The 109,860-nt window shown below is 33.3% G+C and overlaps 2 protein-coding genes and 1 long non-coding RNA gene across 6 annotated transcripts in view; 1 reads left to right on the forward strand and 2 right to left on the reverse strand.

Annotated features, from left to right (window-relative positions):
- The window catches only part of LOC100378395 (uncharacterized), a 3,282-nt gene extending 1,691 nt beyond the window's left edge, over positions 1–1,591 (reverse strand). Inside the window, exon 1 of the long non-coding RNA XR_013422801.2 lies at positions 1,544–1,591. This is a non-coding gene — a long non-coding RNA (uncharacterized LOC100378395). The remainder of the gene's footprint in view (positions 1–1,543) is intronic.
- Positions 1,592–4,434: 2,843 nt separating this feature from the next.
- On the forward strand, positions 4,435–72,442 carry LOC102808120 (putative RNA-binding protein 18). The gene is made up of 5 exons (XM_006823884.3): positions 4,435–4,616; positions 58,857–58,983; positions 61,600–61,686; positions 62,598–62,686; positions 67,368–72,442. Exons 1-5 carry the CDS (start codon positions 4,543–4,545, stop codon positions 67,561–67,563), a joined length of 573 nt encoding a protein of 190 aa, XP_006823947.1. The 5' UTR covers positions 4,435–4,542; the 3' UTR covers positions 67,564–72,442.
- A 168-nt stretch (positions 72,443–72,610) lies between these two features.
- On the reverse strand, positions 72,611–103,294 carry LOC100378543 (uncharacterized). Of its 4 annotated transcripts, XM_085499651.1 has the most exons (10): positions 103,002–103,088; positions 89,371–89,441; positions 86,838–87,046; positions 84,269–84,441; positions 83,485–83,573; positions 83,225–83,270; positions 82,949–83,011; positions 81,753–81,814; positions 77,815–78,381; positions 72,611–76,566 (listed from the first exon to the last, which is right to left on the reverse strand). In XM_085499651.1, the coding sequence occupies exons 2-10, from the start codon at positions 89,402–89,404 to the stop codon at positions 75,908–75,910; spliced, it is 1,902 nt and encodes a 633-aa protein (XP_085355777.1). In that variant the 5' UTR covers positions 89,405–89,441; positions 103,002–103,088; the 3' UTR covers positions 72,611–75,907. The 4 variants fall into 4 exon arrangements, with proteins under 4 accessions (XP_085355777.1, XP_085355772.1, XP_085355767.1 ...); XM_085499646.1 differs by lacking the exon at positions 89,371–89,441 and having other exon boundaries at positions 86,838–86,995; positions 103,002–103,294; XM_085499641.1 differs by lacking the exon at positions 89,371–89,441 and having other exon boundaries at positions 103,002–103,294.
- Positions 103,295–109,860: the final 6,566 nt, after the last annotated feature.

Below are 109,860 nucleotides of genomic sequence, written 5' to 3' on the forward strand. Positions count from 1 at the left end.
CTATAAATATTTAAATAACTGAGCTCAACCACCCAATGAAATAGCGGAATAGCTGTTAACCATTGCATTACGTCGCAGGATTAACTTCCAAAGAGTATTTCCCGGGCTAGCTGACTATTTATTTGATTAAGGCTGCAGTAGATTTTCGAGAAGTTAAGTCTAAATTATTTATACCAATGTTTGATTAAACTTCACAGCCAAGTTTTTCAATATTTGAGAGTATTCTAAATGAGGATCGACTACACAACCAAACATCATCCATCGGTTTGAACTTCATTACGTTCATTTATTTACGCCTTTTTGACGTCACTGTAGCACTTCGTCGCTAGCGGGCGTCGCCTACAGAAAACTGTTTCCATACGATTCAGCGGTCTAGTTTTGTTTTATTCCTCAGCACACGTTTGTTCGTTTAAGATTATGTGATTCGGACATGCAGTTAATCAAAATAAAATTCGTTTTGATGTTTTTTTATTACAATAGACCGTACGCAATACCCTGTCACTTTCTGGGAGTACACATTCACAATCAATGTGATTTTCCCAATCACCACTTCCCCAATGCAACAATGCAATTTGTCATTGGAATTAAACAAACAATGTTTAACATGGCAATGACTGGTGTACAATATGGGGAATTATTACTGCTATAAAATAACAACACCACCAGAAAGTACCAGGATGTGTGACCTATAGGGGTCAATCATCGCATCAATTAGAATTATGTTTACCAGACACATGTACAGTTAAACAGTCATAGCAGTAACTTAAATTTGGTCAACTAAACCTTAAAAGAAAAAAGAAAAACGTTATTTTTTTCGATTAGAAACAATATACGTGCGCATGTTTATAAACAAAAAAAAAGCATTGATAAAGAAACGCATTTCGTGCCATGGAGGAGGGGGTGTAATACAGTACTGGAAATCAACCAGACATACACTCGAGGGATGTGACTGAATAACATTTACTCAAATTACAAGATATGAACTTGAATGTGCACAAATTGGTATAACAAGACACTAGAACACTATGGGAGTTACCTTACTTAATGTTGGTGGTAGAACAAATTGTATTTGGCACAGTGGGCGGTGATGATTGTCTCGTGTTGAAAGATGTATTTTTTTCTAATAATTAACACGGACATGCAATAGTGTCCATCATGTACAAGCCCACGTATTCGTGTGTAGTATATATTCAGTCGTTGTCTGAATCGTTCGTTATAAAGATGCGATATACCGGCATATGGACTATACTGTGGGAACGTGACTGGTTCACAAACACATAATTACTATATGAAGCCGTGACCATTTGATTTGAATGTTTTTCAGTTCTACAACAAATATCAAAACAACATGGCGTCCATGAAGAAGATAAAGTCAATGTCACGACATGTCTCACCCGAACAATCTAATAACATTAGGGCATCTCATCGCCTCGTTACGTTACACCCTTCTTTGCAGAATAAACACAGTTATAATGTAATATACTTATCTGGTATAACTGTGTCTCAATATGTTAATTATGGGGCAAAAACCAATGAATTTTACCTGAATTCTACTTGTTCCTAGTTTGTAAAATATGATGACATACGAGATAACCTGTAACAACTGTGAAATATTAACTCCGAGTCGAATCTTTAACAAAAAGACACCCTAGCTCAACACGTATTTCTTCTAACTCTCAATAACAAATTAAACATTTATATAGACAGTAGATTTTATCTAGATTTGCCCGTCCAGTTAGGGGGATGGGTGTGTCAATTTAAACAAACACACATAAGTGACCTTTGTATCCCCCAACATTGCGTTTATGGTGTAATGTGACCGGCGCCTGCCACAGGGTGCAGCGCCCTCTGCCGTTTTCATGAAATATGCTGAAAACAAAATCTATCACTACAAAATATTTTACTGAACAAAAGGTTTCGTCAAGTAAGTAAAAAAGAGCAAACAACTGAACATTTAAATGTCCCCGGCCCCCTTCTATAGCGCAAACACCCTCAGAGCATTATAAATGAAATGCACCCACTTTATAATGTTATGCAAATTAGTAGATAGACAGGCCACCGACCCCAGTTCTGGGATCATTTTGAATGTCCGCGAAAATTGATTACATAACATAACACAGTTACTCGATAACTTAGACTCGTCGTAAATAACGTTCTTACTGGTTTATATATATAATCCACTGCCTGGCCCTGGTCTTCATCGTGACGATTGTTTTGGGCTACCACGTGGCCAGTCACCATGAATTTTGCTGTTTTGAAGTTAATTGATCAAATTTTTCAAAATAAACTTCGGTATCAAATGCGAACACTTTCTAACTTTATTGCGTCAAATTTAAAAATTGTTGGAGAATGAATTAGGCATGATAAAAAGTTGAAGAATTTACAACATTATATTTGTTTCCCCTGATAGTTTGGTGAGTTGGAATGAACGTAAACATTATTATAATGTCCTATGTTTGCAAAAGATCAAAATAGCCTTTGTGATTGATTGTTGTATCATAACCATGGTTACCACAAATTTATCGAGTTCTTGTCTTGATGATCAGGTGTTTTAAATGAGATTTATCAGAGACTCACTGTTTCACGTTAATTAATTTTGTTTTTCATAATCTTTACAAAAGATGCAAAAAAAAAAAAAAAAACATTTTATGAATGATAACAAATTACAATTTTTGATAAGCTGAACAGATGATTACGGTCTGTCTCAAATCCTATCGTCATCACATATCAATTTACTTGCCCGCCATCCTTGCAACAGCGCCACTAACGTCGAAAATCATAAAAGTTACCTATCTGAACAAACAGTTGTTAGAATCGATGTACTGTTAAATTCAAAACGCAATATGGATGATTAAACTATGAATAATTAACATAAATTTGAACACATTGAATTACGATATACCGTGAAATAAAAATGCTACCTTACCTATATATATATATATATATATATATATATGCAGAAATTACTCTGTATTGTTACATTTTTAATATTTTGTAATGCTACTTTAAAATGAGACGACTAGGAGAAGGTCAACTTTTAACCAATTTGTCGCCTTAGATTGTACAAACATAAACAACCCATGTCTGATGGACCATGGAGGTAAAAATAGATTAGCTCCATGGATGGACAAGAGGCAAACATTAGACACTTCTCAAACGTACGATAACAAAACTATAAATATCAAAGTAATATATTGAAAAAAAGGTGAAGAAAATATCTCTGTGTATTTTTTTACTACTGGGCGCTCATGAATATATTCCTCTGATATAGATATTGATGTGTGTGTACATGTACGTTGTAAATGTAAGATAATACAGGGATTGTTTCCTGGTCGCTGGCTTGGAGGAAACTGAAAGATAATTTTTATTTTGTTTTTTTGTTACATATGTTTCGTTTTTAAAATAAACACATATATATGTTCCGAGAAAGGTAATTCAATTGATTGGGCAATGATTGTCGTAAAAATAAATAAAATAAAATAAATCGTTCGATTATTTTTGAAAAAATGTCAACTTAGATGTGCCACCATTAAGAGAATGCCTGGCCGGCGACATCGTTAAATCACGCCTTCTTTTGGCGATCAACGCGTAGGCTTGCTTTGCTGCCTTCTGTTGTCATATACGTAGTACGTTACTTCAATATTTCACAGTTACCTACATTTTGGTTCCAACATAAACGCCGGGTGTTTTGAGCACATAAATGCACAATCACTAAAATAATTCCACAATATAACATGTATACGTGCACACAATTGATGATGTCGTTTTTGTTTTGTTTTATCAATAATGATAAATTCAATTGCATTATCATAAATGCTGTTCATTGCATTTCAGATAGCAAACTTGAGCGTGGTAAACTCTACACAGGTTCTACAGTGTGTCGACCGGATTTTTTCATGTGAATGAAATCATGATGAATAGTGGATATTCCGCTCATTGCGATATCCCGTGAGATACCCCGACAACGGTTGTCAGCCACGTGACACGGGTCAAGCTTTGGGGCATAACATCATCGATTACCAAAATAAAATATCATTATCTATCGAAGAGTAAAACTTGCATGCAAGCTTTGTGAATACACTCTTTCATGGGGTTTCTTCCTCAATATCCAGTTTAACAGGTGCTTGAAAATCTGCAGAATGCCGTCGATATATGTTTTCTTTGCTAATCCGTACCGTAACCACGTATATGAAATTCACAATTGTTGTAAGCAGCAAGGAATGATAGGATATTAAAGTGGAGGACTTCTTTTGATGTAAGTTGAAGCCACGTAAACGTCCAGCGCATATAGGGTGAACGAATTCAGTCGCTATCTTGAATCATCCTGATATCGTCACCAGCAGCGCCGCCACCGTCGGAAAGAAATCCAACTTTATGAACTTTTTCACATCAATCTTAGGTGGCCTTGCTAGCAAATTGATGCAACCTAGGGGTGCTTGTCAATAGAAAACATGGCGGGCACGCAGAATTTACGTACAGAACGTTGACATCTCTTTGCGAGAACAGCACGAATGTGAATCAATTCCTTGTGGCACGGATAGAATGGCTGAGGCGACTACGGCAACTGGTGGTGATCATCGATTGTGGATTGGTAATTTGGACCCGAGAATTACGGAGTAAGTAATTATTTCTATGAACATATTTCGATAATTCACAAAAGCGTTGTCGGTTTGTTGGTGTTGGTGTATGCCTCTGAGGGCTTCGTCAAAATTATGTAATTGTTCCCAGGTCGCCGTTTTCACCTTGAACACAAATACGCACTACTAGTTCATCACTGGAAAAAAGTACGTACCCACCATTGGAAAGAGATAGTGGAGTCTCTAGCACACTTGTTTTGCGCTTGATGATTACAAAAAAAGTATTTGATTTGTTTTAATTTAATTTAAAATATCATGCCGCGCAGTTGTTATAAAATAGACCTTTGTTTTCTAAGGTATATATATGGTTATACCACAGTCCCTTAACGGTATAAATAATGTGGCGACTACCATTCAAGTTTTGTTGCTTAAAAATATGACTTTGATATTACTGTCTGTAGCTCACAATGAAATATACATAAATATGTTTCTCTCCTCTGGTTTAATGACGCATGTTATTTTGTCGAACGCGACTTTCTCTTATCATTTTATACCGGCTCGAAGTTGACTGGTGAAGATATCATCGTAAATTTAGGAGTGACCTAAGTTCAAAGATGTTCATGACATGATTGCCCAATCGTGAAGATATAAAAATATATCCATTAGTTGACATTTCGCAATCAACTAAATGTTGCCTTGGAAACGAACTAAACAATCTTCGGAAATGTGTTTTATGGATTGTTTTCTCAAATTATGGTATTGACTTGGGATCATCCTAAAAGGCATTATCCAAATTTTATCACCTTGCATTGTCAGTTTTTCTTGTTGATTGATGAGTTTAGATAAACTTGCTATACAATACATAGTGTGTTTTGACAATCATTGACACTCCAGTCTAAGAAATAGAGAATACTCATGGTAAAATCCACCTCCTTGAACTTCAACAGTAAATAGAAGAACATCTGTTTGCAGTTTATTTGATGTGGTGTTTTTTGTGTACTATTTGTGTGTGTGTGTATTCAATCAAAATAATATTAATACTGATAAGGGACGAAAAATATATCGCAGTTTTTTTGTTTCAATAATTATTGACTTGGACACATCAGCTTTTCGTTTGTTTACGGTTTATGAAATATTTTTATGGGAGAAAAAAACGCCTAGAAAAATACAAAAAACATTTTTGAACATTTTTTCTAGGAATGTGTAAAAATATAAAATATAAATAGTATTCATCAATTTCCTAATTTAACAAAAATAAGTACATGTACTCATAACTACATAAAATTTTGAAATATGATGATCCTTTTCATGATAGAAATCAAAGGCTTCAAAATCACCCTTTTTATGGTTGTTTAACTCGTGTTTTGTACGTAAAGTAGCATATGACTATGTATTTTTATCTGGGCTTTGTCAATAACAGCATAAAATAAAACCGTATTTGAGTAAAGAAAAAAAAAATTGTTTATTAACCAATATAACAGGTACATTTACGATCAATTCAATACACTAGTATTGTAGATGATATGATTGAAACCCTGTATGCTGTTTACATATGTGTTAAAGCAAATTGAACTGTACTATCAATAGTTTCTTTGAATTTAGTTACTGTACCTTGTTTGCCATTGTTAGCTTGTCTCAGTCTGCACGCTCCTGTCTATAACAAACACATTTTGTGTACAGTGCTTTTAACTCATCAAACTGTACTCCCTGAGTGTACAGACTGTTTGACATTCCACCTTGAAACTACTATATGGTATACTACTGTGGAATACTTTATTTTCGCTGGAATTAATTTTCGCTGAAAAGGCTTTTTAGGCGTTTTGCTTGGAATTTATTTTCGCTGATTTTTCATGAGTTTAATGTGAAATATAGGAAAAAAAGTATATTCACTGGATTTTATTTTCACGGAATCATCCCTTCAGCGAAAATAGCGAAAATAAATTCCAAGCGAAAATAAAGTATTCTACAGTAACTTAAATAGTAAGACTTCTGACAAATAGGAAGTGGCTGGTAGCACAAGGCTAATTGTCATCATCCTGGATGAGGTGCTGCAGTGTTATTGGTGAGAGCACATCAGGTTATCTGCGTGGAAATCTGTTGGGGATGTGAATACAATATACGTCATCACATGTTGTCTGTTAAAAGGAGAGTGATCACTACGCCTGCTCGCCTATCACTCGCCAAAATCAAGACCCAGATAAGCTAATTATCACTCTGTGGATTCACACCATTTTAAAGAGGTTTTATTCATCACACAGCTTCCCCTTATCACTATTCAGGAGAGCAATTTCAAGCTTTCCAATCGTTTTCAAAAGACAAGGCTCAATACTTGAAATCGGTGAATTTGCTCTATGCAGGAAGAGTGCTTATCAAAATTCAAATTTAAAATGATGAAATTTCACAGGTTTTAGGTTTTATTAATGATCAAAACAGAATGGGTCACCACTAAGACAGTTTTCATGAAAACTGAAATATATTTATCAGATAGTCTTTGTTACCCATCACAAAATTACCTGCAAAATTTTCCATATTTTTTTTATACAATTATCTTAAATCTTTACAAATTCAGGATCAAGCCAATGACAAACTACATCCACCTAGTACAAAATTAGAAAATTGAACAAAATATGGCAACAAAAAAAACAAATCTCTGCCCGGGATTATGCTGTTCGTTGTGTTTGAGCCAATATGGAAACAGTGTTAGAAAAAAAAATAGTGAGGTCAGAATATTTGGAAAGCACTGAACTTGAAAAAAAATAAATTAAAATATTTGTTTTTGCTATTTGCAATTATATTGTTGTACATTCAAAATTTAATATTTCGTTCTAGGGTTTTCACTAAGAGCTATTAGACGAGAGAATTTGCTCAGCTGGGAGACACTTTCTCCCCTGCTTGCGAGTTATGGTAGGTGTGCTCAGGGAAAGGTCTTGGGTTCACAAACATATTCATTTTGGTGTCTGCTACTGTTGGGTACGTTAACGACAATTTAAGTAAATTCACATAACAAGTGTTCACGTTTATTTTAAGACCTGCAGCTTTTGTAAAGCATTTCCTGTTTTCTGCAATGACTTTTATAAATCATGAATCCAGGTACTCAATACAACACATATTGTATTTGCTCTGTTAGTATTGTGTCAAAATAAGTTGTATTTTAGTGATACTGTATACATAAAATGGAATTTTAGGTTTATGTGCACAACTAATAGAGCAGCATCAGTATTCATAAAGCATGACTATTAGTTTAAGTGTTTATTTTAGTTACATTTAATGGTACATATATATACATGCGCATTGAAATAAATTTGATCGATATTTACTGGTATCTAATTAAACATGTACCAGTGATGTCTGAATAACTAAATACAAATGTTATTGTCAAACCATCATAATAATGTTGTATGTTCCCCTGAATCGCTTTACTAATTATATCTGTAGTACATTACTGCATGATGGGAAGCAGCTGACATCCAATGCCAAGAATATAGCCATTCACTAAGTAATAATAAGAACCCCTCCCCCTCCCCACTTCCATTCCCAGTGTATTTCAAAATAATATGTGAAAGGATGTAATTTAGGTTATGTATTTTTTGTAATTTTAGCTTTGTATGCAAAGTTGCTACATGGAAACACCTGCAATGAACATGTACTTTAATATGTAGTATAGAATGATTTATTTATTTTTGCAAGGCCAAGATGATTGCGTATTTCCTTTTCAGTTTCAATTCAGGCTAAAGGCATTGTTAGAAATTTTGACTTTGAAATTAGAGACTTTGAAGTTGCTTGAAGACAAGCCATGTGTATTGTTTAGTATATTGAAAACTACATAGTTGTCACAATGCATCGTGTTCAGCTTACATACATATGATTATTCATACCTCATTTGAATGCATGCATAACCATTGACGCTTTATCTGTGTTAAAACTCACTCGCATCCACAGATAAATGTGTGTTTTTTTCCGATCAGTAAACTAGAGAATATAAATTTAAATGTTGCATTGTACTACGTTCGTGGACATCTTTTTTATGTGCAAAGTGGGCCTATATATTTACATAGCATTTCCTGACCTTGCAGAATTCTGCAGTAAAGGAGAGAAGTGGAATAATGCATTTATAATGAGCAGTAATTTTCATGATGATGTACTGCTCCAACAGAACATTGCAACAAATATAGCTTTTTTAAACAAATATAACATGGAAACTCGATCCACAACTTATCATTTGCAATCTGAGCACAGGAAAAAAAATCGATATGAATTGTTTTTCATTCAAATTAAAAGCAAATGCAATTGTCGATTGAAAATTGAGAGGCTATGAGCTGTGATGTGAATTCATGGAAATGTACCCAATTCTCATCTTAGCTTAGCATTAAACAGGATCAATATTTCAAGCTTTGACGGAAATTAAAAATAATTGTAATTTTTTCACTATAAGACTGCTGAAAACCAATTTTCCTGGTTTCTGAAATTTAGAGCAACTCATGGCACAATGGTTATAGCTGAAATGAAACATGGTTATAATATATTTTCATTAAATACATGTACTATTTCATTAAATGCATGTACATGATCCATCGTTTTTTTGTGAAATATGCTAATTAAAAATATTCTCATCCATATCTCTGAATTAAAATCTATAAACTCAAAAGTTAAAAACTGTATTTAAAGCGGTTTTAATATTCACTCTAATTTATACTAGTATTCTGAGAAATTTATATGAATTGGAACTGATATAAGTTCTAGACCACACATGTCAAATAATGTTTTATTCATAAATTACGACAGCTGATATAATAATCTGTCACAAACAGTTGTAAATGCTAAAGTTTGAAAATGGGTATTGGTTACCTTGGTTTCGTAAAATGTTTCCACATGTAATATTAGTTGCAAAACTAGAGTGCATTGATGTAAGATAATACCAGGATGCCCAACATTTTTACAGCCACTGAAGTAATTAACTTGCACACTTTAAGTGTTTTTTATTCCGTGAGAAAAATAGTTATTTTCAGCTACTAGTATCATACATTCACAAATGAAAGATGAAAGAAAGGAAGTCATGCAGATACAGTTGTACTCAATGATTTCCATGGAAACACCTTTTCGCAAATATTGACTCATAGCTAACAGGAATTGGCTGTATTTGTTTTATTGTGGGTTCCTGCAATTTAATTTTTGCTAAATGAGTATATAAAATTTAAATACTCAAAAGATGAAGTGTTTAATATGAGAGTTCTTGCTGAATTTTGTTCTTGCATTGACTAAAATGTCTGTTCTCACTGTCTTGTAAACAGTTTTTATCTCTTTCAAACTTGTCTACTATATTTAACCAGTTTGAGATCTTGACCAAGTTTGATTTTGGTGTATAACTAGCAATTGTAATTTTCATGATATTGGGTGAAATTGGAATGTGTTAGATGTAGAAATAAGTGAACAGAATGAAGACATTTATACTGCTGATAATGAGTACCAAATGTTAGTATATGCTCTTTGAAATCATTTATAGATGAGTGGAACGTTATGTTGTTTACATTATATAGTACTAGTATGCAGTCTGAAAACGGGGCACTCATGGATTGACCTCAGTGTTTGTGTCCATGTGTTTGTGCATTAATGTGTGTGTCTGGACATATACCCTGGATGTGCTGGAACCGATTACATTTAAACTTAACACATACATCATGCATAATATTATACATATGCACACCAATCTGTTTCATGAGCTGATTCAAGATGTTCGTATGGCAGCCATTTTTGTGCTGAAAAATTGTCAAAATCAAGCATTTCTGGCATTCCGAAACCAGATCTCAGTTGTTTATGGATGGATTTTGTTCAGACTTGGTACATACATTGGACATTATTTAACCTTGCTGAATGTCATGTTGTTTTTCAGATCAGATACAAGATACAAGGTTGTAATAATTATGCTATGTTTTCATTTATTTGCTTGTACAACATACATGTATGATAACATGAATAATTAACGGCTTCTTATCTTATCTTTTTAACAATACGATCTAAATGCATGCATGAAAAAAAATTTCACAAAGTGTTTATTTCAAAAGATTACGATATAAGAATAACATTCAAACATTTCACTCTCCCAGCAATGTACTTGAAAGTGACTTTGATGTCACAAACTTTGTCCTGCTAATTCACTAAAATTAACACTTGAATATTTCTACTGTTACAAAAATCATGTGTAACCCCCCCCCCGTCAGTAGGTGAGGTTATTTAGATTGTGGATAGGGAGGATGACGTCATATCTCACACGCATGTGTGCACTAAAAGCCTTTTTGTATTTCCTACCCCATTCAGCCCCCTCCTACCCCCCCCCTTACTTAACAATTTCCAGTTATCACAATACTTACCTTTTGAATGTCATGTTGAATTTTACAAATTAATAAGGTTAATAGTTGTGTACCACATTTACTCTATTAGAAGCATGTCTACATTTGAAGCATACAATGTATATATATTAAAAATCACATTTGTTGTTTACTAAATTATAAAAATATCGCTTATTTTGACCTTAGAAACACATGTGTAATTCACGTAAATTTAGGGGCTACTAATAGAATAAATACAGCATATTCACAAAATAAAATTAAACTAATAATGGCCTAAATTTGTTTAATGTCTGGTAATAACGTTTTAATGCTGCTATAAAAATAATTAAAAAAAACCTTCACTTGATATTAATTTTAATAATTAATATACCTTTATATTCATCATTTGCTCTTTGGACATTTGTTGGTTTCAATTAATTTCCCAGATATTGCATGCAGTTAATACGAGTTTCTGAGAAAATGTCAAAATAGATTCAAGGAAGCCATTTGTCAAAAGTAACGATCGATGAACTAAACAGCTGTGTGTGACATTGATAATGATTGAACACCTCAACATACTTATTCCATCATATGGAGTTAACTTGATGCATCATTGTTGTACATCAATATGAGTTCAGTCGCATGCTGATCAATGTGTCTGATTACTTACGTACTTTGCCAATTACCGCTGAGGAGGAAACTGAAGTGGTTGTGGCAGCTTTTTGCAGGCATGGCTAGTAGTCTTGTCAACATCATTCCTGAGGTGTTAGAAAAATAGAATGGACTGCTGTTTTACTTGTATATGTAATGTGACATTGGGCCACTCAACTTTTTTTGCAGTTTCTCGTTCACCATGATCTGTCCTAACATTTTTCTGTATTTTCCTCAAATTTTTCTTTGACTACAGGCAAAATTATGAAAGATTTTGTGAAAGACAGTTGACTTTGGTGATCAAGGAAAAAATCTGTTCTATTATTCTAATTAGTTTATCAAAAAAAGTGCTCGTAAATTTTGAATAAAAAGTGTGATATATTATTCTAGAAAATAATTAATAAAGCACCACTCTGAAGTCTGAAAACAGGAAGGACTCTATTTTGATATTTCCATTGTCATCAAACTTCATCATCAAAAATCACACACTCTAATTAGTTTATCAAAAAAATGCTAGTAAATTTTGAATAAAAAGTGTGATATATTATTCTAGAAAATAATTAATAAAGCACCACTCTTAAGTCTGAAAACAGTAAGGACTCTATTTTGATATTGCCATTGTCATCAAACTTTATCATCAAAAATCACATACTCTAATTAGTTTATCAAAAAAAATGCCCGTAAATTTTGAATAAAAAGTGTGATATATTATTCTAGAAAATAATTAATAAAGCACCACTCTTAAGTCTGAAAACAGTAAGGACTCTATTTTGATATTGCCATTGTCATCAAACTTCATCATCAAAAATCACATACTCTTTGGATACATGTGTATGTTCAGATGAATGAAAAATACATACAGAGGGATTCCTTTAAATAATTGTTGAATCTACTAGTCACAACTGGATAAGTAGATTTTCTCTGTGTTTAGAAGCATAGAATACAAATTTTGAAATTTTTCAAGATATTCATTTAATGCCATTTAAAACTATCTTTTTTTTATCTGATCATCTTAAAATCTGGAAATGTTATCAGTCACTATGCGATGTCAACCAAGTTCAATTTTAGTGTAATTACCTAGTGCATTTTTCAAGATATGGAGTAAAATTTGACTGAAATTTAGACATAGAAGTAAGTGAACAAAATGAAGATATTTATGCTGCTGATAATGATTTACCAATAATATGCTTGCCAGATCTGTCAATTAGATAAGTGTAGTTTAACCGATAGTTTATGAGTGTAAATTAAAAAAAGTAGTGCAGTTTTTCCTGTTTTTTTTCAAATCTGGCTAGTATTTTATTTTGCTTAAATATATTACTGCATTATTATTTAGGAACTTTTTTCGCAATACATGCTATATTATTTTGTAAGGATCATTGAGATTAATACAGTATATGTAGTAATAATTGACTAATATTTTTTAGATACAACAATGTTAATGTTGCTGAACTATTATTTTTCAAGAACTTTCATACAATCCAAGTTATTTTATTCCATGAGGAGTGTACAGTACATGTAGTATTATTTGAGAAACATGATTATTAAATATTTTTTTTATGTAATTATGGTGATTTTTTTTCTAATATATTTTCCACGCAAAATGCTGAGATATTATATCATTGCATCATTTTAGGACATTTATATTCACCTTTGCCATGCTTGGTTAGTTTGTTTTCCATCCATACATTTGTTATTTTATCTAGGCTTGCTATGGACAAGGTTGTAATAGTTTTGCTATGTTTAATACAGCTGTCAGACATATTAACACCCTTGGAAATCTTCAGTAAATATTTACAATGGAGTCTCAATTTTCCTGAAATAATATTTATCAGAACTGTTTTGTAGGTTTAGATATTTGGGAAACTAAATAATAATAATGATAAATAATTTAATACCATTTTTTTTGGTGTCAGAAAAGACAAGGTGCGTCAGTGGATGAGAGATCTAAATATGGTAATTGATTAGTCAATATGCTCTCTGTTTTATCAAACGCCCATTAACTGTCTGCAAGAAAAAGTTTTGATTGATGATTATCAAATCCATTTAGGATGTTGGCAATACATGAAGGTGTGGTTTTTTGCAGCTGAACTAGTGCTATGAGGAGGCATTGATTTTTCAATAATCAATACTAGTATTGGATACTTTATGTTTTTCTATTTCATGAATGTACGTATGTGTGCATTGTATATGTACAGATTATAGCAATTGTTTAGAGGTGCATTGTACTATTAAGTTCAAGGGCTTTAGTTCAATCCTCAAAAATTGCTGACAGGCAGTATTTCTCCCATGCTCTAGATCAGAAGGTCGTACACTAGGGATTTCCGTAATTCACTACTGTTTTAATCAAACACTACACTCCGAGGTCTGTCTGTTCTATACTCAATCTAATTAAAATCAGATATATTGTACGGCATGTATTTATTTTATTTTATTTTATTTTATATATTTTTTTATTTTTTTTTATTTTATTTTATTTTATTTTATTTTATTTTATTTTATATTTTATTTTATTTTATTTTATTTTATTTTATATATTTATTTTACTTTTACTTCTTATTATATATGTATAGATTATAGCAATTGTTTAGAGGTGCATTGTACTATTAAGTTCAAGGGCTTTAGTTCAATCCTCAAAAATTGCTGATAGGCAGTATTTCTCCCATGTTCTAGATCAGAAGGTTGTACACTAGGGATTTCCGTAATTCACTACTGTTTTAATCAAACACTACACTCCGAGGTCTGTCTGTACTTTACTCAATCTAATTAAAATCAGATATATTGTACGGCATGTATTTATTTTATATATTTATTTTACTTCTTCTATACTTTTTTTATTATTTTGTATTTTTTTATGTTTTTGGTATATACTTTATATGATTTGGTATTTTTTTAACTATCCTCTTGTTGGATTTACAATTACCAAAACTAAAAAACTATCAACAAATAAATAATAGATCAAAATATATTAAAGTAAAATAAATAAAATAAAATTAAGTTAACTTTAATTTTATACAAAAAAAAATTTAAAAAAAAATCCAAAACTAAGATCTTAATAAGATGGTATTTTACTGCAAGTCCTTGATTCTGTATGTACCCCACTGAATTTTGTCATTATTTTCGACCATAAAAACAGTTCAGGATATTGCTTTCAGTTTTTGATCAAAAGATTTGTCATTTTTTATCAAAATTTCATGTGGGGAGGAACAGACTACAAAATCAATTTGTAAATGGTGCTAAAAATTGACAATGTTGCTTAAAGGTTAACTTGATCATTGACCTAAATGCCAATGGGAAATTTGTGTCATTTGTACCAAAACTAACAAAGAAATTATAAAATACATATAAAAATGTGGCAGGGAAATTATTCTTTCATTGGAATTGAAGTTTGTACAATAGTTTTACGTGTAATGAATGACTCAAACCCTGAAATCAATTTCCTATGTTTATTATTAAGTGCCAAAATTATGTCTTTCAATACGTTTTTTGTTTAATTTTAATTTACTTGATTAATAGAAATTTACTAGAAATTTTGACATATTAAGTTTGTTGGGCATTTGGGGTATAAGATACTGTAAAATACTAATTTTTCGCTTGGAATTAATTTTCGCTATTTTCGCTGAAGGAATGATTCAGTGAAAATAAAATCCAGTGAATATACATTTTTTCCTATATTTTACATTCAACTCACCAAAAATCAGTTAAAATAAATTCCATACAAAACAACCAAAAAGTCTTTTCAGCGAAAATGAATTCCAGCTAAAATAAAGTATTTCACATTATTTATATTTTTCACCTTTAACGATGGCGATGATAGATTATATACATTTGTTCATCAGGGTATTGGGAATTGAAATATTCATAAATATTTACGTTATTTGAATTTAAATCATAGTAAAGATAAACACTCAAGCTAGAACAGAATTCTTTATACATATAACTATGACGACGTAAATATGACGACAACAACATTGGTCAATGCACACATAGCGTGCATAAGAAATTTACCTTTCAGAGAATTAAATCATCTGATTTCATTTCCATCCATGATCCTCTTAAGCAATACAATTCTGACTATATGCATCAATAAGAGCAAACATATTTAATATGACGTGCCAGTCAGTTTTAATTCTGTCTCCGTCTGTCTTGTGTTAATTCTGTCTGTCTTATGAATTAGCCTCCAGAGATCTAGCGTTTCCACCACTTTTATCATCATACTTTCAATAGTGATACGATCAGTAGAAATTACAATTTTAATTATTCATTATGAGATATTTAGAAATATGTCATTTCCCTGCTGAATTAAAAATATGTCTAGCGCATACAGTATATTAGAATATTATATATATATACTGTAAAATACTTTATTTTCACTTAGAATTAATTTTCGCTATTTTCACTGAAGGAATGATCCAGTGAAAATAAAATCCAGCGAATATACTTTTGTTCTCATATTTTACATTCAACTCATCAAAAATCAGTGAAAATAAATTCCATACCCGAAAAGTCTTTTCAGCGAAAATTAATTCCAGCTATTAAAATAAAGTATTTTACAGTATGCAAAATGCTTTCAGTGTCCAATGATAATTATATTAATTTGACAGCGCCATGTGCGTATGTTATTGAAGATTTTCCATCAATAAGCTATTTTGACAGCTGGACATATCTGCACGTAGTCCTACTGAGTTGTCGGTTACTGACGTTGTATTATTAGCACTATAATGGGAAGCCTTGTAGCGTACATTACCAGGCAATTGACTCCTCCCAGGATAGCGTAATTCACCGACTTGGTTTGATTGTTCTGTAATGTATTGTGACTAGAGCTGTGCACTCAGTAAAATTCAGTTACTCATTTGTTGTCGGTTCTGGTCTGGTTAAATCCTGTCAATACAAACTTATTATTAAGGCAATCTAAGCAAAATGTGCATAATAAACATATTTATTCACTACTCTATTCCACGCATTATTGGTATACAATAAGTTTTCAATGATATGATAATATATGATATGATAAACAATTTCAATCAAGCTGGCTTGTGCATTCTAGCAAGTGTATAATGTCTCTGTCTGTCTTCCTGATCATACATTCACGTTGTTGTACATGTATGTTCAATTATGACCACAGCCCATATGGCACTTTTCGAGGGGCGAATCTACATCACGAAATATTGTATGTTGCTAAGATGTGCGCCACTGTATCATGCATTTCTATGGGCTCTGCACGAACTGGTGAAAACAGCTAAAATCTAGAAAACAGTGCAAAAAAATTAACAGAGACAATCCTGAACAATCAAATTTATATATGTTGGACATGTATGTGGGGGTAATCTCGTTTCACTGCTCAGAGGAGTCTCAACAACTAGCACAAAGTACAGTTTTTGTGAGAGTTTTCGACCTCTGTTTTCCATGAGTTGTGGTTGCCAGGAAGAGAAAATGCCCGGATGTTCGTTCTCGAAAATTTTCTTTCACTGGTACATAGTAAGTTGTTTGGAGAGGGTGGCAGGGATGTCACAATCATACTGTCAGTAGTACATTTATTTACCGGTATGTAAATGATACATGTAGATGCGTATCAAAATTAACACATTTACCATACTCGTCTGACTTAGCGCTCAGGATACTCAGCTCCAGGAAGCATGTTTTTTAGAGAGGGGGGTGCTTGCTTGACAATTATGCAAATAACAATTTTAATTCACCATGTGCCAGATTAGAGGGAAACGTTTCTTTTGGGAAAATAAAATTGTAAAATTAGTTCTACAACACTGTTACAATGTATGAAATATGCACATTTTATTACAATATTATTTACCTACATTTAGAATTTACAGACTGTAGGTCAAGCTCTCTATGTAAGCTCTCGAGGCAAAGCAATTTCCGCCTTGATTTTTTTATGCATGATTCGACCTGCAGCAACGTCTTTGGTTTGACAAGACACCACGTACATTCACCTCTAGTTGACCAAATAAGTTACAGCGTTCCCATTCTAGTTCTCGAACATAATTATTTTAATAAACACCTAGTACTTGTACATTTGTATGCTGTAAACATTGACAAAAATAGAGAATCATCAAAACCTACTTTTAGTGTGTTTATGGTGATAACATTTTACGAAAGTTACTGTGAATCCTGTCTTTAGGACCCCGGTGAAGAAGTAAAAGATGACCAGTTTTGAAATCATATCTATTTTAAAAATAAAAGAACAAGAAAAAGAATTGCTGATTGTTATCGTCTACAATCAGGTCAGCCAAGAAATTCCAATTTCTTTTTCCCTATAGTCAGTGATCTCACTATGTACAAGTACCTTCAAATGAATTTAAGTTTTCCGTTTTGTTTCAACAACTTAATTTGTATTTTACACTCGGGATTGTGGCACGCATAGCGTGTTCTGCTTAGTCTTCACTTCTGTTCGGTACGCTGTTTGGGATTACACAACTAAAGATAACATGTTTGTTGCCATGGTGACTCGTACAACATTGCGTTTCTTAGCCAATTATCAACTTCACAGAGGGTAACATATGACAAATCATGAAAGTGTCCAAACAGCGAACTGAAATACACCAATTATAACATATGCTTTATAAAGCTATATAAACAGTATATTTTCCTGATTTTTAAAATTTCCATGAAATGAGGGATATTCCATGAAATTAGTCTCGGCTGTTTGGTGGTGAAAGTGACATAATTTAATATACTGCTGTACATAATTTGCATGCTACTGGTGAAATATTAGCGAAAGCCAACTGGGTCAAAGTTCATCTTTGTTAATTGAGATTAAAAGAAATCACTGCCAGGGACCTCAGAAAATCTTTTACATTTGGCAATTAAACAGTAAGTTGTCAATCAGTTTTACAGTATATTTATAAAGCCAATTAGTCAATAAGAACTCAGTGAATAAATTAATCTCTACCTGCCATCTTTAAGACACCACATTCGTCACTCTGTGTCCTGTTTGAAATTGGTCCCATGCACCTCATACAAATTTTCATTTGAAATCACATACCACATATTTAACGAAACGTAACCCTAACGTATCATCGTTCATATTTGAATAAATACTCTATGTCATTGCTATGCGCTGTTGAGGCTCATCGGGCAAACAGCTTTTTCAGCTGTGCAGAATTCCATAAATGAATAAAATTAATAATAATACCAATAATAACGAAATAATATTACCAACATTTTACTCTGTCAGCCATAAAACAGCATGGCATAAATCATTATATGTGATGTTAAATTCACTATCAAAACATTTAAGGTGCTGTTAACACAATTGAGATATACGTCACTGACATCACTGTATAGTTAAATCATGACAAAATGGGATCGTAAACAAACTACAATAAAGCATAGAATAGATGAAGAATGTAAAAACATATTAATTTGATTATTTCCCTGATAGAGCTCACACTCACATCTTGTACATGTACATGTATATAATGGTGTTTTCTCCTCATCCAATTCATGCATTGCGCTGCGATTGGGTGGGTTGTTATGATATGGATAACGCAGGATTATCTCCATAATCCTTTCCTTGTGTTCCAAGGTCATGGTCTAGATAGGTTCAACATGTATTCCGAATCTCTAAAACCACATTGCAGTGATTAATTCCAACAACCGTCATTACAATCACTCAGAATCCAAGATTTTAATCTTGTCAATTTCCATATAAAAGACATGCAGTATCAAACAAATCAGCCTGTGGCATTTTGTTCCGTATTATTTTTTAAATCAATAAAGGCTATGTTTTTAAAGGTAAAAATCATCAAGTGTATTGCTATAATGTGAAACGAAATTTTTGATATTACCAACCGATTACTCATCTTTTATGTAAATACTTTCTACTGGGTGTTCACCTACATGTACAGTGTATAGAGTACGTACATCTTATGAACAGGAAATGAAATCAGACAAGTGGAAATTGACATCCTCCTGTAACTAGCATCTATATGATCAACACATGACATTGGGGAGGAACGTTTTATTATAAAACTGTTTCCGTGTGCACCACATCAAGAATCATATAACAAAAATCAACACAAACTGAAACTGTGTACAATTGTAATTATAATGATTATTTATTATTTTATAATATAATAACAATAATTATTTCTTAATTTGTATCTCTTAGAAAAGATACATAACAAAACAACAAGAAAACAACAACAAAACCACAAAGCTCCAAACTCATTCTAAAACACAGTTACCGGTACTATCTGTTATTAAGATTGGCCTTACAGGGCGGTGGTCGTCACACCGCTTTGTTCATTATGGCACCCATATCATTTAAAATACAACGTTTGTGTACATGAAATTGGAACATGCACTGCGCGATGACCACCGCCCTGTAAAGAATTGAGCTGTGGGAAGTCGCATATAAGATGTACGAGGTAATGTATATTTCTTATCTTCATACAGGTACTGTAGTTTACGAGTACATTGTAATAGTCTGTCCCTGCTACATAAGATACATGTTTTGGCACTTAGTGCATGCAATAAGCTCTGATTACTGACTCACTGCTGTGTGGTTTATTGAGAGATTAAGGGTGGAGCATATAGGGTACATGTAGTGACATACGTTGTTAACACAATACTGACAGTTACAAATGGATTGTAATTATCATTAATTATATGTTGACTTGTCATAGATGGAGAAGAATTGATTTAATGTACATATATTAAAAGTAATGGTTACAACACAGTGTGTGTTTGCACGTTGGGAAAATATTGTGTATTATATATGTGTTATAAACATTGCTATGGGTCAATCTCATATTGAACACAAAGTCGTGTAGAGGCCATTACACTTTTAAACTGCATTAACGCTATTTTGTTCCATGCATTTCTTTGCCATTTTTAAACAATTTTTTAGGTACTTGTAATGATGAGCCAGTATGACTTTGGAGGTAGCCAATGAATGCACAGAGTGTAAAACAGTATTAAGGATGTATACATGTATGCTATGCACATACATGTATAAACAGCGCTAGAAACTTTTTAGAATTTTATTCCAAATGAATTATTATTATTATGATAAATATATGCCATGTTAACAGACATGTCACCTTTTCTTTTCACTGTTTGTATCATACAGGTAATTTTGGTTCAGTATTCATCAATTCAAATGTACAAAAAAAAAAGCCAGAGAGAAAATGATAGACCATACATCACCTGAAACTGTTTAAAATTAAGTGTGAATAAAGTGGTCTGTTTCTCAATACCGTAATTGCCACATTAGGGGTGCACATAACTAAAAATTCCATTTATTAATAACATATTTTGATTGTAGACAAATAATTTATGTAATTGTATGCACTACATTTGTACTAATAGAATGAATACTGTACATTATTTCATCATTGCATCTTTGGAAACTGTGTTGCTATCTAGACAGACTGATGATAGTTCAATTTAAATCAAATATCCTCTCAGATTCTACTTTTCATTATTCATACTCTGTTTTTGTTCCCAACTTTTAATGCTGTTTTTAGGAAAAACCCGATAATAATTAGTTATTTTAAGTGACTTTTAACAAAGTATATTAAAAGCAACTTGATGGGATTGCGTGTTACGCATAATTTGATTATTTTTATTCTAAAAGGGGTCACATCGGGATGTTTTTTTCAAGATTCCTGTCTCGTACTGAGGTTATACCAGAGTCTCTTGACCCCTGACCCTAGACTTGATTCTCGACATCTGTGTTAACCTTAGTAATATCTTGGGTATATATTAATATTTTACATGTTGGTACCCCCTAGGCTGAAAAAACTGTGCAATATATTGGCTAATTATTCATCAATTATTGAAAAATGTCACTTGCTATAAGGTTTTCGTGGAATTATTGCATTAAAATGAAGCAGCCAGCTTGAGCAAGCAAACAACCAACAGAGTTTTGTACTTCTTTTTTTTCCCATACATTGTATGGGATCCACATTGAACTTGATGCATTGTGACAATCATCTGTCAATCGCCTGTCATCTATTATTGAAATATTAATTAATATTGGGATATTACAATACTTTGATACAATATCTAGACTTGCTAATCCTAACTATTTTCTCTTTACGATATATGTTCAGTTATTTCTTTTTTTTATCTTAAGTTTTTCCGCCAACATCCCGTTGCACTATTTTGCACAATTATATGTATTTTCTTAAAAAAAATTATTAATTAGGCTCCACATTTCCACCTTAAATTCCATGTCTTGATCACTGGTTTATTTTGTTATAGAACGCCTACATGTGAGTTGACTGCGGTTTCCAATGAGATAAAGTTGAAATAAATGGACGAGGAATAAGGAATAATTGGGTAGGGAGGGGGAGGAGGGATTTACACGCATATACATTTGGATTCATTTGAGACCAGCAAACCGTAATAAAGCTTAAATATTTAATACGTATTAGGTGTTCTGAGAAGCTTTTAACAGATTTACCAGTCTAGTTTCTCAAATAGTATAGATTAAAGTTGACAGTCTTCGTACTTTATCTGTGATAAATGAGTAAGATATGATTTGTTTAGGTGAAAAAAACAAATATTTCCGAGGAGATTCGTTAAAAGAAGTTGAAAATAGAATTGTTAAAAAATTGGCACTCAATACATCATTATGACATGTAATGCCTGCACTTTAATCTCTTGGGCAAACGATTTTTAAAAAGCTTACTTTAAATAAAAAAAGGATTTTGCATCTTATCAGTTGGAATCTTGTGTCTCAAACATTTTTAGGGGGTTTTCAGTTTCAAAGCATGTTTTGTTGATCAACATCAACCTTTAATGTATGTATTAAAAACATTATTTAATAAAATGTGGAACATATATCTTGTTCTTGTGGTATTGTTTAATCATAATAAAAAAAAAATAAAAACTACAACAAAAATTTTTCAATTTTGGGGGGTTGACCATTAGAGGAGGGGGTAAATAAACTATAGAAAAACTCAAATCTAAAAGTTGAAAGAAAAAAAAATGACAGTTTTTTCTATCGTCTTCCCACCAGAGTTTCAGATAATGAACTATGTTACATTCTGTATTCTGATTTTATTTTATTTGAATGCACTTTTGAAGTTTGCAGATTAGGTAATAAAAGCAGCTGATCATTTTCAGATTTCAATTATTCTACAGTTATAAAATATTTATTTCTGTGAATTCTCCTGCTTATTAATTTGCTTGCCTTTAATCATATACCTTTTGGTTGTGACATGTTTTGTTTTGATATACATATACTAATATTAACCTTTAGAACACCGTAGCATTTCCCGCCAAAATGTTGTTGCTACATTTTGAAAAATTTCATTATTTTCCTATAATATTTGTATTAATTTTTAACCAAATGAACATAATTTTTCATTCTTTTAAGGCCTTGATAAAAATTTTCAAAATATTGATAAAAAAAAAAAAATGCGATTTGTATTTTCTGAGAAGACAAAATGTAGGTTACGCCATGCTATAACCTATGAAGGTACTTTGACTGATATAAATAATATAGTACATCTCATGGAAATCATTTTATGTATTATTTGCTTAGGCTTCGGCTTACCAAGTACAGGCATTGTACAGCCAGTGTATGAAATGACATTTGCTCTCTTCCATATCAGTAGTGGCGGCATTGCTTTGATGTGCAGATCGGGATAAACTTCTCAACGATCATACGTAGGGATTCATAAATTTCATATCAGACATGATTTGTAACATTTTTATAACGTGGCTGTGGTAACCATTCAATATAAATTAAATTTTTTAAAGTTGAAAATATCATCTCATCTATCATAGGACAGTGCAACCATTCATGCTTATCAAATGTTGAATTGCTCGCATTGTTCGATGATCACATAAGATTCTTCTCTGATTTCATATAACTTATTATTAATTCACAAACTGTAATAACAATAATTTAAGCGTATATTTAATACATTGTAAATCTCGCATACTTTTAAAATTTAATCACCTAATTATTTATCAGGTTTTCGTAATTTATTGGCTTCTGAAATTTCGATCGGATCACACAATTGTGCTGTTTTTTGGTCTCGAAAATTTCGCCCACCTTAGATTTTTTTCCTTCTTTGACTAAATGACTAAAGGCTCCACTGTAATAGGCTTTAACGAATGAAAACAAAAATAGATGAACTGACGGAATGTGGTATTAGAGAATAATCATCTAATACCAAAGATATACACACAAAAATAACTTAAATAAGCTCTAATAGCATTGCTGTTTTTTAACACTTGATTGATATCATATCCGCCATGTTTTCTTCATTACAAGTTGAACTTAGTATGGTGTCCTTTAACCTGTTAGGTCAAGAGTGCCATTAACCAATTAGAATAATGTGTTGTACTACTGAAAGTTTCCAAATATTTTCGGTTGTATAATTCGTTATTTTCGAAGTTTGCAGTATGGTTTATTATGTCCTAGCTCTGCGTACAGTGCTGTGTGTACGGGGACGCGTTTGGTTGATAGATGTCCCCACCACAGCCCTGCGTACATGTACCTCCATAGACAAAGTCCGGGACTTTGAAAAATATAACTTGTTTAATGAAATAACATGCCCAGGTACCAAAAATGATGATCAATTACCAGATATATCTAGAACTCCCAGTTCGGAGTCCAGTTGTGGATGAAATCAGCTACTTTGCCCTAAAAACAAACTCATTCTCTCGCGTGAATGAAATTAAAAATGGCGGCGTTTGGTGGATAATCCCTCTGGTTTACAATTTGTCTGTCTTTACTAGTTGTTATTTAAGGACATTTCAGTTTCAGATAACTTTGTAATTTTTGTTACGGATAACTATCGCCATTTCAACCGATTTCGGCTGGGAAACTACTTATTAAAAGTTATTTTTAACTTGCGCACCAATTACGGTGCGCTCCCGGACTTTGTCTATGGAGGTACGCAGGGCTGTGGTGGGGACATCTATCAACCAAATGCGTCCTCTTACACACAGCACTGTACGCAGGGCTAATTATGTCCTTGAAAAATAGTGATCAAGGAAAAGAGTTTTAACAGATTTTATGATGATATTAACAGATGAAATGTATCCCATTTGTGCAATACGTTTTTTTTTACGCCGATAAAACTGAGTTGTATTCGTATTTGTGCCCATAAAACATCACAACTGATTGTGTTAAGACAAAAATATTTTTCAAAACTAATTATTGAAAGCGGTCATCATTTAGAGTTTTTACGGAAATCAATGCATGCTTTTTCTTTAAAATATCCCTCACAACCTTATTGGATTCTAACATGTAAATGTAGTTTGGTTTGGACTACTTTTTAAAAAACCTAAATGTGTGTGACCTTCTTATACTTAATTCCAAATTTTGTTCTGTCTCCTTAATATTCAAAATAGACCTAAATTTGTTAAATATGTGTGAAATGCTGCTTCAAAAGTTTGGCTGGAAAAATTCAAAGGATTTATGCGAATCACTAGAATGTGTTGTAATTGATCAAAATAGTAAGCACTTTATCTGAATTTAAAAGACTGATATTTTAGATTTAATTGTCAGTAAAAAAAAAACATATGCAATAAATAGAGGCTGGCAACAAAAAAGTTACTGTTTAATATCGCAATGAAAAATGTCAAATCAAATCTGAACTAGAATAAAATGCTCTGTGCATGAAAACCACGATCCAAAGCAAGAAATCAAATCAGCACTTCAAACTAATCATTTTGAATGACAGATTAATCGGTATTGATCTGAAGGTTATTCAGTTTAACCGAATCCCATGAAACCCGAGTCAACGTGGGTTCGGCTGCTTATGATGTGTACGTACAAATTAGTATGACCAGTGTTGGCGTGCCATTGAGAAATGGCTGGGTTCCTGTCCCATGATAGTATCAGATATACATATACTCCAGGCTTTGAAGTGTTTTCCTCATAGGATAGCCGATAATCTGATTACGTTCTTCTGATTCCCAAAGAACCAGTCAGCATGCAGACAAGCGCCAGGGGTATACGCTTGTACATTTATGTTATTCTGAGAGACGGCCAAGCTGTTCAGCCTCTGAAATATCAAAGGTTTACTCCCCTGGAGGAGCTGCTCAACATTGGACTGCGCATGCAGTGAGTGTATGGCATGTGTAAACACTGGTACCGTATTTGGTTCATTAGTAAATGCTAAAAGACAGAGATGTGTTTATAAACAAAATGAGTTGAATTTCATTGTCACATGTTGCAATTATACCTGTACAGTACGTAACTTACCGGTAACTTTTTTTTTTTTTTAAATTTGTTCGCACTCATGGATAGTTCCGAACATTGAATGGCACTGTTGTCTCTGATCCTGACATTATATAGAGTGCATGTTTGCCACAGAATGTTTGAGACTACATGACAGGGATGTACAACCATCTCTCTATCAAATGGCAATTTATTGCGCTATTTTGTTGTCAACCAGGTCCGGCAAAACGCAAACTCCTGTGAACCTTAACCAAAGTTCCTCCAATGTAGCATCCATTAATGAATGAACTTTACTAATATTTGACTAGCTTTAATTTCCAGAAAAATTTCAAAATTGACTCGTAAGTACAAATTTCAATAATGTCACTGGTACACTAAATATTGCTGACGGGCTTTTAGTACAAACTTTTTGATTAAAATAATAGTAATTTTTAATCAAATGTTATTATTCCTAGGATAAATGTTCGTACAAGCGTGTACCCATGAACCTTTGCATTTTCAGTATGAGTTGAATAGCTTGGGACTCCATTCCTCCTTTTGCACAGATGACGCCCCCTGTGCTTTAACTTAGATACACAAACATTGTTGATTAATTAATTAATTGACTAATTATTATTCAACTAACCTAATAAATATGTAGAAATTTCAGATTTAGTTAACCACATTATTTTATATCACCATGTCAATAATGCACAGAAGGTCAAAAAGTCACATTTTAGTCATTTGGCCTCTCTGTATGATGCCTTTTGTGTTTCTGTAATAATTATACAAAAGTTTTTCTTAATTAATTGACAATGTAAACCACTGTTCACCTGCTGAGATGTACAGGTACATGTACCTGCTCTGGGCAATATTGTCGTATGATGGGTACCACGGCAACATCGCAGTACATTGGAAGTTAGACTATGACTTAATAAGATGCAATAGAGCATGTATCCATCTGTAATTATGGGTCGGTGAATTTCAGCTTTGAAGCTACTTTTGCTTCAGTACTTTTTATCATCACACTTCACTATAGCATTATTGATTTAATATAAAAACGTTGTTATATGAATGAGTTTTTGTAGCTGCTTGGTAGGCCAAGTATGCACATTTTCATCTATTTTGGGATTCACTGTTTCTACATGAACGTACAACGTAATGAGTTCTCTACATTGCGTGTACATCTACTCACGCAACCATTGCATTATAAAGGTCTGGCCTCAAAATCGGTATTTGTAATAGCTTTCACATAGCAAGTTGAAAGTATTGAAGGATATTTCACGAGGTGTTTTTCACTATTTAAGACAAGGTTTAATCATTTATTCTATGTTATCAAAATTATATAATACACATTTTTTAGTTTGTTTTTCCAACTATCATACTTGCTTTTTTAGTAGCCATTGCAATTAGGAAAGTGACTAAGGTGCATCTGGCCAAAAGAAACCATATTTTAATAAACCATGAACCAGCATAGAATAAATCCAATTTTTGGTCTTATTGCTTTTCTATTAAAGATGTGTTTGTTATCAACGTCAATTTTTGTCATCTTTCTTAAAACAAACCTTAATAATTTTTTTCACAAATTTTTCAATTACTTTCAGACAATGGTTAAAAAAATTAGATTCATCTAGTGCAAAGTTTACAAAGAAATTTAAAAAAAAAAAAATTCTTACACACTCAAAAAGTTGCATCAAATTTTTGTCAAAGAAATTATGCATTTTATAAGGGTATTGCAACTCATATGGTATTCAAGGAGTGGTATATAATTACTGGTAGATATTAAAGATAAATTGCTAGATCATAGTATATACAGCGTTTAATTATACACAGTTGTCACTCAAACAGTTTGAGCCTTGGGGTCGTATTTTCCTCAGCTAATGAGTGGAAGTTAAAGGATTATATGTACATGGAATGTTCTGAATATAGTAAAAAACTATTCTCGATTGGTAACATGTCTGCAAACTATTCATAGAGTGATCCAGGGTTATATCTGTTTTGATTGCAATAATCTTTTGAATGGTCGCATGCTGTTTTCTCATAGCTTTGAATGTCTGGCTTTAACTTCTGTGTGTTACTGATATTCCTTGCATTATGGGAGAGAACTTCTCACTGTATATTATAGAAAGCTTGGTATTACACTGGAAACTCTGTTAAAATTAAGTGTCAACATTTTAATAGTATTGGGATTTATATCAATTATAATACATGTACCGGTATATAGAACTTTTTTCATCCCATGTCACTGAACAAATTTGAAGATAGAAAAAAAAAAAACAGTTAAAAAGTGCCAATTTTTATCATTTTTCTCAAAAATTGTCCGGTGACCCAATACAATTATCAGCATCCTAGTAAAAATGAAGGCATGAAGGAAATTACATACACATTTGGGTCTTCAATTTGACCCAAGTTTCCTTAATACTCGTGAATCAACCTTCCATCTTTATATGGCGTTCTCAGTCAGTGAATAAAAATTCCTGTAAATCCTGATGTAAAAAATACAGGAAGTTGTCGATCATTAAAAGTGATGTACTGGAAACAGAAGTCATTTATCGGCGAAGTAAAAAAATATATTCACAGCTAAATATAACACACTGGCATACCCGGTGATGATTATATTCTACATAAATTTTGGAAATATAGTCATTTAATTGTGTACAGTAAAATTACTTTATTTTAGCTGGAATAAATTTTTGCTGAAAAGACATTTTTGTGTGTTTGGTATGGTATTTATTTTCACTGATTTTTGATGTAAGCTAGTAAAAAAGGTATATTCGCTGAGTGTTATTCTCACTGAATCATCCTTTCAGCGAAAATAGCGAAAATAAATTACAAGCGAAATAAAGTATTTAACAGTGTAATATTCGGCAGTGCAATCAACATGTTGTCTAAATGTCTGTTACATTAAATTAAAAATTAAATTAAATTAAAAATATTTTCTGCTTATACACATGAAATGATATAATAAAGTCATAAATTGAGGGAGAGTATAAATTTCAAAAAGTGCAAACTTATGTTTCTACACACTTTCAAGCATGTTTCTTGTCTGTGTTTTGGCTGTTTTTATAGAGTTTGTACAATGTGTACGTCCATGTCATATTTTAACACAATATATGTCATATCTAAAATAGAGACAGACGTTTTATTATAATATAAATTTTTACCATATTCTCACTTTACTATGCTCATGCTATTTTTAACACATATAATTTATGTTGTGATTTTAATTTGAGCATTACAAAATAAAATTTTACCCCTCCCCCAAAACTGAACGACTTTCATTTCTTGTGTATCAATTTTAATTGCAATCTGATTACAATCTGATGTATGCTGTAGGCTCACTTTTTTTATTTTTTATATTTTCTTTATTTTTTGTTTTGGTTTTACTTACTAGTTAAGGCAACCAGCATAGATATTTAAAAAAAATTTAAAGAGCAGTGGTCGTCGCGCTGCACATGTGTGACATTTGTGTTGATATTCCCACAATCCAATGTGCTCTTCTAATAGAAATTACAAGTATGAGGTTTGGCCTGGGCGGGACTTGCACTAATTACCACTGGTGACTGCTTCGATACTTTCCAATCACCTGAAAAAAATATCTAATTTAAGCTTGGTAACATCTCAGTTTGTACTTGTTGATCTGCGCAACAGTCAAGGTTTCCATCTTTGTTTATACGAGACACATATATCTCGCACATGCGTGGCACGACGACTACCGCCCTTTAAAACTTAGTAAAGTCAGTCTTATCAATAAATGATAGCCCCAAAGTTAAGTCGCTTTGATTTGCAACAATCGACGGTCCCTTTGTGAAGCGATGGCTTATTATTGTAGTCACTCACATGTGGGCAATGATTTCTGTGAAAGAGATCGTGAAATATTACTATGTGATAGTTGTACATTTCATAAATGTGTTTATAACACTTTAAGCAACCCAAGGTCTGAAATAAAATACCCGCTAACTAATTTTCTTGCTCGATTATACATAAGTTTATGAAGTTATCCAACCAAAGACAGAATAACGTGACAATTTCTTGTAAGCACTGACTGCATGAATGCTTGTCATGCATGTGCACCAAGAAGGTGCTGATTGTGTTGGGTCTGCGTCAACTGTGGTTAAAGCCATATACCAAGATTTCCATGAAGCAAAAATACATGAATCACCAGATGAGACATGGTGGTAATACAAAAGACAATTAGAGCATTTCATTGAACCTGTACTGAATGCAAGAGGCTGGGTACATTGTGGAGATAGAGGTTATGCTAGGACAACTACATGTATTAAGTCATGTCACTTGATGATGTGGCATTTAATTTGATCACATTGAATTGAGTCAGTAATCTTTATTTTTTAATGCGATAACACTGTAAGTTAAAAGCCCTGTATTATGGTGCAGACCTACCTCGTAAACCTTTATAAAGTTCACACCATATATATAATTAAACAGGCCAATGACTTTATGGTCGGATTCTTGTATTGTACTTCATTGAAATTCAGTTATTTTGCAACAACACGGTTTGGTTGTTTTTTTAAGAAACCCAATTGATGTACATGCACATGTAGGAATATAGGAGGTATGTAAATGTACGGAAAAACAGCCATTGCAAGTGTCTCTGCGAGTTCACAATGGCAAAAAAACAGGTGATTGTGAGTTCACAATGGCAAATAACTAACAATTGAGAGTTTGCAATGGCAAAAAAACTGATGATTGAGAGTTCACAGTAACACATAAAACAAAAGGCTGATTTGTATTGTTGAGCGTTGCTGTGGCGGTGGAAAAGAGAAAACAGTTTTGAAGCGTTGTGTGAACCATCAAAGGTATGCCAACAGTCAACCAATGGTTCGGTAGATGTGAATTCACACAACCCTGCTGTTACATTGTACCAAACATGAAGTGGAGAGATTTGACACAGCATAATAATGTCAAACTCTTTTGCGAGGACGTTTCATTTGGTGAATTACTTGAGGAAAAAACGTTGTGACAGGATGCAATTCACAGTGTTCCACAGAGTCATTGTATTCATAGTTCTAATGACAAAATGATCCAGAACGTGGCATGTAGTCTGCAGACAGCGACACGTTTTACCGGCAAACTGCACTGCAGTCTGAATCATTACAAATATAAAAACCTGGGCATCATTTTATTTTTGTTGTCCAGTTGGTCCATGGTCTAACCTATGATTGTCACAAAAATTTGAGTCAATTCAGTTCCCAGGGTTAGTTGTTAATTTTCCTTTCCTCTTTTGCTTCGCTCGATACTTTACAAATTGGAATTAAGAAATTTTGCAATTGTTTCCATAATGATTATATTTCATCTCATCTTCAGTTTAGCACAGTTCCATGAGCCAGGGAATGCATGCTGTTTTTCATATGAAGTTTAACGTTACAAATTTATGAATAATTTCATTAAATTTACTGAGTTTCGAGTGTGATGCATGTTTTCATCAAATGCAATGGGAATTTATCCCCCATAATGCATTGCACATGCAAATGCTCAGTCGGCGCAAAACTTGAATTACCTCCCATAATGCAATGTCATAAGCTCAGTAAATGCCAACCTTGAATTTTTCACCCACAATGCATTGCATAATATGCTCAGTAACATGCTCAGTAAATACAAACCTTAAATTTTTTACCCACAATGCTTTGCATAATATGCTCAGTAGATGCAAAACATAATGAAAAACATATTTCTTGATATAAAGTGTACCGATATGTTACAGTAGCGCATTTCACTTTTCAATTTTCTGAAAAATATGTGATTTTTCCCCACTTTTGCAGTTTGAAACTGACTAGGGAAAAAATGTAGTTATATCTGACTAGTACAAATCTAGTCATTTTGTCCAACTGCAAATTTTGCGAATTCCAGGTCAATTCAATTATTAAGGTAGCACTTTTCAGTGGACTAATGGATTCCCAAACATCAACCGAGATCTTTGATCCCTTCATTAAACTGCATGGATTCCCAAACATCAACTGAGATCTTTGATCACTTCATTAAACTGCATGATACAGGGTTAATTACATTGCATGCACCACTGGAAATACAGCCAATTATCATCAATCTAAGTATAGCTCCTACTTTAACCTGTGATAATGATGATATTATAAAAATAATAACAGCATACCACTTCTAGAGATTCAGTTTATTAAACTCTTGTGAATTGTGATGGTCTCTTGTACAGTGGCATTTAATACATGTATGTTAATTAATTAGATTTCACTTTATATATCCACATTTGCTATTTGGGTTGTGGTTTGCAGCTTGTCTTCACACGGGTTGTGGTTTGCAGCTTGTCTTCACATGGGTTGTGGTTTGCAGCTTGTCTTCACACGGGTTGTGGTTTGCAGCTTGTCTTCACACGGGTTGTGGTTTGCAGCTTGTCTTCACACGGGTTGTGGTTTGCAGCTTGTCTTCACACGGGTTGTGGTTTGCAGCTTGTCTTCACATGGGTTGTGGTTTGCAGCTTTTCTTCACCCGGGTTGTGGTTTGCAGCTTGTTTTCACACGGGTTGTGGTTTGCAGCTTGTCTTCACATAGGTTGCGGTTTGCAGCTTGTCTTCACATGGGTTGTGGTTTGCAGCTTGTCTTCACATGGGTTGTGGTTTGCAGCTTGTCTTCACATGGGTTGTGGTTTGCAGCTTGTCTTCACATGGGTTGTGGTTCGCAGCTTGTCTTCACATGGATTGTGGTTTACAGCTTGTTTTCACATGGGTTGTGGTTTACAGCTTGTCTTTACATGGGTTGTGGTTTACAGCTTGTCTTCACTTGGGTTGTGGTTTGCCACTTAAATTGTCTTCACAACGGTTGTGGTTTGTAGCTTGTGTTCACATGGGTTGTGGTTTCCCACTTGTCTTCACAACGGTTGTGTTTTGCAGCTTGTCTTCACATGGGTTGTGGTTTGCCACTTGTCTTCACAACGGTTGTGTTTTGCAGCTTGTCTTCACATGGGTTGTGTTTTGCAGCTTGTTTTCACATGGGTTGTGTTTTGCAGCTTGTCTTCACATGGGTTGTGGTTTACAGCTTGTCTTCACATGAGTTGAGGTTTGCACCTTGTCTTCACATGAGTTGTGGTTTGCACCTTGTCTTCACATGGGTTGTGGTTTGCACCTTGTCTTCACATGGGTTGTGGTTTGCACCTTGTCTTCACATGGGTTGTGGTTTGCACCTTGTCTTCACATGGGTTTATGTGGTATGCACCCTGTCTTCACATGGGTTGTGGTTTGCAGCTTGTCTTCACATGGGTTGTGGTTTGCAGCTTGTCTTCACACGGGTTGTGGTTTGCAGCTTGTCTTCACAGGGGTTGTGGTTTGCAGCTTGTCTTCACACGGGTTGTGGTTTGCAGCTTGTCTTTACACGGGTTGTGGTTTGCAGCTTGTCTTCACACGGGTTGTGGTTTGCAGCTTGTCTTCACACGGGTTGTGGTTTGCAGCTTTTCTTCACCCGGGTTGTGGTTTGCAGCTTGTTTTCACACGGGTTGTGGTTTGCAGCTTGTCTTCACATAGGTTGCGGTTTGCAGCTTGTCTTCACATGGGTTGTGGTTTACAGCTTGTCTTCACATGGGTTGTGGTTTGCAGCTTGTCTTCACATGGGTTGTGGTTTGCAGCTTGTCTTCACATGGGTTATGGTTTGCAGCTTGTCTTCACATGGGTTGTGGTTTGCAGCTTGTCTTCACATGGATTGTGGTTTACAGCTTGTTTTCACATGGGTTGTGGTTTACAGCTTGTCTTTACATGGGTTGTGGTTTACAGCTTGTCTTCACTTGGGTTGTGGTTTGCCACTTGTCTTCACAACGGTTGTGGTTTGTAGCTTGTGTTCACATGGGTTGTGGTTTCCCACTTGTCGTCACAACGGTTGTGTTTTGCAGCTTGTCTTCACATGGGTTGTGGTTTGCCACTTGTCTTCACAACGGTTGTGTTTTGCAGCTTGTCTTCACATGGGTTGTGTTTTGCAGCTTGTTTTCACATGGGTTGTGTTTTGCAGCTTGTCTTCACATGGGTTGTGGTTTACAGCTTGTCTTCACATGAGTTGAGGTTTGCACCTTGTCTTCACATGAGTTGTGGTTTGCACCTTGTCTTCACATGGGTTGTGGTTTGCACCTTGTCTTCACATGGGTTGTGGTTTGCACCTTGTCTTCACATGGGTTGTGGTTTGCACCCTGTCTTCACATGGGTTGTGGTTTGCATAATTTATTCATACACATATACAATGTATACATGTATGTGCTATGTATTCTCTTCCATACTATCAGCCATGCAGGAAGCCTTGTATATCTCTATATTTCCGAAAACTTTTAATTGTAAAAAAAAAAAAAAAGCAAAAAAAAAACATGCAGTCACATTGATTTTGAAAACAAATTCATTTTCTGTTTAAATGTTATAAATGTTGAATATTATGTTTCTATCACTTGAGTTTGATGTGCGTTTTGAATTCTAAAGAATGCTGTCAGTTGCATTACATCATATACTGTGTAGCAGTCAAAACATAATATTCATTTAAATTATTAAAGTTAAAAATGATTTGTCTGACCCTCTAAATAATTCATGATTTCAGGTAAAAACTGACATGTATTGCTCAGTTACTCTAAATGTAATTTTACACCCCGTAAATTGTACTTGTAATGGAAGCACTGGGATTTTCTTGCTGTTGAAATTTCTCAGTTTAAAAAGAAAAGAAAAACATATCAGAACTGGAAATTATGTGAGTGGGAGATGTATAGGTAGGATAGTATTGTTAAAATAACTATCTCAGTTTTATAAATCATTATCTTGCCGATTATATTCAGTGTACACGCTGTGTAAGTATGTGACATGCCTCCGGCACACAGCGACTCTCTGTGCAAGTGCAGTTGTAATGTCATACAAGGCTGTGGCATACTGAAATTCATCCTATTAAACTCAGTATTACATGCTAAATTTTACTTTCAAAATGCCTACATCTCACAGTGCCCTGTCCAACAATATGAGCTATCCCACAATGCAATGTTACCACCAAATTTTATCTGATGAAATAACTGTTCGTATGAAAGGAATCACTTTCACGTAGTCATAAAAGGAATAATATTTTGAACATGTCGAAAAAGAAACTTTCTTTTACCATACTTCCTCGATCATAAGCCCAGGACCTGAACATGTAAAATCGAAATCGCACATTTTCACCATTGCGGACCCGGATCTCAGTTATGCATGGATGGATTTTGCTCAAATTTGGTACATACATTAAACATAATAGGACCTTGATGCACGTCATTTTTTTTTTTTGGATCGGGTTTGAAATGGCGTCCATTTTGTTTTAAAGAATTCAGTTCTGGATCCATATTTGAGACATGCCTGGATTGATCGAGTTCAAACTTCACACACACAAGGTACATCATGTCACAAATATGTATGTGCATTTGTTTCATGATCTCATTAACGATAGCCAAATGGCGGCCGGTTTAAGGCCGAAAATGCATTGAAATCGCACATTTTCACCATTCCGGACCCGGATCTCAGTTATGCATGGACGGATTTTGTTCAAATTTGGTACATACATTAAACATAATAGGACCTTGATGCACGTCATTTTTTTTTTTGGATCAAGTTCGAAATAGCCGACTTGCGGCCATTTTGTTTTAAAGAATTCAGTTCTGGATCCGTATATGAGACATGTCTGGATTGATCAAGTTTAAACTTCACACACACATGGTACATCATGTCACAAATAGATATGTGCATTTGTTTCATGATCCGCTTAACAATAGCGGAATGATGGTCATTTTAAGGCCGAAAATGCATCAAAATCACGTATTTTCACAATTCCGGAACCGGATCTCAGTCATGCATGGATGGATTTTGTTCAAATTTAGTACAATGTGTTGTACATATGCAGGTGCATTTCGAATCAGACCACTGAAAGTGGTCTGAGATTTCGGTCATTGAATGAATTTGAATGTATATGTCACTCAAATATGAACGGAACGGGGACGTGTCATTGACAATGACTTGTTACAATATGATTTACATATCGTCTGAATTTATGGTTTATTTTCGTTTTGTGATGTTTTTGATCATACACAAACTCTCAATGCAAAGCAATTTTCACCATGATGTTTTTCAGCACAATTTGACCTGAAACAACGTCCTTTGACCTAACAGGACACGTGTTTCACTTACCAATCAAAATGCTGTGTCGTACTGATAAAATTTATGTAATACAGAAGTGAATTACTGGGATGTTAAAATGCAGTCTATAGCACTGATTTTTTCCCCCCAAAACTGGTGATTCACAATACTCGAAAGGTAAACTGAGTGTAGAGGAAGTATTTAAACACTTTTTACGATAGTCTCAATGGACATGTTCAAGTAAAATGATGTCCAATGACCAGGTTTCACAACTTGACAATCACATTTTTGGTGTTTAGAAAGCTACTACTCAAAGAAATATGAATCACTTCAGTATTGCAACAACGGGGTTCATCCTGAGTAAATAACAGAATAGAAAGTATGTGAACCACGTTGTGTACATGTACATTCGCCATGTGCTCTGAAATTAATGTTTTCTCATAAAAACACAAACCAACTACGGTATCGATCAAGATTATTAGTCCCCGTTCGGACGAAGTCATCTTGTTTTTTGAAAATGTCGTATTTTGGACATGCTTTGTCAGTTTTCATTCAAATTTAGTACATAGATCATACATGTTAGGATACATGTCCCCGACCGTCCGTGAGTTTCTGAGTCTGTCCGTCCGACCGTCCGTGTGTCCGTCTGTCCGTGCGTCAGTCTATCCAACGTCATATTTCAGAATCCTGTGGACCGATTCCGTTCATTCTTTGCATGTGCCTAGTACCTTATGTGGGACATATGCACATGCAGTGGTTTAGCGATTCGATTCAAAATGGCCGACTGACAGCCATCTTGTTTTTTGAAAATGTTGTATTTTGGACATGCTTTGTCAGTTTTCATTCAAACTTGGTACATAGATTATACATGTTAGGATACATGTCCATGATGATTTATTTCACAATTGGATCAAAGATGGCTGACTGGCAGCCATCTTGTTTTTTGAAAATGTCGTATTTTGGACATGCTTTGTCAGTTTTCATTCAAATTTACTACATAGATCATACATGTTAGGATACATGTCCCCGACCGTCCATGAGTTCCTGAGTCTGTCCGTCCGACCGTCCGTCCGTGTGTCCGTCTGTCCCTGCGTCAGTCTATCCAACGTCATATTTCAGAATCCTGTGGACCGATTCCGTTCATTCTTTGCATGTGCCTAGTACCTTATGTGGGACATATGCACATGCAGTGGTTTAGCGATTCGATTCAAAATGGCCGACTGGCAGCCATCTTGTTTTTTGAAAATGTTGTATTTTGGACATGCTTTGTCAGTTGTCATTCAAACTTGGTACATAGATTATACATGTTAGGATACATGTCCATGATGGATCAAAGATGGTCGACTGGCAGGCATCTTGTTTTTGTTTTTTTATGCGGTATCTTGGACGTGCTCTGTCAGTTTTCATTCAAATTTGGCACATACATGTACTTTATACATGTTAGGATGCATATCCATGACAATTTGTTTCAAAATCTGGTCAAGGATGGCCGATTGACAGCCATCTGACTTTTTGGCCTTACTACTATATTTCCACAATTTATGTACCATTTTCATTCGTATTTGGCACATACATCATACATATCAGTCTGTTTCATAATCAGATCAAAGATGGCTGAATAACGGCTGTTTTTATTTTGGCCATATTACTATGACACGAAACACGTGTTTTGATGTAAATAAACAATCTGTTGTATACGCCACTTGGAACTCAAGTTTCAAGGACACGCTCGCGACAACCCCTCCGCTTTAATATGACGAGCACAAAGAGAACTTAACGGGGACTGTGTCATTTTCAATGACTTGTTATGCAATGAAACACACTTTTACACACATGTTTTAATGAATGCCATCGATGCCCAGTGAAAACCCCCTGGGCTTATTATCAGGGATGCTTTCAACTCATTAAATGTCGAAAAAATGGAGGAATGGGCTTATACTCGAGGAGGGACTCATGATCGGGGAAGTATGATACAATTAATCAATATCAACATGCAATATAAAAGAAAAGAAAAAGTTATTATATAAACTAAAAAACATGAGAGAAAAGAATAACACATAACAGACATTGTTCTCTTTTCTTTGATGTTTTCCTCCATTACACGTTCTTGTTTTTCCACAGTTTACGGTTACCCAGGTAATATCCATATTATACCTTCTCAACTTGTAATGATTTTTTTTTGCTTCCTAAAAATGTCTCAAGTGCCGAGTATTAAAGTTTAAAAGCACTTTACAAAAATAATAAATTGGAAAATACATCGTATTAAAAAACGCTGATATTTATATTGTTGCTAGGCTACTGAAATTCATCACTTGGCGGTTTCCATTTATGAAATCAATTACCTAAAGTTCTAAATCAATAATTCGTCAATATGCATCTAAAACAGATTCCTCTCTCTCTCTGCGTCAATGCTGCATGGACATTGTCTATTAGGCTTAAAAATTCATTGCATACCGTAGTACTATGTGGGACATAGTTTGTTCTTTAATGCACCAGTCATTCATTCTAAATTTGGAGATCTGTCAGACCTGTCGCTTTGTCGCATATTTTTTAAGTGTAATGTCTAGTGTTTTTTATTTTAATAGGCTCATTTGAATTTGATGTTTTTCAGGTGTTTCCCTAAATATTCAGCCAAATGTGATTTGAACTTGTTTAAAAGTTTACCTCGTGTTGAGTTTCAATTTATAGCCTAGTTGTCAGGCTCTTGAAAAGGGGTTAGTGGAATTATTGATTCCAACACACATTGGTATGAACCTCATTTTTAATGGCGTGTAGCTGGGGTACTATTTTTAATTAATATTCGATTCAATTTCCATTTTTTTTGTAATTTGTTGTCAATATATTACTTTAGTAAGTGGGATTACTTTAGTTGAGTATACATTGTATACACAAAACCTCGATCTCAATCAGAGGAATTTAATTTGCATATTGGTAATAATGCTCAGGATGATGGTGTTATCATGCATGATGTATTACTACGATGCATTGTGTACGTTGTCTCATGATTTCATTTGATTTTCCATATTTTAAGTGATTATAATCTTGAATGCCCATGTGTGTGTGTATGATAAGATATTAAAATTCAGAATTATGGCAAAGTATATTCACAAACACCTTATTGGTGTCATCTGAGTGTTGATATTGAGCTTCTATCCCAAGAGGCTATAATTCCAAATCAGAATCTCAATTCCCATTGGCAGATCGAACGTACTGTCTGTATTAATCCAGTTTCCAAAGCCTTTGTGATTCGTGTAGACTCGTGATATATAATTTGTATTAGGTTGTTAGAAACCTCAGGCAAGGGTTTAATACATGTACTATAGACGATGAAATTTCTTCAGAACTATTAAACACATTGTCTTTGCTCTATTACTGTCCCATGCATTTTAATACGTAATTGGCAGGGGTGTGTCTCCAGTCAAAATAAGTCATATCTTAATGATCCAGCATACACTAAAATACAATTGTTAGCGTACTGTGTATGTGTGTTAAAATACTGTATTAAGCATGGGAGGTTTTCATGCAGCTAGTTGTGATGAGGACTAACATACATGTATAATTATGTATACTGATCACCACTCTGTAATAGCGTTGTGGTTGTTTGCATGATCCATGATTCAAATCTTACCAAAAAGGAGTCAACCCCTATTCTGGTTTAGTGTACCACAGAATGTTGAGGCCAAATCCACTGTAGACTTGGCAACCACTGTCTGAAAATTGAAACAGGCCGGCATATAGGATTGGATTTTAAAGACAGAGTCTGCAATATGTGCGACAATGACCATGTTGAAGATGAACAACATTTTGTCATAAATTGTCCTCATTACAACGAAATAAGATTAAAACTTTACATTGTAGCTAATAAATGTATACCAAATTTTGACAAATTTAGTAATGAAAATAAATTCATATCATTACTAAGTAACGAGAAAATGTCAATTCCTTTAGCGCAATATTTAAAAAACTGTTTTAATACAAGACAGCAGCACCTACATAAACTAAGCTAGTAACACATTCCTTGTATACAAATTTATCTTTTTTTTAATGCTTGTTTGTTCCCTTACTTTTTTGTAGTTATTTTTGTTTTACTAATATCTGATTCGTAACCCTTTTCATCCCCTCCGGGAGATGTTGTGTGTTAATAAATAAATAAAAAGTACACTGGGTTAGTGTGTCGGGACTCAATGTAGAGGCCAAATCCACCGTACGCTGGATCAGTGAACCACAGACTCAGTGTGGGAGGTCAAATCCACTGTATGCTGGGTCAGTGAGCCACAGACTCAATGTAGAGGCCAAATCCACTATACCTGGGGTCAGTGAGACACTGGCCGAGATTCACTTGCAAACAAATGTGACTTTTGATGATCATCGAATAACGTACATGTATACTTGTTGTTGATCGGATGTGACCAATGCCATAATAATGCAATAAATTACTATAACACCTATATTAGGTAAATTGTCACATACCCTGTCACGTAATCCCAAACACGGAATATATATATGTAATATACCGGTACAATATATGTCAGCACAAGTCTTTTATTAAAAAATCAAAACATACTCATATGTACATTAAATCACTAATATTTGACCGTCATTCTGAATCAACGATTGATGACTGAACAACTGTACTGGTAATTTTACACTAGAAGACAGAAATCTGTACTTGTAAAAGCAATCAAAACTATACTCTATTTGTATTCTATACTGCGCATATCACAGATTGCTCATCTCATAACATTTCCTTTTTTTCCTCTCGTTTTTGAATGCTTATTTTCATTCATCATCAATCAAGAATCTGATACCTTCGTTTCTTACCAAAAAAAAAAACACCATATGGCAGGTGGAAATTCTCCGTTACCTATTAATTCCGTTTTAGTATTATCTGACAAATAGGAGATGTGTATGTGTGTGTTTGAGGAATGGATGAATGACAAACGTTACTTTGGAAAATTTTCTTTTGATAACAAATACCGGGTGCATGTAAAACTCATTTGAAGGGATATTGGGGGATCGTGGTGGCAAATTTCATAATAGACTTTTTCATTAAGAAATTTAAAAGAACTAGCTATTTTCATAATCTTATTGAACTCTTTTGTCACCTTTTGCAAATTAAACCAGTTTATTTTCTCTATAATTTTAAGACTTTAATTAAGCGATTATTGCAAAGAAATTGTAACAAAAATGAATGAATTTTAGCTATAAACTCTACCCTGTTAAATAACAAGTGAAATATTCTGACTGGAATTCACTGGGTTCAAACTCATTTGATAATTGTGAAAGAGGGAAATGTTGTCTAGATTAAATTCACTGACTACTTGAATAAGGCCTTGAGCAGAAGCAGTTTATTGAGGGACAAAAAAAAAGAAATTTGCAAATTAATCAGTGTACAACTTAAATTCCCAACATGCTTTGTATTAACCCTTTGAGCACCAGCGTCAACTTTTCAATTTGCCAATTATTTCAACATTAATAAAAATATTATGAAGTGAAAAAAAAGAGTATACTGTGAGCAAATCTGCCATTCAGGAGGTTTAAGATTACAGATAGTATATGTACAGGTACACGATGTCTCTACTTAGTAACACAGTTTTTAATGCCATTTCCACATATCTTCAACAAGATCTTTAGCTGCATGGATTTAGTTCAAGACTGACGTTCGTCGTGATGAATGGCCAATATTGGTTCTATTCACATACTTTGATTAGTCCATTGATGAATACTATGCTTGTTGAGCACTGAAGACGAAGAAAAAAAAAACGCAATCAATGAAATGAGACTCAAAGTGGATACATACATGTATGTACTACACGTAGGACTCTTTTCAAGCATTGTACATACATGTATTTCAATATTATTCTCTATACTACTTGATCTGTGTTCCTAATTTTCTAATTTTCTCCCTTTATTTTATGAAAGCTGTCCATGTCTGATAAATACATGTAAGCTCACCTTCCTTAATTCAATAATTGTAAAATTCTGTCCTTGATATCGTTAATAAGAAGAACGTTGTTAGCATCGTAGGATTTGTATACATCTGTTTAACGATCGATCTGTTCGCACTTTTGATGTGTCGTCTATTTTTAATTGAATTGTACTTTTTTACTTCAAAACCGTTAGCCAACAATTGTAAATTCACTTTAATATAAATTATTTTCTTTTACATAAACATGTGCACGTAGCTGTATAAATATACTATGTGTACATGGATGCACATTTATATTTAGGATTTGTGCCCGTACTGCTACTTTTAATGTTTCATTCTGTTTTGACATATTGTAAAATACAAGCATAATTATTTGTTGTGTAACTATGCATTATGCAATACCATCGCAGTTGTTAAAAATACATGTATGCCAGGTGTCTCACTCTGTGTTTATATCTGAACGTAATTACAGAAAATCACATGTGATGAGCACCTTGCTCAGAATGACTTTAATTTCTGATTTCTCATTTATTTGATTCAAATTACCATGGGGATATAATTGGAAGTATCTCTGTGACTTCTTTGCCAGTTTATAATGCGACTGAGAATACGGCTTTCTCGTATTAAATTCTTTGATATATAACAACCCTGCTGTTTTACTGTTCCTCTTCTCTTGATTCAGATTGTAATACTAGTTCTGTTTATAATTACTTTTATTTCATGGAAGACTGTTAGTTTGAAATGTTGATTGGTTTGTGTAGTTGGAAGACACTGTGTTATTATAACTGTTTATTGTTTAAGGGCACATCTCAAATTTGTTGAGTATAAATAAAAGGCAATACATGTGGAGGTTTGAAATTTACAGGGACCATTGCCTTGATGCCTCACCTGACTGCCTTGGTTTACCGTTCAATACTTTCTGCACAATTTCAGTCAGTCCAAATGCAAAGTTGAAATTGCATGCCTTCAGAAAATTTATTGTCCTTGTCTCTTAATTGTGGGCATCATTCCTTCCAGTTTTATCTAAAGCCAAATGATAAATGAAGCACCATGGTTCTTTGGTTTCTTCATTTTATGAGTATATCTCACTTTCTTACCTTGGTCCAGGCATGTTTAGGACATTTTTATTAGGATCAACGTGCTAATCAGTCAGAAAAAATGAATTGGGTCAAATAAAAATTGACATTAATGTTAAAGCAGGGGAGTCGTCACCTGCGCATGCGTCAGATAGCGTGTCATTGTTTACAAACAAGTGCCTACCCAAGGGCCTTTGCGTTTTTAACGTGTGTTGTTATCGTCGATTGGGACTCAATTCCTGCGCATGCGCAGGTGACGACCCTCCCGCTTTAATACACATCTATCTTTATATCAACTCTGACCAAAAGCCGAGCTTATGTAGCGAGCAATATATGGAAATCCTAATATAATATTAAGACTTGGTAAATTTAATAGCTCTATATAGACAGCGTCTCTGCAAAGCGTTCATTTTTTTTGTTCATCCATACTCATCATGTCGGCTGTGTTTGAGTTGTATTCAGATATGGAGTAGAAATAATAAACGTACATGTACCATTATTGTTGACAGGCGGTATTACTTCAAGAGGTTTTTTTTTAGAAACATACTTCACTGTAAAAATCATTGTCTGTGAGCTTGCGGCGTGAAGCTCTTCACAGAATGTTCTGGGAAACGAACGATTGCAATAATTATCGCCTCTGTTCAAAATTGCCCGAGTATGTAAATGCTTTGTTAGATCTTTTTATCTGTAAGAACTCGTCTGCACGCATGGCTGTGATTATTAGTAGCTTCAATGCATCTTGACTTCAGAGTTAACAGCAATTTCATGAGAAAAATTAATTAATGCTAATTAATTTTGTTGCTAATTAATTTTTAATTAATTTAATTAATGCTAAATAATTTGTTGCTGTATTGTTCCAAATACTGACAGGGTCCATAGCGTTGGGAAAATCCTTTGAAAGTCTTTGAATTTTTTGAGGTCTTGGAAAAATAGAAAAAAAAATTTGAAAAGTCTTTAAATTTCTTCATAGTTATTAGTTCTTTTTAAAAAGGCCTGTTTTCTCCAGGGAACTACCATATCCTCAGAACTTTGATGAGCTTGATGTTGGCCTGAATTAAGGGTCAAAACGTCTTGGGGAAAAATGCAAGAAAGTTTGGGAAAAGGTCTGGAAACGTCTTGAAAATCATTTGGCTCTTGGTGCTATGGACCCTGACTGATATAACTCAAATTAATGGTAAATGTACATTAATTATAGAGAGAAATCATAGCTACATTCATATTGTAAACCATTTAATTTTGTTTACAGTGTTCCCAGAAACACACTACTTATTTATTTTATTTTGCTGCTCTTTAATAATGAATGAATTTTGGCCAGTGGCCTTGGTTTCCTCATTGAGTCTGTGGCACACTCACCCCTGGGTACAGTAGCTTTAGCTTTCTTATTGACTCTGGCTCACTCATCCCGAGCTTCCCCATTCTGTCTGTGACACACTTACCCTGGGGTACAGTGGTTTAAGCTTCACCATTCAGTCTTTGGCACACTTACCTTCGAGGTACAGTGGTTTAAGCTTCCCTGCTAGGTCTGTTGCACACTTACCCCAGGGTACAGTGGCTTTGACCTACCCCATTTAGTCTGTATGCGGCAAATTCACCCCAGGGTATAGTGATTTAAGCCTCTCAATTTCTTTGTGGCATACTTACCCCAGGGTACAGTGGTTTAACCCTCCCAATTCATTCTGTGGCATACTTACCCCTGGATACAGTGGTTTAAGATTCCCTGCTAGGTCTGTGGCACACTTACCCCAAGGTACAGTGGCTTTGACCTCCTCCATTTAGTCTGTGGCTCTTTCACCCCAGGGTACAGTGGTTTAAGCTCCCAATTCATTCTGTTGCACACTTACATGTACCCAAGGGTACAGTGGCTTTGACTACCCAATTGGCACACTTACCCCAGGGTACAGTGGCTTTGACTTCCCCATTCAAGCTGTGGCATTTCATAAACCGTTTAATTTTCATGATATAATAATGTAAGGCCATAGATGTAATTCAAATATAATCCAGAATGATCATTACCATCCTATTGTAATGCATTTGTTGGCATAAATGTTTTTGAGGTCAAGCAGAGTCATCACATTAAATGTAGTAAAAGTAAAAGGTTCAATGTATGTCAAAAAATGATCCTTATCATCCATTGGTGTGTTTTATGACGATGTTATCAAGATGACACAGGCTACCTTTGGATGGAACGTTAAATGTGTCTGTGATGTATAATGCTAGTGCGCTTTCATTTTTTATGAAGGTCATCCCACCCTTAATATGTTGCTATAGAAACTATACAATTAGTGTTCTTAAGAAATTTACACTTTTATAAGATTTTAAATGAATTTCTTATTTTAACATTTTGACTTTTGATGTTATTTTTGTGCAATATGATGTACATTTATGGTATTGAGCATGTTACAATTTAATTCAGTCTTGTCATGCACTACAAAGAATCTCAGGAAGCGCTTTGAGCAGTTATCAGCCCAAATGGGAAAATAGAAGCTTTATACAAAGAGACATTCATTGTTTCCATGGAAACAGGTTCTTTTTCATTTTGCATATTTATGGAATTATACACATGTAACCTTTGACATCTAGCTTAGTGTACAAGTGTAGTGCCTTTCAATTCTGTGTCTCGGATACAAACGTGCATGACTTTCGAACATTTTGCATCACGAAATGCATCATGGGAGAAAATAACAACAAGCAATAATACACAGAATGGCCGACATAAATACTCTTGTATTACAGCCGATTATTTTCATCTGCATTTTGACCAGCCTTTTTCAGCAAAACAAAGTGCATTTCGTAATTGTAGAACACCAAATCAATTGATGTGATTGTCATCAAATCAACCAATCTACCGATATATGAATTGTCCTAGTTAGTGGTGTGCACATGGTATATCCCTTGAGCTCATAATGGTTACATCGTTCGTGCACAGGAATTGAAGGAAGTGATTTCTGAGGATGTTGATTTCCTAAGAAGCATTCCAGGCATGTACACTAATAAACTCACGTTGCATTTCAATCCTTACTTACTGATGAATCTTAGTGAAGCGAATGATAGCATCTTATTGCAATCATTGAGGAGACATCTCTGATCCCTGATCATCCTCCTTCCAGTGTGTTGAATAAACTCGCACAGCATCAAAGCACAGTCAGAAGTGTATGTCACTAGGGAACAATGCTGATCGAAATACAGATATACAGATATATAGTACATGTATCTGCTTTTTGCCAGATTGTAAGGTATAGCTCAAATCTCTACAGTTCGTGACAGGGTGGAGCATTGTCTTCTGTATTTTTAATGATATTTTCAGCTGTGCTGTTGGCGAAGCCGAACCTCCATTCCGTATTACTGTTTGTCTGTTTTTGTCGATATCAACTGCTTCTTTAAAAAATATATGGTTTTGATACTTTCCTGGAAGGTATCATAGGTGTTAATTCTCCCTCAGATCTGCTAATGATTATGATATCTTCAATTTTCTCATTTTATTTAATATTTTTTTGTCCTTTTCAGTGCAAAATGTTATTTACTACTTCCGCAAAACCACTTGCCAGATTGTTTTGATATTGCATGCACAGTATGCATCTCAAATAGCAGAGTTTAATATCCGCTGACAGACTGTTTGTTTGCAGATGTACATCTACATGTACATGTACGCTATTGAAACTTGTTTTGTCAAAAATTATATGTACCGTATAGCAAAATATTAAAGTTATTGATCCAGTTCAAACTTCATGGCATACATGTACAGTGAGCACATTAATTATTCATTTTATTTCACATTTTTATGAGATTCATAAAAAATTCAAATACATGAGAATAATCAATGATTTCACAGTAACATTTAAACTGTCAACTAACTCACTGTTTTACTAGAAAATGGATACACACAAAATAATGAAATATGGAGAATCTTCCATCTGGCACATTACCCACACAAATCTACAGTAGAAATGTACTGGTTATCGACTTCTAAAGAAGTTAATAGTATTTCTAATAAATGTATTTAACCCCAAATGACACGCATGTCTCAGAACACTGCAGTGAAACTTTGATCATTATCGATTGTTGAACCAAAACACATCGATTCATTTGTCACGATAGTCACAATGGCGCTGCATATAAAAACATATTGTTTCAGTTGAAGATGAATAGAGTTGATTTATTGATTTCATTTTACAGTTCTTTATTTTTATTACGTCATCCTTCTAAAAAAATAAAAGCTTCAAAATTTTATTAAAAATAGTAAATCTTGCATTGAAATGATTTGACATCGACATCATCAGAGAATCATGGGTTGTGTTGTCTCTGCCCTGTTCATATGTACCATGTATGAGATTACTGTTTTATGTGGGAATGGCAACAAATCTCCTCTGGTCGCCTGTGTCACCCTATTTATTGGTGATACACTCAGATTTAGTATCGTTAACGTTTTTGATTACTTAATTAGTTTTTCACTTTAGGCTTTGATTGAAAGAGGATATTGTTATGTACGTTGGTAATTGTCTGTTCATCTGCTTGGATTGAACTGGTTTGCTATATGATTTCAAAGATGCCCCCATCTCGTGTTCTTATTAAGGGCAGTCCTCGTGTGTGCATGTTTGATTTCATGTGAGCAGACAATTATGCTGTACATGGGACCCGTATCAATCTTGTGAAGACCACTCACCACTTCAATGTCTTCTCAGGGTTGCTGATTAAGTTCATTTACAGCAATGAGGAGTAAATGCAATTTTGTGGAATTTATTTATCACATTGAATTTCACCATGAAGCCTTGGTTTCTAGCTGAATATACTGGTTCATATAAACCAAACTTTTCACTTCAAATGCTCTTTATTTGCATAGTCTACTTGCCACGTTATGTACATCTTTGTGTCAGTTATGATAAGTATTATATTTGACAACAACCACATGATTTGAAAGTGATTGAATACAATGAAATGATCTCTTCACCTTTCAGCGAGGACACTGTAAAATCGGGGATGACTCTCAACGGCTGATACATCTGTGCATAGTTTGTATTGTGTTTTATGATTGACAGTGTCACACAGAGGAAACCTAGTGCTTTTATAAAAATACAAAACAAGTGCGAACACATTGGGAGCTCTGGACAAAATATTATTTGTACCATTGAAATCAAATGAATGTAACACAACATTGGATATTTTGTACATTATATATCAAGCATTGTGAAACTGCTATTCATTACCGCAGATTCAAGCAGTGATTCGAAGCGGGATGTTGATACGGCTGTATGATTATTAAAGGACAGTACTTGTCAGTCTGTTTTCATATTTTGTTAAAACAATGTATGTTACATACGCTGGGTCTTGTATTAAACATGTAACGACCATTTTTCATTAAGTTTATATAATTTGTTAGCTCCGCTGTCGACTTTGTCGAGCGGAGCTTATCATATGAGTGATTGTCCGTCGTCGTCCGTGTCAATGTTTTACTTTTTCGACTTCTTGAAAACTACAAGCCTGAATGCTTGGTGTATATGTACCTTGGGTAGACCTCTCTCAGATTTGTTCATTTCATGATCATATCTTCAATTCTCTAATTTTGGTGAATATTTTTGTCATTTTTGGTAAAAAGTGATATTTTCGTCTTCTTATTAAAAACCGCAAGTCCAATTGCTTTGATATTACATATATAGGTATTACATGTGGATCTCTCTCAGATTTGTTCATTTTGTAATGATATCTTTAGTTCTCTAATTTTGGTGAATATTTTTGTCATTTTTTTTTAAAAACTGATATTTTCGACTTCTTGTTAAAAACCGCAAGTCCAATTGCTTTGATATTACATATATAGGTACTACACGTGGATCTCTCTCAGATTTATATCATTTTGTAATGATATCTTTAGTTCTCTAATTTTGGTGAATATTTTTGTCATTTTTTTTTAAAAACTGATATTTTCGACTTCTTGTTAAAAACCGCAAGTCCAATTGCTTTGATATTACATATATAGGTACTACATGTGGATCTCTCTCAGATTTATATCATTTTGTAATGATATCTTTAGTTCTCTAATTTTAATGAATATTTTTGTCATTTTTGGTAAAAAATGATATTTTCAACTTCTTGTTAAAAATCGCAAGTCCAATTGCTTTGATATTACATATACAGGTTCTACATGTACATGTGGACCTCTCTCAGATTTGTTCATTTTGTAATGATATCTTCAATTCTCTAATTTGGGTGAATATTTTTATCATTTTTGGTAAAAAGTGATATTTTCAATTTCTTGTTAAGAACCGCAAGTCCAATTGCTTTGATATTACATATATAGGTACTACATGTGGACCTCTCTCAGATTTGTTCATTTTGTAATGATATCTTTAATTCTCTAATTTTGGTGAATATTATTGTCATTTTTGGTAAAAAGTGATATTTTCGACTTCTTATTAAAAACCACAAGTCTAATTGCTTTGATATTACATATATAGGTACTACATGTGGACCTCTCTCAGATTTGTTCATTTTGTAATGATATCTTCAATTCTCTAATTTTGGTGAATATTTTTGTCATTTTTGGTAAAAAGTGATAATTTCTTCTTGTTAAAAACCACAATCATTTATGGTGAAAAATGATATTTTTGAATTCTTGTTGAAAACAGCAAGTCCCATTGCATTGATACTATGCATATTGTTCATTTTCTAATGATATCTTCTGTTCTTTAATTGAAATGTGCATTGCTAACAGCGGAGCTATCTCAGCCGAGAGGCTGCTTGTTTTAGAGTTTGAATTCAGTATTATTCATACATATAGGTGTCTATGATTGTTTATTTACTTAGGGCTACATTTATATTCTACTCTACTCTTTTTTTTCTGATCGTGTTTATTGCTGTAGTTTCATACATGAACTGCCAGTAATGTTGATTGCGCTATTTCCGAACAATAAGTTGTATTTGAGAAAACTCTCACATAAAAGATAATTATGTGTATGTTGTTTGAGTTTCCAGTGAATAAATTCGAAATGTATTTCATTTAATATGTAGGGTATATTGACTCAATTTCCAAGTAATAATTTGCGTAACCGTAACTCTCAACAAAAGCTTGCTTGTCAAACTGTTATGTATCTGCTTGTTTTGTGTGTGTACATGTATGCAGTGATGGTTGACAAGAACCGATCGTTTGTACCTGAAGATCAAATAGTGTCATCATTTGTTGCCGTTGTTACTTAATGTACATGTATGTATTCTCGTTTCATGCTAAAAAAAACTTGTGGGCAACATTGTCGCAGCGGATTGTGAGCTAGTGCTGATCAGTTAGCATTGTTATCCAAAATATGCATACTGATTGGCAAAAATATATAAACAAATGACATCACAATGCGATGGCCTATAATGCTATAGCATTTCCCATCCATTAACAAATCAATAATTTAAATGTGTTTAGTAATTACTGTTTATACTTGTACATGGATGCACTCCCATCAATTGGTGGATTCCAACATTTTGAGTGCATTATGCTTAAATCACTCTGTAATGTGGCATTTCTTAACCGTGTATTTTCTTGGTGAATCTGTGTTGCTAAAAATAAAGCAGCGAGTGATGTACAATGCACATGTCAAAGTTTGATACTCATCATATACCCGGTACATGTAGCTCTAGGTCTCTGATTGTACAACTTTTTACTTTGATTTTGCACATGTCACATCGACATGTCTGTAACATCTCTACAATGGAAACATTCTCACTGTGAGGTTATCTGTTTTAATAACAGGGCATATGCACTATTGTATGAGCTTCTGTAACATGTTTTAGATACAAATGCAAATTTACGTGTCTGTTTCTAGGTCATGGCCAACATGGCAACAAGTTGAGCTTAATCCACATCTACTTATTCTCTCATATTATCAAAGTGTCACTCTACTCTTGTGGTATTTGCATCCACCATCTCTCCTGAGCCTAGTCAATAAAAAATTTTTAAAAAAAGAGGTCTCATTTTCTAATCTTAACAGAATTTTTTTTATTTGAACAAATTCTGTATTTTGATGATTTTTCAGCATATACATCACAATGCTGCACCTCCTACCATTGTATTTAAATATCGATATTGAATTTCTAAATTAATCAACACTTATGCAACATTCTATTCAACTATATTAATATTATCATGATTTCTATCAACGATTCATGATTTCCTTCTCACTATAGACATTTGATACAATACCATCAAAACTCCCCAGTGTGCATGGAATTAAGTGTGCTTGGCATCGACACAAAAGGCAATTGACACCATCTGTCAGGTACCAAATTAGGTCTGTCTGACGTTATAGAATAAGTACAAGAAATAGTACCCTCTCCCCCATGCATTGATATACATGTAGCCAACAAACTTCCATCTTTTTTTCGTTTTCTATGAGAAATACCCTATTTAATCCTATCTGTCTGTTACTATTGGTCTGTGTCACTGTATAGGTGTACAATGTATGTATGCAATAAGTGACAGCGCAAACAAATGCAGTGATTTTAATATAGCGACCCAACATTTCATCTTGATTCATTTCATGTGGTTCATTGTTTTTCCTGATAAAAAAATATATGAAAATTTATCAAAATTCACTGACTTCCTTCTTGTATAACCAACACTTAGCAAACGCTTTGTTTTCATCTCAAAAACTAACTCAATATTGGTGTATTTAAAATACAATTTCACTTGAGAAACATGTGGGGTGCTCACTTTGTTGACATGGGTTAAATCAAGGTTCAGCACTCTCATCTGTTAAAGCATGCGTTAAATTATTATTTGCAGGGATTCAGGTGATTAGGGATGGAATGTATCAGTGCATAATAGGAAGAACTCAGTACAATGAACCAGGTAGACAACAATTTGCCCCCACCGTGAGGTTTTATGAGATCAGACTCAATCAACTGAAACTAACTTGTTTTTTTGAACACACAAGATTTGAAGTTATAATAATCTGATTAAAATTGACATTGTTTAGTATATCTGTTTAGATCTGTTGTTTTCATCTGGTATGTGTGTATATTTCATGGTTGAGTGAAGTTAAAACTGAAACTATTATTCTGTGCATCCAACCACTGCTGGTAGTGACCATAAAGTGGGAGGGGCACTAGACTATAAATTTTTGGCTCTGTTTAACAGGGGTTCTATATACTGTAAAACACTGATATTTAATTGGGGACACCTCTGTAGGGGGGCTTGTAGGGGCTGACATGCTTTGTACTACATGATTTCATTGAAAGTTGTCATTACAATAAAAAAAAGCAGAGTGTAGTGAACTGGAACTTTATAACGGAATATCGACCGCTATTTTTATTTATGTTAATCCGAGGGAAAATATATCGGGTAATGCCCTGTAAAGGGAGTTTCATAGCTATATAGTGTACGTAAAACATAACGTAGCTGTTAGGGTCAGTAAATATGAGATATTGTACATGATTTCAGTTTTAATAGGATACTACCACATAACAACTACTACTTTCTATATACATTCGTTTCGATGGTATTTTTTCAAATCTGAACAATTTGAAAATATTACATGTATCAGTGATGTCAATCTAATGTTGATTTACAAATGGGATGATATTTTTTTATTAAAAACGATAACTTCTCCACCATAATACTTTGTAAAATTCAACTTTGACTCATGTTAAGGTGCGGTGGTCGCTGTGCCACGTTGTGTTCGATATAGGCTCCATGCAACATATGTTTGTTTACATGAAAGTTGAACACACAGAACACGACAACCACCATGTTTTTTTTGAAGTGTGTGTACATCGTATATTTATTCGTCTTTCCTTAGTGCTTCAGTCACGTACATGCTGTCTGATTATATTCTGTGACACGAAGCAGGCTGTTTGTAACTTTAAAGGATAGGTTAACTCAGCCATAACTGGCATCAGCTCTTAATCTTAATCTCAAATTGATGTCGCGCATCAGCTCTTAATCTTAATCTCAAATCGATGTCGCTTGGACTCCTGAATCAGTCAGTCAGTGTGAGAATTGAAAAGCCGCGTTCATTAAAGTTCATTACCTGATAATTAAAATCAAATAAAATCTCATGAGAATATTACATTTCTTTGATTGGGAGAACGCAGAGACTGAGCAGTCTAACCTAAACAAGCTAATATACATGTACAATATGATTGATTAATATCAGATTTCCTATCTTTAACTTTTAGATGACAATATGAGGTTGTCACTACAATATATGTACCATAAAGTCGTACGCCGATTTGTGATATTCCCATGATAACTTTTATTATTATTATACGTCTTTTTTTCCTTGTAGTAATAGTTTAGAAAGAGATAACAGCCAAAAATGCTAGCAGTAAACTTTTTACGAGATGTGTCTATGCGACGTTGGCCTTCAGTAATACGTTGATTTCCATTAAGTGTTCCATGCATGTACATTTTACCACTAAAAATGTTTGAATGCAATCAGAATAACACATTGAATGCTATTCATTTTTAACATTTGAAATTACATGTACATGTACGTTTTGAATAAATGCTTATACAACATTGAACAGAACACTAATTTCCAATGTTTCTTAATGCTATTATTATACCGTACATGGATAATGCAAAGTATGCACAGACAGTACATTGAGAGTGTAGCCCCATAATATAATAAACCTAATATTCTGAATTTTCTCACTGTGATTTTTGTTATCAAATCCATCATTTTGTCGATGTAAGTCATTAAATCTCCCATTTTGTCTAAATAAGTCATTAAATCCACCATTTTGTCTAAATAAGTCATTAAATCCACCATTTTGTCTAAGTAAGTCATTAAATCCACCATTTTGTCTCAATAAGTCATTAAATCCACCATTTTGAGTAAAAGAGAGATGTTGTTCCATCAAATACCTGTGAAGATGTACTAGTATGTACTGGAGCTGTTTTAAGGCTTACAGGGGATGTCATCTGGCTGGGTTGTTATATAAATAAATTGCTCTATCTGTGGATACAATCTCTGGTTGAAAACCTGATTCAATCATAGTGACCTTGCAGCTCTCCATTCATTGCCTCTGAGTGTTTATATCAATACAATTCTTCACTACCAATCACAGGAAACGTCGCGGTTAATTTGTGTGGGACGTACGTACGATCATTACAATGTAATCCTACCAGGTTTAAAGGATTGATCTGTAGTCATTCTGTGCTACTGGCTGAGATTAACATTGTTTTCACTTTATAAATGGATATGACTTTGAAAACAAACTTGGGTGACTGAGAATATTACATTAATTTGCCATTGTATTTTATGTGTAGTTTAATTGTAGTTTATTTTAAAAAAAGCTTTAATACAGCAATTACCAAAACTGAAATGTCAGATTTCATTAAGGATGTAATAAAGCATTATTCTATTCTATTCTATTCTATTCTATTCTATTCTATTCTATTCTATTCTATTCTATTCTATTCTATTCTATTCTATTCTATTCTATTCTATTCTATTCTATTCTATTCTATTTATTAGATACCCTGCCACATACACGTAGTCCCAGTGAACATGGAATATATGGCAAAGAAATGTACATAAGGCTTGTGTGCAGTCAGCATTTTCAAAATTCAAATTCAAATTCAAACGACATGTACCAGCTTTAAAAAACACCCTCAAGGGATTTAATATTCATAAAAAACAAATCCCGTCTTTGCTAAATGAAAACATGAATGGGAAATGTAGGGAAATAAGGCAGCTTTGCAGGGAGAGTGACTGTTACGCTTCACTTACCAACTGAATTATCCTGATGCTATATGTACTTGAGTGTTTTTTATTACTTACTCATATACTCATGCTGGAAGTTAGAGCGCTGTCTGTTGATTCTGTCCACACTCTTGACTCTAAATTGAGCTTAATACATCATTGACATTTTCCTGTTGGTTTTAATGGTGGAGTACTTAAAGTTGGAGAAAGTAGTTACAGTCATATTATAATTAAAAGCCAACGTAATTCAATTTATTTTACCAACATCCTGCTCAGAATTTGTTTTAGTGATTTATTTTATTGCATTGCAGCTGTGGAAGTGTTACCGGTAGTAGTTTGAAAGGTGTACTTGGCGAATATATGCTGATCGTTCATGGTTAATTTTCGCTTGGTCAAATGTGTTATATCAGGCTATCAGGTGTAACCATGGCAATATATTCACTGAATTCATGCTCACATTCATGGTTAGAATGCAAACAAATTATTCTGAAAGCACGTTCATTTCATGGTCGGTGGTCAAGTCTTGAGATAGAGAAAACAAATTTACAGGCTGGTTAACATGATTTTGAACAATAGCTAGAAAATATGTATAAAGTATCTGGAACAGCAAGTAATTTATGGATCCTAGATGAATTATAATAAAATCATAGCTTTACTTTAAAAAAAAATCTTGAAAAATGATTTACTATTCTAAAATAATTATGAGGGAGGGGGTGCTAACCCCGCTAATGTAATGTTCCCGTTAAAAAATGTAATGTTTACTTTGATCAATCCATAATCCTGTGACCAAAAAAAAAAATATTGTCTGGTGAACGAGTGTGTCTTACAGTCTTATATAAAGTCTACTCTCAAAGGTCACATATATGGAGTTTATATGGTTAACATAGAGGGCGCTATAGCATATATTTGTACAGCCTTGACATGCACGATTGATTTTAAAGGTCAAATTAACCTAAAACCATTTTGTTGTTTTTTCTTGACTTAATGTCACAACCACATTGAGTTTATTTTCTTTTTATCACATCTCATTTTATGTCTTGTTACTTGGATTTCCTGTCTATTTTCAAGTATGGATTAGCTTTTCGCAGCAGCCTATCACAGTGAATACAGAGGTGTATTAAAGCGGGACGATAACAACACACGCTAAAAACGCAAAGGCTCATGGGTAGGCGCTTGTTTGTAAACAATGACACGCTATGGCCATCTGTCGCATGCGTTGATGACGACTCCCCCGCTTTAACTTAATGCAGTAACATGTGTATATGTAGAAGAGTATGCAAGATATTTGAAAAAAAACTTTGAAAAGCGGTGCACTTGCGGTCAAAGGGGTGCCACCATTTTGTTAGTTGTTTTAGGAAATTATGAGTAATGAAATCAGTTCATTCATAATAAAACATCGTCAGGATGTTGTTCATTGATAATACAGTCGATTTTTGGCAATAGACTACAAATAGTTCAATTTTGGATAGTGTTTTTGAGTCATTTTTTATTAGCAGCGACACACAAATAGTGCATGACGCCATCTTGAACTCCATTCAACTCGTTCATGAACAATTAATTCAACTTACACAGTTCACATGCTTCAAGTTCTATGTTAATGTCAGTTCTATTTTATAGTAGATCAATGAATGTATGTACAATAAGCATATGTTTGTAAGAGATTCTGTATTTCTGATATATAATTAATAAAATTTATCAAAATTATAAATATTAGTAATAATTTATTGTTTTCATATCTTATATGAGATATTGATGTTAAAATAAAGTAGAAATGTATTATTATTAAACAAAGAATGAGAGTTATCATAATATTGTGTAGCTGTCTAAAATGAAATACATTTAATACAAATATAATGAATCATGGAGTGTGATGATACACCGATCTGAATATATGAATTTATAAATCTGTTCTCACAACAAAATGAAACTGTACATGCACGTTCGTCTCCATCAACTCAACAAGTAGCAATGAGTGTTATGCGCTGTCACGACTCTGACCGTATTGTGTACACATTTGGAAACACTAAATATTGTTTACCACTTTTTCCTGCAAAGCATGCATTTGAAATACTGCATTTCCTGGTCTCTACTCGACAAGCTTATATGTAACGTGATGGGATATAGTAGATCACTGTGCTTTGTCTTGTCAGAAATCATACTCAATACGATTGTGCTGCAATACGCTGTAGAAATAGACTTTTTGCCCATGGCTATATTTAGTAAAATTAATATGCCTATACATTAGTACTGTCATTACTTAATTGTCACTTACGACAAAACACGCCGGTTATTAATGGATTTTCTATTATTATGTTCCTTTCAGCATGTTTGAGTAGGAATATCTGGTTATTATGTGGTTTCATTTTCAATTAAATCCTCATACTTCATGTAAAAGTGAAAGAAATGAAAGATGACACTATTATGAATAAAACATGGGTATGCCGAGAGTTGTTTGTTTCACCTTTTAGTCTTCACAATACTTGGTTATAAAAGTCACCATTTCTGCTGTGTGTGTCTTAAACCACGTTTATTTTGTGCAAGATAAAATTTTTATGAATTTTGAGTTAGGAAAGATTTTCTAACAGTGAATATTTCACCAGAGTTTTTACCCATAATACAGGTAGCCACAGTGACGTCCTCTGAAATTTCAAACATTTCTTGTGACACTATTTTAATTTACCTTCTCATCTTTTGAATTTAATATTGCGAAATGTTATTTTTGATATACCTGCACTGATGTAAATGATGATGTATACATGTGTATGTTTCAGTTTGTTAATTATAGTTTAGTCTGATGGTAAACTGTCAATGTCAATCACTCTATGCAAGATGAATCCTGCTGAAGGGGGTTCTACAAATTATGGTTCTTAGGGTTGTAGCTTTCTTTCTTAGCAGATATTAGCGCCCTCTATAGACAATCTTAGGAGAATTGCATAAATATGAGAAAAGGAATAAATTTTATTGCAATTTTTATGCAAATTTTATATCAATAATAAGCCACGCCCTCTATGAGTAAAACAGCTATACAGTGTACATCTTAAAAGGTAATATATTTTAAGGTCACTGTCTTAACTGCAATTGTCTGTTGGCATAAATTTCTCGAATTGCTGAGGGGGCTCACTGAGTCAATATCTATTACAAGTATGTACCCTGAAATTTCAGCTATAATCAAATATTACTGTTGGTAATTGTGCCTCTGGTTGACATGGAGATGAGATAGTCGCATCCGTGATGCGGATTTGGAAAATGAAATGACCTTTAATGAAAAGTAATTTTCTCACTAGATTTTGAGCTAAGCAGGGAATTAAATGTAATTTTTTTGTACCTGGCTTTTAAAATCTTGTCTGTATCGTAATATACCTACACGAAGCATTGTATAGATTTGGATCACCAACATGTAACCAAGGCATGGTCGCTGTACAACACAATACGTATATACATACAAACTTGGTAGTTATTACACATATCCTTAGAAGATGGTATTCATTCTCGTATCCTAGGCGTTAACATTAAAAGATTATCACAGCCATGATGAACTGAGTGATGCTAGCTATCATCCCCTGAAATGTACTCTTTGTCCCTGTTGTCAGGCCTGAGAACTCGTCATTGGTTTTACGTGATAACTTTAATAATTGATGTGATGTGATGGAGTATGAATTAATTAGTGTATCGATATTACACAGCGCCTCATCCGTGTAGTTTACTTGATTACTTTCATGAATAAAATATGTGTTGTATTCCCGCACGTGTTTTCACAGTTTATGTTTTATTTGCAGGTTTGACTCTAAACATTACAATTGTCCTGGCATCACAGATGATATCATTATTTAGTTATACACTTTGTTTTTACCTTATTTTGACTTTACATGATACGAATATATTTCACATATCGTAAGCCATCCCCACCCACCCCAGCAAATATCAAACAAACTAGTACTGCATATCATCATGAACCTTTATTCTCTGGTCAATGTTAGTACCCGTAGTCTACACAGGTAGATTGACAGTTATTCATGCATGACGTCAAAACTAAAAGCAACAATGTTCAATAAATATAAAATAATTTTTTATATACCGGTAAGTCTGAATAACCATTGCTTGAAAATTCTGCTATGTACGTTCCATACTACATGTACATCTCCCTGCACTGCTGAGAAGTGGCTTTGTACTTCATATTGCACTGACGAAGAAACACAGCATTATATAACATATCTCATTTGTAGATTACTAAGAACATGCATAGTGTGTTAGAGACTAAATATATCACCATTTCTGGAATGAGTCGAGCTTTGCATTCAGTAAAATGGATGACTTGTTACTGTAGGTGTTTCTTCATATTAATTTGTTATTCTCTGTCACTTTCCGCAGGTACCAGTTGTTGCAAATACTCAAAAGGTACGGCGATGTGAAGGAATTTGATTTTCTATTCCATAAATCCGGTCCAAATGTTGGTAAACCAAGGGGATATTCGTTTGTTAACTACAGTACAAAAGAGGCAAGTACTGCATTATGTAATTTACATACATGTACCCGGTATGTGTTATTACATGCTCATATTTGGATCAAAATTCAAATGTGAGGGATGTATGGAGCAAAGTACAACGGAAGGATTACTACCGCCGGATGTAGCGATTTTACACCATTGCAGTATGTTTGCGAGAAAATTTGTTAGTCAGTTAGCAATGTTGCTTTGAGTCAAGCGTCCAGTACTTTGAATGTGGCACCAATAGGTTATGTACGAACGTGATAAACCGATGCGCCTTAACGTGTACATGTAGTTTTATACCAGACAGTGAACTTTGTGATATGAATTATATCCAATATCTCTTCTACGGAATAGCTAGCTTCCAGGGCAGGCTAAAAACATTGAAATTACTGTGTCTCTGTTCTCTTGAGAGGTGTTTATCCATCTTGACTATAAAACTATGGACTGAGATGTATTTTAAAACATTCCATTCCACAGTTTGTAGAAATTTCAGAATAAAAATATAATAGCAAAATAATACAGGGAACATGTTTCATGTGCGTGAAAGAACAGTTTATTCCATTGCATAACAAGACAATAAATATTGCTTATTGTTATTAATGATTTCAAAAGACTGTAGTGGTTTACACCTCAGGTAAACCGCATCTAACTCTGCAGAAAGGGAAGTAATCACGTAGTGGTGTTCAAATTTTAAAAGCAGGTGTGGACGCTTGTCTGTAAACAACATTGCTAACTGACTAGTAAACTTAGTAGAATTAAAATGTATGACAGATGAATGAATAATTAAAATATTTTAGTACCTGTTTTGATTAATCTCAAAACTAGGTTCTGAAATCAGATCGCAGGCAAACTTGGTACACACATACATAGAAATGTATATATAGAAGATTCCTCAAAACTGCATCTACCCTCACAAGCCTGGGATTTAATATAACATTATGTACACACACATAAATACATGTACATATCATGAGGAGGTTGTAGATGTGTGAGTGGATGGTATGGGATGCATAATAGTTTGGTTTATAGTTGGAAGACATTCTAGTAATAGTATGAATGGCATGCTGGGTAAGTAGGTCAGATATTAAAGTAATAAAAATAGTATATACATGAATGTAGGATTATCAATATGTAGGTCGAGTTGGATTGAATTAGGAATGAATGAGTGACTAAATATAAATTAGATAATATATGATGATAAGCTGGTGACTATTAAACTCAATCTTTAATTAGAAAACCAGAGAGAGCTTTTCTAAAAATACATGTAATTCCACATAAATTTCGTCATATTCATTCATCAAGATCTGTAGCCAAAGAAGAATTAAGTTAATTTCATTCAAAATTAACAAACAAATTTATAGAAAATACATAAAAATGTGTGATATGTTTCATCTAAATTTTGGCGGGAAAAATTGTAACATTCAAATAGTTAATGACGTTAAATCTGTCATGTTTGATTTCTTTTCGACAAAGTCGACACAGCAGAGTTGTTCATATTACTGATTGTCCGTCGTCGTTGGCATCAACTTTACAATTTCAATTTCTTCTTCGAAACCGCAAGTCAGAATGTTTTCAAATTTGATATGCAAGTACCTTGGATGGTTCTTTCTCAGATTTGTTCATTTCATGTCAAAATCTCAAATTCTCTATTTTTGGTGAATATTTTTGTCATTTTTGCTAAAAAGTGATATTTTCGACTTCTTGTTAAAAACCTCAAGTCCAATTGCTTTGATATTACATATATAGGTACTACATGTGGTTCTAACTCAGATTTGTTCATTTCATGATGATATCTTCAATTCTCTAATTTTGATGAATATTTTTGTAATTTTTGGTAAAAAGTGGTATTTACGACTTCTTGTTGAAAACCACAAGTCCAATTGCTTTGATATTACATATATAGGTACTACATGTGGACCTCTCTCAGATTTGTTCATTTTGTAATGATATCTTTAATTCTCTAATTTTGGTGAATATTTTTGTCATTTTTCGTAAAAAGTGATATTTTTCAATATTGTTGAAAACCGCAAGTCTGATTACTTTGAATACTATACATATTGTTCATTTTCTAATGATATCTTCTGTTCTTTAATTGTAATGTGCATTGCAAACAGCGGAGCTATCTCAGCCAAGAGGCTGTTTTCAATTGGAGTCACCAGAAAATTTCAAGATATATAAGAATCTGAAATATGAAAAATTGTCAAGATTGCTATTTTTCAAACTGACTTCTATGTTGATATTATTTTTCCGATCTCAAAATTTCTTTTTAAAAATAGCGATTTTTAAAAATTATTAGGACAAGTTTCTCAATATGTCACAAAAGAATTCATGATGCCATGAGACAATAACTTTACGATTTTACACAATAAACCAATGAACATTTATGACCAACTTTATCACAAATTTTGAGTAGGATTCTACTTTAATAATTAAGTGGGTTTTGTAATTCATGTTATTTTCATAATCACATATAATAGAGTATCACTGACAACATATAATATATCAACGTTTTATCGCGCAATTATTAATTTCATTAGGGCTTCTCGACTATTTATGAATTTAAAATTATTTATTTAACTTTTCTTTTTCTCTTATCATCATCATATCGTTGTTGTATTCTTGCAGGAAGCAGAAAAAGCCATGAAAAATTTAGATGGTAAACTGGCGCTAAGTAAAAAATTGTCTGTATGTTGGGCACAACCTCATAACAAGGTACAGTTCCACTAATTATTTGACCCTTAATTTAATTTGCTGTTAAATTGGAATATTGGAAGCAGGTAACATGGGTTTCACTCATCCTTCATTTTCTTGTAATTTCGAATGAAGTAAGATGAAATTGACTAAACTTAATGAAATGTTGTTAGGCATGAATTGTACGCGTCTGTCATGAAAGTTATTTCATATTCGTGATTCATCTTCTCTGTATGTGTGTGTATGTCTGAAAATTCAATTTTCTACTAATAACACTTGTTTGCATGTATATGCATTCAATCTGCTCCTTAGAAATGGCAAGAATTCATTCATTAATTCATTTGGAGGCCTTTAGGTAGTGTAATGATGCTGTTTGTTCTATTTGCTTTAAAATATGAGAAACCACTCATTTTAGCTTTATAACGTGGGTACCGGTACTGGATAAATTTATGTGTAAAATAACACCGCTTTTCAAGATTTTACCTCTGAGCGGTTTAATTTAAAATGAGGGCGCTCATCAGAAGATCTTTGTACATACAGTGCATGTAGGGATAGCCACAATCTGATTAAAATAAGATCCTGGTTGGCTTAATTTTTTTTTGTATTTTTTTATATAATTACTATAATTATTTTTTGTAATTAACTCGGGTGGCTTTCACGAACAAAACCATTCTTGCAGCAAAATAATTGTAACATCAAAAAATAATTAAAATTAATATTGAAAAAATTTGAATTAAAACTGCCTCACATGGTGAATATTCTAGATTCATTGGAGAAAACGTCCATGATAAATTTTTCAAAATACAATTCAGTTCACTCAGTGATGACCAATCAAGCTTGTCATGTGTAAAATCAAACATTATGAGATGATTCTGTGATTCTGTGACATTCCTGTATGTGATGACTGTTGTTTATTTCTAAATTGCATCCAGAATCGGGCTGACTATGGGAAGTCTTCAAAGCAGAAGTTTCCTGTTTGTATGGGTGGTCCAAGTGTGGGGACATCACAGAGACAAATGAGGTTAGTTGATGTCATCTTTTTAGCTCTGCTGTCGACTTTGTCGAGTGGAGCTTATCATATGAGCGATTGTCCGTCGTCGTCCGTGTCAATGTTTTACTTTTTCGACTTCTTCTTGAAAACTACAAGCCTCAATGCTTTGATACTTGGTGTATATGTACCTTGGGTAGACCTCTCTCAAATTTGTTCATTTTGTAATGATATCTTTAAATCTCTGATTTTTAGTCCCCGTTCAGGCGCAGCCTGAAAAGGGGACTACTAATTCAGGTTATGTCCATAATTCCGTCTCCAACATTTTCTCAGAAATTCTACAGCAGATATCAGTGAAACTTGGCAGGTTGATGAACATGTCCCCTCCGAGTATGCACGTAATTTTTTTTCCAGATCTGAAAATCCCAAGTGGGTCTTTTTCACGATTTTATCAAAAATTGCCTCTCCCGGCAACATTGACAAAACGTCTGCGCATGCTCAGAATAAATTAATTACTGTAAAATACTTTATTTTTGCTTGCAACATTTTTTTGCTATTTTCGCTGAAGGAATGTTTCAGTTAAAATAAAATCCAGCGAATATACCCTTTTCTTATATTTTACAGTCAACTTGTCAAAAATCAATGAAAATAAATTCAATACAAAACACCCAGAAAAAGTCTTTTCAGCGAATGATAATTCCAGCTGAAATAAAATATTTTACAGTAGATTAGATCTGTGAGTAAGGCTGCTGTTATTACGGCACATGATTTCTCCATTGCGTGCAATTTATTATAGTACTGTTTATACATGTATTCTGTTTGGCTCAGTGGTCTCATTCACTCGTTACTAGAAGAACTAGTAACTTTATTTGATTTCAAGAACTTCAAGAAGGCGGCATAAGAGACGTGTTTGCAAAGGTAAGTTTTCCAGTTTATTGGGGTACGATTGGTGTACATTTCGTGACGTACGGACGTGAATATTATGATGATTGCCAGCTTTATATTCTTGTGAAAAACCAAAAAAAGCAAACAATTGTCTCTAATCTACGAAACTAGTTTGTGAATTGTATACCCTGTCAAATTATTGTACACGAACGATTAATTCACGAGGACATAGTTTTCAAGTACCGGTAAATCGTTTTCCGGTCTTTTGCTTGTGTAGCGATTTCCGAAATATTCACAACTCGGGGGGGGGGGGGAGAATTTCCCTGTGTCGATCAATTTATTCATTATATAATAGCAGGTTGCCTATGATTATATTCGTATTTTTTATGTTGTGAGCATTGAACTGTTAGTTGCAATGAAGATTTTGGCGATCTTGTGCGATTCAACATGGCGGATGTACAGTGACAACACGTGTATGGACGGTCGGTTGAGCAGTCTGCAACGGACCACAGTCTGTGAACGGACCGTTAATGTTTTGGATATTTTATTCACTCCTGATGCCTAAAAGAGTCTAATTTATATTTTACCGTAGTCATTGACACCTATTCAAGAGTATCATGTTTATTGTGAATAGGTAAGCTTCGTTTCGACAATGGGCTGTTATTTCTGTGAACAATGTTAAATTATTCTTTGAATGCTCAGTTTATTTTTTTGAAAACATCTAATTTTTCGATTTAAAAAAAATCATGCCGTTTTCCCCGTCAAAATCAAAGCATAAAGATCTTGCTAAACATCGGTGAATCCCCTGTTACGTTCACCACGAGGTCACTGAGCCGTCATTAACATATTTAAATGACCACGTGTACTGAAATAACATGGCGGATATCGCATCGCATCGCATTTACATTCGACCGAAATCATTCGTTTACGATGAAACTAAGTTGAATATTACTTCCAATTCATAAAAATTCAACGAATTATTTTTTTGTGCGTATTATAATCATTACTGAATAATAATAAACAATTGCAATACTTCGAAAACAAGTAAGTTATTCACTTGCGAAACACAGAATGACCAGATTGTGCTACCGTGATCATTTGCTACCGGTACTAACAACTAAGCAATGTATTCGTGTTTGTATTTATTCGAAACTTCTTTTAGAAAATACTTTACTTTTCGTAAACTTTACTGAATTTTTGGGGGGATTCAATTCCAACATTTCGCGATGCCAAACCAAAGGCCTTTCACTCTTTGAGTGTGACACCTAAACCAGAAGTTTTATGGTGTATAAACTGGCACTAAATGAAAAAGCCGTTGAACCTTATTCAAATTTATAAGTACATGTTATTATGTATTTAATTATGAAAACTGACTAAATTAAATGTGATCTTATTTTTAATTTGAACAGAATTATGATTTATATCGGTAATGACGTTTCCATCCAATATTAATAGTGCAATTGTTAAAATGCCTACCTACACATTTATTGTTTTTGTTTCTGTTGCCCTGAAATAGACATTTGTAAAAAAAAAAAATTTAAAAATCATGCTTGATTCAAATTCAAAAAAAAAAAAATGTAGCCCCTTCCTGTTATCTGTTTCCAACTTCTTCCAGAGTAAAACTGGTGAAGCCATGTAATTGCCATACAATCATAAACTGTGGGAAAACTTATATGTTATTGAAAATCTTTATTTTGTTGTCTGTGAATTAATATAATATTTGAAATGGTGCAAAATATTCTCAAGCAATTGGTTTTCTGGTGGCACTACACTGTGCATTTATGCATGATCTCAGCTTACTAAGTGATGATGGTGGTTGAAATGGAAAACTGAATACAAAAATCCAGTAACATCTCAAACGAATTTCCGTCTGCTGTGAATGCATGTTTCATTACATCAAATAAATAACCCAATTTTATTGAATGTATCCAAAAACATGGTACCAATGATCTGAAATTTCAGGAGTGCTCGCTGAAGGTTTATCAATCTTGCTTATTGACTTGCTCTTTACCAATCCTGCATTTCAGTTACTAGAATTTATACTAAAAAAAAATAGTTTCTGTTTTTCTTCTAATAATTCGGCCACTCTCAAAAACAAATATTTTTCCATGGTCGAAATGCAAGAAGAATACAAAACTACTGTGATTGCATAGCGATACCTGTAGGGCCATTGTCAATTAGTTCGCCTGATCAACACAGCGTTATACATAGGGCTGATATTGAATCACGGAGAGTAAAATCTTGTGATACTAATCTCTAGAACCGCTCAGATTGGTACATACCGGTATGTCTTATGAACCCACATGTGTATATCTTTAACAATACTCATTTTAAACTTTTTTTTTTACAGTGGTGCTGTGAACTGCTTCAATTTTGCAAGGCAATTTTTTCTGGGTTCCTACAACATGGAGTGTCAGGGACTTTATTGAAATTTCATAGAATCCTGAATATATCTAGAAGTGAAAATTAAATGGTTTACAGTATTTTATACCCATTAATAATGATGAAATGCAATAATATCACTGCACTAAAAAGACTTCAAACAATTATTGTTACTTCTCCATTGAAGGTTATGAGCAGACCAACCTTTACTGGCTTCCTTAATTATTACATGTACTTGCTCTGAAAACATAGCTTTTACAATTGTTTAAATTAACAGATGTTGTTCTATGTACAATGAATACATTTTAAATAATAAACCTTACTGTATTAATAAAAAATTGTATTTGACAACATGAGAATGAATCTGATGCCCAGTGGTGATGTTGAAATAAACCCAGGTCAAGGTTCACTCAGATTTATGAATGCAGTTTCTTGAGCAAGTATACATGTATGACAAATAGTTTTGTTGCACTTGTGTACTCTGAGATTCTGAACATGGGTCAGTGGAAGTTTTTAGTTGTCAGTACAAAACTAGATTATGGGAAATCACTTTATGATGAGTTGTACCCACATAGAGTACATATTCATTCACCTGTTTGCAGATGTTCCTTGTACTACTTTATAATCAAATAACGGGGACTGTGACATTTCATGTCTTGTAGTGAATATTTTTGTCATTTTTGGTAAAAAGTGATATTTTCGACTTCTTGTTAAAAACCGCAAGTCCAATTGCTTTGATATTACATATATAGGTACTAAATCTGGACCTCTTTCAGATTTGTTCATTTTGTAATGATATCTTTAATTCTCTAATTTTGGTGAATATTTTTGTTATTTTTGGTAAAAAGTGATATTTTTTACTTCTTGTTAAAAACCGCAAGTGCAATTGCTTTGATATTACATATATAGGTACTACATGTGGACCTCTCTCAGATTTGTTCATTTCATGATGATATCTTCAATTCTCTAATTTTAGTGAATATTTTTGTGATTTTTGGTAAAAAGTGATATTTTTGACTTCTTGTTGAAAACCGCAAGTCTGATTGCTTTTATATTACATATATAGGTACTACATGTGGACCACTTACAGATTTGTTAATTTCGTGGTGATATCTTCAATTATCTAATTTTGATGATTATTTTTGGTGAAAATTGATATTTTTGAATTCTTGTTGAAAACAGCAAGTCCTGTTGCTTTGATACTATACATATTGTTCATTTTCTAATGATATCTTCTGTTCTTTAATTGCAATCTGCATTGCTAACAGCGGAGCTATCTCAGTCGACAGGCTACTTGTTAATATATGCGATGTAATATCAGTGTTCAATATTTCCTAGGATATGGAGCCTACTAGACATCTAGGGATTTGGGGCTGAAGACATTTGGATTTAGATGATCAGGTGTGAATATCAGCAAAATTGCTTCATATTTGTCTCTCTTTTGCAGCACTGAAACCAAAATCCGAGCAATAGAAGCCAAATTGAACTCTATGGAGAAAAACGACGATGAGTTTACTGTTTTTCCGGACTCAGGAATGAAAGCTTTAATGCAGTCTAGGACTAAACCTCAGGGAAAATATAACAACAACCGAACAGACTACTCAAAAGGTCGAAGAAAGCCTTATGACCGGAAAAGATATTGATGTGGTTTATATAGCATTTAAACAGAAGTTTGACATTTGTCATTGAAGATTTTGTGGACAATATCAGATTTGGTTTTGATGTGATAAAAAATCAAGGAAAACTAAGAAGTCTAAAAGGACAAGCACTTTCATTTTGTGAGATAAATGTTTTTTTTTTAAATTTCATAAAGTAAGTTGTTGAAAGTCATGACATTTTGTAACTGACAATTTCACTGGGGTCCCGAATACATACAGTCATAGCGACATTCACAAAATGTTGTCACTATAAACATCATAAAATCAGCAAACCATGAAAAGTGTAATTCAGAGTATAAGATGTATATCATGGCTCATAAGTGAAAGTAAATGGTCTTAGTACAAGTGAGATGAAAATACTCACATTGAGCACCATGTGTATAACCTTATTCCTGCACTACCATTAAGAGTATATTACTCATGAGTATTGGCAGGAACGGGGTGAATACAATGTATAGAGCACAGTTTTAACAAAAAACTTAATTATTTTATTAATTTTTTTTTCTCTTGCTATAAAATCAAAATGGAAGTCACCAAATATCCAGATATTGGTGGCCATATTTGTTTCTTACAGTTCATCCCTAAAGAAATGTAGGGTGTGCATGGAGAAACAAAATAAATGAGGCAAATAAAATGTTGCAATGAAGAGAGTTCTTCTAATAGTTTTTCTCCCTACTACTATGATTGATTTGTTGAAAATATTTTTGTCAACACCCATAATTCGTCAATTCGAACATTTGCGAAATATATCAAACTTTTCCAAAATATGGGAAGTCATACTGAATTTTGGGTGTTGATTGGAGCCGGCAACTTTATTGATTTGTTAAGGCTGGTAGCATTTAAAAAAACTAATAATTTATTGTCAAAGGATAAAATGATTTATTCATCTGTGTCTTGAAAACAGAAAACTTAGAGATACCCAAATTATGTTGGCTGTATTTTTTCAGTGCAGTTAGGGATACCGGTCAATATCATAAAACTTTATATTGTGTGCAAGGGGAGTTTAGTTGTTAATTTAAATACCAAATTAGTAAAAGAAATGTTGGCAATCTATAAAATAAACTTGCCAATGCTGCACACTGATCTAACAATGAATAAACGGGTAGATTCTAGTGACAATTAGCTGATAATCTATGCGGGAATTCAGCTGTGATGCTAGTAAAATCTAGTCACGTTCAGTCATTGTCTGAATTGGATTGGTTGAATGAATGAATAAAAATGCTGTTAATGTAAATACTGTCTGTTATCCAAGATAACATGAATTATGGGGTTTTCCCAGCATGTATCATCTACTGTCACCACCATATTGTTTTGGACACCAGAACAGTAACATTGCCAGCTAAGTTACTGATTGGTTTGTTATACACATCTCAAGATTATTATGGATTGGCAAGAGACGTCAAACTAAAACTGAAGGACATGTTGAATATCAATAGAAGATGCAATAGACCATTTTCCGTTCACTGCGAGAATCACGCGTTATGCGTGAAATCGAAGGTAAAAACAGGACAAACAAAGGACATAGCGTCGTAGTGGCGTCAAACATCGCGTGGGATTCGACTAACGCGAAAGTATTTTGGGGACATTTCCATGCTTAATAATGTGCTGTCCACGTTTGATGATAGGCAATTACGATTAAGTAAGGGTATTCGGAAGCAATATTTCTCTGTCGAAGATCGGCCGGTCGGTATGAGCTACGAAATAAGGAAATTCAAGTTCAAAATCAAATCGTTCGATTTTTGCGGCAGACGTTCGACACGCGTCTTTCATGCATCTCGCGAGATCTCGCAATTGTACGGAAAATCACCTATTCCCTTCCATTTTATTTCATTAAATCTTATAATTGACTGTATATGACTAATGAAAAACTTAAAAAAAAAACAGATTATATATAAAACAAAATTTATGTACAGCGTCACTATTACATGACTAGCGTATGGCATAATGCTAGTAAATACAGTTTGCGTTACGAGTAAACTATGAAGTTCGCTGAACAGCAGACCCACGTAAAAATCAAACCCTTGTTTAATTTTCACACCAGTTCCAATCATGTAACAGTCTAGAGAGTAGCATAGAAACTTAGCCGACAATGTTGCTATTTTGGTGTCCGAAACATTAAAAAGTGGCAAATGAACATAACATTAGTAGAGTGGTGTACATCATAAAGCATAGATTCTAGACTAAATGCCCATTGAGCATATTTTGATTTTGGAATAATTAATAAAATAATTTTTGTACACTATGGTTGAAGGGCGGTAGTCGTCACACTGTGCATGTGAGATATTTGTGTTGATAAACATTGATTTTCCCATAATACAGTGGGCTACTCACAAGTATGAGATTTGACCTGGGCGTGACTTGCACTGAATACCGCCCGTGATTCCTTTGATACCTTCCAATCACCTAAAAATACCTAACTAAAACTTGGTAACGTCTCAGTTTGGACTCGTTGGTCTGCCAAACAGTCAAAGTCACCATTTTTAGCTCCGCTGTCGACTTTGTCGAGCGGAGCTTATCATATGAGTGATTGTCCGGCGTCCGTGTCAATGTTTTACTTATTCGACTTCTTCTTGAAAACTTCAAGCCTGAATGCTTTGATACTTGGTGTATATGTACCTTGGGTAGACCTCTCTCAGATTTGTTCATTTCATGATCATATCTTCAATTCTCTAATTTTGGTGAATATTTTGTCATTTTTGGTAAAAAGTGATATTTTCGACTTCTTGTTAAAAACCGCAAGTCCAATTGCTTTGATATTACATATGTAGTTACTACATGTAGACCTCTCTCAGATTTGTTCATTTTGTAATGATATCTTTAATTCTCTAATTTTGGTGAATATTTTTGTCATTTTTTGTAAAAAGTGATATTTTCAACTTCTTGTAAAAAACAACAAGTCAAATTGCTTTGATACCGTATTAGATATATAGGTACTACATATGGACCACTCTCAAATTTGTTCATTTCATGATGATATCTTCAATTCTCTAATTTTGATGAATATTTTTGTCATTTTTGGTAAAAAGTAATATTTTCAACTTCTTGTTAAACATTTGCTTTGATATTACATATATAGGTACTACATGTGGACCTCTCTCAGATTTGTTCATTTCATGATGATATCTTTAATTTTCTAATTTTGGTGAATATTTTTGTCATTTTTGGTAAAAAGTATTATTTTCAACTTCTTGTTAAAAACCGCAAGTCCAATTGCTTTGATATTACATATATAGGTACTACATGTGGACCATTCTCAAATTTGTTCATTTCATGACGATATCTTTAATTTTCTAATTTTGGTGAATATTTTTGTCATTTTTGGTAAAAAGTGATATTTTCTTCTTGTTAAAAACTACAATCATTTATGGTGAAAAATTATATTTTTGAATTCTTGTTGAAAACAGCAAGTCCCATTGCATTGATACTATGCATATTGTTCATTTTTTAATGATATCTTCTATTCTTTAATTGAAATGTGCATTACTAACAGCGGAGCTATCTCAGCCGACAGGCTGCTTGTTTATATGAGACCCATATATCTATCAACTACCGCCCTTTAATATGCGGTAATATTTATACTTAATCTTGGCACTACCAGGTACTTGTCATAAGAATTTCCCAGACAGAAACATCAACATTTGATGTGTAGATTAATGTTAGGATCAGCTGCAGTACTACACAAGAAAAAAAATGTGATGACATTCTTGTCAACATGTTTTTGAAGGATATCCTGCAACTGTACTCACTCAAAGGTTGGTGATAAATTGTTTATTGATTAAACCGCTTTTGTTGCACTACAAAGGGTGAATTTGTAATGAATTGTCAAGGTTTTATGTATTTTTCTAATGTTTATGGCTAAAAAATACAAATAAGTTGATGAAAATATTAATATTTTTATTATAGAATGGTTAATGTAATCTTGTATATTTTAAATAAACTTGTGCTTTAGTGTATTTTTTTTTTTAATTATGGTTTTAAGAAATGTGTGCATAATTATTTTCAAACTTTTTATGTGCACAATCACAATTGAACATCAGTTTATAAATATAAAACCATGAGTTTGTGTATTTTCCCACAGATTCTGGATAGTGCTTGCTTATCCCAAGTTTCTGATCCTTTTGTATAATTCTCAAGGTACGACTGATTACTGTAAAATACTTTTAGCTGGAATTAATTTTCGCTGAAAAGGCTTTTTGGGTGTTTTGTATTTAAGTTATTTTCACTGATTTTTGACAAGTTGAATGTAGAATATAGGAAAAAAGGTATTTCCCTGGATTATATTTTCACTGAATCATCCCTTCAGCGAGATAAATTAAAATACAGTATATTACAGTACTGAAATACATCACCATACCGATAATCCACTTATCGTATGTGTCCTGACTTTACATATATTTCCATAATGCATTCCAATATTGTAACATGGCTGGTATCGACCTACAAAGTACAGTGAATATTTTGACCGAATTCATGTCAATACATTTATTATTTTTCATACAACGCAGATTTACATCTGTGATGAAGTGTTTGTAAGCGCATCAAATGTGGGCGCTAAACAACTTTTATTTGAATACACGATTGTTTTAATGCTGTCCATGTATCACGTCAGCATTATATTGATTTGTGTGTGGTGAAGTCATGTATATAGTTTTATAACAGAATATTTTTTATATGGCCACTAGAAAGCAACTAGACATTTTAAAAATCCCAACACTTGGTGGCGCTGTACATCATTTAGCCGAAAGTGGGAGGCTTGCATATCCTGTGTTGGGATTGATTCTGTACGATTTCTTTGTAATGCAGATGTAATAAAATAAATGTGAAAACACATTTTCAATGTGTTTTATTTAGCAAGGTAAACAAATGTCTTGCATATTTTTTCTAGAATACACCTTAGAACTCCTTTAATATATTGCCCAAAATACCACTGATGGCATCAGAATTCAATATAATAGAACCATGAATGGTTTTTTTCACCGAAACTCTCGTATACAAACAGATTTGACAACTATATTAATGACAAGTATGAAACTTTTTTTTTTTTAGATTTCTATTTAATAAAACCCAAGCATAAACATATATACATTGTACAGGCATTTTCCAAGCGATAAATAAATAAAAGCTATATCAAAGCAAACTGAATTTACACTGCAATCAAAAAGAGAAAGGTTTATGTGGCTGGTTGTATGTTCGACCTCTTTATTTGCAATGGTGCAACAGACCCATCTGCATTTTAATGTTTGTAACACATATTGCAATACCCTATCATTTTTGCTTTATTAAAGTACATGCGCTTGTGTAAATTACAGGGGTGAGGCTGTGATCTTGCATTCAATAAATATTTGTTGGTTTATTTGTGCTTCTAATAGAGCACATGTACAACCATGTATACCCCTAGCACAATTCCACTCTGAATATCAGTACAGAGAATATGTAGCAATAGTACAATATTTTGGAAATACAAAGAGTTTATTTGACTTCAACCAGCACAGCCATATTTTATTTTGTCTGCCATCAGTGCATCAATGTATCAACTTTCAAAGGTTTGGTTAGCAAATTGTAAAAAAACAAACAAGCCACACTATGGACGGATACTGATAAGTAGCTATATCAAGCATAAGTAACTTTCAGAAGAACAAGGCTGAAATATTCTTGCCCTTGTTACCAATGTACCTCAAATGCATTGGATGTCATATGTAAATTAAGTCTCTTGTTAGAAGTCCAGAGAACCATTTGGAAAACAAAGATCTTTCTCAAAATGAGAATACTAAACACAATCTAACCCGTTTTGGTGAGTATCACTATTGGAGACACTAGTATAGTGTTAATATCTAAAGTGAGAACACCCAACAGGGCTAGAATCTGAATGACAGTACATGTTACATTTCATATGAACAACTACAGACATTACTGTGAAATACTTTATTTTCGCTTGGAATTAATTTCCAGCGAATTAACCTTTTTTCCAATTTCTTACATTCAACTCGCCAAAAATCAGTGAAAAAATAAATTCCATACAAAACACCTAAAAAGTCTTTTCAGCGAAAATTAATTCCAGTGAAAATAAAGTATTTTACAGTATATGAAATTATAATAAAAAAGAGAACTATATTTGCTATATTATAAGCACCTGCCCTATCAAAATAGTGTACAGACTAGGTTGGTATACATTTTCTGAAGGTTCTACATAGGCTTTTAGAGATGCTTTTTCAATAAAGCAAATACATTAAATAGTTAAAAATCAATAACTATTCATTAAAAGTCTGGGAGAAAATGTAATATTGACATAATATTAAATATTAAGCAAATTATCAAGCAGCAGTTAAAAAATAAATAGTTTTCTCAAACAGGAAAAATATTTAAGTACAATTTGGACGGATAAAAAGGACTTTGATAAATGATTCACTACATTATAATTTTCTTTTAGGACGGTATAATTACACATAAAGCACATGATAAAGATTGAGAATTCCGTAAATTTAAAGCCACCCTCGTACAATTTACCAATTACAACCCAAATAAGGCATAACAGAAAATCATTTTCATTTGAAAAAAAAACATGTTAAAAACTGGAATGATGAAAACAAATAAGGTGTGGCAATATTTCTGTGGCCGACATTTTTTAAAAAATATATAATTTTTTTTTTAATATAATTTGCATGGCTCTATATTATTCAAACTATCACACACAAATAACAAACAAGCTTGTAATACAAATTATTGGAGAAAATTTGATGTTCGTTGAGCAATATTACGAATGTGTATGCATGCTTTGTCTATGACAAATCAAACTAACACATTATAAATTATGAAATATATTACCAGTAGACTATCAAAAATAACTATTTTTACTGGAAATTCAAGACAGTTCAGTGAGGAGACTGACTTACACTGTTTATGAATGTTTGACATAGGCAAGTTTTGCGCAAATGATGAAGTGCGTGAATTTCTAGATTACGACAACAACTGGCAAGACCAGGATCCTAATTTTAAGCTAAAAAACAATATTTTTTTTGATTATGATTTGGAATTTAGATTACTTCAAAGTTAAGGTATCCTATTCATTGTCATTGTAAGACCTGCTTTTATTACAGAAAGTTGGGGTTTAAGTCAGGTATTCCTTTCCTTAATAAGATCATCAAAACTTATTCAATTAACTGGCTTCTCCAACTAGATTTCTCACAGACTATGAGTGATATATGTTAATTAACAGTTCGCCTTCTCCACCTATCATAGCTAGTGGAATGTACACCTTTAGCTATTTCTTGGGTTCAAACTGAATTATGACAATCTCAGTTGCGAAATCAATAACATTCACTTATAAACATGTACTGGTTTGTGTACAGGACCATAAAAATCATACATGGTATTCAGTCAGTAACCCTTCAATACTGGAATGTGATCTGGTGTTTTAATATATACATACTTGCAAATAACACTAGCTTGCTTGCTTTTCAGCTACGTAATCGCTGTGTACCAACCCCCCTGTAAATAAATAACACTACATTGTGTACAATGGCCTAAGATTAAAGCATCTCTTTCCTTATTGGACGGAATTAAAGAGGTTGTTATTACATTTTGATTAATTCTTGGAAGGATCTCTAGTCAACTAGCCAACAGTTGACAAAATTATCACAAAATATAAATAATTAGCTGAAACTCATTTTTTCAATTGGGATTGATGTACGTAATTGGTTTTCTTTGATCAGTGATGAATTACATGCCAAAAATTGAGCAAAAATTTGTTTGTTTCCAAAAAAAAATTTTGTTTGGACCAAATCAACATAATTTCCTATTTACTACAAGTCATGATCAAAATTCTTGGAAAATTATAAAAAAAATTATGTCAGTTTAGTAGTACCGGTAGCGACAAAAGTTGACTTTGGTGCTCACAGGGTTAAAGCGTAAGTATTAATTTTACCATTGGAGTTTGTCAACATTTCCTAATTTCATGCCAGTTTGTGGTCATATTGTCAATCATAGAAAACTATTTCATCATATTGATGTCATCAAATTGATAATAATTTAATAATGAGCACATACACGTATATAGCCAACTAAAAATAAACTAAATAATGCTGCCTTTGTAATCAGATACATTTGGAGCTTGAATGTAACAGACAACATATGATGCATGTACCCTGGGTGATGTAGCTATGACTTCTGAGACTATCATCGTCACAGTAAAAATGGCTTAGGTAATCTGCTTTTAAGAATTGTGTTCATAATTACGCTTGCGTGTTTAGGGATCTACTTTGTGTAAGCACCTTTGCTTTAAGCACCAACTCAACAGCTTCTACATTATAACAAAATTTTGTTTTTTTCTAATTTAATCATGATTTGATCCCACTGTTTGTCCAACTTCTCCTTCATCAACTTGCACATCATCTTCTACATCAATCTTTTTTCTTGAATCCTCATCATTTTGTTCCCTGTCCTTCATGGTGACTGACACTGAAATCTCTTCACTCATGTCCTCTCCCTCGCTTCTAGGTGTCTCTGTGACCTCACTACGATATGTGTCAAGTTGTACTGTTTCACCGTGTGCATCAGTGTCCTCTACCTCTTTCTGTGTATTCACAGTGCATTCCTCAACAACTTTATTGTTTACTGAAAGTCCATCAACATTTTCATCATGAGCATTGTCATCATTAATACTACCATCAGCATTATTCTCAACTACACCTTCATCAGCATCAGCATCTTCATCATCATTATTCCCAACATCTTGAGCAGCAGTATTCACAAGTTCTTTATTAGCAATTTCTGCAATGTTATCTTTCACATTTTCAGTTTCTGTCCTTTCTGCATTTTCCTTGTGTATTTCATCATCTGGTTCTTTCTTGTTCTGCTGCTCTGTTTCTGTCTCTTCATTCTGATTTTGATCAGCATCTTGCTGGTAGGAAGAACGCACTACTGGTTTACCTTCCAAGTTTTTCCTTCGTGGTGTAATTTTCGGCCTAGTTGAGGAAAAGCCCAATTTGGTTCCTGAGGATAGGAACAAAACATAAAAGTTCTGTCAAGTGTTTGTGATGACACAGTATATATTAAAAACTTGATTTTCAATTAATTTTAAGCATTCAATACAAATGGAGATTATTTGTTTGAAGTGCATGAATTAAAAAGATACTTAATAGGTGTTTCCACCAATTTAATAGTAATTATTATTTTTTTTTTAACATGACAATACAGACAGAACATTCGCCACATGATAATGATTTTCCATCTGCAGATGCACTAGTACAGTAAGTTGCGAACTCCGGTTGCAATCACATACATTTTTTGAAAGTTATAGGATACATTTTTAGTGATTAGTGATTAGTTTACTTGGTGTGTGAATTAATAGAGGCCACAAAGCTTTACGATTATGCCAGTTGTACACAGAGATCATTCATAGCTTCATTAGGATCTTGGGACTCTTATGTGAAAGATTTGATGGTATGCAAATTCCGGAAAAGTTGAGGATTTAGCCCGGTTGTGGCTAGCAGCAGTGATTAAGATCAGAGGGGATTGTTTGTCAATCCAACTTGCATTAGAACTGTATAAAAATGCAAATGAAATTCAAGCAAACAATAAAATGGGAAGCCAATGCAACAGGCAACATTTATTTGGACATGCTGAAAGTCACTGCATGTTAAGTTAATATTTCCCGCAATTCATACCATCAATATTTCACATCATAGACCCAAAATCTGAGATTGCCGCTTTAAGTGTGTACATGCTCTACAAATTGAACTCTGTACACAAGTTACGACTTAATTTACACTTCCTAAAAGTGGTCACCATAGGCAAGTGATCACTAACAATACCGGGGTATCGGTATATACTAAATTTGAACCAAAAATGCCATGTTCAAAATATAACAATTTTAACAGACCACCAGTCGGCAAAATGAATTGATATATATTCATTTATTACACATAACTATAGTACATGCAAAAAAATAACTGATTTGGTCCAGAGGGTCCAGAAATATGGACTCACGCATGCACACACAGACACAGTTTGAATTATAAGTCTATGTTTTGAACCTTATTTGAGCGGGGACTGACAATATTCTTCACTAGAAAGTGTTTGTAAAATCATTACTTTCTGAACAAGTAAATCAGGTAGTGGCTGGGACAGCCAAGATATTTTCTCACACCTTTTACTGTTTAGGCTTCAATCAACCATGGATTCTAAACATGTACAGTGGACTAGGTGATATAATATCTTGTCATAACTATGCTGACTCACCTTGAATACTCATACAATGTTTACTTTGTTCACCATTTTCATAAGCTGGTTTCTGTGTGTTCATATACTGCTGATTTTCAACTGATTCACACTTTCCGTTTGATTCAATTATTTCATCGTGGTTGGAAGCTCTGCAGAACAAGCATGTAGCTTCTATACCTGGGTGTCTTTTCAACTCATGCTGTGATTGTTGGCAGATGGTTTTCTCCTCAGGTGGTAGCAACATGATTTTTTTCGGTGTCAGCATGCTGATGTTGCTGTTGTTGTTATCAGAATTGAATGTCTCTCGAGAGGTATTAAGTGGAGTTAACGAAGCAAGGTTGTCACCACCACCACCTTTTTCACCATCCCATGCGCATTTGGGTTTTCCCAATGTTGTTGAAATTTCGTTAGCTGCTCTTTCTTCAGCTTCCACTTCCAGAATCTGAGTGATTTCTTTCAAGGATGCCGGAGTAGATGACCGGACAGCAGGAGGCAAGGATTCTTTTTCCTTTGGAGGAGTCTGATCACCAGATGTACTTGAGCCTGAACTGGATGAGACTTCACTTCCGTAGGGCGGTAGGCAGCCTGTAAATGACGTTGAATAGATAAATCCTATTAAACTTTATTCATAGATGGAATATTCTGGTTAATGGCACAATGCATATCAGAAAGACCAAGCTATAGAAAAGTAGCCTGAACTCTGGATGTACCGGGTAAGTTCGTTTCCAGGACTTGTATCTTTATTAATTAACAAATTAATGTACACATTCTATGAAATAAAACATTATGCAGCACAGAGGGAATAAGTGCAGAAGAAATTAAATTCAATCACACATCACTCTTTTTATTAGTGCCCTCAAATCAAACCAACAATACATTTGGTTAACCCTGTTACTAGAATACCTTGAAACCAATATTGCAGCAGCGCCCTCAATGGCCAAAATGTTGTTTCCTTTTGGAAACTGAAGTTTCACTATTCGTAAACGTTCAAAATGGTTAAAAACAGATCTCATGGATGTAAAAATGGTCATCCACAATTATTACAACCTTCTAAAAGTTTCGCAGCTGTTAAAATATTCGTTTTCGCAACCTTTTTCACACTCGGCAACTCTGCTAATTTCTTCTTTGGAATGACAGTTGAAATAAGGACAGGATTAATTGCTACGGATATAAACAGGAGGACTAGATGGTTCAGATACACATAAATGAAATGACACTAATACCCAACAGCTCTGGACTCAAATAAGTTGGAAAAGTTGATTTTAAAATTCAGTTCATTTTCACTATTTATTTCAAATGATTGTCTGTATTCTGAAATATAGAAATGATTTCATATCATCATACTAATATACTGATTTCTCAGAACATACAACTAAAGGGTGATGGAAGCTGTGAAGTGGCATGTTCGATATGGGTTTCATGCAACATATTTGATATAATCATGTACGAGACACTGTTTATTTTATATACCCAAGATTCAAACATACAAAACGACCATCACTCTTTAACAAGTGCCAACAACAACACACTTTTGGTGGGGGTAAAGTCATACATTGATACAAAGTTTGGTTTGTTGCAACAGGATGCAAAGGACTTGATGGACAAGGAGAGATAAAAGACAAATTGGTTCATCCAGTTCATGCAAGTGAAACTGCGCAAATTTTGTATATTAATATACATGCCATTAGAGTCTCTCCTGATGGCTTTTAGATCTAATATAACTGGAAAATAGCCTGTACAAAGAATGCAATGGTTGACATTATTACATTCTATAAATAAGATTCATTGTCATGATGTATAATATGTATGTATAATACAGTAAACCAAACAAATTTACCATAAAACATACCTACATTATTTGACAAGACTTCTTGTTTCATCTTGTAAAACCATCCTTAAGTTGTGTAAATTATTTTAAAACATTCGATTTTGGCAAGAACAGTTTCAGTTCTTTCTTTTTTTATTCATTTATTTGCCATGCAAAAATTCATACCATACAAACACACAAAAAATGAAAATTAAATTTATGATTCACTGACAAGTGCCATATCCACAATATAAATATAGATTGATGCAAATATCACACACTATGGGATGTCATAGATATCTATGTGGCATTCTACTCACTATATGCCTAGGTACTATGCTAGTAATATCTCATTACCTATTTAGATTTGTGCAAACATCACACACTATGGGATGTCATAGACATCTATGCGACATTCTACTCACTATATGCCTAGGTATGATGTTAGTAATATCTCATTATCTATTCAGATTTATGCAAATATCACACACTATGGGATGTCATAAACATCTATGTGGCATTCCACTCACTATATGCCTAGGTATGATGCTAGTAATATCTCATTATCTATTCAGACTTATGCAAATATCACATACTATGGGATGTCATAGACATCTATGTGACATTCCACTCACTATATGCCTAGGTACTATGCTAGTAATATCTCATTACCTATTCAGATTTATGGAAACACCACACACTATGGGATGTCATAGACATCTATGTGACATTCCACTACCTACATGCCTAGGTACTATGCTAGTAATATCTCATTACCTATTTAGATTTATGCAAATATCACACACTATGGGATGTCATAAACATCTATGTGGCATTCTACTCACTATATGCCTAGGTATGATGCTAGTAATATCTCATTATCTATTCAGATTTATGCAAATATCACACACTATGGGATGTCATAGACATCTATGTGGCATTCTACTCACTATATGCCTAGGTATGATGCTAGTAATATCTCATTATCTATTCAGATTTATGCAAAAATCACACACTATGGGATGTCATAGACATCTATGTGGCATTCTACTCACTATATGCCTAGGTACTATGCTAGTAATATTTCATTACCTATTTAGATTTATGCAAACATCACACACTATGGGATTTCATAAACATCTATGTGACATTCCACTCACTATATGCCTAGGTACATTGCTAGTAATATCTCATTACTTATTCAGATTTATGCAAACATCACACACTATGGGATTTCATAAACATCTATGTGACATTCCACTACCTACATGCCTAGGTACTATGCTAGTAATATCTCATTACCTATTCAGATTTATGCAAACATCACACACTATGGGATGTCATAGACATCTATGTGACATTCTACTCACTATATGCCTAGGTACATTGCTAGTAATATCTCATTACCTATTCAGATTTATGCAAACATCACACACTATGGGATGTCATAAACACCTATGTGACATTCTACTCACTATATGCCTAGGTACTATGCTAGTAATATCTCATTACCTATTCAGATTTATGCAAATATCACACACTATGGGATGTCATAGACATCTATGTGACATTCTACTCACTATATGCCTAGGTACTATGCTAGTAATATCTCATTACCTATTTAGATTTATGCAAACATCACACACTATGGGATTTCATAAACATCTATGTGACATTCCACTCACTATATGCCTAGGTACATTGCTAGTAATATCTCATTACCTATTCAGATTTATGCAAACATCACACACTATGGGATGTCATAGACATCTATGTGCCATTCCACTCACTATACGCCTAGGTACTATGCTAGTAATATCTCATTACCTATTCAGATTTATGCAAACATCACACACTATGGGATGTCATAGACATCTATGTGACATTCCACTCACTATATGCACTCAACCATTGAAATCACTGGTAATGCAGATCAACAGCTGATCATGAGATACTACCAGCAATCTGTATATGTTGCGTATATTGAATAGAATGCCAATAAACAAAACTGATGATATTAATATACTGGTAAAATTGACGTAACAAATGAAATGATCATCATTTGGCTTTCATTGCAATCTTCATATGACATTATACACATGTATCATGATAGAATATTTTAATAGAATAGAACCAGTAAATTACATACCTGAATCATATTCACTGTACATACTATATTTTGTTGCAGGATGATTATCAATCCATCTTGCTCTGACAAAAAAAAAATAGAAAATATAATCAAGTCACAGAAAGCAATAACACACAAATCAAATTTGTAGTGGGAAATCTAAACTATAATAGATAGAGTAAATTTAAGTTAAATTTTAAGAGAGGAATCATTTAAATGCATATTTTATTTCAGCTAAAACTTTGGTGCAACATTTTGTGAATTTTTTGTACTAATTTTTTAATTTTGTTGAAAATATGAAAAAAAGTTATATAAGGCATATTTCATGAAGGGCAACAAAAATTGAATTTGGCATTTCAATCACTGTAGTTCATAACAAATAGCAGACAATATTTATTTTAAAACTGATTATTTCACAACTGTGAAAATATTCAAAATGGAAAATAACATCGTGAGATTACAAATAATGACATTATTACAAAACATGCCATATTTTTCTACATTTGAGGTTTCTGCAAATCTTCACATCATTATGGTTATGAATTTAATAACTTTAATACGACATGATGACCTTCATTTATATTTAACTGCCAAGTCAGCATATTAGCTTAACATCATCTTAAGAATGCATGATCACGGCTGACACACTTTTAGTGTCAGGAATTTCCTGGAACTTAAATATTCTTACGATCTGCTGTTCCAACCCCCAACCTCCCAAGAAAAATTAGGGTACTTAAGTAATTGAATTATGAACCTCTCAATTGTATGCATTTAGTAGCTTCATATTTTCCAATACAAAATGGTCACCAAAGAAGAGTTTAAAGGGAAATCATAAGAAAGTTATTGTTGGAAACAAGATTGAATTTTAATTTGTTTCATGTCCATTTATGTAATGAAACCTTCCAGCAAAATATCATAAATTTGCAGTGCTGTTACTAGTTAGCCAGGCCATCATTAAAATTGCATGAATACAGGACAGTCAACATGCTAAAATTGTGGGTTAATAGTTTATCAGTACAAACCACTGTCAGATAGGAATTAGATGCAATCAATAGACTACCCCCGCATAGACACAATTGGAGACAGCTTCGAGGATAACACAAGACCCATAACAAAAACAAGATCAAAGGGCAAAATAAACAATCACATCACATGCTTAGAATTCAATGAACATTTCCTGTTGGCTGTGGTTCAATAAATTATGGTCATATACAAACCTGTTGTATCTAGCCCCGGTTAAAAACTGATGCAGCGATTCTCTGCCAGTTGGAGGGAGTAAACTGTAAATAAACATAATTTTGAAATCATCAACTCGTTAACATCACTGAAATGAAAAACTTGAAGACGCATCATAATCCAAGGATTGATAAACCGTAAACAGTCAACAGGTGTCAGAGTTTAAAAGTAAATTTATGTAATTATTATTCTGCTCATGGACAAGCATACGCCCATCAATAATGACATCATGTGATCAATCAATTATATATACTCACTCTCTTTGCAGTACTTTTTTCTTTGGTTTATTGGCGGAATCTGTAACTAGAGTGATGAAAAATAAGGTGCAATGAACTCTTAGAATCGCGTGTGAACATGCAATTTCTAATACAAAACATTGGCTTATAATAGATTCGTCTGGTTCGGTGCATTTATAATCTCACAGAAACAAACACTGTTGGCTAAGAAGTACTTATAGGAGAGCAAATATGGTATGTGTTAATTAAAAAGTAAATAAAAGTACTGATAGATGACTTACTTTGACCAATTGTATGTAGATGCCTTATATCCAGTTGGCTGGAATTCAATGATGGCGCAGACTGTGATCTATGGCGAGCTCTTAATAAACTACAAGTTAGGAAAACGAATACTATATAGTTACTATATTTGATCATATTGCTAACTTTAAATTGTATTTACAGATACTCTAATTGTCCTGGCTGGCAGTGGATCATATAAATGGTACAAGTACATTAAATTACCAAATTTTATATTTTTCTAACTTAGAAAATGAGCTGTTCTTTTAGCAATAATCATGATTATCAACCTAGGATAATTTTCTCTATACACAAGATATATTTATTTATTAATTCAGCTGAAATTGTATTTTCAATTTTTTGTGTTTTGGAGCTTGCATACAAAACATGTCACTATGAAATATATTTTCAGCAAATCAAAGGAAAAATAGCAAACTCCACATAATATTTGTGAAGAGGAAATCACAAACACAAAAGTAGATCATTAAACAATGAGGAATTAACAAGTTCAAGAACACAAAAAAAATGACTGACACTTATTGACAAAATACTCCACAAGAAGAAAGTATATCACACTACATCAAATTAGAAAGATACATGGAATGATATATAAAGATATATGGATCTCATGGTGAACATGAAATGATATCAGGTGTTTTGAAAAGCATGAGCACATCCTGTTCCACATGTAACACCCACCATATATCATCTGAGTCATAATCCAATAGTTTCTGTAAGAAACCTGAGTGGGGTGCAAATGCAAATTAAACCAATAATCGAGCATACCTTGTTCTTGTTGGTCTTCCAAGTTTAATATCAACCACCTTCTCGGATTCACCTGGCATTTCAGTTGCTGTTAGATACTGATGCATGCGATTTGGACGGTAGAACTCATTGTCACTTCTGGCGCTTGCGCTTAACGAACGATGAACACTCCCACCTGGGTCAATTTGTTCCATCTAGGGGAAAAAAAGACAAATTAGATACATTAACAACAGGTAAGAGAGAAAAACTGCCTGAAAAGACGTAAAAACAGACATATTTGGAACAATTCCTATAGGTAATGAAATGTTAAAGTATTATTCCACAAAAAATTATTACTATTCATCACAATGTTCTAATAATTTTCACCATAGCAACTAGATTTCAGATGTTTTTTTGATGCCATACTTAACATAAGAATGAAAATTCATGTGTTAAACAAGTCATTGTCAATGTCATAGTCCTTGTTTGTATTAATACAGATGCGAGATATATATGTATGTGCAAAGTTTAAACTTGATTGGGCCAGCCATGTATGAGATATGGCTCTGTAGATCTGCATTTGTTTAAACCGATAACTGCCAGTCAGGTATTTTGGATTTGATGGTGACAAAAATACGTTTATCTGCCATGATGTCTGATGTCCAGACATGTTGAATATAATAAACAGGAATTGCATTTTTTGAAACAAAATGGCCACCTGTCGGCCATTTAGATCTTGGCCTGGTCTCATTATGTTCAATGTGTGTGCTAAGTTTGAAGAGAGCTGCATGCACGACTGAGATCCAGTTCAGAGATGGTAAAAATGTGTTATTTTAATGCATTTTTGACTTTAAAATGAATATCAATCGGCCATCTTAAATCAGATCATGAAACGAATACATGTGCATATGTACAATATAATGTCTAATGTGTGAATCTTGAATGTGATTGGTCCACCTATGTCTGATGTTAGAATTCAAAACTGCATTCTTTGATACAAAATGGCTGCCAGTTGGCCAATTTGATCCTAATCCAAAAAATAAAATGATGCACATCAAGATCCCATTGTGTTCAATGTATGAAATACCAAGTTTAAACCAAATCCGTCCACACACATTTGAGATCCAATTCCAGAAACGGGAAAATGTTGAATTAATCATGAAAGAAGCCATGCATGGCAGAATCCTAATTTGTTATCGAATTTAAGATATATACAATAGTTTTGTTTATAGTGATATAGTATAGTTTGAACATAAACATGTCAGAGATATGGATACAGAAGCTGATGCTTGATTTTTTAACACTAAAATGATTGACATTTGGTCATCTTGTATCTGCATGATTGTCAAACGAGTACTTATATTGAAAGATATTGCTTTGGAACAGCATTAATTAAAATAAAATGGCCACCATTTTGAATCGGATCGTCAAACCAATATATCTGTAAATCTATGACATGATGTATAATGAATATAATGAGAGATATGGTACTACACTGCATTCATTAAAACAAAATGTCCACCACCACCGACAAAATGATGTGCATCAAGGTCCCATAATGACCAATGTATATAACAAGTTTGAACACAATCCATCTGTAGACAGCCAAATATCTGATTCCAGAATGCCAAAAATGCTTGATTTCGATGATTTTTCAGAACAAATGGGCCACCATTCAGACATCTTGAATCAGACTGTGAAACAAATTGATGTGCATATGTATAATATTATGTATGATGTATGTGTGAAGTTTGAATGTAATCGGTATATGCATGTCTGAGATATAGGTCTGGTCGCAACCACGCACACACTGATGCTCGCATCTCGGTCAATCCATAATAACTTAATTTGAGACATGTAAATTTTAAAGAACGTACTGGGCTCCCCAAAATAATTACAGAAATCCATGATACTGGCTTTTGTTGGGTAAAAGTATATGGAACTTTATATCTCCATGATAGCTTTGGTGTGTCCTGCGACTGACATTTATCTTTCAGCAAAATAAAATTCCTTATGAATAAAAACTGAAAAGTTAACTAGATAATGGCTGGATTTGACTAAACCTACAGAGGCGAAGTCAAAAAATATCCCCAGGGTATCAATCAACTACAGCAAAATATTCTGAATAGAAGAGAATCTCTTATGCAGGTTTCACATATGATATAGTAATAGGTTTATTAGTGAATGTCACATCCATTATGCATGAAGAAAGTATGGTTGATTTGAACAGCTTGAAGCCAAAACAGATTGATTCAAATTACATGATCTATCATATCAAAGCAATCTATTTTCATTACTACCATATTTCAGTATTCTATATTAATAATTTTCAAATGATGCAAACAAGATGCAGTTCTGTAAAACAGAGATTTTTAAGGTATTATAACCCTCTGAATGTCCAAATCAAAATAAATTGCAAAATAAATCTACATAATGGTTTTCCAAAATTTGGGAACTTGGGAAATTATATCTGTTAATTTGAAACAAAATAATTATGAAAAATAAATAATGCATCAATTATAACCTATTACATAACAACCTATATAGATTTATCTAAATTAATATAGCATCATAATTATCAATATTATTATGTAATAAAAGAATCTCTCACCTTGCTACTGGACAAGTAATGATGCGTAAATAATGGAAACTCTCCTGTGTGGTTCCTAGAACTAGCAACACCGTGGATCCAGGAGGGAGACGCCACAGGTTCCATTCTCTCACGTTCCTGCTTAGCAGCAACTTCATTTTTAACGCTTTCTATATACTCTGGGGGTTTGTTGAAAGACAATATGGAAGGTGGGTGGTGGTTGGGAACGCCTGAGGAGGTGGAGGTGGAGGTGTGGGTCAATGGCTGTGGTGCTGGTGGTGGTGGTGATTGTTGAGAATCGGAATAATTGTCAACAACATGGCACACTGAGGAAGAAATATAGGTAAACGGGTAGAAGAAAAGAAAACACATGCTGGTTAGATAGAGTGGAATACTTGATAACATCATGCAGTTATTACTTCATACCAATGCATTTGCAATTACATCACAGCTTGTGTATTGTTGCTCATATAAATGCACTATATATGTGCATACAATGTATGTGTGTCTATATAGCAAACCAGAATTTCTACAGAGTCAGAGAAATTGTAAAGTTTTATAGCAGTGATGAACATGTCAGTGGGTCACAGTGACTTTTTTATTAACAAAATTATTAAATCGTGAAAATTTAAATTGGCAAAACTTCACCGGTTTCTTAATAATGCATTAACAGCTAGCAAGGTGAGGCACGTACAACCAATTCCAATCAAGCTTTCAAGATACATGATATACAATATGTGTCTTGCCACACAAAAACATATACTCAGATGGTAAATTTGATTGAACACTATCGCCCAGGGCTGTTTTCTGTCGACTTTATACAAAATATATCGCAGTGCTGACGAAAGTGCATATTGATACAATTTTACTCAATTTGGTTCAGCATGTATGTGCTACATTAACCATATAGATGTGGATTGACTGTGGTGTTGTACAAGCTTACAGTGAGTGCAAAGGCGTTCAAACACCCGTTTTAATCTCAATTTGGTTTTTCAAGCTTATTACTAATCTATATACTGTATTTTCTTTATTAGAATTGCAAGCACTCAGACATGTACATGACCAGTTAAATTTTTCACCACCAGACTTTTTTGCCAAAATTTGTATGCACTTTTTTCTTATATTCTTCAATATTTTTGGAAATGAGCCCTAATTTTGGAACCAAATATATAAAGAAACAAAATTTTGGTAAATTTTCAGTTTTTACTCAAAATATTAAGACTATTTTTGTCCCAATTTTCTGAAGGACGTATAGTGCAGACTATAAATGGGACTATTTTGGGATGAAAAAAGGAAACTGGTGGTGAAATGGTTAATAAGCATAAATGAAACAGTGTGAGCATGGCGTCGATAAAATCCCACCAAAAAATTGTTGTTCAAAGCTCCCATATATTACAAATGTACTTCTAATAAAGCAAATACAGTATATGAAAAACCAGTAACACTGATCATAATAATCCTATGACCACCTGTAAAGACATTAGTAATAGATAATAATAGTAAATGATAAATGTCTGTCATATACATTTTGTGTACATAGCAACTCAACAGCTTTAAATTCTTTGTGACAGGCGATCATATTACACTTAATGATATTCCAACTGTATTATGTCACATGATTGTGTTATAATATATGATGCATGCTTAAAGTCTATATATATTTCACCAAAAAAAATCATTCAACAAACACATGCAAGCCTGAAAATAGTATAAATTGACAAATTTGGTACAATAACTGATCGACATGTGCACCCTAAACCGAGATGGGAGGACTGTTAGTTTTACTGTAACTTCATATTTTTGTAGGTTATGGACTGCTATTAATAAATAAAGAAGTGATAGCCTAAAAAAAGTCTGGGGAGATTAATTTATGCATACCTCAACCTAAGTAGAAAGTACAAAGCTTGAATGAATGACGAATTAATTGTCATATGGTAGTATTATCGATATTCACTCAACCGACATAACTATTATAATAGGCAGCAATTTGCTCAAATAATAGAACCAAACTAGATGACAAGTAAAAAATAAGCCAATTATCAAAAGCTCGTAAATTTAGTCGTGAATAAAATTTGTTCCTTTTAATTTCATATATATAAAAATACTACCATGTATATTGTCATGGAAACAAGATAGCCAAACCAGAAAATATCACACATGTTGTCATGCAAGTTCAAATAGAGGTCGACAGAGGTGACAGTCATGAAGCATGCAACACATGCACATGTACCTAATAAATCAAAATATTTCAATATAAATACCTCGTATATAGGCACAAAATTTGCACTCCATTGTAAATATATATATATATATATATATATATATATATATATATATATATATATATATATATATATATATATATATATATATACATATTGATTTTTCCAATATTCACAATAATGTTATATACTTTATTCAATGTAGTTAATATCATTTTTACCAGAGAATATTGATATTAATAGTTTTTGTCAGCATTCGCTATACAAAAATATATTTTGCACTCTGAACTACTAATGCACCTACTACATTTAAGGTTTAATGTTGTTATTACCATATATATTTTTCCCTGCACCAATTTTGAACATATTTTTCTCCAATTTCAAACCCAATTGTCTCAATTTCCTATTTACAGGTATTAGAAAAAAAAAGGCTTGTTTAATTTGTGAAAGGTGAACTAGACTATAAACTTACATGCATTTACATTTAAGGGATGGGAAAAAAAATATATTTTCATCTCAAGAACTAATTTACTTTGAATGCTTAGAGTTCATGAAGCACATGTTCCGTTTGGAATACCATGTCAGAAATCAATTTCAACAAAATGAGAGTAAAACATTTTCACCACATATCAAGAGTAAGACAAAACCTTATTATTCTCATTCTACCATCAAATTGATTTAACGATTAATAGAATGAAATTGAACAAAACCACAATTGGAACACCAATAATTGTCATGGTGTTTTAAACAGCAACCAGATTATAATATAAGTAACCTTTATTTTGAAAAAAAAACACATGAATGCGGTTGACAGTTAATCCTTGACATGACAGATACAAACACAAATAGAACACCAATGATGTATCCTAATCTGCTACCTGGGAAATACTTGACTACTCATGAAAAATGCATGTCTCATGGTTTGTTATAATCACTGCAAGGAGCACCATGGTCACTGCTCCTCAATGACTGCAAACATAGTGGGTTATTATAGTGAGTATACTTTGAATAGAGACGTAACTACTGGTATTGCACACTACACAAAACACAATGAGAATACCATGGAATTGCACTTATTTACTGTCTACAGGAGACAAAGCCCAGTAGTGGATATTTTCCCATAATTAAACCAGCTCTATTTCTGCTTAATCCTTGTAAATAGAATATACAATTCCGCGATTGAGATTAAATTAGCTTAGCTAGAATAATTAACTACCCATTTGTGGTTGTAATATGTTTAAAATTTCATTTAAAATTTAAAATGCAATAAAAGTATATGATGCGAGTTGAAAACTTGAGGGAATTACACCTACTTACTTACTGTTGGTAATCAAAATACTGTCGACACAGCTCATGAATATTTATATTTTATATAAGTGTTTTTAAAAATGCATTGAAACAAGTAATTTTCAATCAGGTGTAACACTCAACTGCCAAATTTAAATACTTCTTTTTATGTTGCAAAGTAATAAAGATTTAAGTGTTTCATATTTAAGTGAATTGGATACTAGAACTGAGTAACATTCCTAACTTGCTTGTCACACCAGACATTAACTGAAATGAGCTGTCATAAATAATTTTTAAAAAATTATTCGTTTACTGGATATTATAATACCCTGAGCTGTCTTAAAATGACATGCTCTCATTGGTCAATAAATTACACATGTTAATGGGCAACAGTTAGGCCCAAAACATGTATACCCATCTATAGATGTTACATGTACTGAAAAAATAATTCATTGCCATGACTTAAAAATATAATAATTTTCTCTGTTGACACATGCATGTACTGTTGTCACATTCAAGTCTATCACTCAGTCAGTCAAAACCAGTGTCCATAATTGTGCAGTTTTAATTGACGAAGTTGATGTGGTTGAATAGGGATGATCACTTGAATAATGCCAGGCTCAGCATTCACCAATCTTTGTCCTTGCCCTATATAGCTGTTATCAATGTTAAATAAGTCACCATTCACAGCACCACCGGTAATATACATACATTTTATGAAATATTTAATAATTTGTCAACCTTTCGGTAGCCAAGTCTGTCAACTTCATATATTGACTTTAATAATTAACAGGTTACAGCTATCAGCCTCATATTGACACTGAAAGTTCCAAAGTTAATATACAAATGACCAATGACAAGAAAGGATAAAAAACACTGAACAAAGCACAAACAACAACAGCAAATCTAATACAACAGAATCACTATAAAGACTCATAAAAATTGAAAGTGGGTTCAACACACACATAATAAAAGAAAAGCAACTCAAGGATTTTTACTTTTGAGATTGATTTATTGATTTTTTTGCCTCAGCATTTGATTTCAAAAGCAAACGTTATTTCACTAGACAGTTACAAACTTCCATAGATTGCATTTCAATCTACCAAGCATTCTGCATTTAATCTCAAGATTATCAAAGAATGTAATAATAATGTACAATGCACTCCACATGTAAAATACAAACAACTTAGTCTTGCACTAAAAGAGACAAGTTTATATCTCCTTTCCAATTACATTAAATTCAAAGAGACACAATGATCACTGGGGCCACCATTATTCTTTTTTTCTGCTGGTGGTAATAAAGGTCTTTCTTTTTTTCTTATCTGGAATGAGCTATTATAAATCTTGCTGTCTATGGCATTGTTCTGAAGACAATGATAGACCTCTACCCTTTGCATGGCAGTGCCGTGATCTCATCATCTTTGCTTAAGAGTTCAACCGCACTTTATTCACAATTATTTTAACCTAGGTTATCTTGCAGTCTGAAATTACTATATGGTAGATACCCTACAGGGGTCATCAATCAGGTAAATTAGTAGTTAATTTTCGACCACACAGGTTTCGTACGATAAATCTGAAGAGGAGGGTATTTTGAGACTGATATAACCTTTAGACAGCAAATTAACATACCAGCAGTATGGGCATGCAAATATAAATATGAATCTCGGAATATTATTCCAATTATTGGTCAGTGAAGTGAAGCAAACCTTAGACAGAAAAACAAACCTGTTGAATAACTATATACACATCTCAAACTTTAAGAAAAATAACATGCTTCAAATTTGTCTCAATGACACAAATTGATATTCCCATTCTATAAAAATTATAATTAGTTGTCTGAATGAAAGTTGCTCATTCAAAAGGAATAATAGTAAAAATTTGATTATTAATATTAAAAAAAAATTAAATTGATTTGTTGCCAGTCAATAAAGAGACAGCTAAAATCGCTGTTGTTTATTATAAAATAATCCACGTTCAGCTAAGAGCTTTCGAAGCATTGGAGATCAAATAATGCCGAGTATGTTTCTGATTGTGTTTGTCCATACCACAATATCTTTAGTAACTATGTTTAAAAACACAAATCATACACATGTACTTGAGGATTATTGACAAATGGCGGGTGTTATATAGAAACAATCACCCTCAATCAACAACACATTAGGCCAAATAAAATAGTTTTACAGTTTATACATGTGTGCGAGAGTAAAATATACAGTATAGCCCGTAGGTGACAACTTCCTAGCTTTAACATTACGGTAAGTCCTGCTTTAGCCCAGCTTAAATCAAACTTAGCTCGCATTTAAAACTGTCAAATACCTAAATTTTGCACAGTAATCTGCATAAATACGTGTCATATCAGTAACTTAGGTATATACTACATAGATTGAGTTAAAATTTTTGATGATAATAATACTCACTAAATTAAAAGTTTTTACGGAAAGGCAAAGCCAGTATAGTTGAGTTATGCCTGGGTTGTACTGTATTACATATGGAAACACAGGGATTCTACATGTTTCAGATAATCAAATTTTAGACTCTTTCATCATGAAATTATTTTTTGAATATTTTGTGAATTTAAAGCCTGTCAAAGTCTTAAAAAGATGAAAATTGGGTTAAGACATTTAAAACTCGTGAGCAAAGAAGCACTTTGAGGAGAAATTAAGAGAAACATTAGGCTTTCTTATCCTTTAAAGATTGCTGGATGTAAAGTTAATTCGAGATATTATAACATACAGTTACAAAGATTTAAATTTACGAGTCACAAATAATCAATTTGTGAAATATGCAAAACTATTTTATTTGACCTTTAACAACGATCTCAACTGTGAATTTCACATAACAAATCTGGACATTTGACAAATAAAATGTATTAAATTAGCAAACAAATATTGACATAAAAATTTTCTTTTATCTTATCTATGAGATTAACTTTGTCCCTGAGATGACAGATTCATAGAGATAGCAGTTTTATTAACTGTTTGAAGAGTTTCTAAAATGTGCAGGTTCGTAAGGTCATGGAAAACTAAATATTATTTATTAATTCAAAGTTGTGTTCAAAGTTATCAGGAGCTACTATAATGTACAACCAGCCAAAACAGTGCTTTTATGGGTATACATGGAGAGGACAAATTAAACTATGTATTTCCGTAACCCACATCAACTATCAACCCACATTTTGTATGAAATTGAAAACTTTATTTCATGCGAATGAGCACAAAAGTATTTATTTCCTATTAGTATTATGTATGTATTAAGTATGTACTGAAACTTAATTTAAATGTCATTTCTCAATGATACCTGACTGAGCATTGTTGTTCCTTTAGTGATCTTTTGCTGTGGGAGATGATGACCATTATGACATGGTTTTGTCCCAACTGTTAACAAAATCAGTCAATTCATGTCTAAGAAATAATGTCAGACAAACTCACGGATGGACAATCGCACTGAACGGAAAAACATATTACTATAAAGTAATTTATTTTTGATGGAGGAATGAATCAGTGAAAATAAAATCCAGTGAAGATAGCCGCAATTTGTCCTATATTTTACATTCAACTCATCAAAAATCAGTGAAAATAAACTTCATACAAAACAGATGATACATCTTTTTAGCAAAAATGAATTCCAGCTAAATAAGTAAATTACACAAGTTCCCGTTTTGAAATACGTTTTAGGAAAACTAATAATTACAACTGGATTTGCAGACGAGCCTATTGAGCTAATAGTCTAGTTTGCCTTTCTGTCCGACAAACAAAATAATCAAGGCCCATATTTGCAAACCAATGCAATATGTTAGCTAAATAAATGCACTGAACTTTTTCTCTGCTCACTGAAGATGTTGACACAAATTTTCATTCAATCTTGACGATACAACTATTCACGAACACCGACCCAATAATCAATATATGCCCACTTGTGTGTACCGGTAGTTTTCAGAATGAGCCACATGATGAAAAACAAATACTCCAATTTTTGAGGAGAAAGAAAGTATTTGAAGTGAATGTAGTACTGTTACACATTGATATGACTTTAGAAGGTACTGATATTCAATATCGCTTCATGGAAAACAGGGTAATGTTACGAAATTTACTACTGTGGAATACTTTATTTTCGCTGGAATTAATTTTCGCTGAAAAGGCTTTTTGGGCGTTTTGCTTGAAATTTATTTTCACTGATTTTTCATGAGTTTAATGTGAAATATAGGAAAAAAAGTATATTCGCTGAATTTTATTTTCACGGAATCATCCCTTCAGCGAAAATAGCAAAAATAAATTCCAAGCGAAAATAAAGTATTCTACAGTATTAGTTTTTAAGGTGAACAAATGAGTAGATAAATAAATATTAAATGAGGCTACCATGAGATATGCAAAGCAGTGTGCATGGGATAAAATTAATGCGTTCCCTTATCACCTGAATGTTTACTTTGCAGTATTCTCATGATAACTTTATTATTATACAGTACATCCTTTTGTGCTTGTAGTAAGAATATCTAGTGTGCAAACTTTAATGCATTCAGTAACGGGACTCGTCACACATTATAGTGCTTCCACGACCATAAGCAAAGGAAAGGATTTTAATACAACATCAATAATCTAGAATGCATTTGATGTTGATTACTTTCACAAAATAAACCTACTGAATTTTTTTTTTTTTACATTTTTTCAACCATTTTTATTAGACCCTGTAGCGAATGAAAATGCAAGCCCATTTGGTCTAAAATTGACCATGAAATAACAGAAAATAAATAAAAATGTGCAAAATGTTTCACTAACTATTTTGGCAGAAAATTTACAGCATTCAAAGGGTTAACAAAGTTTCGAAAAGTAGAGGTCACAGACCTAGCTGTCATGGTAACTGAGAATTGTGCTTCAAGTCATTGACAGTAAACATAAAAAGGATAAAATATTCAATGCCTTTATTGTTTGGACGATTTTTTTTTTGTAAAAGTAGTTACAATTTGAGCCTACTGGGAATAATGAAATTACAAATAAAATAATAGGTCTTTACTCTAAATATTAGTTTTTCATAATATGTTTATTCACATTTTGGGTACAAGAGATGTGTTGCACAGAGTTGAGTATTTTTCATACAATATATGCATGGGTTTTTCTGCATCTGTCTGGGTTGATGATGTCTCAAGTTACAAGGAGCTGCAATTGTCAATACATCAAGTGACTTACAATAAAAGCATTCTTAATAACGCAATCCAATCTTCCACTTAATTTCCTTGCAGGAAATATGAATCATAATCAATAGCTTTTGATGGACTTTGTTATGTTTGCCATCATAATCATACAAGCACTTAATATTACGTGTCTGAATTCAAACATTGCACAAGTTACAACTCTTGAATTACGATTATTGAAAAAAAATACGTTGAGAAATATTTTCCCCTTTTAAATATTACTAGCTAATGTACTAATGATTTTGTAGCAGGTGACATCAGATGATACATGTGCTATATTTGATATTGTAAGTCAGTCAGCTCAAAATACAGGGCAAATTAAATATTTTGCAGTTCTTAGACAGAATTATGAAGTATATTAAACTTTAAACGATCAAACTTGTGATAGCACTAACCATCGTATATAAAATGACCACCTTCTTATAGTGACTACTTCTAGGCAGTTCCAACACAACCTATAAACTACCTACCTGTGTATAAAGACCACCCTGCTATGTGACTACGCTTTCAGCAATATTTGTGCAGATTCACCTTTTATAAAACATTTTTTTTTTTTTTTTTTTTCAAGTCAACTTGTTTAGTTTTGATCAATTCAAATAAACATGTTTTTGTTATCTTGCTTTTTTTGTGAACAAATGTCAAATGTACGAGCTGGTGATTCATTTCCCTTCAGTGGTCGTTAAATTTAGAATCCACCTGTATAACTGTTTACAGTCGTTGATACAAGCTTAGACAACAAATATTGACAAGCATATAGCAATACAGTGGTTGGTTAGGAACTCATAATGAGCAAACTACCAAACACTCCGCACCCATTGGGTTATATATCTCACTTGATTGTGTTATTATCAATTGTACTTTTACAGTTGAAAATGCAAGTGCATTGTATGTAGCCGAAGCATTATGATTCTAACTTGTATAGTCAGTCGCACTGTGACGTCATATGTTTAAATTTATACCAACCAGAATGTCTGCACAAATGTCTCTCGCTGATCAGCACTACTCACTATCTGCTTCCACAATGTTGTTCATAGGTTGTTTTATTAACAGGACCGCGTACGTGAATTCAATTACATTGAAATCTGGACATGCAGGAACACATTGCATTAGCAAGACCACGTACAGGAATTCAGAGAACAACACCTTTATTTCATGTCAGGGTTTTTGCCACCCAGTCACTGCAGACACTCGCACAACGCAAATAAGTCAGACAGGTCCTATACACTTCAGAATATGTAAAAGAACCTGAAAGCATTGTAAAAGACTGGATATTTATAGACAATATATGGTACTGAGAATAACTCTTCCCTAATGTTTAAATAATTACTTTTGAAAAAACAGTTGAGTTTTTAGAATACAAAATTACATTGAAATTTGGACAAAAACACAATCGTTTGTGATGTTTTATGGTAAAAAACAAAACAAAACAAAACAGGACACAACTGAGTTAGCACTGTAGACAAGACTTTCAGTATATTGAGCGAGTAGGTATACATTTCATCTGTTATCATGAAAGCTGTTAAAACTTTCAATACTTATGTACCTGTACTTATGTGCTTCCTTAAAAAATCATCATGAAGCATTATAGATTGTACTTTGACTTTGATAATAATGAAAATTACTACCACTGTTTTTTTGTAATCATCATTATTTAGAAGATAGCACAGTATTCTGAATGGTTAATGGTATTCTTGACCTATCAGGTCAAAGGACACCACAGCAGGTCAATTTATGCCTAGAAAACAAGGTGGTATCAAGCTTCGTAAGTATATCGCATTGATTGAGTGTTCTAAAACTCACGATAAAAACTAAATAAAATTTTAAATACATTTCATAAACTAAATAAAATTTTTTGTATCAAACAATAATTGCATGAGTAATCAGAAATAAACACCCATAGAGAAGAAAAATATATTAAGATAAACAAAAATTTTAGAAAACTGATTCTCTAAGCAGTAAAAATTTTAGAAGCCAATAAATATGACTAAAATTGTAGAATTTTTAGAGATGGCAATACAAAGTTTAACAACAATTCAACGGCTAAAAATGAATATATTATTGATGGACATCCATATTTTTGAGGCTATAAGTGTATGGATAAAACCTGTTGGAATTCTATTCATATATCTTTAACATATAAATGTATAAACATAAAATGTTAACTGGTGACACACAATTTGAATGAATGTGCGATGTCAATTAATTAAAGCTATGAAAACATGACAAAACATATAGAAATTAATTATTTTGACAACACCACATGCACATATAGTAAGAAATAGAAAACGCAAAATATGTATCTGACTATTATTAAATTATAATTGCCTTTCCCTAGGCATAATATTTTTTTTTCCTTGTGAATGACAATTCATTGAAAAATGAAGAAAAGTCTTGCTGCCACACATCCTATATATTTATTCATGGACACGGAAACTGCATGGTATGGTTTCCATAGCAACTGAAATTTTCATTTTATCCGAGCCTGACAATGAGCATATAATCTACCACTGAATCAGAAGAAAGCACCCAGACATAGCCAACATTTCATGATCGTTTACAGAGTTATTACTGCATTGCGTGAACAACAGTGCCTCAGCAGTTATTGAACTGCAGTTACAATGCATCTGAAAGAACCTATTAACACCTGTCTAATCAATTCGATGGCTGTCGCTTTTCCATGGATCAATTACTTTCTATGTAATATTCAAATATAGTTTTTTTTTTCTTTCGTCCTAGTTATAGATGATGATTAAGATGGTGAAAATGTGCCTCATACTAATCACTTTATAACATACTGTGACAAATATATTATAATCTTGCCCATGCTCATAGATAACAGGTAAAGAGTTTGGGAGGAATAAATTTGAAGGTGTCGCATAACACCCTCTTCGACATGGCTTCTGGTATGCAAAGTGACCGACTTAATGGGTTTTTCTGTTATGGCATGGATTCAAAACAACATGTTCATTTTTATCATGTGGCATTGAGTTTCTTTGTGTGGTCTGCACTGTCAGTTGCGTCACATAGTGAAAGTACACCAATCAGAGATTGGGATCCGAAACTGGAAGAACCATTATACCATGCTACTGTTACTGGTCTATACTGTTTGTTGCATACTTTTGTCTTGACTGACGGATGGGTTGCGTCATGTCATAAAGGATGGTATGTTAATCTGTAGGTCCGTAAGTAAATTTATTAATAATAAAATTCATCACAGAATATATATATAAATGAAATGTATAATCATTTACAAAAAGAACACAATAATATACAAAATACTGGTAAAAATTTGGAAGGGAAAATGCTTGATCAAATTAAGCCACGCAAAGATCTGATATTGACAAGAACATACCCATGTTTGAAAATAAAAATGTCTTTTAGTCACATTTAAGCAAAAGAAGAATATGTAAATCATACCAAAATTGAACTAGGTTTAGAGTTCATGCTGGTTAGCAAATAATTTTATATCAGATAAAATGTTTTGAGTTATTGTAACCACAAAAAAAGGTTATCGACGAGAACGACGAGACAGACTTTTCCCCTTGTATACTTAAATTCACATTATGTGAAAAGAAAAAAATATGAATGCAACACTTGAATATCACATGCAACAAATTATGACTAATCCTTCCATGTCACGGGTAACATAAATACAAAACAAAATATCATCTCAATGATTTTTATAACAACTTAGTACATCATAAATTACCTTCAAATCTTAATTACATTAACACAGTTAGTTTTATAAAGAAAGATTCCAGACCATAGCCCAGCATGATATATAGGTCTCCCAATTTTGCACAAACCGATTCAGCAAATAATGTACCGATACTCTGTAAGTCATGCACAATTTTGTGGCACTGTAAATGGTTTTACAGTATACCAAGCAGGCTTAAATTTATTGCTTAAATATACCAAGTTTCAATTCGCTTAGACAAACTGCTATCAGTGATGATGGAAATAATGAAGTAGTATACAAATTTATATTCAAATTAATTATAAACTGATCACATCCCAAGCAGCTATTGCAAGTACATGTACCAAGCTTCAACCCACTTGAACTGATGTAAGAATACAAACCGTTGTCATGTCGAAATTGAAATTCAAATTAGCTAAAAGTACAATCATAATCATAATTTAAAACTAATATATATTATTAGTATCACACATAAATCTCCACAAACACGTGTGTAGTATGTTTTAGTGTACTAGAAAAATGCTTATTGATTATGCAAATTATCTAATTTATATGCATGAATTTATAACAACTAATCAGAAATTCGTCATCAAGGAAATATCCTAACTATGTTTCATTCCAATCCAGCAGATGGTTTGGGGGGTATTGGTGGAACAAGATTTAACACGCATCCACTAAAACAAATATTGGTAAAACATTATTTCTAGCTTTTGTACACATTGTTTTGAACCAAAAATGGAAATATGACTTAATATATGATTACTTAGAAAATACTTGAAATGAAACTTAAAAAAAGCTACAAAATTAATTGAATTCAAGATCAGAATAAACAAATAACATCTCAAACCAGACATTGACGGCACTAATTCTTACCAAATCTTTTGATTAAGAAATTTGAAAAGAAAATACCTTTTTTCCTAAACTATACATTAAACTCATCAAAGTTCAATGAAAATAAACAAAACAGCCAAAAATTAATACCAGTAAATTAAAGGATTTTTCAGTACTACTTGTTACTGGAATAACTCACACCCTACCAAGTATACATTTAGTTTATGAATTACATTGACTTTGACTGAGCTTTGGAAATATGAGTATAACAGTGCAGCTTAGACTTATATACTATAAAAGCATTCCTTCCGCTTGGACTGATGGATGGTTTTAAAACATGTATTTTTGTATGTATTTTAGCACTGTTGACAGCATTGAGCTAATTAATAATTGCAGGAAGCCAGGTGTCTTGGAGTATTACATCAATTTAAAAAGAATACTGGTACCTCAATTACCGGTACCCAGTCACAAAACCAACCTATAAAACATATTGACGTTTGTATTTTACAAGTTGTGTACTTTGGTATATATTGTATACTATGTGGGTCAACAATTTGCATACTGTAAAATACTTTATTTTAGCTGGAATTAATTTTTGAGTGCTTTGTATGGAATCAATTTTCACTGATTTTTGATGAGTTGAATGTAAAATATAGGAAAAAGGGAGTATATTCACTGAATTTTATTTTCACTGAATAATTCCTTAGCGAAAATAGCGAAAATTAATTCCAAATGAAAGTTCCAAGGGTAAATTAACTCCCAAGCTGCCTATCGTTGATTTTGTCTTTTATTACAAAAAATTTAATTTTTAAAGAGAGTGTCATTTCAACTCATTTTTTATATTTATTCATATTTTACTAGTATGAGATATAATCAGCAGATTACTCACACATGTGGCAGATGTAAAAGCATACTAAGCTAGCTTAAGCTATCTGAATGTTAAGTTTAATATGTTGGACCATACTGTATCTCTTTGTAGTAAACATGTCCCCATCGCTGAATGTCGTCATTCTAATCCAAATCACTGAAACTTATATGTTGCATATCAAAGGCAATTCTTATTTATTTTTGAGCACAGTTTGTTGAAAAATTTAGCAATCCAATCTGGCAAAGTAATTACTGTTGCTCTGACATCATCTCCCTCTTTCATTCAACAACTTTTCACACAGGTGAACCCCCCACCCCACCCAGCTGTCATCTAATTAATTATGCAGCCTCGACTAAAGCTTTCATAAAGATTTGTTTGATGCATTCACATGATAACACAAGGCCGAAAAATCCAAAAGTCGTCATGGTTCATGATTGAAGGAAGAATAGTGCAACTGACTGCAAATTGTGCCGGCGTTGGACTTTACAGTTATGCAACTTCTCACTAAAAAACTCTGTGAAAACAGTACATAGTGTTTGCGTGCCGTGACTGGCAGTCAACATCTTAAATTTCCACACTCTGACACTACTATTATGCACCATAAACAAAAAAACAACATTTATCAGCGTGGGGGCAGTGGTGTCAAATGCATAACCGGGCTGTTATGTTACAGATAAGCTTTCATGCAGTAAGTTTGGAGGTTCCAGGTAACATTACACCAACTTGCTAGCAATACATTGCAACCAAGTGTGAGGAATATTTCCAACGAATGCTACTCACGACTTTAGGGCATTTCAAAGCTTTTCAGATTTAGAAGAAAACATCAGAACACGAGCATCAAAGAATTACAGGCATTTCAAAACAACTTCTGAATTTTAATACACTTTGTATATTATTAATCCGGATATTTAAGTGGAATTAGGCTTCTTTCAAAGTTGTTCCTCACGTTGAACAAAGCAGACTGAGTATTGTGATTGTTGGTTTACCTATACACTTTTGTAATACATGGGTTTCACCTAGAGAAGTTTAGGCAACACTGCTTGCTGTATGGTTATCAGAAACGTAGCTAAGAAGCTTTTCATAAAACCACAGCAACAGCCAATTCACTCAACTTAATAACCCTGTTAATCCTTTCAAGAATTGCGTCATGTCTTTCTTTTAAAGTGCAAACCGCCCACACTTTGTACGGATTTCTAGTAGTCGTAAATTTTAGTTTTTAAATTCCCACACTTCACTAGGCCTCATTACAAAGCTCTTGTTAGGTTGTTCAATGTAAAAAAGTTACAGTCTCAGAAATCTGGGAGTTCGTTTGTTTTGGGGGTTGTTGTTGTTGTTGTTTTTTTTAACATTTTTTAACATCAAATTTTCGCCTTCACATTCAAAATTGTGGACTTAAATTTCAAGTTTGTTGAGTGGTTTATACAGCACTCTACTATATACTCACAGTGGTGTGGGTGTTACTGTTGTGGAAATACATGTTGACAGCGCTATGTCTGACAAGAATGGGTCGAGTGTCTTATGTAAACAAATTACTACTGACGAACGTTCAACTAAATTGTACATGCACGGCGAACTGACAATTCGTATTCAGGTGATGTCAAAACAATTTCCGATCCGATAAACTTGCGGAAATTGTAAACGAAATGACTATTTGATTGGTAAAAACAGTACAGCAGATGACCGCTGTCGTGTTCCCCACTTGGACTTGCACTTGATTTATTTCATTTTTCGTCATATTTATATTTATTTATATAGGGCCAACGTTTATTCCGTTTAGAACTTTACGATCATAAATCAGACGATGTCGTTTTAATAATTACCTATCCGCAAACAGCAATGCTTTGTACACATATAACTGACAACAATCTGATACTCTGGTCGTCCAGGTGTGTTGTCAACACACGTATTCGGCGACAAGCAGACGAGAATTTGATAGGTTGCGATCAGGTAAAACACTATCAATAAAATATTTAGGTTGCGTCTTAGTGGACTGTCAGTCTTACACGAAGACAGCCCCAAGCAGTAAACGGATAGCACGATACACCGGGGTATCTTTAATTATAACAGTGATATGCCGACTAAACAGAAATCTTACCTTTATATCCCCCGTGAGGTCTCCGACCATTATTTTTACTCGACGTGTCTACGGCGAACGACAGGTTCAGATATCGTAGGTTTCGGCTGTTTTTAGTTGATCTCTGTCCTTTCGTCATCGTTGCGCTTTTCTGTTGCGACATTGGATAATAAGGACGGCAATAATGTCAGCAATTGGCGCAAAATCAGTGGACGGTATGCTGCATTTTGTAAACACCCGCTGTACAAGAGCCTCGTCTCAACTCCGAAGATCAGCAGCCAGCCACTTGTCAGAGCTCCGCCATGATGGTTTCCCTACATGTGAAAGTTTCGGAACTCAGTTAATATCAATCCGCGCGCCAATCTATTTGATGTTATTGCGTGCAGCACTGGATCAAGAAATATTTATTTATATATGAGAACATTAGGTAAAACGGCAATATAAATAGTTTCTTAAAATATACAATCTGCATCGAATAAAGTACACTTAGAAAAATAGTGCCGCGTAGGGTCCTTCAAGTAAACAGTAGTAAGGCGACCACTTAGTAACAAAAACTTTACTCTGACGGGGAAAATGATTTGCATGTTACTCATAAAACCAGCATGACTGCGAATTATACAAACAACAAAATGGAAAAAAAAACAGAATACATATATGTTTATTAAATAAAACAAAACAGAATTAGTTAAAATTATAATTTACTATAAACAGACAACTACGTATATTGGAAAAGCAAGAGGCCACCAAATTAATGAATAAATAAACTATGTCGTAAAATTTATTGATTCGCAATAAAGGCTCTTAGCGGTTTTAAATGATAAAACTTTACAAGAGACGTATTTCAACTGTTGGTTTTTATTCATTCTTAACTCTAGAGGGCCCTAGACCATGACAAATTCCGGGAACGAAGCAGTTACACGTGCAGTTTACTTGATAACAAAAACATTGTTTATGGGCGGACATGGCAAACTAGCAAGTAGAAATGTTAAAAGCACTCCAAATTTTTAATATTAAATACAAATTAGGGGTACCCGAACTTGTTTCCATAGAGATAATAATGCCTGAAATGTACTGTAAAATACTTTATTTTAGCTTAGAATTAATTTTCGCTGAAAAGACATTTTTGGTGTTTTGTATGGAATTTATTTTGAATGTTGAATGTAAAATATAGGAAAAAAAAAAGTATATTCGCTGGATTTTATTTTCACTGTATCATTCCTTCAGCGAAAATATCGAAAATTAAATACAAACGAAAATACAGTATTCTACAGTATTATAGTAAACCACAACTGTTCCGCCAACAAGTAATTGTGTTTGGTGGCCATCTTGGATTGAAAAAGTGGTCAAAATATAAACAGTTGAGACCCCTAATGAAAACTAAGTACCCCAAGTGAATTATTCCGATTATGTATAGTTGAAAAAAATATATATCATGACTTCCTAAAAACTGTCCGAGAAAAACGTTTTATTCAATTCCTCACATAAGCAGGTACAAAACAAGGCATGTTATATTCAATTGTTATGCTTACTACTTATAGGATTAACGCCAGAGCTGCATTGTCAAGGTTACATTGTTCTTCTCACAATTTGCGTATTGAAAAGGGAAGACATGAAAATGTCCCCCTCGATAATAAATTGTGTGTGTTGAACGAAATCAACTTTATGTTGAAAACGAATATCATTTTATAGCTGTTTGCCATCGTTATCAACGTAGTAGAGCAGAATTTTTGCCTGTATGATTCCGCACCAACCCCAATTACAACAAATTTATCTCGCTCATTAGTTCAAGAAATGATGTAGTTTTAAGTCAGTTAGCGAGTTATATGTTTATTTCGCCATGAAAAACAGAACTTAAATGATTTTTGTTTTCTCTATTGTTACAATTGTTAAGTGAAACTGTATTTGCTCTTTGGGCTAATGGCCTGTTGCTTTGTAATAAATATCTACAAAAAAATATATATACAGATATAGGATTAACAAAACTTCGATAGAAAAAAGTCATCGAAAAGAAGAACTGAACACATTATTTTGGGATGGTCACGCCCTCTATAGTTTGTTGTTTGTATTGCATTTTTGTAAAATGTAACTTACTTTTCTCCACCAGAAATATACCTTGTTCGGTTACAGACGGTGTTTTGCATAAGTTCTTCGGTCGAAATTTACAGACTTGTTTGCAAGGAAATGTCACAACCGCGCGCCAAGTGTATTATGCATAGTCGTGTTTCCCTCAAACTTCCTTAACAAAATACGCATAGAATACTTGATTTTCGCTATATTCATTGAAGGAATGATTCGGGGAAAATAAAATCCATACAAAACACCAAAAATTTCTATGTAGCGAAAATTAATACCATAAAATAACGTATTCTACAGTATGCGTTTTGTCTGGGATACCTCTCAGTGATTGTGAGCGTCGTCGTTTGAGGGCGATATACACAACGTACTAATAGCTGAAAAACACGATTTGATAATAAATTATGATGCCATTGAAGTTTCGGCGAGACCTAGTCTAGTCTAGTTTTCGGCGAGAGTTTAGCAACACAACGTTTTCTCACACGTATTATATATATATATATATATATATATATATATATATATATATATATATTAATTATTATCTATATTTTGTCATTAATGGGGTAAAAATCAAAGTTACACCATTGTAATGTTTTCAGGTATCCGAACACAGTGTCGATGGTACAGCATAAAGATGCTGATGCGCACAAGTGGTCACGCTGAAAATCAAACCCATTTCTGTCAGGTATGTTCAACATACAGTGATTTCAGAAATACATATATACCACACTATTTCCTCAACATGCCCCATGTAAATTATATCCAATCATGATGATACTTGTTTCTAAACGCGTGACATCATAGTCATGTAAGCGTATTCAGTTCACAAGAGGATTTATTCCACTGTTTTGATATTTGAAGCATGTTCATTGGGTGTTAAACTATATCATACATTTACATACTTGTTTACATGGATTTGGTTAAATTAGCGGATTCCACTATTCAGCAAAAACTGAAATGTGAATATGGTAATTAATTAATTTACATTACACTGAAATTAGACGAGAATTTGCAAACGCAAACTATTGGATACTGTAAAATACACCTTGCCTGGCGACGAAGCGTTTCCGTGATGATAAATGTAGATAGGCGAAATCATTGCGTTTCAAATAAGACAATTCTGTTACTAAAGTTACTACAGATCAAAACACAAATGATGATGTGAAATTCCTTTCCCATATGTACGCCATAGGATAAATCAGAGCTTTTAAAGCAGGTCGTTGACCACTTTGGGTTTCCTGCTGAATACGTCGAAAATGTGTTTGTCTGGTGCTCTTAAATGTTTATGATCTTTTTCCCTATGTAGTATAAAAGATTTTTAACAATGTAGTATATGAATTGATTTTATTAGAACTAGGAAAGCAGGTAAAATTTTGGCTAAGATTAAAATTGTGTCGCATGCTGGAAAAGGGCGGGTCAGTACTTACTTGCACAAGTACTTGACTGAGACAGGAAGTGTCTCACTTTGAACTGGTGTTGCGTCTTCGTTATATAAATGGCACATGCGAATGTGTGAATTTAACTTTTTCTTAATTTTAATTAAGTGCATGATAGCATAAGGATATTATTTCGCATTACTACCGGTATATAGCAGAGGTTGATCAACATTCAAGATCAATACAACGTTTAAGCACAGGGAGCCCAGAAACTATAATCAAATGTAATACACAGTCTCTATGAGCGGGGGGGGGGGGGGTATCGGCTGGTATCTAGTGTAAGTAAGTAATTCTTTATTGCTATCGTATCCCATTTGAGATCTTGACAAAAAGTACAATAAAGTCAAAAACATGTAATAATAAAAAAATGAAAATAAATACACATCTCACAATAAGAGATAAATGAATAATTGTAATATAATGTAAATAAATGTAAATCTGTGTTTTGTGGGGGTTTTTTTGAGGCAGCTGGTACTGAAGTTATTGTTTGATTTTTTGCTCCCTAAGCATAAAGCAAGTATAAATGTGTTTTGAAATGTCTTTAATTATGTGATCGTTTTTATTATTTAATATGTTTATTAATGTCTCTCCATGCATTTTATGTTTAGTAAAAAGGCTGGTTCTTTCTTTATCATATAGCTGGCACGTGAAAAGGAAATGTTTCTCATCTTCAATTTCTCCAAGATCACAGACAGGGCATATTCTATCAGAGATGGAGATGTTTTTGTATCTGCCTGATTCAATCTGTAAACGGTGGGCACTTATTCTAAGTTTAGTCATTGCAGCACGATATAGTGGATTTTTAATTATTTGGAGGTATTTCTCAAAAGAAAAATCAGTTTTTATTTCTCTGTATGTTCTCAATTTGTTTTTGTGATGCACGCCCTTATCATCATCAAACATGCATTCTTTACTTTTTTCTGGAATTGCATTTTAAGTTTTTCTGTGATGTCTTCAATAGTAGCATTGCTGTATTTAATTTGCCCATCTTTCCAGATATTACTTAAATTTAGGTTTTCCAAAATCTTTTTCACACCAGATACCCAGTTTTTAGTACCAGAATCATGCATCTTAATACCAAGCTTGTATGCTTCACATACTAATGTATTTTCAGGCATTTCCTGAACCCTCATCCAATATTTTAACAATTGCTTTGTACCCTGTATTGTAAGAGGGTACCTCCCTAATTCAATTAAACATGGCAAGTTTGAGGCTCTGCTGTTCACCTTTAATAAAAACTTGCAGAATTTGGTATGGAGTTTTTCCATGGGTGTTGACAAATTCCAAAGCTGTTTTGTGTGGGCAATAATATCACTAGACCATATTTCAGTGCAGTATAAGAGAATTGGTCTAACTACTGCGTCAAACATCTTCAAATGAATTCTGAGTGGTGTACAAGTTGCCGAAAATAATAGCTGATTCATTTTGAAGCAGGCCTTATAGAGCTTTGTTTTTTAGGTCTATCTGGGCTTTTTCTAATTTCCCTGTTGTATTTAAATTTATGCCAAGGTACTGTGGAATACTTTATTTTCACTGGAATTAATTTTCGCTGAAAGGGCTTTTTGGTCGTTTTGCTTGGAATTTATTTTCACTGATTTTTGATGAGTTTAATGTGAAATATAGGAAAAAAAGTATATTCGCTGGATTTTATTTTCACGGAATCATCCCTTCAGCGAAAATAGCGAAAATAAATTACAAGTGAAAATAAAGTATTCTACAGTAGGTGTATGATGTCACTCTTTCTGGTACATCCTGGTTTATAAAAAAAATTATATTTGTCTAGGCGTCTACCTGCTTTGTTAAATATGATTGTTTTAGATTTTTTAATGTTGATCTCCAACTTCCATTTGTGGCAGTATAATTGCAGGGAATTAATCACATTCTGAAATCCTGTATTGGTTTCTGAAAGGAGAAGCAAGTCATCTGCATAAAGTAAACATGGAAGTTGGTTATTTAATAAAGTTGGTGGGTCATTGTTTGATGCATTTATATGACTTTTAATATCATTTAAGTATATATTAAAAAGCAGCGGACTTAGACCATCGCCCTGTCTGATGCCTTTCTCAATTGGGAAAGTATTGGTCAAGCCGTTTTTAACCTTCACACATCCAGTAGAGTTTGTATAGATTGCTTTAATAATATTATAAAATTTACCAGTGACTCCATTGTTTCTGAGCTTGTGTAAAAGACCCACATGGATGGAGTCAAAGGCCTTTTTGAAATCGATAAAGCATGAAAACAGGTACTTTCCATTGGTAGTATATTTTGTTAGCAACTGTTTTAACACTAAAATGTGATCGCAGGTCCCAAATTTTGGCATGAATCCTATCTGCTCTTTGATTATTAAATTGCTTAAACGCTGTTTGAGAATGGATGTAAACAATTTGCTTAAAGTGTTGAGGAGAGTTATCCCCTTGTAATTACCAGGGACTGTAGAGTCGCCTTTTTTGAAAATTGGGGTGATGATTCCTAGGTCCCAGGTGTTAGGGTATTGGCCACTAGCTAATATCAAATTAAAAAGTTTATCTAATGATTTTATTAGTGTGTTCCTGCCTGCCTTAATCATTTCATTTGTAATTTTATTAATACCGGGGGCTTTGCCATTTTTTAACTTGTTAATTGCATTGTGAATTTCAAGCTGTGAAATAGGATTATCCAGAATATCTATATGGAAACTGTTACCTTGATTTTTTTCATTATCCATGGTTACATTGATATTATTTTGTGATGTTTGAGAATTTAAATTCTGGAAATGTTTAAACCATTTTTGGCTCTCAATGTTTTCATTTTTTGTATCATTCTCATCACATTTTAATTCTTTTATGAGGTCCCAATAATCATTTGGGTTTGATTTACTCAAATTATCTAGTTTATTTAAAATACTGTTATTGAATTCTCTCTTTTTTCTTTTGAGAGAATGTTTGTAATTCTTTTTTAGATTGTAACATTGAGATCTTAATTCTTTATTAAATGGGTCTAAACATAATTTACTGGACAGCTTTTGAATGTCTTTTTTCATAACTGAAAGATCATTGCTGTACCATTTTGCTTTTTTCTTTTTTTTATGCTTTTTTCTAAGAAATAGACAAGGGATGAAGGCTCCAGCCAGCTCACATTTTTTAAACTCGAAAAAACAGACAAAAAAAATAAAAAATAAAATCTAAAAAAAATACCAGGTTGAAGAATATTAGTTGCTCCTTCGAATTTCGCCAAAGCCTTACCTACATTTTACCGAAATCTGCAGAATAAATCAAGAAAACTACACAAATTGACGCCATTTAGGAATTCCTAACGGTTAGTCCGAACGCACGACACCGTTGGAGGCGTGGCCTGTTCAGCATTTGTCAACAACCAATCACAAGACTGGT

This window comes from Saccoglossus kowalevskii, chromosome 1 (genome assembly GCF_978046115.1).
Source record: "Saccoglossus kowalevskii chromosome 1, keSacKowa6.1, whole genome shotgun sequence".
Taxonomy (NCBI): domain Eukaryota; kingdom Metazoa; phylum Hemichordata; class Enteropneusta; family Harrimaniidae; genus Saccoglossus; species Saccoglossus kowalevskii.

Coding starts and splice junctions, on each gene's coding strand:
- LOC102808120 (XM_006823884.3), top strand. CDS start 4,543: ATGGCTGAGGCGACTACGGCAACTGGTGGTGATCATCGATTGTGGATT. Junction 58,984..61,599: donor TTAACTACAGTACAAAAGAG/GCAAGTACTGCA, acceptor GTATTCTTGCAG/GAAGCAGAAAAAGCCATGAA. Junction 61,687..62,597: donor GGGCACAACCTCATAACAAG/GTACAGTTCCAC, acceptor AATTGCATCCAG/AATCGGGCTGACTATGGGAA.
- LOC100378543 (XM_078014291.2), bottom strand. CDS start 103,143: ATGTCGCAACAGAAAAGCGCAACGATGACGAAAGGACAGAGATCAACT. Junction 87,143..103,001: donor ACCTCACGGGGGATATAAAG/GTAAGATTTCTG, acceptor TTTCTTCCTCAG/TGTGCCATGTTGTTGACAAT. Junction 84,442..86,837: donor ATTACTTGTCCAGTAGCAAG/GTGAGAGATTCT, acceptor TTTTTCCCCTAG/ATGGAACAAATTGACCCAGG.